The 144,179-nt window shown below is 42.5% G+C and overlaps 1 protein-coding gene and 2 pseudogenes across 1 annotated transcript; all 3 read right to left on the bottom strand.

Moving 5' to 3' along the window:
* Positions 1-62,161: 62,161 nt before the first annotated feature.
* LOC147417878 (uncharacterized) lies at positions 62,162-62,655 on the bottom strand (annotated as a pseudogene).
* A 9,874-nt stretch (positions 62,656-72,529) lies between these two features.
* LOC147417877 (ribose-phosphate pyrophosphokinase 1-like) lies at positions 72,530-124,162 on the bottom strand. Its single transcript, XM_086506708.1, has 8 exons — positions 123,833-124,162; positions 77,686-77,865; positions 76,341-76,589; positions 75,838-75,981; positions 75,593-75,760; positions 74,392-74,461; positions 74,191-74,272; positions 72,530-73,767 (listed from the first exon to the last, which is right to left on the bottom strand). Exons 1-8 carry the CDS (start codon positions 124,043-124,045, stop codon positions 73,587-73,589), a joined length of 1,287 nt encoding a protein of 428 aa, XP_086362834.1. The 5' UTR covers positions 124,046-124,162; the 3' UTR covers positions 72,530-73,586.
* A 2,356-nt stretch (positions 124,163-126,518) lies between these two features.
* LOC147417876 (chlorophyll a-b binding protein type 1 member F3, chloroplastic pseudogene) lies at positions 126,519-127,161 on the bottom strand (annotated as a pseudogene).
* Positions 127,162-144,179: the final 17,018 nt, after the last annotated feature.

The following is a 144,179-nucleotide window of genomic DNA, read 5'->3' as shown; positions in this document are numbered from 1 at the left end:
GGGGCCTTAAGGTTGTAGTGCACGGTAGATCATTCATCAAATGGAAACTCTCGCTGCATATTACCCCCTCACTTTGAGGGCTTGTCTATGAGAGAGGAATGTTGCCCTTCAGCAACACTATTTGATGGTCTCTAGCTACTCCAAGCATGAGCATTTCTCAGCCCAGTGAAGCCATGTTTTGATGTGCTACAAAAGGTGTTAGGGCCTCCAAGCTGTAGTGAGTGACTGACTATGTCAATGCAATATTGACATGCATTTAAGACCTCGTGTTCTTTAGTCCTGTGAGGTTCAGCAAGCTCGACTTCAGGTTTGTTGAAACCTTCCAGGCTTCTAGGGTTCAAGTTGACCATTAGGTTGTTCTCTTTGTTTGCTTTCTCTTCTGCATCACGTACACTGAAACCTACCATCGAGGCAAAATGTAGAACGAGGAGGGAGAAAACGTGGATCTGTATATTCCTAGGAAGTGGTAAATCCTTGCTTCTTTGTTTTCCTCACGATGTTTGAAATGGAATGTATTTGTTTGATGCATGGTCCTCTGTTTAAAGTAAACCATGGATCGTGTGATGTGATAGTTGTCGATTACACCGTGAACGGGCAAAATTAAGCCCATTGAACCCATGTTTTGATGTGCTATGGGGGCCTTAAGGCTGTAGTGCATGGTAGATCATTCATAAGATGGAAACTCTCACTGCATATTATCCCCTCATTTTGAGGGCTTGTTTGCGAGAGAGGAATACTTCCTTCAGCAACACTATTTGATGGTCTCTAGCTACTCCAAGCATGAGCATTGTTTAGTCCATTGAAGCCATGTTTTGATGTGCTACAAAAAGTGTTAGGGCCTCTAGGCTTTTGTGAGTGACTGACTATGTCAATGCAATATTGACATGCATTTAAGACCCCGTGGTATTTAGTCCTCTGTAGTTTTTGGCTATGCAATGATTTTAATGCGACTGCACACTGAGGGCTATGACAAAGTGCTTCTTTACGTTCCTCCTTTCCACCTTAATTTTGCTAAGCTCCTCCTCCTTTTTCTCAACCCCGTAGTCAAGCACCTTGTGACATGGTTACTCCAGAGTCCATCTCTTCAATAGTGATAGCAGGATACGTAAGTCCTAGTCCTGCCTTGTGCCATTATTGTATTAATTCTAGCATTCAAGATAGGTGCTCTATTTCTTTTCAATGCATGGCCATATCTCCAGCAGTTTCCCATTGTTATGCTTTGGACGAGCTGGTCAAGTGATGAAATGGCCATTTCAGCTTCCATTCTCTGTTTGTGACTCTATGCAGTGTGTGTTTCAAGCGGGCAGTTACTATTTGTAGCAGGCCAGCTTATTCAGCTCATGGATACGTTGATAGATATGTCCTATTGTCATCACTAAAGACTGGACATGTAATATATAAATGATGTCGACCTTGGCACGAGGTTTGGACGATTCCACAAGCAGGAGAGAGTTTTGGTGGGCTATCACAAGTTAGAACTGTGTGCCCCTTTACTTATTTAATGCCTTGGCCCAAAGTCAAGGGGCTACTTTCCACCATCATCTTCTTCTATCATCATCTTCATCTTCATCTTATAGAGGAAGGTCTTTACTAAGTAAGGTCTTATAGAGGAAGGTCTTCACTAAGGAGCGTTACATGTTGGAGGACTACAAAGGGGTAGAACTCATTGTTGGGAATATTATTGGTGAGAGCACAGGATGCTAATTGGAGCATCACTGTTGTAGGTTGACGAAACATATAGGGGTGCAATGTCATAGAAACAAAAATGCGTACTTAACACTTGAAAGCTAATTTCACTTTTTCACAAGAGATTCTGCATAGGATTTTTATGAGAAAATGATGTAGAAAAGGACACAACACTAGGGACCAGAAGATGGGCTGTCCCCGAGATTTGTCTTATTATTTTTGAATGGTTACAAGCACATAAATCCGAAACAGCATACACTGATCGTATCCCGGATACTATTTTGATGCATAAAAGTGCATATATTTTGTAAGGTACTCTCACCTCAAGCCTGGAAAGCAGACTGAAATCGGCAAGTCGGCCTCCTCCTCAAGCACATATGTAGTGAGGTCAAAACCATGATGCCATCATCTGAAGTGAGCTCAAGCTGCTCGGATGCCGAGCGGACTCATCGAAAGCACCTTGGCCGTCATCTCTGGAGACTCCAAAATCTATCTGGTAGTACCATCTCCCAGGATCTGGACATCGGTGATCTTGCCCACATTGTTGGGGTATAGGCGCATGTGCCCTGCCCGGCCGCCCAGAGTCTAGGCGCCCACTGACTTGTATACCTTATACATAGCATAAGTGTATAGGGGGCTGCTCACTCTTTTGAGTCTCCCCACCCACATCGTGTGTGTATCTCCTTCTCTCTCTCTCACTCTCCGTCTGTGGTGCTCCCCGATCCCCTTCAATTGGTATCAGAGCTATGGTGATCGCGGAGAGCACGACGGCTTTGAGAGCTTCGAGGCGATAGCTCGCTCGCTCTCGACGGTGGAGTTCGATCGTGGAGTTTCACGGAGAGAGATTTTAGCTTGAGGATCATTTTCTTTGGAGCTTAGGAGCTTGGTGTGGTCAAGCTTGGTCGAGGAGGCGGTTGCGGCTTCCTTGGTGATAGGAGCTTTTGAGCTCAGTGGAGCTCGTTAGAGAAGTGCTCGGCGGAGGAGAGCTTGAAATTCGAGTGCTTGGATGTTGTTGTGGCAGAGCTCTTGCGTTGGAGCTTGCATTGAGAGGACATTGCATCACGCAGAGTGGAGCAGGAGCAGGTTCAAGACTATGTGCAACTCGTTTTTGCCATTTTCGGGCTCTAAAACGCAGTTTTTTGCGTAGCTCCGTCATACAGAGTCAGATCTACATGATACAGGAGTCTAGGTCAGGGTTTTGATACCCTCCAGACGCGATGGTGATGTCTATTTGCTGAAATTATGCTTTGAATTACAGCAGGTACAGCAGCAGGTTTATTTGTACACTTTCGGGTCCCAAAAACACTGTTTTTGGTATATCTCACACACACAGAGTATTTTCTGCAGCAACCAGCAAATTCATAGGTGTACACAGATTTTTGGATATGCATTTGTCCAGAGAGCCACTCATGCGAGAGTGAGCTATGTTGCCATGGTCTTGGCGGTTTATGTATGCCATATATGGATTTGTGTATTTGTTTATGGCTGAGATTATTTGAGTGGTACTCCGGCAAGAGCGGGTATGCTCATATGTATGACTTTGTGAGGTGATTCCGGTCGAGTTTATTCCCGGATTGGCCATTGTGGCATATATTATTGTCTCTTTGAGGTTTACTGTTGAGATTTTGCTCCAGTTACAAAGGAGACTCTGCCAAAATTTTGTCAGATATTTATGCGCGATTGAGCCATATTTGCAGACTTTTGTTGATGCGATTCGAGCCAATTTAGGGCTGACTTGTATTGACATTATGGGAGCTCTATTTTGGAGTGTGTCTCACAGGTTTTACATTGTGTTTCTGGCCATATTGGTAGACAGTTTTCAGGTGTTGTTGGTGAGGTGGTTTTGCTTTCTAGTTTGCTACATTGTGCTCATGGCAGAGACAGGTGATCGATCAGATTGTGACCTCTCACAGATGCGCGTGTTTGATGGGTCAGACTTTGCGGCATGGAGAGATTGTATACTTGATGCACTGACACAGCGAGGGTTGCATCGACCATTGAGTGGTGATGCAAGTAGACCTTCAAACATGTCTGATGATCAGTGGCAAGAGCTAGATGAGATGGCACTATCTACACTCTCTTTGCACCTTGCGGAATCTGTATATGCTCTTGTCATGTATGAGACTACTTCGAGAGCACTTTGGCACAGATTACATGATATGTATGATAGATCTGAGTCATCACGGACTCGTGTGAGACATGTACATTCACGAGCACGCCGACAGGTGACATGTTGGTATTGTGGTCATTCTGGACACGTTAGACGGCGTTGTTTTTGTCGTATGCGACATCGTAGGAGACGTGGCAGTCTCAGAGATGTATGTAGTGATGCCATGGACTCAGTTGCTTTGACAGTTGAGGCACATGTAGTGTCGGAGTATACTAGTGACGGGGATGTCACTTTTACCTCGAGCTATGCACGAGATTCTATACATGTGGATAGTGCACTCCCTTCGCAGTGGTTGCTGGACGCAGATGCTATGTTTCATGTCACGCCGCATCGTGCATGGTTTTGTAGCTATTCTAGCGGGATGCTTGACAGTGTACGTTTGACCGATGGATCGGTGCAAGCAATAGCAGGAGCAGGAGCAGGAGATGTGAGACTGTCATTACCGAGTGGTGCATATTACTTGTTACGACATGTGCGCTATGTACCAGATTTGACAGTGAGTTTGATCTCGATTGGTCAGCTTAGAGATTCTGGATGTCAGATTTCGCTACGAGAGCGAGATTTTGTGATGCATTTGGGTTCACTAGTGATTGCGAGAGGTGCCAGGAGTGGTACAGGTTACCCATTGCATGTGGATCATGGGAGAGACGGTGTTGTCTCTGTGATCACACAGCCAGGTAGAGAGCGAGAGAGCAGGTGAGTCTCTTTTGCTCATGGGTTGCAGGATGCTTTGCATGGAGTGCAGAGTAGTGAGCTCGTTGTGCACACAGTTGGGGCACGACTTGAGCAGTCACACAGAGAGGTGACAAAGTCAGAAATACATGCTTTGCTAGTGACTGAGCAAAGCAGAGAGTCAGTTGTGCGAGATACTTCTATGCAGGATAGACAGGTAGAGAGGTCTTGCTCTAGTGAGTCACGACAGGAGGACGTTGTGCAAGAGTCTATGCATACGGAGTTAGAGCATGAGAGCTCTAGTGAGTCACAGCAGATTGAGTGGTCATGTTTGCAGTGGATGATTGCAGAGGAGACTGAGATGTCAGCGATTATGCAGTCATTCCTTTGTTGGGTTAAAGGCCCGTGTGCCCGGCTGCCCGTTGTTCAGCCGCCCATATACAGCCATTCATTTACTCATTCATAATAACTATACTCATAACTACACATTGTAGTGTGAGTACCGCCCTGCCACACACAGTGTCTATCTCCTTCTTCGTGTTGGCTCTCTGTGTGTGTGCTCTCCGATCCCAACAAGTGGTATCAGAGCTTGGTAGTGAGAGCATTGAGAGCTTCATCATCATTGTTGAGTGTGTTGAAACTTGCTGCTGTTTCATTGCCGTTTTTCGGTTTCGCGCACGCGCGCATTTCCAAAGAGCAGAAGGTTTTTCTGAGCTTGGCATTGGAAGGTTCAGCACTCTGCGAGTATTTTCATCAGGCGTCCTGGCGTTTAACCCCCCTTTCGGAGCCATTCGTGCCATTAGAAATCCCATCCGAGCTACAGACTAGGAGCTACGTTTTTCATCTCTCTTTGGTAGTTTTCTGCTGCCAGAGCTTCCATATCCATTACATGTGCCATTGATGTAGTGTCTTCCACTTACGTGAGCCCACAGCTCATTTGAGAGTGTGTAGCCTCTTCTTGGAGTGGCCTCATACACATAGATAGAGTGGGAGTTTGGCGACATTGTCTTCTTTGACTACAGGTACAGGTACAGGTGCAGGTAAAGGTACAGGTTACAGGTTACAGGGAGCTTTGGATACAGGTTTCTTCTGTGGTTACAAAACATGTATTTTGATTGTGGGACAGCCATGCATATGGTTGTGGTTTGAGTGGGAGCTTCTACTCTTCTGGGCAGGCTGTTTATGCGTGTTCTTGAGCTACAGGTTTACATCATCTATGTATGTTGATGGATGTGGATATGGCAGTTTGACAGACACTCTTTATGCATGATATTGTGGAGATTTGGTTCACTTATACATAGAGCGGGTTTGCTCTTGCTTGCAGTGTTGCGGTTTGAGTACGGACAGGTACTTGGTTGACAATAGAGATTGGACTTCGTTGAGCTTGTGCATTGGTTATATGCTCACTTGGATCCATTTATGCTCACGGATTTGTGTAAGCTTGGTCAGCTTATGTCTCTATTGTGGTTATTCAGACATGGAGTATGTTTATGCCTCTATGACAGCTCATTGTTGATGCATTTTGTGGCACAGTTTGCCTAGGCCGGTTGAGCTACAGGTGTCACGGGTTTATGCATTTGTTTGTGGATTTCTACGTACGTTTTTTGACCATATTATGGGCTGATTTATACTCTATGCGTTTGCTCTTTGATTGAGCAGCAGGTGTTGTCAGATTTGCAACACTACTTTGTTGTGGCAGTTTGTTGGTTGGTTACAGGTTTCTCATTGTTGCATTCTTGTTGTAATGGGCACTAAAGAGGACACAGTTTTCAATATTGAGAAGTTGGATGGTGCTAACTTCTCATATTGGAAAGATCAGATTTGGGATGTCTTGGTGCAGAAGAAACAGATTCGACCTCTAAAGTTGGAGGGAGTTAAGCCAGAGAACATGGAGAGGGATGATTGGGAGGAGTTGGATGAGATGTGCAGGTCTACCATTAGGCTTTCCCTTTCAAAGTCTGTTTATTACAATGTGAAAGATGCACAGGGTGGAGCTTATGAGCTATGGCAGCGGATTTGCGATATGTATGATAAGCATTCGGCTGCTTCTATGGTGTATTGGATTAAAAAGCTTATTGATTTGCGAATGGAGGAAGGTGCTTCCATGAATGCGCATTTGAATGAGTTCAATACAATTTTCAGTCAACTTGCTACGCAGGAAATTACGTTTGAGGAAAATGTAAAAGCTATGTTTTTACTTGTCACGTTGCCTGAGTCATGGGACACATTTAGGACAGCCATAAGTAACTCGGTTCCTGCGAATGAGTTGACAAGTACTAATGTGGAGTCTAGTCTTCTCACGGAAGAGATTAATCGAAAGAATAATGCAGGTAATAAGTCTTCTAGTGCAATGGTTGTCAGAGGCAGGACTATGGACAAGTATAAGTCCAACAGGGGTAAATCTAGAAGCAGGTCCCGTGCAGGCACAAGTAAAAAGGATGTGGAATGTTTTCATTGTGGTAGAAAAGGCCATTTCAAAAAGGATTGCTACAAGTGGAAAAGGGAAAATGGAGATGGTAAGAAGAAAGACCATGATGCTAAGGACAAGCCTAAATCCAATGTCAAAATTGAGGAGTTAAATGCAACACAGGGAGAGTGTAGCTCTCAAGATGACCATGTATGTGCTCCGACTAGTGCTACTAGTGAAGAGCTTGGTGATGTGTTGCTTGCATCCTATTTTGATGACTCTTTTCTTCTCACTCATGAGCGTAGTATGCCTATGGATTGGGTAATTGACAGTGGTGCTTCTTTTCACGTTACGCCTCATAGGTCGTGGTTTCATGACTATGATGCTTCGAGCACAGGTACTGTCAGGATTGCCGATGGGCGTTCTATGCAGATTCATGGCATTGGGGATATTCATTTGGCTATGCCAAACTCTACTACGTTTGTCTTGCAGCGTGTGCGTCATGTGCCGGCTCTTGCAAAAAGCTTGATTAGTGTGGGTCAGTTGGATTCACTTGGTTTCAATGTATCTTTTGGTGATGGAGGTTGGAAGATCACTAAGGGCAGCCTTGTTTTGGTTAAAGGTGCTAAGAGGAATACGTTGTATTCCCTTTGTGTAGCTAGTGTGGCTGATCACATTGTGGGGATCACTGAGCAACCTCCTGCTTCTTTATGGCATCAGCGTTTGGGGCATATGTCACTAAAAGGTATGAAGTTGTTGGCACGTGCGGATTACATTCCCGTTTCAGATTTTGGTGGTTTTGAGTTTTGTGAGCATTGCCTTTATGGTCGACATGCTCGGTCTTCTCATAAGAAAAGTGTTCCACACAGATCTTTGGAAAAGCTAGCTTTGGTGCATAGTGATGTATGTGGGCCGATGCCCAATGCTTCTCTTGGAGGTGCTATGTACTTTGTTACGTTCATTGATGATGCTAGCAGGAAGGTATGGGCATACCCCATTCGTAAGAAGGATATGGTGTTTGATATATTTAAGCAATGGTTGGCTCTTGTTGAGAACCAATCAGGTTGTAAGTTGAAGTGCTTACGTACGGACAATGGGGGTGAATTTATGTCTCATGCTTTCACAACATTATGTGTTGAGAAGGGTATACGGCGCGAGCTTAGTGCTCCCTATACACCTCCTCAAAATGGTGTGGCAGAGCGCATGAACAGGACTATACAGGAAAAAGTCCGTAGTATGCTTTCTATGGCTGGTTTGTCAAATGGATTTTGGGCTGAAGCTGTTGCCACTTCTGTGCATTTGATAAATCGTTCACCTAGTGTTCCTTTGGGCTTCAAAGTGCCTGAAGAGGTATGGACAGGTTTGCCACCTTCGTATGGTCACCTTCGTGTTTTTGGCCGTGAAGCTTATGTACATGTACCTAAGGCAAAACGCAGCAAATTGGATCCAAAGAGCAAGAGATGTATCTTCTTGGGTTATGGTAGCTCTGGTGAGATGGGTTATCGATTGGGGGATCCTATTGACAGGAAGATTGTGCGCAGCCATGATGTTGTTTTTCATGAGGACTCTATGTATAGAGCATCACCGCGAACGGTTGAGGTTCGGCGTGTGATATTTGAGGAGGATGGACATCGGTATGATGGTCCCATGGCTGCTCGTGGGCAGCCCATTGACCCTCAAGTGGGAGATCAGCCCTTGTTGGGAGATCATGTAGATGTGGGACAGCCAGATGCACCTCCTGCACAGTCTTTGAGGCGTTCAGAGCGGCGTGCAAGACAGCCTCAGCGTTTTGTGCCTTCTATGGATTATGTATTGTTGACTGATTGCGGGGAGCCATCATGTTATGATGAGGCCATGTCTAGTGTTGACAAGCTCAAGTGGGAGCAGGCTATGCAGTCAGAGATGGATTCGTTGATCCAAAATGAAACGTGGGAGCTTACTCCTTTGCCAAAGGGTAAGAAGGCACTACCATGCAAGTGGGTTTACAAGATAAAACTGTGTTCAATGGATGCAAAGCCTAGGTACAAAGCAAGGCTTGTGGCTAAAGGATTCAAGCAACAGAAGGGCATTGATTTTGACGAGATCTTCTCCCCAGTGGTGAAGATGTCTACTTTGCGTATGTTGTTTGCTTTGGTAGCTACAGAAGACATGGAATTGAAGCAAATGGATGTAAAGACAGCTTTCTTACATCCGGACTTGCACGAGGATTTGTACATGGAGCAACCAAGTGGGTTTGTTATTCATGGTTCAAAGAAGATGGTATGCCGGCTTCTTAAGACCTTGTATGGGCTGAAGCAATCATCTCGTGAATGGTATCGTAAATTTGATGCATTCATGAGTTCATTGGGCTATGTACGCAGTTATGAGGACCCATGCCTCTATACTCGCAAGGCTGCAGATGGTAGTCTTATTGTTTTGGTTTTGTATGTGGATGACATACTGATCGCAGGGAAGTGTATTTCTGATGTGGATGCCTTGAAACATAGGCTACATGAGACCTTTTCCATGAAGGATCTTGGGGATGCCAGTCATATTTTGGGTATGCGGATCACTCGTGATCGTTCTCGCAAGATGCTCTTTCTTAGTCAGAAAGAGTACATTGACAGGGTGCTTGAGCGTTTTCATATGGAAGGGGGGAAGGCCATTAGTACCCCGTTGCCTCCATATGTAAAACTCAGCCATGATGACTGCCCTCAGACAGATTTGGAGACTACAGAGATGTCTCAGATTCCCTATGCGTCAGCTGTTGGTTCCTTGATGTATGCCATGGTGGCTACGCGTCCAGATCTTCCTCATGCAGTTGGTGTGGTTAGCAGGTACATGTCTAACCCGGGCAAGCGTCATTGGGATGCAGTGAGAGGTATTCTCAGATACTTGAGAGGGACTTCAGAGTTGTCCCTATGTTATGGTGAGAAGGATATGTCTGTTTGCGGATATACAGATTCAGACTATGCAGGGTCAGTGGACTCGAGGAAGTCTACTAGCGGCTATGTGTTCACAGTTGCAGGTGGACCGGTTTCGTGGGCATCACGTTTACAGCCATGCGTTGCTTTGAGCACTACAGAGGCTGAATATATGGCTGCCACTGAGGCTGCCAAGGAGGCCGTATGGCTCTCACGACTAGTGGGAGATCTTGGTATGGCTTGTGATGCTCCGATTCTACATTGTGATAGCCAGAGTGCCATAGCGTTGGCACGGAATCCTGTCTTCCATGCAAAGACAAAGCACATTGAGGTGAGGTATCACTTCATACGAGAGGTGCTAGAGGACAAGCGCATAGAGCTTGTCAAGGTACACACTGACGATAACCCTGCTAATCTACTCACGAAGTCGTTAGCCTCACAGCGGTTTGCACACTGTAGATCGCTGATGGGTATGGCTTGACTTCTTTTGCTGTACTTTGGCCACTTTAAAGGCACACTGCCTTTAAGTGGGAGATTGTTGGGTTAAAGGCCCGTGTGCCCGGCTACCCGTTGTTCAGCCGCCCATGTACAGCCATTCATTTACTCATTCATAATAACTATACTCATAACTACACATTGTAGTGTGAGTACCGCCCCACCACACACAGTGTCTATCTCCTTCTTCGTGTTGGCTCTCTGTGTGTGTGCTCTCCGATCCCAACATCCTTTCTATGCTCGACAGTGAGCATGGGGATATAGTTGTGCAGGATATGTCTTCTAGCAGACACCTAGAGCAGCTGGTTTGCTCTGAGGTTGCACGACAGGTTGATGCGTCTTTTGAGGACAGTCAGGAGATGCATGTGGCTGACACGCCTTGTCAGACAGAGATGCCTATTGCCAGGGATATATATGTTGATGCATGCTCCGTAGAGCTAGCAGGGCCCGCTAGCATTGCATCGGCATTCGGTGGTTTCATGTATGAGATGCTGATCTTGAGACCGGATATCGCAGCTGTAGTGGGAGCATTTGCAGTTGGGGTTGTCAGTCGTCTGTTGACTGATGATGGCATAGTGCACGAGGGAGATATGTAGGTATTGCGTACATACTTGCAGTACGTGTGCGGTACGTCTGGTGGTGTATGGACTTACACGGGAGCAGGACAGCCGGATGCACACGATCACAGCCAGCCAGTGGGCATCGGTTGAGAGCAGTTTTCTCTCACCTTTTGTAGTCTTTAGACTAGGTTCTCTTGCTTAAAGGCACAGTCGCCTTTAAGTGGGAGGTTGTTGGGGTATAGGTGCTTGTGCCTTGCCCGGCCGCCCAGAGTCTGGGCGCCCACTGACTTGTATACCTTATACATAGCATAAGTGTATAGGGGGCTGCTCACTCTTTTGAGTCTCCCCACCCACATCGTGTGTGTATCTCCTTCTCTCTCTCTCACTCTCCGTCTGTGGTGCTCCCCAATCCCCTTCACACATCGAAGAGAAGACGGGCCTAGAGTAGATCTCGAACCTCGCCCCGACTGGGCCGAGTGCCTATGATCTTGCAGATAACCGAAGTGGCTTGCAAGCGTTCCACTTTGGCCATCAAGCTCGCTTGCTCTTCTGGCGAGAGAGCAAGTCGAAGGGTAAGCTCCCCAATGTCGGGCGAGGGGGCTTCTGTGGAGTCCCTCTGAGGTGGAGCCGAAGCCGCCATTCTTTGTCAGCTGCTGATCGAGAAGAGCAATAGTGACGAGGAAGCCATAGTAGGCTAAAAATCGCCAAGCTGCGAGGCGAGAATGTGACGTGAAGGCGGATAAGGTTGGAAACAAAAAAAGAGGGGGGGGGGGGGGGGGGGGGGGGGGGGGATAGAGGAAGCGCGAGGCAGAGGTGGGCGGGCACGAGGCAGGGGTGGGAGGGCGCGGGGCTGAGGCTGGGGGGCGTGGGGCTGAGGCGGACAGGCTACACGTTGGCTATGTGAAGGCCATAAAAAATAGAGCTTCATGTCCTCCGCGGTCGTAGCTCTTAATAACAGTTGATAGAGTTTAACTAAGAATTGAGCTATTGGTTTGTGGAGATATTTTAGCTGGTTTAATTTGTGTGCCTGCCTAATTGCACACAAGAAGATTTAGAAATTTTCTCATGTAGAAAAACGGAGTCTTTCTCAGTATTTTTCATACAACGCATAACATCATGAGCTTTTGCTCGAGAGGCACCGCATACCTAGCTAGGTATGCGGCACCTCCCTCACAAAAGCTCATGATGTTGAGGTAAGTCACAATGTGAGAAATATCGTGAGAATTTGTCCAAAACTTCTTGTGTTGTATGATGAGTATTGTTTATGTGATAGAAAACCCATTAGCTATTGCTTGGTAGCGTTGAGCTGCATCATGGGCGACATGGTGGAAAACAGATGCTCCAGTTGACGCATGGAGGCCTGCTGGGAGAATTTGGGATCCATAAACGCGATCTGGCGGTGCTCCTCAACGGGCTTGGAGGAGCCGTTTGAAGTATCCCACTAACTCACTCAGTCCAGGTACCCAAGTGTATCCGTGGAAGTCGAAGGCTAACCACCAATAACATGTAAGCACCTAGCATTCCAAATCATCCACAAAGGTGACTACAACTACAAAGTGAAAATCAGCTTGCAAGGGTGACACTTAGGCCCCTGTCACACTGGGACAGGCAATTGTTGGCCAATCTGAGGTGGCGCGCAACCATTTGCCTAAGCAAAAGTGAAAGATGGCCAAAAACCTCATGTCAGAGGGGCGGGCAACACCCCCCGGCCAACTTTTTTATATGGGTGTCCATCTGCAAAAAGGCGAGGCGGGAAGCAAGACTACAAGACTCGTGGTTTGGCAGTCAGTGCAGGAAGCGGATCCGTCAACAACAGGAAAATGGGATTGTATAGGAAGGCATGAGATCTCTCTCTCTCTCTCTCTCTCTCTCTCTCTCTCTCTCTCTCTCTCTCTCTCTCTCTCTCTCTCTCTCTCTCTGTGTGTGGACAGACTTATGAATGCTACATGAAAAGTATTTCTTTTGAAAGATCTTGTTACTCAGTGTTCATTTGGAAGTTCTCTAAATGTCTAGAAGAGGCCTTCATCATCTGTTCATCACTCGTGTAGTTTTTTATTTTGTTAGTTTATAATTGCTTGATTCTAGCACCCTATGTGTGGAATAATCTCTAGGGGAAAAAGTCCGTTTTTGACCGGCTTCCAAGTTTGGTTATGAAGGTTTTTCATTATTTGGAAAAAAATCCCTTTGACACCGATTTGAGTGTTATAGTTGAATGATTGGATGCAATTCTAGTAGGAGTGCACACACCAATCCAATAATAACTGAATTCTTGAAAAAACAAAGTTATCCACCAGTCTCTTATCACATCTGCTTGAAGACAACTTGGAATTAATTACAAATGACATTGATATTGATCATATTCAATCTTGAATCTTCTCATTCGGGAAACTTGAATCTTGAATCTTGAATCTTCTCATTTGGAAACTGCTTTTGAGATGTAGGACACTCGTTTTTGTGTAAAAATGTTGTTTCCATTGCATAATGTCATTTGGAACATCCGAGATCATCAAGCAATTGCCCTCCTAGTGTGTTATTTGAATTGACATGTGCAACAAATTGTAGACGTGAATTCTCTTTTATGCAATGTGGCCATTGTGGGGAGGGATTCAACGTAGGGGGGAGGAGAGAGAGTAGTTGTAGAGAATGAGGGTGGTGAAAATATTGGGTGGCAGCCCCCTCGTAAAAGACGTAGGTAGGGTAAAGGGGCCATATTAAGCACCTTTAACATGCCGTCGTGCGGATTCTGTTTGCACTGCTCCATTTTCAACAAGGAGGGGTGCGATCGGCTTGGGCAAGAAGGACCAACCTGCGGCATAAACGTCGACGCAATCGGCACTTCATAGAGGGAGATCTGATGCAATCATTATCGTCACGTGTAAAAAAAAACCAGGGCGAGTTGCGCAACAGTCTACGCCCATTTCTACTACTCTCTGCCAGCGCAAATCGACCACGTATCTGACGGCCTCGACTGATTCCCAGCTGAGCTAACCATCCAGCAGCCCATGTTCACTTGTCCAAGAAGTGGCGCTCACGCATTATCAGATTTGGCGGTAGATGCGTCCATTCATTGGGACCCATCCCATTACTCGCCCGCGTACCCTAGTTGAGTGGGTTTCTACACGATGGACCTAAAACAAGGCCTAAAGATATATAATGGTTAAATCCCACCTGGGTAGTTTGCGTGTGGGGGGGGGGGGGGGGGGGGACCACAAGATAGACACAATCTCGAGATAGAAGGTACCAAGCAAGGTAGCTTGGTTCTCGCCAGAATGGAGGCAAAATGGGAATCTCCCATCATTGTGATAGTTTAATTAAGGGGATAGACCCACATAATCTCGGCATAAACAAGGTAGCCTGATTCTCACCAGAATGGAAGCAAAATGGGAACCTCCCATCATTTTAGTGATAGCTTAATTAAGGGGATAATCCCACAGGACCAGCAACTAAAAACCATTAGCTCCAATAAGTAAAGAATAGGGTAGTAGCAAATGCAAGGCAAACCCCCATAAGGTTATGGTGAATAGTATACCCATAAGCTCCATCATGCATAGTAGAGTCGAATTCTCCTATTGAGGAAATAGGAGGGTAAATACTCTTGGTAATAACCCATAATACAATATAAGCATCAGTTTTATCAAGCATATTAAAAGCCAACTACAATAGTTGTAGGATAGTAGACAAAAGTAGCTAACAAAAAGTGCAATAATGAGCTAAGGAAACTAGCAGATTTTGTAGTTGGATGTATTAATCAAAGCCAAGTAAAGTGACCAAGCGTGTATGTGTGTGTGTGCGCATGCACGCGTGTGTGTGTGTGTGTGTGCGCATGTGTGTGTGTGTGTGTGTGTGTGTGTGTGTGTGTGTGAGAGAGAGAGAGAGAGAGAGAGGAGAAGAAAAGAGTAGAGAAGAGAAAGTTAACAGTAATCTAAAAAAAAATAGCCACTTTTGTGGCTTTAATAGGCTTTTGTAAAAAAATTATGTCTAAACAAAAAACCCTCTCACGGAAATACACCCAACACATAGTATGAGTTGATAAAAAATGTCGAGAAAATAATCAAGGGTTGAAGTTGTCTTTGCATGGCCATCTCTAAGGACTAATTGGTAAAATGCGTATTATTTTACTAAATTGACTCAATGGTAGACCATTTTTTTTTAATAGACTCAAACTTCCCTCAATATGTATGTAATGAGCCAATCACACTTCTATGTTGCTTACATAAAGATTAACAACATTTACTGCTCACCCAAGTCAAGTAGTAAATTATAATTTTACGCAAAAAGGCTCTTTTAAAGGGTGTCATATGCAAGAGTTATTCTTAAAATACTAGAATCTAGGCATGAGCCACTTTAGTGGCCCATTACAATACTAGTGAAGGTGATAGCTAAGTCAAATGTGCACATGAGAATGGCCAACCATGCTAAAGCAAGGTGTCTAGGCATGGCTCAGGACGTGAGAGTGAAGGTCATGGGTATAGAATGCCAGATCGACTTCTTTGTGATGAAAGTAGGCAATAATGCTTTACCTATTATCTTAGGGAGGTCGTGGCTGCTTGCAAAAGGGGTCAAATATGATTGGGAGAGCATGGTGTTTACCTTGCTTGACAAAGATAAAGGTAGATAGATAGTGCTGAATTTAAAGACTAAAGAGAGCAGTTTCCATCCTATGATTGCAAGAGGTGAAGAAGACACTACGACAAGTTATATGTACGAGAGCGAGATGGCCTATGATGAAGGCTACACTGATACAGAGGAAGAGAAAAGCGAGGATGACATGCTCAAGATAGATGTCGATTTGTTTGGTGTTACCATAGAAGATTTCCCTATGCAAGAAGGTATGTAGCCTCAAGTTCATGGTCTAGGTATAGAAGAGGTGGCTAGTATGTTGAGAGGATCTGACCAAGCAAGAGAAGGAGGGCTATGTCCAGCTGTGTGCTTCCTATCCAAATTTGGAGCACAAGATTGTACTCAAGGAGGGGTACAAGCCCAAAGCACAAAACGTGAGAAGACTAGGGGAGATTCAAAAAGAACCCCTTTGGCAAGAGATTAATAAGCTATTGGATGCAAGTATTATATACCATATGAAGGAGTTGGAGTGGGTTTCACCCCGGTAGTCATCACTCTAAACAAGAATGGGAAGTGGAGAGTGTTCATGGACTAAATGCGACTACCGAGCAAAACCACTACCCATTGCCATTTCAAGATGAGATCTTGATCTAGGTGGTGTGCCATGAAAGGTATTCAATCATGGATGGGGTTTTTGGGTACTTCTAAATAGGGATCACATTGGAAGATCTCTTGAAGATGACACTTATCTCTCCATGGGGATGTTTTGCCTATCATAGGATACCATTTGGTTTGGTGAATGCGCACCTTTCAAAATTGGATGAATAGGGTTTTTGGGCCGTACTTGGGTAAACTCATCAGGGTGTTTATGGATGATATAGGTTTCTACAACTCAGGTCGGAGCACCTGTCAAGTTGCAGTTATGTTTTCAAAGGATCAACAAAGAAGTTGGTCAGTTGAACCTCAAGAAGTCCAAGTTAGCACAACCTCAAGCATAGTTTCTAGGTCATGTGGTGGTGCAAAAAGGGATAGAGGTTGATCCAAAAAATGTGAAAGCATTGGTGTTGATGAAGCTGCCATCAAATGCTCAAGGTTTGGCTTCATTTGTGCATAAGTTGAAGTATTTGTCACATTCTTTTGGATGCTCTTGCAAGATGTATATCCTCTTCAAAAGAGGGCCCATCATGTACATGGTTTCCAGTGGGATGAGGAAGCACATGAATCTGTTGACACCATGAAAGAGATTTTGTGTCAATTTCCGAGGGTGTGTCCTCCAAACTAAGAGGATGATTCCTATGTGGCTACGATAGTAGGTATGGTGGCTATTGGAGCGTATGGTCACCATCCAAGAAACACAAGCCCATCAGAACTGGCATTACTTGGGAAGACAGGTGTCAACGACTCCCTCCCCTTGTTATTGGTGTCAAAAATTACAGCAAAAATTAGCAACTTAACATAGATCAAATATTATAGTAAAAAACTAAGCAATTTATTTCGATATTGTTTACATCTTTTAATTCCGAAAAAAGTCGGACAGCGTCTCCTATGTAAATTGGATCAGTTCTCAAAAAGTCCAGTCTAATGCCATCTCCTCTGAGACCCCCACTTGAGGATTAGGCTCTTTTAACAATCATTGGATTAATTTCCAAGCAAATTACAACCCTTTGTTTCAAAAGCTATGCATTTAATCATCAAGAAAGGATAGCATCAAACAACTCTGTGAATTCATTACTATATACTTACCTTTACCAAAAGTGAGCTCCTACACAGAAGTACAATTGAAGAAAATTGGTTAATACTAATATCTACAGTAAGTCATATTGCATCCTTCTTTACCAACGTTTACAGTTATGCATCTGTTCTTACTAGCCTTGAACACAAGATAACTTAGTTCCGAGATAATAAAGTTGGGTAAGTAGCCTTGAAATGATTCCCTGCCTGCAGGTATTAAAGATCTCTAAAAAGAAAAAATTGGGCAGCATCTCCTTCGTAAAACTAACAATATTTCAAGTTTCCAATCAATGCCATCTTTGCTGAGACCCTCACATGAGGTTTAAGGCTCTACTAACCAATACATATGTGTTATTTTCACGTCAAAAAATCATCATGCCACACTTGGTCATGCCAAATTCTGAAGGCCACAAACAATTCTCTTTATGATGCAGTAAACTAGCCATGTATGTTCAATCATGTAGGTAGGTCACAGCATGTATAAAAACCAAGTAGTGACATCCTGTACCATATCTGGTTCAGAGGGGATATAATCAAAATATGCCTGTTATGACTGAATATAGCGCCAAATGAGTAAAAAAACCTTTTCCTTAACTTTCCGCTAAGACTTCTTATATTCTTCTATGACTGAATGAAGATTGAAAGAGTAACTAAAAAACCATTTTCATTAATTTTCAGCTGCGTACGAATCATGCCAGCAATTTGCTTGTGTATTTGACCTTTTTCCAAAAAATAACAGTAGAACATCCTCCAAATGTAATATAGGACCAGAAAATGCAAAAAAAATAATCAAATGTTACATGAATCCACTTCCAAAACCTAAATTTTGGTAGAATCACCACAAGTTCAATACCAGGCATGGAATCTATGCTATGAGTTATGTATAGGCAGGCAACGGTAAATGAAATCATATAACAGTCAGAGTTCCTCAATTGTTTACACCAAATTTTCCAGAATACATACCTGTATGCTTAATAATGCAAATATACCTATTTTTAGAGAATCCAAAAATTTAAATGTACTGAATACCAGAAAAGACCAGTACCAATATCTTATTGAGCCTATCACTATCTATTCAGGTTATACATTATCGAAGCCAAAAACGAGTAAGTAGGTATTAAGGCACACCATGACTTGCACGCATGAGGAAGCCGTAACCATGTAGGTTATTTTCAATGTACAAATCATATAATATAAGCTTCAATACACAATAATAGTTCCACTTTCTGATCGTTAGTTCAAATGTTATACGTATTGAGAAAATGTATTATTTGATGCGTGATTCCTGACACATACTTAACCGTACATGAAAAACAATTATACATGTGTTAGAAAACTAGTACCTCAACCATCATGCAATGCTTAAATACTGAGTAGGTGTAAGAGCACCTACCTGAAGTCCTTGTTGTGAAGTTGTAGATTGAGAAATGCTATCGATCCAGTATGGGAAGTTCACCTCGACAAGCATCAGTAGACAAAACACATGCTTGCACCAGTTTTCATTGCCCGAGTCCTCTTGAGTGTTTACAGCAACAGTTGCCTGCTGATGTGCAGCCTTCGCTGCCATATCCCTCTGAAGTATTGCATGTTACGTGTGTATGTACGTATGTAGATAGGTGTTTGATAGCCGTGTGTGAAGCAGAGCGTGTATACATATTGCTTGCTCTATACCCGCATAGCAGCCACGTGATAGCCACGCAAAAGAAGAGAACTATGGAGCATGAGCATACTTGTATGCAGAGAGCCCCCCAATGAGCAATAACTGTGAGCAAGTCAGATGGAGTTTGGGTCTCTCGCTTCCTTCCCGGCTCAGCTCGTTGGTGGTCCTGGATATGGTGAGCTCTTCCGCTTCAAGAGCCGCAAGCAGCAAAAGCTTCTTTCCCTGTTGGACGCTTGGTTGAGTAAACGCGATGTGTGTGCACGCGTGTATGCACACGTTTGTTCACAGGGTAGAACGGGACCGAGACGGGTGTGAGTATGCAGAGGAAGCCAACGGGTTCATATAAATGAACCTCACTACAAAAAATAGAGGGTCCATTATGAAGCAAAAAAAAGAGGGTCCATTTAAAAGCTCCTACACCACCCACATGAAATTAGGTGTGAAGAGGGCCCCTGAAAATCCATTTAAAGCATGTATGCCAACCATGGCAAGGGGTGAGCAAATCATATATAGCTATTGTTATCCACCCACCAGAAACCTAGGTAGGTGAAGTTAGATTGATGAACCGTACCAAGGTGAGGGAGGTCAACCAAGGATACCTTCATACAAAGATTAACCAGGAATGCCTTCCCGCAGACTTATTGATGAGGAGGATTCAAAACCTTAGCCAAAAAATTAAAAATGTATCAGTGGATATGTAGATGCAATGGTTTCATTATGATCCTAAAACACACACATTATTATTAACTAGGTAGTGACTGGAGCAGGGCCGAAATAGAGAATAGTATCTATATCTAATAAGCAAGGGTGTCTGTGGGTGTGGTAGAGATTTGGTACCATGAACCATTACATGTGGTCTTCTATAGAGACACAGTGAAACTTTTCTAGAGAATAGCAGGTTTAGGTTAGCACCCCAGAAAGGGAAGCTGTCAACCAAGGGTTGGCCAAAAACTTGCCAGCTAGATAAGTGTGTGTGTGTGTGTGTGTGTGTGTGTGTGTGTGTGTGTGTGTGTGTGTGTGTGTGTGTGTGTGTGTGTGTGTGTGTGTGTGTGTGTGTGTGTGTGTGTGTGTGTGTGCCCACCCATTCCCAAGCACCATATTCTATGAGGTAGTAGACCCATAGAATATGGGCCTACTACCTCAAGAAATGTTTTTATTAATTTGAGACATTCAATATTTTAGTTAATCTTATTCTGTTTTAAAGAGACTAATCAAATTCTATACGTCAAACTTAAGGCTGGACCAATTGTGTTTTTTTAAAGAATTGCAGATACAAGCAACAAGCACTTTTTTAGAAAACCCATTATTAATGAACTTGGTAATCAGAGTATTGATTTCTTCATATGCTATAAAATTGTCTGACGAGGCATACATTATAAGAAAAAGAATTCCTAGACAGGTGTGTATATAATTTTTGAAGGGTCTATTGCTTTTCCTTTTTGTAAATTCAGAGGATACAAGTTTGAGATTTTGTCTTTTCCAAAATAAGCGAGTATAAAAACTACCCAAGAATGGGGGAGTCAGACTAATCTCAATATTCAAGAAGTGAGTCCTAGAAATGACCCATTTATCATGCCATAATACTCTATCAAAGAACGTAGGTTCAATATTAAGACAAGGTGGATATATATCTTTAAGTGTAACCTCGAACATGGGATTGTTAAGGCTACACAGGTCATCCATAAACCTAAACAAATGACCAAAGTGTGTGAGTAACAAAGCACTAGCTGGGTTACTTAACATTTTTTAAGAACTATTGGTATTCAAAGTGACAAAGATAGAGATTACACATAATCGGAGAACACGAAAATCCCATTGGGATCCCAAAAATTTGTTTGTAGTAGGTAGCACCTACTTGGATACAACAATTATTAAGGAGTCAAAAGATATATTTATATAAATCATCCTCTTTAAGGATAAAAGGTATAGACTTATTAGACTTTTTTACCCACCCTTTATTCATTTCTGTTGAGATACATGTATACCCTAGTTTCGCTCTGTGAGAAAAGGCTATCTTTATCAGAACAGATAAAGTATCAAAAAGCCCATACGGTCCTTTTAGAGGGATATTCTCATAACATTGTGTTATGTCTGCCGTAAAGATAGAGAAAATGTTTTTTGGAAGGTTAGTAGAAACCTCAACAGCGTTTTTTATGACCCAAAATGGGCAACAATCTATATTTCTAAATCGTTTGAGATCATTATGCTTGATGGTGCAAATTGCTTCAATTTCTAGCAGAATAAAATTTAAGCAGTAGGTGATGTCATTCGTAACACAGGAAAACAGGCTATTTGATGCGTCAGAAATCCATCTAAATTTATGCTTATGATTTTTATAAGTTGGGAAGAGTACAGGAATTTTCAGAGAATTAGGACAATAACCAAGTCCTGATAACTCATTATTTAATCGTGTAGCCGTACTAAGTGGAGAGGTATCTAGTTTAAAAATACCCATATTATTGAGTTTGGAATAAGCACACTCAAATGCTAATCTTTTACATATAAAGGAAGCAGTATTTGAGGCTTTATCCAGGCCAATAATGAACCATTTCTCCTTAACGTCAGAAATGGAAGTCTTAATTTTAGGAGTAAGCCAGGTAGTATCAGTACTTAGCCATACTTGCGGCATAAGACTGATCTTTTTCCAAAAAAATTCTTTGAGTGTTGAGGTAAGTAGAATGTGAACATCCACCTCCAGTTGGAGTTGTAAGACCAAGTCGTCCAGGCATTCAAGTAGAGCCAATAAGGCAAGCTGAGGATTTAGTGGGAAAGGAGGAATATGATTCAAGCCTTTACTCAAGAGGCTCCTTACAGGAGAATCGGATATGATTTCTAAGTTAGAAGTACAAACATGTAATCCAAAGTTAGTGAAAATCTTACAAAACTTTGGAAATAGGTGACAAGAGCAGACAGGAACCTCTTCATTATGGAGGAAATCATTCGAATAAAAAAGATTTTTGATAGGCGACAAGTATTTCCATCCAAACATCACATCATTTAGTAACAAATTTGATCCAAACACATGTCTAAAACATTCTGTAAAAAAAGCTTGGGGAGTAAAGAAATCCAAAATCTTGCTAGTAAACAAGCAATGTGAAAATATTCTATTACAAGCTTTTTCACAATAGAGGGTAGAGAGGTGAAATAAAAATCAAGATCTAAGCTATCTTGTGCATTAATAATGGGTAATTTGGCTAGGAAGGTACTAAATGCCTCCAAAAGTTTATCCTTCTCTTTTCTAAAAAGAATTAGTAAAGAGAGCCAGTCATTGACAGAGGGTGTGTTCAAGACAGATATAGAGTGGGTGATTATAGCTTGTTTCTCAAAATCAAGCAATTTTTTTGTGGAATTCCACACCTTTGAGAACAAGAAATTATACATTGGGTACCTATTGGTGAAATCAAAATATCCTCTTCTATACTATATCCCAAACGGGTGATAGATGGAATCCAAAAAGCTTGAATCAATCACCATATAAATATTACACAAACAATTTGAATTATACTCATACCATTATTAAGTTTACTCATACTAGTATTAAGTTTATTCAGTATATGATGGATACCCGACCAAAGGTATCCTGGGAAATGTTGTGTGTGTTTGAATTTAAAATTCCATCATTCAGAACCATATACTGAGAAACTTAAATACTATTTGCAAAAGCACATTGTGTAAAGAACAAAATATAGAAGAATTTCTTGATATAAAGTACATTACAAGATACTTTGATACATGACAAAGTAGGAGTTAAAGCCGAAATTCCTACCAACTGAGAGCAGGGATCTTTACCTGCCAACCAACCACCAGTACAATTAATTAGAACTAAGTTGTACTAAATGGGTGACAAGTATCAAGCAATCCCCACTTCTTGTTATTGTTGTCGCATCCCAAAACCCAACCATACTCCTAAACATATATTATGTTTTCTTTAGCTTGCCTATGTAAGTATGATCTATTACGCTCTTTGAAAGATTTTATGGGTTTACATGGTTTGGAGATAGAGTCCCTAACTGCTAATGGCTTTTTTCTATTATGTGCAGCCATAAGCTTGTCCCAAATTCGTTGGAGTTTAAGTATGTCCCGAGTGATGCTCATCCTAGCTGTCAGCTTGTATCCCTGTTTATTAACAATAATTAGACACATGTACGTTAGTTACTATCTTTTAGATATTCCTTTGTTTCTCTTATTTTTGGGAGCCTATGCATATATCTTTTAATGATTTCCAAATGTTTTTGCTACTATGGTGCATACTCCTAACACATAAAGTGTTAAATGTTTGTGCAGTTTTGTACTTACATGCAACTTTTTTATTAAAAAAATTGCACCACTTCCTTTTGTACCAGTACTCTTTGTTCAAAAAATTCACCATATGTACCCATTGTTTATCATTTTTCCTCATAGGAGGCCTTAATAACTACAAGCTATTCTTTCCCCAATACTCTTTCTATAAGAGCTGCAAATTGTATACAACTTTATGCACCTACTCAAAAACCAATGTTCTATTATTATGGTGGATTTCCAAATGTTCCATATGTAGAAGATTTTATGTGGATTTCCAATTGTTCTATTACTATGGTACCTATTCCTAAGTATTTATTTTGAAACAAACCAAATAAAGTGTTAAATTCTCATGCAGTTTTTTACTCACATTCGAAATTTGGAAAATTTCGGCAGCAATTCCTTTGTAACAATACTCACTTTTCAAAAAATCACCATATTGTATCATTTTATCCTCGCAGGAGGCTTTCATAACTAAAACACTATATCTTACCTCTGTTAATGTTTATATCACAGATCGTACAGTGTTCTTTCTAACAATGACTACCTGTTTGCTCAGCACTTGTACCGAACTTATGTACATGCAAAAGAACAATATGTATCTTGTTACCTAAGCTGAACTTGGTGTCGTCATATTTGTAAGCTTTAAAAACCACTCCAAGCTTGTTTTTGTACCAAAATTGGTTGTCAATTATAGCCTGCTGATTAGTATTTATGTCTTAATCATTGTTTTGTGTTCCCCACGCATTTGATTTCCATGTATTTGTATACGGTGTTATCTTTGCGGAGATACTCTTCCTCTTCTTGTGTAGTGCAGAGGTGGTGTGTTATGCCCACGTATATATGTGTGTGCGCAAAAAAATGCTTTGATATGGCTTTTTAACAAAAAACTTATGAATATGCATAAGCTTGTGTGCACCCATAACCTTACCTATGTGTTTAGAGAAATATATTGTATATGAGCAGTTTCTTAAGCATTATTACGCTTGTGTAGGGAAAAACACACCTTTTTTTGCTTGGTTACTCTGTTATGAGATATACACCTTGCAAAAAATAATCCCTTACCTTCTATTATGCGCGAAAAATTGCATGCTTCTTTTTGTATGGCAGCATGGGCGTTTGCTTACAACGTTTTTGAATGCGGCTCCGAATTGTGTACCCTCCGTTTGAAGTATACCAAGGGCTTGGCTATTGTATGTGATTAGCAGCCTAATTCCCTGGTGCTACTGAATATAAGTACGTGCATAGGTTGGCTTCTCTCCCCACGGTGTGTGTACTGTGTAGGCGCTACAGAGGGGGATTGGCTTTGTATTTCAAGCTAGAGTGCAAGCTTTATTTATAGTTGTGGTGAGCAAGCAGCATTCAGTTATTGCTCCACGTTGGTTGTAGTTGTTTTATTTTGGCCAATGGTATCACCCACCTAATACTCCTTCTCTGTTGTTGATCAGCTTATCCTCCCAAAAAAAGCCATACTATATTTGCAACCTTGGACCCCTTATTAGGTCTTCAATTTTATGTGTTATATTTATCTAGGGCAAGTTGCATAATTTGATATCTTTGCCCAAGATAGCCTAATGAATATCATTTTTTGTTAAAAAACCGATATACTGTGTATAAGTTAATATTGTACACCTATTTTCCTTGGGCAAGTTTGCTCACGGATCTAGTGGTATAGAATACCATTTAAAAAACTTTTTACCCACAAAAATTGATACTAAGACAGAGGATTTGTTTATTCAAAATGCTTGTACATGTGTTGTTTTGAAACCTAAACAACTGTTTCTTGCTGGATCCATTATACAAAGGATTATTTTGGCTTCTAAAAAGTAAAAATTGTATACTGCTTGGAGCCATACTCTGTCATCATTCTAGTCCATCACTCCTCTGCAAGTGAAGTAGTTGTCTGTGTCATTTTATGGAAAAATAAGCACATGTCATAAATAAGTACATCTCAAGTGTGTGTGTGTGTGTGTGTGTGCGCGTGTGCGTGTGCGTGATATTGTGGGATTATCTAAATGTGGCCCATGTCCAATATATTGTGTGTGTGTGTGTGTGTGTGTGTGTGTGTGTGTGTGTGTGTGTGTGTGTGTGTGTGTGTGTGTGTGTGTGTGTGTGTGAGAGAGAGAGAGAGAGAGAGAGAGAGAGAGCATTGTGGCGGCATCGACAGCATTGGCGGCAGCTCCTTCTTCTTTGCGGCAAAGGATCCTTCACAACGGAATCATTAAGTGGTGAGTGACACACCATTGCCCCTTTGAGCTTGCTAGCAGTGTCTAGTTGTGTGCTTGCAGCCATTCGTGGCTCGCACATGGTGTTTTGGCGGTGCAGGTTTAGCAGGATTTGTTAGAATCTATTAGTGTTGAAATGCACAGGTTTTTGTTAGATCTGCTAAGTTCTATAATGTGCAGGTGTTAGCAGATCTCTCAGGGGGTGCACTATGTAATCATGTTAATGTATAACGTGAGTTCCAAAGGAGGGGTTTTAAAATGCAAAAATTTTAGGCAATTTAACAGAGATACATTGAAATAAGGGGTTTTATATTCAATTTTGAAAAAAAATCCTAAAATAAGGGGTCCTTTTATCCATTCAAACATTTTGAAAGAGGGGCTTTTTTACTACCCTGGGAACGCACGTTATATAGGGAGGTACTGAACGGTGAACCCCCCGAGGCAGATCTATTAGTTAGTGTAGATCTGCAATGTGCAGCAGTAGATAGTGTGAAGGTTGACTGTTCTGTCAATGTGTAGTTTACTGTGTTAGGCAATGTGTGAGTAGAGATAATTAATGTTAAGTAGTTTTGTTAGCTGTAGGCAAGTTAGACAGAGCTGCCAGGGACAGCTCTGTGCGCGCGTGAGCTTGGCGCCCATGTGCAGCATTATCCACACACAAAAATTTGCATAAAGTTTTTTTAAAAATAAAATAATAATAATAAGTAAAAAACACTTTGATACCAAAAAAAAAATCTAAAAATTTTCTATTTTAAAAGGAAGGATCGGGATCGAGATCATTCCACGAGCTCGAGCGCGAGCGCGAGGCCTCACTCCTATGATATAGTATAGACACTACTATATATATAGAGACTAGCACCTCCAGTGAGGGGAGGGAATGTGGGACAAGTTCCTCAAGTCCTCCACCTTTCTCTTCACACTTACCCTTTGGACTTACTAATTTTAGCCTTCTTCTCCACTAGGAAAATACTATTTTTAGGATTTTAAGGGCTTTAAGTAATCGAATCAAGGGCTGTAAAGCATGGCACGTCCCTCTAACCAAGGTGCTCATTTTGAGCTATCACATGCCATATTCCGTGGCTTGTTAGAAAAAAGGACAAAAAGCAACCAAAAAAATTGGGTTGTAAACACCTACAAAACTAGGTGAGCGGCCTTCACGGGCGCTCACCAACGCTTCTAGAGTGTGAGGTGACATGCACCTACGCTCTAGTTCTGTGTTAGAGGACGATCACATAGAGAGTGTCTCTGTTTATGCAGGCACTCATTATTCCTCCACATTAGGCTTTAGGCCGTCAGCGGGAACCCAAGGTAGTACCCACATATTGCATCTAGTGACTCTTCCTTTGACCACAACGTCATGGAAGGTTACACAAAGACTAATCCCAATAGTTCAAGCCAAGACATGCATGCCATGGGCCCACGATCGGGGCCGAGCGTGTTTAGCCGCTTGAAAGAGACTTTGAGTAGAGCCACTCGCTCCGAACATGGAGGTAGCGATGTAAACAAGGGGGGGGGGGGGGGGGGGGGGGGGAGTAAATTCACCCTTCATGACCAACGTAGACCCCATGCTCCTGGAGAGTGTGCCTATGAATACTCCATTCACTGCACCCCCTAAATCTTCAGAGCTATTCTCCTCCGAGGTTATATTACCTGACGGTAGAAGCCTTGTTGAAGTGTAAGAGGTTGAGCGATATACCCTTGCAGTTAGGGAAAAGGAAATCAAGAGCTTACGCAAGGCAGAGCAATGGAGGGAGCTAAAGGCGAAGGCCCCTATGTCAACATCCATGCTAGTCGAGCAATTGAGTGCTCTTGAATTAGCAACCACTAAGGGTCAACCCATAGAGAGCCACATTGCATCTAGTTCAAAGGACACCCCTAGCACCTCAATCCTAGATGGAGTGTTTCTAAATGATAATTGGGAGTATGAACTATAAACAGAGACTTTAACCGACTTATACACATGTCACACCTATCATATGGGTTGGTTAGATGTCCTACAATCCACAACGGTGCTACTAGCGTAGAGGATCAACAACAAAGAGTTTGTGATGTCATCCATAGGGTTATTGAGCTGAAGCCTGAAGAGGTGGAACAAAGGGATCCACATGCCTTCAACAGGTCTCATGAGATTCCTGGATACAGGGAAGTCTAAGCAACCAGCTTTATCACAAATGGAGACTTCCTCGGTAAGCCTGATGGATCCTCCATATGTTGTTTTGCCAGGGGTCTCAGTACAATCTGAGCCCACAAGTGATGGGCATGACAAAAAACACGCCATTGACCTCATTTATTAGTAAAGCACCACTACATGGTATCTCAATGCCTGCAACAGTACCTACAAGTGTGTATCAAACATATGCACCTATGGGTCCCCGTGCTCATGTAGCTCCTACCCCTCCCATTGTTTTCACAATTTATGCTCCACAACCACAACATCCAAGCTCTTATTTCAATGGGACCATACCAGCTAGCATTAGCATGTCTCATCCCACGCTTGTTATGCCTACGGCCACACATATGAACTTTGGGCCACCACATGGCACAACACCGTACCAAACTTGGAACCCAAGGGCTGCCTATATGCCAATCCCAAGGCCAATACCTACTCCACATGTAGGACCGAGAGCGCATGTTCCCACTATACCTGCTCACTTGTGTGACTTGGCAACATTTTCTCAAGGTATTGGTCGATCCAATGTTGAAAATATGTGTAACACGCCTGATAGAGAGCCTAGAAGTAAGGTAGTACAAATAGCCAAGCTCACACAACAATTTAGTGGAGACAGGGATGTGAGAAAGCATATCAAAGTATTTGAACAAATATGCGATTCCCTAGAAGAACACAATGACTTGCATAAGAGTGATGGTTTAAGCCTGACCTTGAGTGGGAAGGTTGGGGATTGGTATAGAATCCTAAGGGTGGAAGAAAAAATGATTTACCCTACTCTTAGGAGACTGTCCTTGAAAGAGTATATACGAGAGGGAGTACTTTGGGTGTAGCATCTTAGCTCCAACAAGCCCAACGAGAGGAAAGAGAGTCCATGAGAGACTTTATTTGTCACTTCTCGTTGTAATCCCAATGAGCGCTTCAATAATAACCAATTGCTTGATAGATTCATTAGGGGACTACAACATGAGGAAATCCACAATGGCCTAGTCATTAAGGTATCACCACTTGGGAAGCAGTCACCACCAATGCGATCCAATTGGAGGACAACTTAATGATTCAAGGAGAAAAAGTGTCTATTGAGCCTAAATCTACTAGCTCGCAAGCATCGGGACATGAGACAATGACCATAAAGCCTATTGCTAAAGAGCCAAAGATATATGAGATGACTTTAGCAGATCTCATCAAGGACATTCTAGAAAGTCTTAGAGACAATCGTGCTCCACAAAACAATCATATGTAACCAAGAAGGGAGCAACAATGGTGCTCAGTTTGCTATGGCCCACCTAGTACCAGTGAATGCCCTACGTTTAGAGTAAAATACAATGGGAATTGCAATGCATGCGGGAGGTATGGTCATCAAGCCAAGGATTGCATAGTATTTAAACGTGCGATGGCCAATAGACCAACCTTAGCATGGACGGACACACCTCGAGTGCCTGCATTGATGTCGGTCCCACCTCTTGAACAAACATCACAACACATGGTCCCTAGGGCCCAAAATGTTGTTCAAACAACACCATTACCACCTTCAGTGCTAGGACCACAACCCCCACATCCGAGAATCACTTCTATGAATCAATTGGGTTGTGAGTCATCTCTTGCTTGTTTGGAAGGCTATGATGAAGACATAGCCCCTAATGTTGCCTATGGGATTGATGCACTCGAAGAAAGTCCTCAATACTACATGGACGACTATTGGAGACAAGTCAAACCTATCTATCAAGTAGATGCTCTTGCGGCAAGAGGCCAAAATATCAATTTCAATGCCAATAGACCACCTCTGCAATGCTACAAGTGTGACGGTCCACATTGTGTAGCCGAGTGTCCTATTAGAATACAACAAAATGCCACACTAATGCAAACAAATCAAGTGAGCACATCTACAATGCCGATACTCATGTGTAATCGATGTGGCAGAGATCATTTGATTGCCCAATGTCCTAATAATCCAAATGCACCAAAGATCACGCCATTAAACTTAATTGAGGTTATCGAGGAGCCATCTCAAGGTACACATGTGGTATCAGTGAATGTACTCACACGATCAATGCTCCAAAACCAAAATTATATTCTTGAAGATAAAGACACAACATCAATTTTCCAATCTCAAAAGAAGAAAAAAACATGAAGGAAGAGATCGCAAAAAGCAGCGACGTCAGACCCCAGTTCAAAGACCAACATAGGGACTGGTGACAACCCCGTATATATGAACGACATTGAAGAGGATTTTGATTCAGGTGAGACCATGGAGACTACAATGACCACTAGGAAAGAAACAAACAAGAAAGATCATCGTGAGCCACAATGGCCAGGACCGAAGGAACCCAAGAAGAAGATAGGTACTTACCCAAACCCTACAAAGGAGATCAACCGAGTCAAACAATTAATATCTAGAGCCAACACCTAGGCAGATCTAGATCACAGATACAGTGTTCCCTATGCAAAATCAACCTCACAAAGTCCATAGACCACTATCCATACCTAGTGTCATCCAAGAAGAAAGTGACTTTAAGTCATGGGAAAGTGGATGTACTCCCTTCTTGTTGGAGAGAATGTTTACAGAGGGATTACTTGATCCTTTCAAAGAAATGGAGATCCCATCTTCCCCATGTCAAGGGACTGAAGCCCAAAAAGTGTTGTCAAATATTGCAAAATTGATGGATTTCATGGCTTCATAAGTCAAAACCACCTTCATGTCTAAACTATATGGAGACCCCGAGCTATTCTTAGCTCTTTGAGCTTTTCTCGATGGAGAACTGAAAGTCGGGCCAACTGGACAGACATCCCACTTACTACTAACCCATCTACTAACTTAACCCATGTATACACTTATTCTTTAATACAACAGAATAAGGAGCTGCAAAAGGAAAGCGTTGTTGTGAGCTCCACCCAAAGCAGGTCTCTCTCTCTCTGCTCTCACACTTGCACTCGCACACGCTTCTCGCGGCACCTTCAACAAGTATGAAAGCAAGGTTTGTGCTTGCTGTTTTTGCGTCCGCACGCGTGCGCACTTTCAAAATTGCAAATAGGTTTTCGTTTTTGGCATCGGCAAATTCAGCGTTCCAAGAGCGTTTGCAGTGGATATCCTGAGGTTTTACCCCCCTTTCGAAGATGTTCATGCAGTCAAAAGCTTCATCCGAGCTACGCTTCAGGAGTTGTATTTTTCAACTCCACTTCTGCTACAGGTACAGGTACAGGTACAAGACACAGGTGCAGGTTGTTCAGAGACTATTTTGGGATGGTATATAGCCGTTTTATGGCTATTATGTGTTATTGAGACGCTGTTTATGGACTGATTAGGAGCACTTTTCGGCATCGACATTGTCTTGGGTTTTTCAGGCATCCATCTCCTCACAGGTTCTTGCATACATACAGGACATCCAGGTTTCTTACAGGTTGCAGTGTTTTGCATCAGCACAGATTTCAGTGGGAGTAGTTGATGTGCATATGCATTGTTTTGTCACTTTTGATAGTGCTTGAGCTCTTTTGAGAGCGGTTTTACCCCCCGCAGGGATTTGTTTACTGCTTGAACATTTCGTTTGGTGCCTGTTTGAGCGCATATACTGCACCTTGCAGTATTGTTGACAGTGGATGTATATTGAGTTGCGGAAACTGCCATATGTACCTTTTGTGGAGTCGATTTCGCTTGTTTTTGGCAGTCCTAACCGTTTCTGAGACTCGATTCGGAGGCCCTTTCTGAGACTAGGCTGGTTTCTTGTCTGCATAATCTTTTGTGAGGGTCAATAGCGTGAGGTTTTCTTGAGCTGGGGAATTCTCAAATGTTGAGATCCTTTCGGTGATACAGGTTGCTGGAGTACCCCTTTTTCCTGGCCTCACCATTGGACATGTATAGAGAGGGCTAGGCGCATTTGATGCCGTGTTGGTAGTCTTGGGTGAGCTTTTGAATTTTTATGCACAGTTAGTGGTTGATGCGCCTGTCTTATGCTTTGAGAGCATTACTTTTGATGCGTTACTGATCTCTTGTGACAATTTTGGATTGAGGTTTTGTCAATTTTTCTGGGGAAACTCTGTCGAATTTTTCCCAGAATTACCAGTGTTATTGCCATATTATGTTTAGCTTGCAGCCATGTCATCTAGTGGTGAAAAGGATATTTACAATATCCGAAATTTACTGGGTATCTGAAAAGAGTAGATTCAAGATGTTCTTATACAAAAAGGCCGGTCAGATCCTATCATGGAGCACCCAGAGGGAGAGTATACAGATGTTGAGTGGGAGAAACTTGATGCTAAGGCCAAATCTACCCTCCATTTGCAATTGGCCGAATCTGTGTACTTTACTATAGTTGGAGAAAGGACTGCTAGAGATGTATGGGATAATTTGTGTTCCGGTTATGAGAACAAAAGTGCCACTAATAAGGTTTTCTTGATGAAGAAGCTGTTTGACCTTCATATGAAGGAAGAGGGCACTATTTCTACTCACATTAATGAGTTCAATATCATTTTCACTCAGTTGACCACTCAAGGTTTGGTCTTCGATGAGGAAATCAAATGTATCTTCTTTCTATGCAGTTTACCCTCGTCTTGGGATACGTTCTATACTACGATTAGCACCTTAGCACCTGGTAACGGTCTAGTGTACAATGACGGCCTTGGGAGTCTCTTTACCATGGAGATTCGCAGGAAATCTCTCGAAGGCAAGAAGGATGGTGATGTGTATGTTGCTAGTGATAGATTGAGGGGTCACACTCAAAGTCGTGCCAAAAGCAAGGAACCTGGGGACTCACACAGGAAGACTCGGGGTTCTATGCGTAATGTTGAGTTCTATCACTGCCATAAAAAAGGTCATGTAAAGAAGGATTGTAGGAAATGGCAGCAAAGCAAGAGGGATAAACAATCCGGTGACACTTCTAGTCTGATGATTCAAACAAGGGCAAAGCAAAGTTAGAGGAGATCAATGTGCTAGAGTCTTCAAATACTCCTATTGTAGAGACTCTTCTAGCGGTTGTTATACCACTTACCTCTAATGTATTGGTCTTCACAACAAATCTACCTGTCGAGGCTCTTGTTACAAAAGATGCGCAGTATGCACAGAATTGGATAGTAGATTTTGGTGCGAGTTTCCATGTGACAACACATAGAGAGTGGATCTCTACTTATTCTCACGCTTGTGGCAAAGTGAGACTTGGTGATGCTTATGAACTAGACATGCATTGTATCTATGGCAAACAGACTAGGTCCGTGCACTTACCATTGGGTCAAAAGCAAGCTGAACCTCTAGATTTAGTACATAGTGATGTCTGTGGTCCTATGTCAACCAAATCTCTAGGGGGGGCAGCTATTTTGTGACATTCATAGATGACTCTACTCAAAAGGTTTAGGCATATTCTTTGAAACATAAGGATCAAGTTCTTCCTGTGTCCCAAAAATTTTTGGCACTTGTTGAGAATCAGTCTGGCAAGAAACTCAAGAGGTTGCGGATTGACAACGGTGGAGAGTATGTCTCCAAGGAGTTTGACAATTTCTGTGCTAAAAGGGGGATTAAAAGGCAGTTTACTCCACCACACACCAGCTCAAATTGGAGTTGCTGAGCGCATGAATGGTACGATTCAGGAAAGAGTCATGGGAGAGTCACAACCATAGGGCAAATCTCACACAAGGCTTTTGGGCAGAAGCCGTCTTGACTACAGTGCACATTATAAATCATTCACCTAGTACGCCATTGAATTATGAGATTCCAAAAGAGTTATGGTCTAAACATAAGCCCCACTATGACCATCTACGTGTTTTTGGTTGTGAAGCTTATGCTCACATGCCTAAACAACTTCAACAGAAGTTAGAGCCAAAGTCACACAAGTGTATTTTCTTTGGATATGATGCAGATGGAGGGATGGGATATCATCTCTGGCACCCGAAATCTCATCAAGTCATCCGTAGTTTAGATGTGATCTTCAATGAGTTGAAGATGCATAAACAACCTATCAAGGAAATAGAGATTTGGAGAGTCACTTTTGAGGATGTTGCCTCAGAGACAGTGAAATAAACTCAGCGGGCTAGTAATGTACCTTCCACTAGCGATGCTCCAGAGGGAGCGGATAGCAATGGTCAAGGAGTGAGACGGTCTACTAGAGTCTCTCGTCCACCTGCGCGTTTTGAGCCAAGTCTTGATTACATCATGTTGACCGATTGCGGTGAGCGAAGCTACTACCAAGAAGCCATGATGACGGATGATGTGGTGAAGTGGGAGTAGGCTATGGAGTCTGAGTATAACTTGATTCTGGCTAATGACACTTGGGACTTGGTAGAACTGCCAAATGATGCGAAAGCTTTACTTTGCAAATGGGTTTACAAGAAGAAATTTACCTCAAGTGATCCAAATCCAAAGTACAAGGCTAGACTTGTAGCCAAAGGGTTCAAATAGCAAAAGGGAGTGGATTTTGATGAAATCTTCTCGCCTGTGGTCAAGATGACAACACTTAGAACCATACTTGGTCTTGTAGCAATTGAGGACATGGAACTTGTCCAAATGGATGTGAAGACAACATTTCTTCACGGGGATCTCGATGAGGATGTTTACATGCAGCAGCCTGAAGGGTTTGTTCAGGAGAGCGCATCTCGTGAGGAGCTAGTATGTAAGCTCAAAAAGGCACTTTATGGCTTAAAGCAGGGTTCAAGGAACTGGCATCACAAATTTGATGCATGTATGAGGTCTCAAGGAGATAAAAACGAGCGAAGAGGATCACTGCTTGTACACAAGAAAGCTAGATGATGGCTCGATGATCATTCTAGTTTTGTATGTTGATGACATGCTTATAGCTGGGAAATCCATTGCGAAAATTGCCAATTTGAAGAAAACACTTAGCAATAATTTTGCAATGAAAGATTTGGGGGATGCTACACACTTTCTTGGCATGCGAATCAAAAGAGAATTCAAACGTCGTATTCTTGAGTTATCTGAGGAAACATACATTGAGAAAGTTTTGCAGCGTTTCAATATGCAAGGGGGGGAAGCATTGAGTACCCCAATGCAGGCATTCTTGAAACTCAGCAAGGAAGATGCACCCAAATCTGATGTTGAGCGAGTTGAAATGGCTAAGGTACCATATTCTTTGGCAGTGGGCAGTTTCATGTATGCTATGGTGGCCACAAGACTAGACATTGCTTTTGCAGTGGGAGTGGTGAGCTGATATATGGTAAATCCTGGCAGCAAGCATTGGGAAGCAGTGAAGCACATTCTTAGGTACCTCAAAGGTTCGGTCGGCAGGTGTTTATGCTTCGCGAATAGTGATGCATCCATCATGGGTTATGCGGATGCAGAATATGCGAGTTGTGTTGACAATAGGAGATCAACATCTGCTGGCTATGTTCTCATATTTGTTGGAGCAACAGTATCTTGAAAGTCATGTCTTCAAGATTGTACGTCATCTTCCACTATGGAAGCAAAGTACGTTTCATTGTCGGATGCAAGTAAAGAGACTATATGGTTATCTCGCTTGGTCAAAAATCTTGGCATTGATGAGACTCCATTGATATATTGTGATAGTCAGAGTGCTATTGCATTGGCAAGGAATCTTGTGTTTCACTCCAAATTGAAACACATTGAAGTCAGGTATAATACAATCGAATAAGGAGATGCAATAGGAAAACGTTGTTGTGAACTCCACCCAAAGCAGCTCTCTCTCTCTCTCTCTCTCTCTCTCTCTCTCTCTCTCTCTCTCTCTCTCTCTGTGTGTGTGTGTGTGTGTGTGTTCTTGCACTTGCACTCGCACACGCTTCTCGCCGCACCTTCAGCTACCACAATTTGCACATATGGATGGAGCTAGGGAGGTGCCAATAGAGGAGGAACGCTTAGATCCACAACCCAACCTAGATGAGAACTCTATTGTTGAAATACCTATTAACAAGTTGGGGCAATACGTTGAAGGTGATGATTCTAATGGGACCATACCAATCAATACCAAGGGATTAACTATGAAGGGAATTGTTTGGAGGTGATAACAACATACAAGTGTCCACCTAGCCAAGGCACCCGTTGGGTCAGCCGGCCAAAGTTTTGATGTGATCACATTATCTTCCGATGTTTAATACATCAAACCCTGTAAAAGCCTAATGTCAATCGTCTATGTCAAGTCTAAGTCAAAGATTAATTTTTCCAATGCTGCATGTAAAGGTCCATGAGAAGTTGGCCACCGGCCACTTTAGAAAGCCCTAGGTATATAATACACTAAGGTTAGTGGGAAAGGGACATTATTTTTTGAAGATAAGTGACTATTGCGTTATGCATAGAGAGCTGCCTCTTTGCTCAAACTTGTAATCATCGCTTCTGTGGCTACGGTAATCCAAATTCAGTTTTGTTTCTTGCATTGTGTTCCTCTTACTCTGCTCTTTCATTCAAGTGTAAGCATTCAAGATTCGGTGAAGGTTTCAAACACATCCGTTTAGGCCTTAAATCGTTGTTTTGAGTGTTTATATGCGTATTTTATGTTGTTTTGACCCTAGGAGAGGCTTTAGGGACCCAAAAACGACCCTTTAGGATCATCTGTTTACTGTTTTTGCATACTGTGGGACGAATGATCGCGATCTTTGTACCTCTCCAGAATTTTGTGACAGTGATAGGATATGTTCCTGATAGTCCCCTGTAGCTTTCCTTCAAGTTTCATACGATTCCGATATGATTTGCATGGTGAACGGGCGTGATGACTGTAGAGCTATGTAGAAGGACATATGCAGATTACTTGGCTTTAGTGCGTTTGATTTGCTTGTAGAGTTAGTAGTTACATCTCTTCGAGTTCACTTCATTAGGATTGACACCCTAGTGAGTTTCCATGCCTCATCCGAGTCGCTTCCCCTGTATCGATAATTTTATGTTGATGCTTGAGAGCTATGCTATGGACGTCCCTCGCGGTGACCCGCAAACATTGGCGCCATTGCTGGGGAATGAATCTTAGGTGATGAGTGACCGAGTGCGTATTCAGAGTTTTCTTATTGTTCCAAAAGATAATTTCCATTCCATTTACATTTCAGTGAAGCATCTAGACAGGGGTTTAGTGCTTAGTGGAGTCTAGGGTCGGGGGACTGGCTAGATCTACTCTTGAGAGATATAGGGAGTTGTGAGTGAGGTTGCTTTAAGCATGTTTGCTCTTCAAATTTCTTTGTATTGATTGAGTACTGATCCATCATCCGTTTTTTATCCTGTTTGTTTTGTTTGATTCATTTTCTTATGTTCTTTCATTTCTATACTTAGGAGTAGGATAAGTAAATCACATTCTAGTCAGATTTGGGGCAAAAGATAGAGTCAAAAACACCAGAAAACCATAACTTTGGCAAAAGGGCCATAAGACTCTGAAATTAGAAAATCTGACCAAACATAGCTGAAATTGATTCAAATCACAAAGTGATAGCACCAAACACTGGGAAATACTTATCAGAGAGAGCCTGTAAACTTTCATCAGATTTGGCCTCTGTACTACGATCGCGATCGGTGTACCTCAGTGCCAGAATTGTACAAGATTTGACATGTGCCTTCCTGATAAGATTCTGAACAAGTTTGTCTAAAACAACCACACCCAAAAACATCAAAAATCAAGGAAATCAGGCCACTTGGGTAAAACTAGCCTGACAGACCCAGAAACTGTAAAATCTTGACTTTTGGTGATCCAAATGCAAAGTGACTTGGGAAATAGCCTTAAAACATCAGTCTACAAGCATGCCAAATTTGGTCTAATTTGGGCTCAAAACTACGATCGCGATCGGTGTACCTAAGTGCCAGATTTTGACCAGATTTCATCTGTGGGATCCTCAGGTGTATACAAACATAAAAGTATAAAGGACCTAGGGTCAAAAACCACAAAAAACAGGTCGAAACCACTGAATACAGATCCAAGTCAAAAACTGCTAAACTGGCATAGAAATTGACTTTCAGTAGACCAAAACACATCAAAATTGGGAAGAAACCATACAGAGGGATAGCCTGTACACAGGACAACCCTAGATAGCTTTCAAATCCCAAAACAAACACCAAAATCAAGTCAAATTGACAGATTGAGGAAATCAAGCACTTCAGACCAAGAAACTGTAAATTCTTGACTTTTTTGAGTCCAAATTCAAAAAGATTTGGCAGGTAGTCTTAAAATAGCCTAGTGAACAAGCTGGTGAAGTTTCATCCAATTTGGGCCCCAAACTACGATCGCGATCGGTGTACCTCAGTGCAAGATTTTGACCAGACTTTACCCACACATACACCTAGGTTATGTAAGATACCAGGAGTTTTCAAAATTCAAAAAAAAATCACCAAAATAGCCAAAAACAACAGACAGTCAGGAAACCACTGCAGCAGACCAAGATCTGGTAAAACTGACTTTTTCTTGTCCAAATTCAAAAAGATTTGGGGAATAGACTATACACATCATTGTCTACCATATCCACAAGTTTCATCCAATTTGGGCTCCAAAGTACAATCGCGATCGGTGTACCATACTGACATTTTGAGTTGAGACTTGGTGAGTAGGTAGCTGATAACTAGACAAACAACTTTCTCAAAAGAACCAGGGTCAAAAAACCAAAAGACAGTTGTCAAATAGGGAAAACATTGATCACTGATCCTTCATACCAAAATTTTGAGAAAATTCAAGTTTTTGTGATCCAAATGCAAAGTGGGTTTGGGAATAGACTAATCATACCCATGTCTATCAACTCCTAAAATTTCATGCAAAAAGGAGCTGGAACTACGATCGCGATCGGTGTACCCCAGTGACATTTTGGATTGAAAATTTTGGAGTAGGTAGCTGACATCTAGTGCAACATATTTTCCAAAAGGAGCAAGGTCAAAAAAGCAAAAGAAAGTGGTCAAAAGTCCGAGTTACACAATCAGGCCAATAACCGCAAAAGCACCTGGGATTTGGGTTTTCATTGGTCAAAACATCTCCAAATTCAAGTTGGACAAAAATGCCTTCTCAAACATTGAACAACTTTTGCAAGAATTTGTTGTGGAGTTCTCTAAAAGGGGAATCAAGCATAACACAGTGTCCCAAATCTATGCATTCAAGCAAAAAGAAGATGAGAGAGTGAAGGAAGCATCACTACGCTTCAAACAATATTTAGAGAGATGTCTGGAACGCGAGTTACCACAGGATGAAAGATTATCAATTCTCTTCATAGAGGGTTTGAAATATGAAAATCTCAAGAAATATTTGCACTTAAAAGGATGTACTTCCTTTGAACAAGTCACGAGAGAAGCGTTATACCTACTTGACAATTGTAAAGCCTATGGCGAGGAAATTGGTGATACAAAGATCACTATGGATAATGCTCCTTTAGCATCTAGTGAAACCAACACAAGGCAAGTGGTTATGTCTCAATTAATAACCAACCTAGATGAGCTAGCAGTGCACGTAGCACAACGAATAAAATGGTGTGCCATTGAGCAAAAATGGACCAATCATGAGATGAGCGAGTGCTACTATAATCGAACCTACACGAGGGGGATACTATTTGGACATCAAATAGAAAAACAAACGCCATTACCAAGTCATCCATTATTTCAAAATAGGGTTGTATCAAGGGCTTCACAAAGATCTGAGGTATCAGAACCTAGGCTAGGGCAAGAACCTATGAGAAAACTCTGTTCGTTGAATGAGGACACTCTGGTGTTCATAGCCAATCAAGAGCGTAGACCAGAGACCATTCTGGCTAAGCAAGAACAACCATCAATTGTGCCACCAATGACTCAACAAGATGGACCATGCTACAAGTGTGGAGGTAATCATTGGGCCAAGAATTGTTCTCGTGTAGAGATAATTGGATATTGTTTGGAGTGTGCCATTACACATGTTGTTCCAAATTTTCCAAAACACCCAAACAAACAGGGGAAAACAACAATGAATGTTTTGGGAGTGTTACCTTCTCCAAGTGGATCAGAGGCAGAACCCAAAATTCCTGTGAAGGTAGTGACTAGAGCACAAGCAAAAAAAAATGCTGAGGACCAAGCTAATGAGAAGAAAGATCAACAACCCAAACAAGGGGAAACAACTAGTGTTTCAGTGAGGACTGGGAGAAAATCCTGGAAAGCCAAAAGAGACAGAATTAAAGAAAAAACAATTACAAATCAAACTGCACTACAAACAGAATTACAAGAGACAAAGGAGCAGTTAAAACAAGAACGAGAAAACAAAAACGGTGGTGAGCGATAAGAAACCAAGGAAGGCGTCTTCCGGAGGATCTGTGCTGGTAGACAAAGTCCTAGAGCCATTAGATGCTGCACTGGAAGCATATGAGGCTAGATTGAAACCCAACCAAACCCTAGAGCAACGAGGGATAAAATATCCTCATGCTGAGGTAGAGACTGAGAGGTTGAAAATGTGTAAGGAATTGGTAAAAACTACACAGGCAATGATGGAGCCTGAAGCACCAATTCCACCTCCAGAAACAAAACCAAAAAGTGTTGGATTTGAAATGCCTAAGGCAAAGGTTGTTGAAACATTAACTCAAAGAAACATTGAGCTAGAATCACAAAAGGATGTGCAAGCAAAGACTGCAACACAAGAAACCAACAACCTAGAAATTCAACTAGATGATCAAGTAGTGGCCAACACCACTAATGATGCAAGGTCAAGATCACAATTTATGGCGCCTATCCCAGAGATAGATGAGCCATGGCCAAATGAATTGTGGGAAGCAATTAGAAGTGCAAAAGATGGAAGTGCGACTTTTCAATCTGCACCCATAACTGAGGTCAATACAGGGCATGAAGTCTATTAGGGAGACATTCAATCTCCAAATGGAGATGCACGGATGGAAGTTTCAATTGAAACCAAACCAAAGTCCTTGAAGACCTTACCCTCATACATAGGAGAACATGAGGCAGACTCGGAGACTAGAGTGGTGCCATCTCAGAGGAAATCCATATCCAAGATGATGGATACAAAGAGTATGCAAGAGTTGATGTCAGCTCCAATACAGTGCACCATTACTCTATCTGAACTGCTTAAGATTAGACCACATGTATGGGATGAAGTAGGCAAAAATTTGGGGAAGATGAGATTAAAGATACCTCTTCAAGATCTACCCTCAAATGAACAATCAAACAAAACTCAACAAGAAAGTGCAAACGCTAAACCTGTGCCAATAAACAAGGTGGGGGGATATTGCGAAGGAGAAGAAGGAAACACCACCTTACCTGTGGAATACAAAGGAGTTAAAACATTGGCTATACTTGATAGTGGGGCTGGAGTAGCCATAGTCACAAAAGACATTTGGGAGAAATGGGGTAGACCAGCGCTTAGGAAAACTAGAATGAAGCTGCAACTTGCAGATGGATACACGAAAAAAACTCTGGGTGTCCTAGAGCAAATTATTGTGAATTCTTGTGGAATTGAATATGAACATACATTTGCAATAGTAGATTTTGGAAAAAGGAACAATTTTGATATCATTTTAGGAAGACCTTTCATGCGTCAACTTAAGATGGTTCAAGATTGGGGCTATGACTATATCTACTTGAGATATAAAAAGATCACCACAAAAATAAGCATAAAAGACCATAGCTATAGAGATGTGAATACAACTCCTTTAGAAGAAATTGACTCTACTATAGTCAATGGGAAAGAGATACCTGCGTGGCTACAAACCAAACAAGAACTTTGGATGTGTGGTGCTTCGAAGTGTGGAAGCTCAGTGAAATAGGATTGCATCCTAAAAAGATCAATGGACGATGAAGCTTACATACCGGAACCCTTTCCAGAGCAATTATTTGAACCCTTTGGATGGGATCAAATACTAGCGACTCTTGATGTGTGTGTGAATGAGGCGACCCCGACTAAATTTTGTGATGAGGAAGGGTATGATATAACTCCCGTATTTACGATAAAGGTGTTGAAGGAAGTATGATGACGAAGATTTACATGATTACACGGATGGCATCCATGGTCTCACAAATAATGACTTTGTTTTTCTCGACGATGACAAGGATAGGGGTTTAGACTTAGGGCTACCCGCCCATCTCTACAATATCTTATTCCCTTGACCCTCTAGGGGGGTGCAAATAATTAGGTTAGGGTTCTTTATGTTGTTTTGATTGTGTTCAATGAAGGCTGGTGCCTCTTCCCATTGATGTGGCTCCAAGAGGCATTCCTTGTGTTTTCTAGTGTGTACAGGAACGCATTGCAGTTATTGTGATTTTGAACTTAATGGAATCTTTGTCTCATTCACTCTTCGAATCGAGCACGATCATCAACACGAACATGTGTTTCTTGTCCATTATCATTGCCTTTTGCTTTTTAGCATCCATGTTTTTCTGCCTTAAGAGTGATTGGTAGCATAACATTCATCACATTTGCTTAGTATTAAACATTAGATTCAATATAATTTCATGTCATAGTCCCTTGTCTAGGTTTATGAATCAAGCAGTCTGACTAAGCTAGTTTGACCAAGTTAGGTGTTAGAGATCTTCTCTTAAGACCATGGGAAATGCCTTCATAATTGTCAAGGGTTACTTCAGGTTCTTAGTTTAATTTAGGCAGCATTGTGTGCAATGTACTAGTGCTTTCTAGTGGGCTTAACCCCTCTTTACCTTTAGCAATGAAAAACAAACAGCAAAAATGTAAACTCTTAAGCTGGAAGAGAAATCCCAGCTTGATTTGGTACTTCACTCACATGTATTGCCTATGGTACTAGAGCCCTAGAGATTCCCAGTGTGGGATGCTTTTCCTTGGAAAGTAAAACTCCCAAGGCATACAAAATAAGTACACACATCAAAATTGAATCAATGTGAAAAAACTTTGGGGGTTAAACAAAGAGAACAGTTCAAGCGCTCATTTCATAAGCAATTCTTTTTATCATAGCTTAATTAGAAGGTCTTCTAGGTATAGCCTCTAGTCAATCCTCGAACATGAAATACTTTGCTCTCGCGATTAAACAGCTTAATTGACCAGAGAGAATTGAGAAGCTTGCGCATGGTATTATTAGTTGACCTCTAGTGCCTCTTGACCGTTAAATTAGCGACCCCAGAATTGTTTATTGTTTTATCCTTACAACTGCTTATGTGTTCGATTATATTACAGTTTAATGTTTACTACTGACAAATTGTTTAATATTCTGTTACCAATCAATATGTGTGCCTATTCACTACATATGCTTTTTAATGGTATATGAGAATGCAATTATTGTGCCATTTTTGGTTAATTTTGTAGTGTTTGGAGAAGCAAAAGACATTCGATCTCAGATGCTCTTCCACCTCGATGAACGGTCTTCATCTCAATAGCTTCTGAGGACGGAATTTACATCAGGAGGGGGGGCATGTTAAACCTCACCCTATCACCTTCAACGGATACTTTATTATTTATTTGATTGAGTCATGGACCGGGCTTGTCGGTCCAATAGGTGTGTAGGTGATCCTTGATGAGAGGCACACCACTTATTCCATCTTTACATGATTTTTACTATGACCGACCACTGTGGGTGCCCATGTATGAATGGGGCAGACTCTTATAAAAGGTCCATTTGACCTAAAATCCTCATTCTTTGAGGTGCATGCTAAGAAGTGCTCTTGCTCTACATCTATCTTCTTCTCCTTCGTGTACTCACGGTGTCGGGGGACTTGTATTCAAAAGGTGAGCCGGGAAGGCACCGGGCCCTTGGCTGTGAGAGGTGCGAGGAAAAGAGTTACAGCAGACACAATGAATGGGAACAGAGCTTAAAACAGACAGTTTACCTTAAACCAAATACTCATCAGTATCCTTGCTTAATCAAATGTTAGTGGAAGCGTTTATGCTCCTTACAAAGTTTAACCTATCTTAATCCAGGTGCTAATCAAGAAAATCAATAATGACCTGCCTTGTATTGCCTTCTGCTTCTTCCCGCTATGGCATAGGTACTTCGACTTCCAATGGCCATCTGATTTGGCTTAAGGTTTATGGCTTAAATCCCGGATTTGAATGGGTTTAGGCGGCTTAGATAGCTTAGGCTTCAGATTAGAGAGCTCATGATAACAATGGCTAATGAAATTTGATTTGGTTTAGAGCTTAGGTTGACTGCTAATAAGTTTGAGAAGCTTGGCTTAAAGCTCGTGATGATCAAGGCTTAGGCTTGGCTTAATGAGATTGGAGATTATGGTCATCAAGGCTAAAGATGGCTAAGTGAAATTGAGAGCTTTGGATTGGCTTAAGGAGATTAAATTAGGCTCGACTAATGAATTTGAGATTAGGCTTTGTTTGAGAGCTTAAGAAAGCTTAGGAAATCTTGGCTTATAGAGCGATATGCTTTGTTTTGAGCTTGCTATTCTCCTTTGGAGAGAAGAGAATGAATCCTCAAAGAAGAGAGCTCTCTCAAAAGAGAGTCGTCCCCTCTTTATATAGGTTGTTGCATGGAAAATAATCCTATTTCAACCATCCCATTAGCGATATCGCTAATGGGAATGCCTCCCTGATGACATGGCAGGCGATTTTTTGAACCGACACAAAATCCTCCGCGAATGGCACCGCAAGGGAGCGCTTTGCCCTGCTGGGCATTTTTCGCTTCTTAGTCGGCATCATCGGAGGTCTCCACTACGTGTGCTAAGCATATTTCTCTCCCCTCCTGCGCTCTCTTCGCTGCTTGTCGCCATATCCACGTTTCTTTCCCCCTTTTCATACACACTAAAGCCTTTTTCTTTATTAATTGGGTGGCCATGCTTTGGGTTCTTGGGCAGGCGGCCATTATATGAGCCTTTGGGTGGCCTTTGGGTTGGCTTGGGCGGGCAGCCATGCCCTCGGCCTTTGTAAGGGCATCACCTTTGGCATGCATTATTGGGCAAGGCATTGCTTCACAGTAGAATATCAAAAACAAACTTGCCAAGCACCACATCTTCCTCCAGTAGCCATGGACTGACTTTCACATCGTGAGTTTTGTTGCCCGTTTCAGTGTTGCAGACATTGCCACAGCCGTTCAGATGCAAGTATAAGTGATTGCTTTTGCATCTGCTCAAAATAGCCAATTTCTTGGCCCTGCCTTTGTTGGGTTTATCTCGCAATCATTGTATTCCAAGAGATGACATTCCAAACACAATGCTCCTCGAGCACTTATTGATCTTTTAATTGCATTGTATTCTAGAGCAGCCTGGTTGAACCCCAAAAACTCTCATATGGCACTCCGATCGAGCGGACCAGACTGGTACGAAACCGGCCCCTGGTAAATCTTTAACGACCAATAACTTGGCAATCGTAAATCCGATCACCGATCTGAAAAGACCAACACGCTCCACAAAGAGAGCACTTCAGGTCCGTGCATTCTTCATTTTTATCCCCTCAGTTGCAGTTGCCCAATCCGATACAGATCTGCAATTGATTCAAACTTTAAGCTACCATAACTTCTTATCTGTAGCTCCGATTGATGAGCCGTAAAGACAGGCATGTAGAGCACTTTGAGTACTTCAACCTTAATCAATAAAATTATTGCTATGATCACTTCAAGCATACTCACTATTTAGCATTACCAAGACATCTTTTGGCCCTTAGAGCCCCATCTGGCACACTTTTAGCTTAAAAATTGTCTTGTTAGCAAGCCCTTATAAATGCTGAATAATCATGTAGGATTCAAATACACCTGATTGGCATTCCTTTGCTCATTTTCTTGTCATGGAAGCGGAGCGGCATGACATCCACCCCCTCTGAACCTGCACAGACTCTGGTCTGTGCCAACCGGTCTTCAAGCTGCATCTGCTATAAATACCTTAAGTTACTTGTCATCAAGCTCATGTAGTTGGTAAAGACATGTAAACAAAAGAAGGTGTAAATCATAGCATCAATAGTCTGGTAGCTGTCCCATCACAAATCTTTGAATCGTAGTGGTCGTATCTCCAAAGCATTCAATTGAAAAATTTGGTTTAGTGAACCCCGCCACTCAAGTGCTCCAGTTACTTATGCACACGACTTGACCATTAGACTCGCTTTAGGGAACCCTGTCAAGCTCAAGTATGCCTTACTCTGTCTGCACAAGGAATGGTTGTCAAGTCCTTTACTTCAAGTTCTCGTAGCAGAACCATCTTAGAAGATGTGAAGATACTATAACAATTGTCCAAAGATGTCAACTGAAAGCTAGTCATGTAAGCTTATTGATCATATAACCAAAAACACTTTTGTCTTAGCATACATCCAAAAACAAATCTACTGCCAAGTAACCTGTTACTACAGGAGAATAAATGATATCTTTGAATCTGCAAGTTGCTCTTCAATAGCTCCCAGGATCAAATGGGATAATAAGAAATTGCCCCAATAGTGGCGCAGCATAATATCCACATGAGCATACATATCATGTATCGATCAACTTCAAGCATTTCTGGTCCAAATATGCTATTCCAGGATCTAGGAGAAAGAAACCACAATATATACCTAAAAATACCCATCCATAGTGAACCTGCTTTTGAAGATCCATCAAATCACCTGGATCAAATACCATTAAGATCACATAGCATTGATGGCCTCCGCAATATACTAGAGCTTCACCTGAAGCACAGTGCATCAACCACATCTCATAAACTTTTGGTAACTTAAGGTCATTACCAGCAAGCATTAAGTAATTCTGACTCCCTCTTACTGGTAGCCAGGACACTGAATTTTTGTCCTTGGTTTTAGAGTCAATGTAGGACTCAAATACACCTGATTGGCATTCTTTTGCTCATTTTCTTGTCATGGAAGCGAAGCGGCATGACAACAGGGGGGGGGGGGGGGGGGGGGGGGGGGGGGGGCACGCATGTGCGAGAGAGAGAGAGAGAGAGAGAGAGAGAGAGAGAGAGAGAGAGAGAGAGAGAGAGAGAGAGAGAGAGAGAGAGAGAGAGAGAGAGAGAGAGAGAGAGAGAGAGAGAGAGCATTGCGGCGGCATTGGCGGCGATGAGGCGGTTGAGCGTAGCGAGGCAGTGGCGGCTCCTTCTTCTTCGCAACACAGGATCCTTCATGATGGAATCATTAAGCGATGAATCACACACCATTGCCCCTTTGAGCATGTAAAGACTGTCTAGTTGTGTGCTTACAGCCATTCGTGGCTAGCACACGGTGTTTTGGCAAGTTCCCAACCTCCAACACGTGCGGCAAAGCGCAAAAAGATTCTACTAGGTTTCAAAGAAGTGGACATAGAATTATGGAGGATTGAGTTACGATAAACAAAAGAGGGTGAAATTCCTTAATTTAGAAAATGAAAGAAAAACTAAAAATCTTGAATTAGTTTATTTTGATGTTTGGGGTTCTACAAGTACTCCATCCCTTGGTGGCTCATTATACTATGTAAGATTCATAGACGGTGCAACTACAAAAACATGGGTTTATGCAATAATAAAAAAATCCGACGTGTTTTTCATATTTCAAAGGCAAAAAGCCTTTGCCATGATTCCTAAAGTAGGGGGTTTTCTCATGAGTGTGAGGTGCTACAATTCCTTCACCCCAACATATGTCTCAGGTAGATATATTCATAACCCTAGTCCTGGACCATTTTCAATTGTCGCATGAATGGTCTTCCTAGAATGATGTCATAGTTTCTCTTCTTACAAAAGTCAACAATAGCAAAGGTTTGCTCATATTCAATTCCACAAGAAGTAACAACTACTTTTTCTAGCAGTCCTATGGGCCTTTCCATGTGTTCGTTTGCAAGATGCAGTTTCATCCTAGTAGCCCTCATTGCTGGTTTTTTCCATTTTCTCCAGATCTCTTTCGTTGTGATGGCAACACCAGCTCCACTGTCAATGATTGCCATGGTTTTTACACCTTGGAATTCCATAGGAAGAGTGGTGTTCCCATCTTCTCCCTCATAGTACTCATCGACCTTGTTTAGTACACTAGCCTAGTGTGTAGCTGAGGCATTTTCAGCTCTTTGATCAATTCCTCGATTTGAGTGATTGGTTTTTTAACACCAAATTTCTCTAGGCATTTTTCCACATCAGCCCACATGTTTGTTCGTATTCTGGGCAACTCGGCTAACGTTATTGTACATGTGAATGGTGTCGACAGAATGTCTATCAGCCCTTTTGAATCAATGACCTTGTTGGGAGACAGTCTCTGTGTTGGGATTGCAATAATATCTGACTTGGCCTCGTACTCTCTCGTATAGGACGGTAATGTTCTTAGTGAATGGAGTTGATCGTCCATAGATTGTACATATCCTTTGTCTCCCCAATACAATTCCACTTCTAGATTCATTTGAGATCCCGCCTCAAATTCCTCTATTGGTGGAAGAGACACTCCTCTTCCATCACCCGTTTGGTTTACTCATTTGCTTATCTCACTTGCTTCATTGATCTCTCTGGCTTGTTTTCACAATTCGTCAAGACCATCTATTTCTTTACAGTTGTCAGGTATAGCTATGTGAAATCCCTTGGAAGAGTTATTCATGGTATTCAACACTATCCTTGGCTCTAATGCAGGGTCCTTGAGCTTTTGTCCATGCTCGTGACTGGAATCTAGCTCCTTTTGTTCAAGGTTTGGTGGAATTACTGGTGTAGGTGGGACAAGGATCACACCCTCATGTTTTCCAACTGGTGGTTCTACTAAAGCTTGGGCTGTTTGAATCATTTTCTAGAACATTTCAAACCTGTCCTTTTCTAGTTTTGCATATGGATCTGTCATCCATCTATATTATTGGGTTTGGTTGTTTTTGAGCCGTGTTTCATAGGCTTTTAGGAGGGCATCTAATGGCTCATTAACCTTTTCAACCAATATTGATCCTCTTGAGCTAGCACTTTTTAGTTTCTCCTCTGTGGATGGTTCTTCTGGAGGTTGAGACGTCTGCATAAGAGAAGGCAACCCTTTCCTCATGTTGTCTTATCTTCTCTTCAGCTTGGGTAAGCTTTTCAGCTAGGGATTTCTACTCTCGTTCCCTACATGCTTTCATCCTAGACTTTCTAGCTTTCTAACTATTCTGTTTGCTCTTGGTTTTTTTGACTAGGTGCATCGGTCTTTGGTTCACCCGTCTCTAGACTCACCTCAATTTTTGTTTTCTTTATCTCTGGGTTCTTATCTACTTCCTTTTGAGCTTGTGCTCTCGTAACTACTTGAACTGGTACGATGTTTTTATTTTTTGAGCTACTAGGTAGCTGAACAGTTCTTGAGACATTTGTCGTGATCTTTCTGACTTGGTTTGGATTTTTTGGACAGTCGAGGATCAAGTGAATGACACTACAGTCAAGACAATAGGCATTTACTTGTGTGATCTCCATCTATGGACATTGTTTGACCAAGTTGTTGCCACGGATTTTGTGACACTCTAGGAGCTTCTTCTTGCAATTCCTCTAGGCTATAAGTAGGCTCTGACCTAGCTAAGCCTCTATTCACAAAATGAGCCGCAATGTCCTTTAGTCCATCTCATACCTTCTTTCTTCGGGTCAAAACGTACGAGATAGAGGTTGTACTGGCCTCACCACTCCATTTGTTTCTCTCATCTTTTGTCGCTTCAAAGGGCAGTACCCACTTTCGTTGTAATAATACATTGTAGCTGGTACTAGTGCTTGTTTGTTAGATGCTTCCATCATCGGTATGTATCTCATGTCGTTGTTGTCCGAAGATAAGCTGTGTCCATGAAAATCCTACTGGTCCTGGTGCATTCCCCATAGCGTTTCTAGGTGGAGCAGGTGATACTGGAACAGATTGTACATACCTTTCCCTAGCATATTACATGCCATAGTAACACTCTTCTCTCGTATGGTTTGTCCATTTTCTCTCAATTTTGCACCATTTAACCTCCCTCGGATCAGAATTTACAAGAGGATCTAACCTCTTGACCATTTCGTTGATAAATTTTTCCTGATCGATAGGTGCCACTAGTTTTGCAATGGACTCACTCATTTGTGAAACATTGTGCTAAGTGGATGTGTCATCCTCTTGACTCTTACAATCGTTTTCTTTATATTTCTCACAGTTATCCACCAAATAAAGAGCTTCTTTAATCAATTTGTTTAGCATCAGGCTCTTTATCATATCCAAATCCTTTTGAAGACCCGCATGCCCCATTCCTTGGATAAAGATCAGCATCAACTGTACTTGCGTAGGTAGTTCAACTCTTGGATAGAACTTGATGTATCTCTTGAGCCGTAATGCCACTTTGCATGCTGATTCACTCTCTTTTTTTTTTTGAATCTGCGGATTTGCAAGACCGTATTGTGAGCTATGCCTTTCTGCAAGAATTCTTCAATGAATTCCTCAAACAGCTCGTCTAGAGTCGCAAAATCACATTTTTCCACTGAGTTGAACCATATAGCCGCGTGATCTTCAAGAGTCAATCCAAATCCCGCAAATTATGTTGCAAAATCCAATTGTTACCATATACATGTGGTAGTGATGTGTGTGAACACACTAGGACCGCCGGGGCATTTTTTCCCTCTTTAGGAGGTTTTTTCCCCCGTGCATTGTATATACGCCCATCACTCTAGGGCTATCTATCTTTCCATTACACACTAAGTAACACACTCTCTATTGTGTGCCTTGAGCTTCCTTCGTCTTCTCCAAGCTGTGTGCGTTTCTCTGCAACCCTAATTCCAACAATTGGTATCAGAGCAGGTTGCATCCTCCCGGGTTTAGTCGCCAGCTGCTCCAGTACACGCCTGCTCACTTTCTCCGAATTCAGTGAGCTTTGGCAAGCGTTCGCAGGTCGACTACAGGCAGTACTGCACAGGCTATTTCGTCATTCTGTGCAAAATTTTTGTCAGTGCCGTTTTCTGCATAACAGGTGCCCTATAGTCTTCTACGATTTGTGTTATATAGCACGTGTTGTTCCCGCTCCGTTTCTCCTATTTTCGGGCAGTTTTCACATCAGGTGCATCATTTACCATGGCTGACAACAACAACACAGATGTGTTCAAGATGTTTGCTGTTGAGGACAGGTTGGATGGGGACAACTACCCTATGTGGGCTTATATGATGCAACATGTTCTTGTGTCAAAGGGCGTCTGGAACATTGTGCAGTGCATTGATGTACGTCCTGGTTCTGAGGATGTAGGCAATGTTGAGGATGTTGCAGGTCTTGCTGCAAGGATTGCTGCTGTTAGAGTTGTTTTGCCTATGGCAGAACAAGATCGTTGGGATGTAAAGGATGCGCAGGCTCATGCATTGATTGTGTTGTCCATGAAGCGCACCATTGTTCCTCACATCTGTTCAGCAAAATCTGCAAAACAGACTTGGGATATTCTAGCAGGTCTTTATGCAAGCCGCAATGAGGCTAAAATTGCTTTGCTGCGTAAAGAGCTGGAGTCGAAGATTATGCATGAGGAAGATGATATGGACACTTTCCTTGCTAGTGTCAGGGATATCAATGAGCAACTTATTTCTGCAAGTGAAGTCATTTCAGACAGTTCCCTTGTGCAGACTATTCTTGATGCCTTACCAGATTCCTACCAAACTTTTGCTAGTACTTGGAGACTGATGACCCAAGGAAATCTTGAAGTCGTCAAGTTTGATGCATTATGCACATTGCTGTTGCAACAGTCACTTTCCAGAAAAAACAGGACTAGGCAGCGTGCGGTTGAACAGGCTTTTATTGCTTCTCAAAGAAAGGGTGGTAACAGCAATGCAGCCACTTCTTATGGTTCTGCTGCGAGTGAAAAAAATTATGTTCCTAATGCTTCTGCTAGCAGCAATTCGTCTGGAAATTCTCGTGATAAGGGCACAAAGAAGATGTGTTTCCATTATTGTAAAGCTAATGATCACTTGATCAAGTCGTGTCCTAAGTTGAAGGCCAAAGACGCTAAGAAGAAAGAGGGTGGTTCACTGCAAATGCTGGTTCCACTACAAATGCAGCCATTGTTGAGTCTTCTGTGAAAGAAGACTGTGATGTTGATGTTTATGCAGAATGGGCTTTTAGCGCAGAGTGCACTTACAATCCTGCTGTCCATGATGCATGCTTGTCAGTTGCTGCAGATTCACATGTGTGGTATTTTGACAGTGGTGCTACAAAGCACATTACCTTACATCGTGAATTGTTTACCTCTCTCGAGTCTGTCCCTCATGGGAATTCAGTCACTTGTGCCAACAATGCCTCTTATCCGGTTCAGGGAGTTGGAAATATTGTACTTACTGCTGCAAATGGTAGTTCCTTCACACTTGTTGATGCACTTTATGTACCTGGGATCAAGAAGAATCTCTTGTCTGCATCCGCACTTGCTAGACTTGGACTTGTAGTCAAATTGTGGATGATAGATGTACAGTTCATGATCTCAGTTTTGGTGATGAAATTGTTGCATCTGGCCTTTTGTGCCGTGGGCTGTATAAGCTCACTTTGTATGACAAGTGTGGAAAAAAATTTGCAAATGCTGTTGCAGATTCAAGGGCTATTTCACATGCAAAACTTTGGCATGCAGGTTTTGGTCATCTGAATTTTGCCAGTTTGCTACGTTTGCAAAAATCTGATATGGTTGCTTCTTTGCCGCCTCTTGAAGCACCTGTCAAACATGTTTGTGAAGGTTGTATTTTGGGTAAGATACAGCATTCTAAATTTCCAAAGGATGGTTTAGTTCGGGCCACATGCAAGTTGTAGCTTGTGCATAGTGATGTTTATGGGCCCATGCAAACTCCGTCCTTGGGCAATTACCTGTACTTCGTGACTTTCATTGATGATTACTCCGGGCATGCATGGGTATTTTCGCTTAAAGCGAAGTCCGAAGTTTTTATGTGCTTCAAACAATTTCTGGCTATGGCTGAAAATGTCTCCAAATGTACTATGGGCACCCTCCGTTCCGATCGAGGGGGGGAGTATACGTCTCATAAATTCAATGCATTTCTGGCTATTCGTGGGATAAAACACCAATATACAGTGCCTTATACACCTCAGCAAAATGGTGTTGCTGAGAGGAAAAACAGGTCACTTACGGAAATGGCACGATGTATGGTCAAAAGTCAAGCTTTGCCGCATTCTTTTTGGCTTCAGGCCATCATGTGTGCCACTTATGTACTTAACAAGTGTCCTACAAAAGCTTTGCAGTCTATTACTCCATATGAAGCATGGCATGATAGAAAGCCTTCTATTCACCACATGCGTGTTTTTGGCTGTTTGGCATATGCTTTGGTGCCACAAGTGCAGCGCAGAAAATTGGATGATAAGCCTGTCAAATGTATTTTTGTTGGTTATAGTACTGAAAGCAAAGGTTACAGGTTGTATCATCCGCAAACAAAACGTATTCTGGTTTCACGGGATGTAGTGTTTGTGGAAGATTCTGTTCAGCCCTTGTTGTCATGTACTAGAGATAGTAATGTAAGCTCACAGGACATTTATGACACTTTGTTGCCTCTTTTCAGTGGTGGAAATACGAATGTAAGTTCCAATGAGGCAAATGTACAGCCTATGGGGGTTTCTGAAAATGTTTTAGATCAGCCTATTACTGATGCAGATGTACATGATGTACTTGATGAGGAAAGGGCTGAAAATGAGCAGGCTAGAGGTATGCCAAAATGGATGGTGCACACTTTGCGTGACAGTAAATTGGATGCACCTTTGTCTACTCGTACTTGTTCAGGCTCTCGCCATGCATCTTATGCATCAGATTGTTATGCTTTGGCTGTGTCTAGTTTACATGATATTGAGGAGCCTCTGTCTTTTGATGAAGCATAGAATTCAAAAAATTGGATGGCTGCCATGCAATCAGAATATGATGCACTTATAGAAAATGACACATGGACTTTATGTGATTTGCCTCTTGGCAAAAGGCCATTGGTACGAAGTGGGTTTACAAGTTGAAACGTGAGCCTGATGGTGAGATCAATCGCCATAAGGCTCGACTTGTTGCAAAGGGTTATGCACAGCAAAAAGGCATTGATTATGAAGAGACTTTTGCTCCCACTTGTCATATGAATACTGTGTGTTTTCTATGTGCATTGGCAGCTCATTTTGGTTGGGATGTACATCAATCAGACATTGTTACTGCTTTCTTGAATGGTGACATATTTGAGGAAGTTTATGTAACGCAGCCTCGCGGTTTTGTCGTAAAAGGACAAGACGACAAAGTGTGCAAATGTAAGAAGGTTTTGTATGGGTTGAAGCAATCTCCTCGTTCTTTGTATGAGAAAGCTGACACTCATTTGGTTGAACGAGGCTTTCGTAACAGTCCAACAGAAAGCACATTGTATGTAAAGCGTGAGGGTGATGTACTTCTCATTGTGCTTCTTTATGTTGATGATTTGCTGATCACTGGACCAAATGAGAGACATATTGCTGAATTTAAGGTTGATTTGAATGCTACTTTCAAGATGAAAGATTTGGGGTTGTTGCATCATTACTTGGGTATACAGTTTAAGCAGTGTGATGGTGGTATTGCCTTGTGTCAAAAAAGTTACATTTAGACATTGCTATGTAAGTTTGGACTTGAGGATTGCAAACCTATTGCCACTCCCATGGAAACAGGTTTGAAGTTGATTCTACATGATGCTGGAGATCCTGCTGATGTCACCCTTTATCAAACTATTGTTGGCTGCCTCATTTATGTATGCAACACGAGGCCGGATATTAAGTTTGCAGTCTCACAAGTCAGAAGATTTATGCATAGCCTAGGGTCTAAGCATTGGCAGGCTGTTAAGAGGATTTTCGGCTACCTTGGTGGCACTTTACATCTTGGCTTGTTTTATCCCAAGGAGGGATCATTGCCGCCTGACTTACATGCTTTTTCGGACTCAGATTGGGCTGGTTGTTTTGACACACGAGTGTCCACAAGTGGTTTTTGTTTCATGCTTGGCAGTTCATGTATATCATGTTTGAGCAAGAAGCAACCTACTGTGGCCACTTCGAGTTGTGAGGCTAAGTACAGGGAAGTCTTCGCAACTACGGTTGAGTGTGTATAGCTCAGACGCCTTATGGCTGATTTGGGTGTTGGACAGGACACTGCCAACACTATTTACACTGACAGTCAGAGCGCATTGGCCGTTGCAAGAAACCCAGTTTTTCATGCTCGCACAAAGCACATTGAGGTGCATTACCACCATGTCAAGGAGAGGCTCTCAGCAAGAGAGATCAGCTTGGCTTATGTGCCAACACAGGACAACCTTGCAGATCTTTTCACAAAGGCATTGTCTCGTGAGAAGCTTGAAGCTTTCCACAAAGCTTTGGGCTTACTCCCCTTTGTGGACTGATCATGTCCTCAGGGCATGGCACTTCCCTTTACACAGGTGCCAGCTCTCGTTCACCGCATCACTCCAGTGGGGATTTGTTACCATATACATGTGGTAGTGATGTGTGTGAACACACTAGGACCGTCGGGGCATTTTTTCCCTCTTTAGGAGGTTTTTTCCCCCGTGCATTGTATATATGCCCATCACTCTAGGGCTATCTTTCTTTCCATTACACACTAAGTAACACACTCTCTATTGTGTGCCTTGAGCTTCCTTCGTCTTCTCCAAGCTGTGTGCGTTTCTCTGCAACCCTAATTCCAACAAAAAATTTCTCTTCTCTGATTACTCTTCTAAAAGTCGCTATGTGATCTCTTGGATCTTTATCTTCGGAGTATTTCCTATTTACCCTTTTTTGGACTTGGGATGGTCTAACTCGTCGATAGTCTACAAGTCCATAGACTCTCCCAATCCTTCTGTTGCTTCAGGCCTTATAATATAGCTAGGTTCTTCTTCGAAGGATTAGTCGTTCTATTGGAAATTGGTCCTTGAGAAGGCATGTCTACCATCTCTGTGATCACTTCATCTCTCGTTATCGTTCTTGAAGGGAATCCAAGTGGGTCCCTCTTTGGAATTCTTGTAAGAATTCTCATGTTTGGTGGAGGTATTTGTGGTCCTTCATTGACCAAATATCCACCTATTTCTAATGTAGTGTGTGTGTTTGTGCTTTGTATAGCTCTGTATTGTCGTCCATACTTGTCAACAACTATAGATCTCCATTGATAGTCGACTCCGTATGTATAGGTATATAAGAGCTTGTAATCTTTCCCTAGCCAACGCTTTTTTCCTCTTCCAAGCGAAGAAGTTTCTAGACGTTTTTAGTGCGCGGGAATGGATACTTACCTGACTAATCAGGTCCACCCGTCCATGATTGACAACCTTAGTCAATCCCCACTTACCACCCCGCACTCACACATGATTCTTTGTTGTTTAATTACTACCACATTCTTGTCACAATTAAAACAATGATTTCTTTTAACTTTCATAACTGAAGTCATTAAGACAACTCTTGAAAAAACAGTATTGAAAACATTCTTTTAGCAAACACACATCTTTAGAATTAAGACAAGTTACTGTCATTCTGAAGTATCTCTGACCAGTACTGGCTTGTCTCAAGACCACCTATACAAGGGTGAAAAAAACGGCACCCATTTCTTATTTATAAAAACCGGGGTGGAAAAAGCCATCATCCATAGTCGGGGCGCCCATACGCCAAGCGGTTGCCCATACAATCGAGCGGTTCCTCTAGGATAAACTTGATATCCTAAGTAATATCCACAAGCACAAACAAGCACGGGGTAAAGACTCCACGCGCACTGAGGAAACCGACTCATCCATGGCGGAATCGTCATCATACTCATTACATGGAGTAAAATATTCCAAGGAATCAGAGGTGTCTTGAGAAAAGTTGTCTTAAGGATGGTCAAACATTTCTTTCATAGGTCAATCAGTCATAATTTCTCTCCTATTTACAATCATTGCTCGTTGGTTTCTTGGAAGTTACCTTCCATTTACAGCAAGTTTATCCTTCCTAACCCTTACGTATGCAATGTTAACTTAGAAATGAACTTTAATATAATTAAAGACTTAAGTGAACAAAATAGAAATCCACCTGGGATTGGTCGTCCATGTGCTGTTGCATTGGTGCCTGCAGACTTTCCTCCGTAGGCCTATGACTAGTCCCAGCCTCATGGTCATGAGGGGCTCTATTTCTTTTGTTGCTAATATCCTCTTCCTCGGTAAGAGGATTTCCTCTGGTTCTCTTTGGAGCCATAATGGCAGCCTTTATAAAAGGACTTGATCGATTAGAGGATTGATTGAATAATCTCTTTTCTTCCTTTTTACCCAAAAATAAGGATTTTTGGAATAAATAGGTATCCTTGTTAGTTTATTGGATGAGATATTTCTCCTGTAACTTCCTTGTACTATTAGTATTTCTCCATAATTATCATATAATTAGAGAAGCTATTTTACTTGGTTTCTCCTTAGTCTATATTCCAAGAATATCCTATATTTGGCCTTAGTAAATTATAATTCCTATCTGCTAGTGGATTAATCACCCTAGATGTAATTTGGTATGTTCTATCTTTAAGAATTTTCTGGTTAACTCATAAAATTAATTTATAACTTTTCCCTTCTATACATATGGTCTAATTTAGTCAAAATTTATCGACAGTAATTTGTTATACCAATTCTTTAGGCTAAGGTAATTTTACCAACCTTCAATAGTGCTTTATGACCTCTGGTAATTATTGGGTAATTATATAAATTCATTTTCTAATTTCCTTTCTCTAGTTTATACACAAGTCGGTTACTTTTAATGAGGATAAGTATCTAAACTAATTATCTGAGGTTAAGATATTTATCACAAGTTTTTCAAGATTTATCTTACCTCTGATAATTATCTCAAAGGTTTTTGGATTAATTTGCTATTTTCTCCCTTTTATTTTTTCCTAAAAATAGTGTAATTCTATTGAGATAACTAGTTAAACTAACTATTTGAGAGTAAGATAATTATCACAGGTTCCATAAGATGTGATTTATCTTTGATAATTATCTCAAAGCATTTTGAATTAGTTTACTATTTTTCCCTTTGTATTTTCCCCTAAAAACAGTGTAATTCTGTTAAGATAACTAGTTAAACTATATATTTGAGATTAAGATAATTATCACAAGCTTCAAAATATATTTTTTTTCTCTGATAATTATCTCAAAGCTTTTTGAATTAGTTTACTATTTTCCCCCTTTTATTTTCTCCTAAAAATAGTATAATTTTGTCGGGATATTTAGTTAAATTGATTATCTGAGGTTAACACAATTATCACAGGTTTCATAACATGTGATTTACCTTTAATAATTATATCAAAGTATTTTGGATTAGTTTGCTATTTTTCTCTAAAAACAGTGTAATTCTGCTAAGATAATTAGTTAAATTAATTACCTGAGATTTAGATAATTATCATGGGTTCCATAACATGTGATTTACCTTTGATAATTGTCTCAAAGAATTTTGGATTAGTTTTCTATTTTCCCCCTTGTATTTTTCCCTAAAAACAATGTAATTCTGTTGAGATAATAAGTTAGACTAATTATCTGAAGTTAAGATAATTATCATAGGTTTTAAAAGACTTATTTTTGCTTTGATAATTATCTTTAGTTTACTATTTTCTCCCTTGTATTTTCCCCTAAAAATAGTGTAATTCTACTGAGATAATTAGTTAAACTAATTATCTGAGGTTAAGATAATTATCACAGGTTCCATAAGATGTGATTTACCTCTGATAATTATCTCAAAGTATTTTGCATTAATTTGATTATTTCTCCCTTTACTTTTCTCTTAAAAACAGTGTAATTCTTCTTAAATAATTATAAAAATTACAAGATAATTTTTTTAGCATAATCATAGTCTAACACAGCTCTGATAATTATCTCATATTAATCTAAACTTAATTAGTATAATTATCATTAATTTATGGTTAAAATGAGTAATTTCAGCCCTAATATGATATAATAATTAATTAGCTTAGTATCCGTAAGCTTAATCACAAAAATCAGCAGAGTATTTTTTAATTCGAAGAGAATTTTAGAATATACATAGGTTTAATCTTCAATTAATTAAGAAAATTGTAAATAGGTTAACTTAGTTTTACTAATTAAAAAGGTTAGTGCTAATTATCGTTGATTAACCAACTAGAGCTTTTCTCTCTAGTGATTTCTGCATAGAGGTCTCTCTAGATGAGAGAGAATGTACCAAGGCTCAGAGTCTAATTTTTTGTGAAGAAAAGGGATCTTTTTATAGTTTTTCTGGGCCCCTGGGCTGTTTCTGGCAGGTTCTGGCGCCTCAAGCAAAGCCCCAGCTTCCAACTAGTGCCACCTGCTACTAAATCTGTCTTGAGCAGGTTCCTCACAGCTCCACACAGCCCCCCCAGCTTCCAGAATCGATTTTTACTAATTTCACTGATTTTTAATAACAAAAATTAGAAATATCATTAATTTCTAGAACCTTAGGATAAGAAAGTATTTATTAATAATAATTACTGAAACCACCCAATTTTACTTAACTACTGAAATTCCTGGTGTAATCTTTCAGAGCCCGTAACTTTTCCACATTTTATCGGAATCTGATTCTGAAAAATACTAACCATAGTAAAGCTCTGGATATGATTCCAAAAATACCAATATCAACCATAGTTGGATCATTCTACAGTGTTTTCAAGTTAAATTTAACAGGCTTTGTACAATTTCTAAGATTTCAAAAACTGGAAACTTTACAATCACATCAAATTTTGGATGTCAAATTTGCAAAAAATCATCACTTTTAATACGAAAATCCCCTAAAAGAGTAAAATCTTCCCAATTTTCAATCTATAAGCCCGAAACTTGGTCTATGTGCTCAACAGAATATGCATATAATGTCAAAAGTTCAAATTTGCTGCCAGAATCACCCTTCAGACATCATACGTGTATGATGTCTGTTGTTGAATTTTTGGACAAAATTCATTTGCAGGCATCCCCAAGTATCAAGCACTGGTTTTCAAGCATTTCTACCAATTTTCATGCAAAAATGTGCTCAGAATCACAAGTTTCTCTTTTTTTTGTTTGCCACACTTTGTCTTTTGTCTTTTGGGTGTCAAGAGTTGGTCAAAACTCTAGTCTCAATGTGTACTTAGGGCAAAACCCCCCTTTTGAAAACTCTAGTACAGTCAGATTTTTCAAATTTGATCTCCAAATGCTCCTTGAGACATCATATGCGTATGATGTCCAAGTTTACAAAACTTCAGTTTTTTCTTCACAAAACCCTTGCACATGCCCTCTTATATGCTCAGCATCAATCAATCATGCAAAAAAGTCAATAGAAAGCTGTTTATTGCAATTTTTTCCTCAAAAGCAGACTTTTCAGATATTATAAATGCAAATAAGCACTTCAGCAATTAATCCAGTGATGAATAGCTCTAGATCAAAATCAAATCACTTACCTAAAGCTACTCCTACACATCATATAGGATTTTGCATCTATGAGTAGAAAAACGCTTCAATGCCACACACAAACTAGCAAACACTTTTATCACCTCACAAATCACTTGACCACCAACAACTACTCCAATCTACAACTAATACTACCTAGTCACAGACCCTCGGCAAGACACATGCTTCTTGGCTATCCACTTGATCTCGGAATAACCTCTTTCAGATCCACTTAAGAAAAATGCTTTCTTTAGCCGAAATTAAAGCAAGCAACCATCACATGAGTGTTAGTAGGAATACCTACCTAAGTCCTTATATCCTCGGCAACCGCGCCAATGTTGCGGGAGCGAATCACACCACCCATAAAGTGCATGGAACACAACCTAGATCAACATAATGTCAATCGAGGACACAGATGACACGATAGGCACACAGAGGAAATCTCTTTAGCTTGTCAAGCTGAGACCATCCTACACATACAACACTCTGGAAGGCCAACTAAACCACAATCTAGAATCTCACTGCTCTCAACTACACCACCTACCCACATACACACAACGGAAGGAAATCCATCAAATCATGCCAAAATCGTACGAAACTTAAGGAACACCATCCCCTCACTAGGATACACTTGTCCCAAAGCTCTACACTCAAACCCCTCGCTCTAAACCCATCTGCAAAAAACACGTATAAAAGACACAACAGGATTTTGAAATGTCCAAAACAAAAATCTATGAGTATATATGTGTAGCTTATGTCGCCATGATTCTAATGACAACTTGTATGCAAAAAACATACATCGTTTGATACACTTACGACCACAAGCTCATAGGTGCGTCAGCACGTGTGCTTCGTCTTGTGTGGAATGCTTGGCGTTGTAACTTATCGCATAGCTCTCCTCAAGCCTACAACAATGGTGCAGTCGGATCTCCAATGCGATGAGCGAGCCGGACGTAGTGTGAGGATGAAGCTCACACTTACTCTCTTTCTGTCTCACACACAGTAGACAGCATCGCTAAACTTCAATTATGATTAAGTGTTCTCTTTACAAAATGACCTATGCACCTTATATACTAAGGCTACCATATGTTAAACCTAAAATAGAGTTCAAGGGGTCAAATGGCTTTGTATTTACAATCTGGAAGTGCCATTGTACCCCGGCTTCTGCAACTAGACTACTTACTTATCACAATTGATGTTTATAACCATAATCCTCAGCATTCCATAACTCTCAAATAATAAGGCTTTGTTGAGTTATGTCGTGTTGTTGACTGTAAGGTCTCTAACCCCGACCAAAAAAGAGCGCCATTGTACCTTGAAATAGTAGCTGCTCTCTAAATCTCCATAGCTATACTCCATTGCATAATCATCATTCAATTAGCTAAATTATGTATCCATTCTTCATCCTTAACCAAGGATTAATGCATGATTAGGAAAGATTCTCTCTCTAGGCAGCATAGTTAATAAATTGTCAGTCAGTAATAGTGTAGATTTGATGAAATTCATTCTTTTACCACTCAATAGTGTTGTAATTGAATTAAACTCAATCTTCTCCCACATTAAAATGTGATTAAGCTGAAAATTAATCCGTCATTAGGCCATTAAGAAGAGAATTTTATGTCACACATGCCTGCGGCAATTCTTCATCTTCATATTGCTCTAGGAAAATTAATGAGCCTGCTTACTTCATCTCTTCGTGAATCAATTAGTAAAATTCTGAATTTCTTAATTATCTAAGCCAAGTAATTAACCTTAGAGCCATTTCCCATAGGGTAAGTAAGGAATTACCCATAAAATTTCTAGGTCTCGAAGGAAAAATCTAATCTCTTGCCTAAGGAGGATTCTTTAATAATTCTAATCTGCCATTTGGTTGTTATGATGCTCTCGGACTTTAGCTCTTTTCTTCAAGTTTATCATTTAAATTAGTGAGTAAAATGGCCCCGATTCAGAGAACTCGCTTCAGTGGTGCCCACGACCACGAGGCGGGAACGAGCAATACAAATGGAAAAGGAAAAGCTCCCATGGTCGAACAAGCACCGGCCATCTCACGAGCCAATGACGAAGAAATGGAAGAGGTAGATCACAGTTTTATTCAAGTTGTTTAATTTAACATTGCATACGTTTAGCTAGGAATGAACATATCCCCAAACATGTTGGAGAAATCCGACAGAAACCTCGGCAATTGAATTCATTTGTATATTAAAGTCTAAAGTAGGAAAGAAATGATTGACGGATATATTGTTTGCATTAGGAAATAATGTCTGCTAGGGAAAATTTAGCTCGGCATGTTCATTCTATTTCCAATGTTGAATTAGTCATGAACCCCCTCCTGATCACAGGGAGAAGAGTTCCTGGTTAAGGGCTCTTGAATCCACGACTGCTGGTTAAGCGGTGGATACCCACGACTGCTGGTTAAGTGGTGGGAATCCATGTCTGCTGGTTAAGCGGTGGGAATGTCCATGTCGTGCTTTCTATGCGGTGGACATACCGATGTAATTAGTAAGGCTTGTTTATGTTGCCAATTGTCTATGTAGTAATGGAGGGGTCCACAATTGGTATCGGGGAAGTCTCTTCATCCCCCAAAGCATGTTTCCTGTAGTGACTTCATCCAGATGTTTGTTGTTCACATTGGCCCGTGCTTACATGTTGCGACCTTACAAGCAAGGAAACAGGTTTCTTCTCTAGATTTTCCCTCACTCTTTGTGCACTTAGGTAATAACTACCTTCAAGCCAGTCAGGATACCCGCTCAGGGTCTCCTTGTCAGCATCCAAAGTATTTACACATGCGGTGGAAGTAAAACCTTTCCTTCTAGACACAACCTTTCCCTCCACAATATTTTCAATGAAGTACTTTTTGAAAATGATGTCGTAGAGGATGAAGGGCTCGACGGGATCCTAAGAGGAGTTTCCAAACCAGTCAAAAGCAATGGCCAAATCATCAGAATAGTCAAGCCCCAGATGAGAAGCACATCAAACCCCCAACACCAAAGCAAAAGGCCATTTAGCTTTCATAGCAGGCCCTTGTCTGGAGCGCACAAGAATGCGGGTTTTATCTGGGTGTAAGCAGCATGTTGAACATGCTAAAGGAGACACATGCAAGCTTGACGCCACCACTTCTCTCTCTCTCTCTCTCTCTCTCCTCTCTCTCTCTCTCTCTCTCTCTCTCTCTCTCCTCCTTCTCTCTCTCTCTCTCTCTCTCTCTCTCTCTTTGTGCTTACAATCGATCTCTTCTTGGTAGCCTGCACGCGTATTAACCGTCCATCAAGATTGTGATACACCATTCAAAGGCTCCATGGAATGCACCTGCACCTGCAAACAAAACGATAGAAGAGCAAGAAGGTTGCCTGAGCAGCTGTGAGCAGGAAGAACAATAGAGGAGCAGAGCCATGAGCATGAAATATGGGATTAGAGTGATCGGAGGAGGAGAGAGAAGCAAGCAGAAGAGGAGAGAGAAACTTATAACTAAGGGAGGTTAAGCTGCAGGGAATTAACGGAGGAAGATTGAGGGCACATCAGACATGGTGGGAGCCCTCGCAATTCAGTGGGTGTGCTTACGGTCCACACCCCATAGCCTGTACGCCAAATGGAGCCCACAACTCATAGCAAGGAGGGCATAATTGGAGCTCGCAGGACGTGAAGGTAAGGATGGAGATCAGATCCACCCGCAGTTCAAGGCAGGCCGTCGTTGGCATCCCATATTGGTAAATCAGCAAGCACTGACAATAGGGGAAGGCCAAACGAAGCGCCGCTGCTGGCAGATCACGTGGATCATTCACAGAGGAAAAGAAAAGAAGGGGCATGTCTGCTTGCAACCACATGGTCGACCACCCTTGTCTTTTTAATATAATATATAAAATATAGATGCTTTCAAAGACGGTCCAAAATCCTTTTCTTTATAAATGAGCATGAGCATTCGCTTTATATTTCTAAACTCAAGACACGTCCATTATTAGATTTACACACTTTTTATTTAAATGAGTGTCCACTATCTTGTTTCAACCAATCAATCAACATTTTTGGCTTATCAAACAAATGTTTAAAAATACAACTCAAATCTTTTTTTAACTTTAGTTAGTAAAAAAAAAATCATCTCTACAGCCTTTGCCGTTTAGCCATGCCAAAAAGGGAAGGCATCACTAAGTAGGCAAAAAAAAATGAGTCAAACATTCATCTTGTTTGTGTGTTAAGCACAATGGAAACAAATTGAAGTTGATAATATTAGAATAAGAACAAAACTTTACATGAGTGCATCTATACTAATAGATAATGGGGGGAGGGAATTCCGGCTCCCCCTTTGCCACGCGTCAGAAGGTCAATCATCCAGCGTGTGTCGCCTGCAACATCTGGGAACACAGTGACTGAGTGATGCACACACACACACACACAGAGAGAGAGAGAGAGAGAGAGAGAGAGAGAGAGGCAGAGAGAGGCGACGAAGCCGCCGGCTATACTCGTTAAAATAAAAGGTTTTTGACTCACAACTTTGTCAGACATAAGAGGAATACCATTTTCATGATCTAGCTGAGTATGAATAGTTAATTTTGACTCTTGAGGAATACCATTTTCAGGATCTGACTGCGTATGAGTAGTTAATTTTCACTCTTTTCAAGTTTCAAAATCACAATGCTTGTTTCAACCGTAGGTGCATGGCAAGAGATGCCTTAAGAGAAGTACCAAAAGCATAGTATACGATCTTTACTCTCAAGTTAATTCCATAAAATTTATGGAGTATCTAAAGTTAATCCAGCCATCTCTCCACATCCACTATATTCTTCAAAGCCCGATCTTGTATTGTTGAGTATGAGAAATTTATGCTAGTAGTGGGGAAAGTTGGGGCGAAGGAGAGAAAAGAAATAACAAAGGACAGAGGGGATATTGCATGTTAAGGAGATGTTGGGCATGGGGTGGGGAGTATCAAAAATTTAGATAGAGCATACAAAGTGATTTCTATCAGCTTGCATGAATTGCTGCTTTCATTTTTACCTTGACTTACAAATGTGTTAAAGATGGTGGCATGGGTTTGGTGTGCTAGGTCACCCACAACACTCAAGGGATAGAAGGCTATGGAGCAACATGTTTGCACGATCAACCAGTAGGGTACTTATGAGGGAGCCAATTGTCGAAGTTGGACAGAGACATAGGAGAAGCTTGTGCATGGGTTGTATGGGGGCAATTGTGAGAGGCTTCATAAGATCTGACCAAAGAGTATGTTGCTGGTATGGGTGCTCACAACCAATCCATTCAAGAGATCAGCAACATATCGCTTTGTCTTCACCAACCAAGTGCTTTGATTGTCATCATTTCCCGAGAGAGAGAGAGAGAGAGAGAGAGAGAGAGACTATCGGCTTAGACCTAGCTTGAAGAAACTGTTGAGAGAAGGAGAGGGCATCCATGTGACACTCTCTCCTTGGTTTCAAGAACTTAAGAAACATTTGGTTTGAAATGTAAAAATGAAGGGTAAGTGAGAAGTCCTTTGGTTTGAAATGTAAAAGTGAAGGGCAAGTAGCAAGTAGCAAGTAGAGTGACGGTAGAAAATGAAAAGACTTAGTTTTGACTTCTCAGATCTGTCAAAAAAAGTCACAATATTTAGTATTATATATTATTTAAACTCTTTAGCAAGGCCATGAAGTTTCACTCCAACCTTCAATTTTGAAGGGTGATTACTTTTGTTTTTGTAAAGGATGGTTCTACTTCAGACCTTGGGAAAATAACGAGCAGCAAGCTGTGCCACACGTCGATAAGTTGGTCTGTCTTGAATGTGCGTGTGTGTGTGTGTGTGTGTGTGTGAGAGAGAGAGAGAGAGAGAGAGAGGGCATCGCAAGTCTAAGAGAGAGTGATCAGGTTTCATTTTCTACAACACTATCATGTGTGTCGTAGGTCTTAGAGAGAGAGAGAGAGAGAGAGAGAGAGCCAATCCCATTTAGTCTTGATGAGGAGTGTGCATGTCTATTTATGAGAGAGAGAGAGAGAGAGAGAGAGAGAGAGAGAGAGAGAAAGAGCCATTGATTGGCCTTGGCGCTTGACAGAGAATGCTCCGTTCCCCTTTCCCCTCCCCTCCCCTCCCCAAACTCGATCATGAACACAACCTTCATGTACAACTTCTCAACATTGCCGCAACCAAAACAGGCCCCATGTAGTCTCCTCTATCAACACCCTTAGCTACCAACATATGATCCACCACGAGCCCCACACTTTCATACAACCTCAATCCTCTGTTGGCCAGGACGTCAAGACTCTAGATCCAATACATATCCCACTCGCCACAAGCACTTGCTGAGCCACCTACTCCTCTACCGCTGCCAATCCGCCACCCTTGATCCCTTCGAGCTCCATTTTTGCCTAGTTGCAGCCCTCACACCATTATTGACAATTCAATTGTACTGATATTGCATGGCGGGCCTGCTCCAACTTGACCTTGTCATCCATTTTCATGTCTTCTTTGTAACAAGATGCCTCATCGTAGTCAATCAGCATGACATAGTTCAATCCTGCCTGAAACCACTCAGGTGGATGTGAGGATCTAGTAGATTGTTCAAAGCCTTAACACTACTCTCTACCCCGTCAAGCAGAGTGCTGCTAGTTGAAGGTACATCACTAGTCTTTTGAGTTTTAATAGATTCTAAGGAAATATCCTCAAATGTGATTTATCTATCACTCAACCTCTTTGATAGGTTTTTTGTGCATCTTTGATTTATTGAAGATAACATGTGAACTATGAATTATTTTGCAAGATTTTGGGTGCCAGAGATAATATCACATCTCTCCATTTGCACATAACCAAGGAAAATGTATTTGTGTGACTTTGGGTCTAGTTTTTTTCAAAGCTCTTTGGGCACATGTGTATATGCCTCGCATCCAAAAGACACACAAATGATCATAATGTGGTTTCTTTGTGGACCACAGTTCTTCTGGAATCTAATAATTCAATGGCATACTAGGGGACCAATTGATGATATGTACAATACTGCCTCTATCCAAAAACCTTGAGTCAGATTTTCCATCGAAAGCCTAATGTATGATTCATCCTTTTTGTAACTCCATTTTGATTAGGTGTGTAAGGTACAATAAGCTATCTCTTAATACCTTTCTTGCTACAAAAATTCTCAAACCCCTTGGAGATGTATTCTCCACCATTATCAATCCTCAAGCTTTCGATATTCTTGCCAGATTGATTTTCTACCAATGCTAAGAATTTCTAGGATAGACACACACCTTCCTAGTGGAATCATCTATGAAAGTCACAAAATAGCTAACTCTTTTAAAGACTTGATTGACGTAGGACCACAAACGTCACCATGGATAAGTTTTAGTGGCTGCAAACGCTTCCTATTCAATGGGGATGAGGTGGTCCTAGTTTTTTTTACCATAGATGCAATGCGCACATAAAAAAATAATGAAAATAAGTTAACATAGGCAAGTAACCAAAACAAACTAGTGTTTTCATTCCTTATTGGCTCATATGGCGGCTATGCCACAACTCAATAGACGGTAGCTTTGCTATGGATATACAATCCTCTTTTACAAAAAAACAAACATATAGTAGAACATTTCATGTTTTTTTGACCCCTGAGAATAACAAGATTTCTCTTCCTCATTGATTATGAACCATTCCCAAAGGTTGCCGTGCAACCCAAGTCGTCAAGTTAATGAGCAGATATCAAACTCAAACTCTTCACTAACTTGGTAACGTGTCTGACATTCTTAACTATGAACTCCGTGCCATTATGCATGACTAGCTTGATATCTCCAACACTATGTATCTCAAACTCATAGGCATCGCCAAGCTTTACTTTGCCACATGCATGTGCATATGTAGAGAACCATTCTCTATGAGGTGTCACATGGAAACTCGCTCCAAAATTCATGACTCGATTCTGATTAAAAAAATAGCAATTTGTGCAATAAGAGCATCTGAACTAAGATCTGCCATAAAGACCAGAACATCTGAGGAACTATGGACCTCGAGCACATTTGCAATCTTAGGAGACATTGAGCTCCTCAATCTTAGCTTTGCCCTTGCAGTCATTGCTACACTTTTTGTTATCGAGATTTTTCTTCTCTCTCTACCATGTACAACAATATTTCTTTGAGTTTTTTCTTATGGCAATGGTAGCACTCGCCCTCGGACGCAAAGTCACTAATGGTTGTGCAAAATATGTCCCATGAAAGGGTAAAGAGCACAATAAGAAGAGCACCGCACTTCGTCATCAAATTTCAGTCTCAGTGACATCAATTCACTAAAAAGTACATTGAAAGCATTCAAGTGCTCAAAAACCGTGTTACCTTCTTTCATGTGAAGCTCAAAAAGATTCTTCATCAAGTACATTTTCTTACATGTGCTTTTGCTCTCATATGGATTGCATAGCTTGTCCCACAAGGATTTAGCAGTAGCTTCATCCACTATGGTGAAATATACATACTCAGCTAGGTGTAAGTGAATAATAGGCATGGCTTTTGTATCTAGCATCTTCTATTGTGCTTCTGTATAGTCATCTCCCTCCGCATGCTCAAAGATCGACTCTAATTGACCTTTTTGGATCAACACATTATGGATTTGGTGTTTCCACATCGAGGACTTGTGCCATCAAAATTTCTAATATCGTAAATGTCTTTCTCAACAAAACATGGCATTTTTGCAAGGCTTGAGTACTATGACAAGAATGCAAAAAGTTATGGCAAGAAAACTTAGCGATATTTTGATAGAACCTTCTTTGTAATGGGGGAAAAATATCAAGCCAAAAGAGTGGTGAAAGCCTCATAAAACAGTGCTCAAAGCCTCAAAAACACATAGATAGACTTGTGAAAAACATTCGACAGAATCTTCGTTGTATGGGAAGCGAAAACTCGACCCAAGTGACACATAAAACGCATAAAATCAACGTAGAGGATTGAATCTGGGTATAAATTATCAATTGTCAGTGTGACAAACAAATCTCATATGGCGCGTCAAGCAATATCCTATTAATTATATAGCCTATGGCGAAGGTACTATAATGGGGAACTCCATCAACCTATATCACCAAAAATATCTCAACATTCAAGAATACCTCAGCTTAATAAAACCTCACAAAGGACCCTCCAAAAGGCTAAGCAAACAGAAAAAGACTAACCAATTTCTCAAAATTGGCTCTTCCGGTTTGAGTATCAGAAACGGTTGCGGGACTACCAAAAACGCCAAAAATGGATAAACACGGTGTATAGTGGGCAATATCTGCAACTCAACGTACATAAGTAAGAAATTGTGCACGAACAAGCGTCAAAAATTGATGCAAACATTAGACAAAATCCTTATGGGGATACCTACTATCAAAAGAACTCAATAGCATATTGAGTGCGCTCAAAAATTATATGTATCTATCAATGCATAACAATCCGCAGAGAAAATGTTGCCAAAACCACTGCCAAAATGCCTATGAAGGCGCTATACGTATGTGTGTCTGAAGCCTAGAGATGGTGCATGCGCACTAAAGCCTCTTAATGTGTGACATGCCACAAGGGGAATAGGCGTATACAGGCTCAAAAGCCCCCATGTAAACTTACTATGAAAAAACTTGTATTTTGGTGTCGATTGAAATCCGATGTGACGGGCCACAAGGAGAATAGGCGTATACAGGCTCAAAAGTCCCCATGTAAACGTATTGTGAGAAAACTATATTTCGGTCTTGATTGAAATTCGATGCTGACTTCTGCGCCGAGAGAAAGTGTCAAAAACACCAACGCTCGAAGCTGAAAACTAAGCCAAAAAGTACTATCCGATGTCAAAAATCCACCACCAAATGCGTGGGATGTCAAAAATTGCTTATATGTGTCGTCCAGTGAGCTATGTGCGGCTAGAAGGCTATTCTCCATCTCTATGTGTGCCAAAAAATTGGCCATCGTGGGTAATAGCTGATGCCGAGGTAGCGGGGATGTCAAAATCTAAGGTGAGTCGTGGACGATGGTAAACCAAAGAGAAAATCTCTCTCTCTCTCTCTCTCTCTCTCTCTCTCTCTCTCTCTCTCTCTCTCTCTCTCTCTCTCAAGCCATGTCAATGCTCGTCTCTCTCTCGTGTGTGTGTGTGTGTGTGTGTGTGTGTGTGTGTGTGTGTGTGTGTGTGTGTTTGTTTGTTTTACGAACAATATGCGCTCACCTTGTCACACTCCCTTGTTGATGCAAGACCCATACACACAAGAAATTGTGTGTGTGTGCCCTACACACACTATGCGCTCATTTTGCTGCATTCCTTTGTCGATGTGAAGCCCATACACACAAGAAATTGTGTGTGTGTGTGTGTGTGTGTGTGTGTGTGTGTGTGTGTGTGTGTGTGTACACGCATGCACGTGCGCGCACACACACACACACAACTTTCACACTTGCAAGAAAAATGTGCCCTGCAATTTTTAGCTCTCCAACCTTTAGAATTTCAATCTTCAATTTCCTAAGCTTGAAGTCAAACAATGCTTAATTTTCAAGTCTTAGCATTCCAAAGGTCCAAAAATTCCCCCATTTCTTTCAAGCTTTATCTTTCAATTTCTTACACAAAAACCTCAAGTTAGTAACGTTGAAGTATATTGCAACCTTTGCAAGCTCAAAAGTCTCCAAGACTTTGCTAAAATTGATCTCCCCATTGAAGATGTGAGAAAAACAAAAAAATCTCCTTTGCTTACTTCTCCAAACCTTTACGTTGTTGGGAAACTTTCATGCATACCAAGTCCGTCGCAAGGATCGTTAAATCCACTCTGATACCAATTGTGTGGAAGGCGGTGTACCTGCGTGCGTGCAAGCAGGAAGGGAAAGAAGAAGGGAAGAGCAATTGGGAAAAACAAACACTAGAAAGTGAGAGTGTCTTATATTTATTGTATATATGAGAAAGGTAAAATAGTGTGAGTTAGTAGGTGGAGAGTGTTAGTCATGGGCAGGTGACATGCCTTTACGCCAACATTGAACGCCCAAGCCCTAGTAATCAGATTTTTTAGCAAATAAGAAGAGGACACATGAGCGAGATTCCAATCACATTCCATAATTTTGTTTCTAAATCAGATGCATATCTATTTCCCTATTAGGGCTTCTCTACCCTAGTTAAGGGAGTAAAGAGAAAGGTGTAAGTAAGTAGACCAGTTGTCTTATCTTCATCTTTGTTGAATTTGAGCATTGCAATCTCATCTTAAAGTTAACCAAGTCAACATTGACCATAAAAATCAAATTCAAAAGACGTTGATGATAACATCCAAAGAGCTTCAGTGACCATATGAGTTGATTATTATTTTATTATAATTAAACTAGAAGGGAAATTTTGGAGCATTTGAAGTGTTTTAATTACTAACATAATTTTCTTTCATGCTTAAAAAAAATTAATTTGAAATTCTTTCCAAAGTGAGGTCAATACGTCTACCATCATCCTGAAACCAAAGATGATAGAGATTCCTTGGTGATCTCGAGACAAGTCTTACAAAAATCAATGGTTACACCACCCCTCAGAGGAAAAGAAACAACATTTGGCTAGGAAAAGAGTAAAAGTGAAGCAACAAAACATAGGTAACTCTACACTACCTATTTTACATGATCTGAATCATAGTAAGCCCTTTGCTATGTTACCTATTAACTTTGCTATAGGCTCAATCTCATGAGGAAAATGGCCCACCATTGGAATTTGGAAGAGTAAACGATTATATTATATACTCTGTGAGGATGCAATGAGGGAAATTTTTGTATATTGTCAAGGTTTTAGTCATGTTCTATCAACTAAATTTAGCACGGAGAGTTTCACCAAAATTTTCAACTTCACAAGAGCGAAGTCTTGTAAAGAACAAAAAAAATGAGGCTCTACTCTTTTCCTGATAATACCATGGCATGTATCATGATACAAGAGAATTGTGACAAGATTTAGGTCTTACAAAATACAAAACTTAAGGATGCAAACACTGAAGCTAAATTGGGTGAGGGGAGAGATGTTCTCTTTAGGGAACATGCCAAAATATCTAAGAGATTATTAGAAACCAATCTAACAAAAAACATAACTTGTGGGGAGGTTGACAAAATCGCTCGTGCTAATTGTGACTTCTTAAACTCGGTCGATAACTTTGTATAAGTCCTCTACGGATTTGTAGTGTACCAACAATGTAAAGCGAGCTGAAGTTTTGATGCAGTGTCCCAATTAAATTAAACCCAACTGTTGAGCATGAAAACCTATGGCAATTGCTAGCCTTGTTTTTTGTGTGTTTGCTACCACAATATTTAACAAGACCCATGCAATGAACTGAAAAGAAGATAATGTGCCCGGACTTATTGCACATCCGATAACATTCAATCAACTCATATACATGCATCCAAGCTTAAATTCACCTAGGAATGGCGGTCACATACCACTTGCATGTGCATATTGAATCACACGGTCCGGCTGTTGAAACATTTGAAACTCGTGAAACATTTCAAGTGATGTTGAAACATCCCAAATGAGACCTTGGCTGAAACCCCCTTCATTTTTTACTACCAATCATAAAGTTTAGCCATTCTCTGAGAAGGAATTTCTCCTGACTTCTATATGTTCAAGTTTTGGCCTGATCTTTTATCTTTTCTTTCCTATGGGGTAAAATGTTTAGTACCCAAACTCATAAAATGTTTTGGGTCTGAAACACTTAATAATGACACTAAAATCCTTGAACCGTATCCCCTATTTGAAATACACATCTACATATAGTCACACTTCACAAAATTCCCTCCGCTCAATGGGGAAACACTAGAGAGTTTTCACTAAATTTATTCTAGAGTGAAGCAACAAGAGCTTGAAATAAAGTAGACACCTTCTGTTTTGGGAAAAAAGAAAGAATCAAACCTTCACATTATCTCATTCAAATAAATTCAAGCAAAGCTTCTGTATGACCAAAACAATGCATTGTTTATTTAGGGTCCCTGATTAAGCAAACTTCAAAAGCAAGGCGTCTGGAGTCGGATGCTAGCACTACTTTGAGAGAGAGAGAGAGAGAGAGAGAGAGAGAGAGACTATAGATTAAAGAGGACGAAAAATAAAAACTTCTTTCGAAGGTACCCGTACCCCGTTGTACATGGGCCGAAACTCCCTCGGCATACACCCTTCCTTTCCACCAAAAGGGAGTGCCAACAAAGAGGCTAAAGGGTGTATACAAAGAGCCAATACCAACCGAAATAAATGGGTTTCATGAAAATGTGGGCTAGACCCTGTTTACAAAAAAAATGCAATCCCAAGTCCACAGATGATACATGTCATCTCCACAGTTTGCTGACCACCACCCAGAGCAGATAATCTTATGACCAAGTATGAACTTGTCCTCCTTTATAAAAACAAGGTGAAGACTCACCTTGGCATTTTAGAACAAAAAGCTTCAAAGAAATTCGTAGCGCTAAATGAAAGCACCATTTACAAACTAAGATAAGTCTTTTCAACACAAAAAGTTGAAACAGAAGTCAAGAGGCTCTTTGATGAAGGGACCCATTTACCAACTATGAAATTGGATTTGCAAATTTGTAAGCCTTTCTCCTTTGTTCTCTAAGGCATGTTTTAACATGCCAAAAATGCAACCTGGGATCTTATATCGTCATCACCAACGTATCCAATAGTATGTGTAATCATGTGATCAATTGCATTCACTCCAAAGCTTATGTCAGCCCATGTCTGGTCACAAGGATCCAATAAGAACATGACAGCACCACCGTCGGTTGTCACTTGCTGCTCCACAAAATCGATCCCGAGCCAAGTGTGAAAACTACTCCTGTGGTACAGCGCCGACAGTTTGGGCTACAAGCCCAATCTGAGTCACACCAACCTCGCAATGTGCAACCTCTGCCACGACCACAGAAGATGTCATACTCTGAGGTGCCAGAGATGTACGGTAAAGTACGCAAAGCACACTATCAATGTCTCTACCGTAACGTGACAAATTCCGTGATAGGATAGCTCTTATTGTTAGACAAGAGGGCATTGCATATATCCAGTCCCTAAAAACTGGATACAAGCCACTACAATGTCAAAAAAATTACAAGCTACAAAATTTGTCTGCATTGCTGCGGACCATCAAGCTCTCGAGAGATTTGTGCTATTGGAATATGCTGCTCACGGAGCTATCATCATATATGCGCCAGATTGTCTCGCCCAGAAGGTTTGCTACTGATAATACTGTCAGCTGTGGAAAGTAGTTCTCCTCTTTCAGTGGTATTGTATTTGTGATAATGACTTCTTGGAATAAACCTCCGGAAAGTCGCTCAATGGCCGGTGGACTGCTCAAACAGAGAGACAGAATAAGCAAAAAAAACACATTTATGTACCTAGATGAATACAGGACAAGCCCAAATTCAACTTTAAAGAAAATTGCTAGGTGCACCCTAAACATCCTAAATGAATACAAGATAAGCCCAAATTCAACTTTAAAGGAGATTGCCAGGTATACCCTAAACCCTGACACCTAAACCCTAAACTCATAGTAGTCATCCACAAGACAATATAACCATCAGCTCTAACATGCAGAGTCTTGACATCCCCACTAACGTTGTCGATGCCATAGAGTGGGTTTAGAACTAGGTACCCATATAGCTCCCACACACCACACACACACACATACACACACGAGCATTCATCAATACAAAGATTTGCATGCTGGGTTTAATGAACACATGGCTAGCAAAGACTGCAGCAAGACAGACCTCAAGACTGCATGTGTGCTACAGGCATAAACTTCCCGGGCACCTTCTTGGTGTAAAAGGGCAGCTCCATTAGTGATGGTTCCTGCAAGTTAATCATTGGCAAAGTGGTTTGAATGGTGGGAATAACCCAACCCCAAGCTACCTTCATAACATGCGATACCAAGTCCAGAAAAAGCTGAAAGACACAACAGGTGCTCTTACCAGCAGTATCTATCATGTCATCTACCATCACAGCCACTTTTCCCTTCACATCTCCAATGAGATTCATGACCTGAAAGGATTAAAAAAGCAGGTTCACAACAATCCTTGCCCCTTGCCACTAGATTTCTTTTTCCATTTAACAAGGTGAAGGCTTGTTGGCATTCTAAAAACAATAAAGGGAAAATTACCAAAATGCCCCTCTAATTTGTGGAAATTCATTAAACACCCCTCAAATTTTAAAAATTCCCAAAATACCCCCGATATTTTGTCAGAAATTCCCAAAATGCCCATCAAATTTTCCAAAATTCCCAAAATACCCCTGGTTGTGAGAGTAAATTTCTCCAAAAATAATTTTTTTTGTAGATCTTCACAAAAAGAGTGATTGTCTATCGTACAAGATGCTGAAACTACAATTTGAGCTGGTTATGTAGGCTTTGAAAATGAATTGCTTGATTATTTTTAGACATAATTACCTTTTTTCCAATGGTAACTGGTGACAAATTACATGCGGAGCACTCAAAAACGGATCTCAATTGTCAAAAACAAATGAAGATTAGAAAATCTTGAACAATCCAACCAAAATAGATACAAGAGTATTTTGGGAATTTTTGAAATTAAAGGGGTATTTTGGTAATTTTCCCAACAATAAATAAAAAAGAAAGTCATATAACGATCTAAAATGAAAGAACCCACTTGTAAACTAAAAAACCAAAAAAGACTCGAATGCTTCACATTCTAAAGTTAATTGTATGTATATCTCCCTTTTTCACTAAGGTTTATTTTAGAAAGCCAAAAATGAAAATGACCCATATGGGGTTCTTAGATGAAGGACCCAGTAACAAATTCAACAAGGTGAAGTCTTCTGGCATTCTGAGACTAAAACTGAAAAGAGAAGCCCCTTAATGAGAGGACACCTTTACACACTAAAAAATAGACATAAAAAAATTGTACGCCTTTCTCTCTTCTCCTCAAAGGCACGTTTTAACATGACAAAAGGGCACTTAGATAGTTTTGAGCTTCTTCAGTTTGGTGGCACTCCAAGAGAATTCTCCCTTCTCTGATTTTTCCTTGTCCAACTTACATGTGCAATTCGATTAAATATAGCTCGTTGTGCTAGACTTGCCCCTTAAGACACTAATGACCGGCTTTAAAAGGCAAGTTGAAGCAAGCGAAAAACACACAAGTAGTACAATCAGATTACCTCCGCAACATTGTGCCCTTGTCGCCTCTTATCTACGATAGCAAGGGGTGCATCTGATAGCTTCTTTGCGAAGGCTCGAGCTCGTGCAACACCACCAACGTCAGGAGAGACGACTACAAGATCTTGAGACGAGATCATTTTGCTGGCCAGGTAGTCCAAGATAACAGGCTGCTCCCAGAAAAATTTGATGCATTAAACGCATGCTCTCAATCAAATTCCTCAACAGAACTCAAGAAGTCACTAACCTGGCCATATACATGGTCAACAGGGATGTCAAAATATCCCATAGATTGGCCTGAGTGCAAGTCACACGCAAGCACTCGATGTGCACCAGCTTCTGTAATCAAGTTCGCAACAAGCTTTGCGGCAATGGACTCACGGCCATGTGTCTATTGTCAACAAATAACCAGAGTTATACCTTAAAACCACATTTACAAACGTATGACAAATATGCATCAGGAGTAAGGAGTAGACACCCTTGTCTGACAGATTAAAGTGACTGAAGCAATTGTGCATTGAAAAGCTTATGGAAAATTGACAAACAAAGCAGTTACAGATAACAAATAAATTAAGATGTCAATGCATGTACATGGTAGGACAAAGTATGACGAGATGGATGCACTTTCCAGAATCAAATTGAAATCTTAAAAATGCTCAATATACACATCAACAATGACACTCTGCATGCAAGATCTTAAAAGAAATTTCTACTCGTTGAGATCTTAAAAGAAATTACTCGTTGAATTACCTTCCTATCTGCCCTTGCATAGCCAAAATATGGAATAACAGCTGTGATAGTCTTTGCTGAAGCCCTTCGGCATGCATCAATCATGATAAGTAACTCCATTAGATTCTCATTAGCAGGTGGGCAAGTCGGCTGCACTAAGAAAACATCACATCCTCTCACGCTCTCTTGTAACTGAACATAGATTTCACCATCTGCAAATCGCTTGATATTTATCTTTCCTAGCTCGACACCCATATAGCAGGCTATCTCCTGCCCAGAAAAACAGCTATTAATGTTCAGGCCTTGAATGCCGCAGCAACAAGAGATAAAGGGAAAGCAGACAGTAGGTATGAGCATTAAATACTCCAGTAGTTATGACCATTAGATACTCAAGTACTTTTCATGTTGATGCCCATTGGGGTTGAACTTTTGCCAGTAAATCACTCCTAAGCAGGAGATTCAATGATCACAATTATAGCAAGCATCCAGCTCTACCTCAACATTGAAACTGAACGAAATGAAATGAAAGCCCTGCTGAAAGGTTCTTGATGGTCTTGTTGAAAACATCAAAGAGTGTTTGATTATTGATGAGTTTTACTGTCAGATTTCAATCGTTTTTGAAAAAATTCTTGTGTGTTGGCTCTCATTTACCTACTTCGAAAATTCTTTAACCATAAATTAGAAGTTGGGATAAATATGAGAATATATTATAGTTTTTGTTGCTTCTCTAGACTTAATTAGTTCCAATCCAACATAAAATTTTCCAGCACAAGAACATCTACCCCGCCACCCACAAGGCATGCCTGGAGCTCCCCTCTGGCGTAGTATCTCCATCAACTGCTTCATTATAGTTTCCTTGCAACCAATCACTGACCACTAGAAATATCCCCGGCATGGATGGAGGGATACATGGTGAGACTCTTCCAAGAGAGAAGCTCACAGGGCTCACAATTCACACAATGGCAGTGGGAACAGCCCAACAGTGGACCTGTAATGCCAGGAAAACGAGCTAATCTCATGAGAAAAAAGGCTCAGTCTGATTAATTAAAACATTTGAAAATTGATGCAGCCAGATGATCTACCAAATGTTGGAAACCTATCCATTAAGCACCTGTTCCAAGAGGAAATAGCAACTTGTGTTGAGATTGGTGTGAAGGAAAAACAGTTGGCCAGAAAACAAGTTCATGACATGGGAAAAATTGTGGACAATTTGCAAGAATAAATCTACAAAGGTACACAAAATATGCTTAACGCCTAGTCGTTAGTAGACTGTAAGGCCATCTGCGATAACAAGTTAATAACATGCAATCTTTACATCCAGAAAAAACAGCAAACAAGTATAGCAAAGAATGGCACCGACACACACCTGAGCTAATAGTAAGTTGGCTGTCCCAGAGAAGATACGAAGACGTGTTGTGTCATGACCATCCTCCACTCCCATAAGATCTCGAGGGAAAGGAAACCCCATGTTCTGTGCATGTTGAGGCTGTATCAATGATGATGGCAATCTTCCATTCCACAGCTTTGAATCGGCAATTGCACAGGTCTGCAGGAATTGATATTTATGAACGAGTACACTAAAAAGAGTAAACAAAACCAGTTTATACTGTTAAAATCAGCCATTTGAACGGAAAGATGCGAAAAAAGGCAAAACAGCAGTTTGGTTGCTGATAACTTCTCCTGTTTGCAAAATGATTGTGCCGATGTCGTTATTGCAAGAACGTAGCGCAACCAACTGCTAACAAAAGCAAGCCAAATAGGCTTTCCCAATATTCTGGACAACCACAGCAGATGAGCGGTCCTCTGGTGTGAGCGCAACCCAATAGCCTGAATAACAGTCAAGAAGAATGGGAAAATTCTCTCAACGAGGTCACAGGCAGGAAAAGGTCCTTGGAGCATTGAGAGCATTCATTTATCCGCATGTATGCTTAGTATCATACTCTTGCCAAGATCATGACTGTTTTGGTAGAAGCATCTTCTTTAATAGAAAGGACGAGGCCAGCATGGTCATGTTATATATAGACCCTCATAAGGTTAGAAAAGCATGAGCAAAATCTCATGATAAATTTCTAATTGGGACTTATGCTAACAAGTTTCCAGGTGTAAGGTATGGGCTTTGTCCTAGAGTCACTAGAGTGTGAGTGAATGAAAGAAGAGGTGGAATTATCCCACATGTAATGGTGCAAGGCTGTAGAGCTACTTAAAGCTCCTTTCATGAATAAACAAATTCATTCCAAGTTTGCATTACATGTCTCTTGTTTATGATGAGCTTGTGATGGGTTAGCAAACTACTCAAGATCATGTTTATGAGTCCAAGTTAATCTATCTTGGAACCTAATTCGCTTGAGTAACAATCTAGCCTAAGCACACTCACTTGTGTGCATAATGTTTGTCTATCACCCACCTTAGCTAGCACGATCCCATTCCCATCAAGTGGTATCAGAGCCATGGTGTGCTAGCTAGGATTGTTGTATGCATTTGTGTGTTAGTGATTAGCATCTCCATTAGAGTGATTAGTATTTTTTAATCACTGTTACGGTCCATTAGCATTTTCCATAACTAGTTGCATCTCTCACTACCCTAATCTAGGCTATGTGTGGGCATGTCCTTGGCACACCCAAGAGGCCACTGCCCTCCATGGGTAGGTAGGCTTGATTAGGAAGAGGATTAGTATCCATTTTTGTGTTTGCATTTAGAATACATTTTGTGTCGATTTTCTAGTAGTTTGCATCTTCCATTAGTCTTCTCGACTTCATGTTCGCCAAGCATTATTCATATCCTCTCGAAGTGCTCCTCACAAGCTCTCCATAGAGCCTTCAAGCACTCCATTCCGACACCCGTAGCTCATCCAATGTAATTTGCCATATTTAGGTGTGTGTGAGTTTGTGTGTGTGTGTGTGTGTGTGTGCATCCTCTGCTAGACACATGATATAATCTAAATCCAAGGAAGCTTTGGCAGGGAAGCCTATTCTTGCCCCTACGAGGTCGTGGGGTCAATATCCCAATTTTGGCAACAAGGCGGACGTCAAAATTTCAATGCTTTCGACTTGAGGGCTCTGAGAGGGTCCGCAAAAGTATTTCCTGCTCAAAACCTTTTTGCCTACGGCCAGACGCGACGCCGCCTCAGTAGGGCACATTGGATCCTGCCCTTCACACCCAAGATCTCCCCGTCCTGAAGGGCTGTTTCCCACGGTTTTGCAGAGCTCCCGTCAAAAGAAAAGGGCTTATTATCCTTGGCGGTCTGTCACACCTACAGAGGCATTCAAGTCTCGAGTCCTATGCAAGGGCAAGTTTCTCGCGGCAAACAGTAGCAGCAGTGAGCCATCAAAGTAAAATCTCAAAGAGCATCAAAAGCTTATATACGAACATCAAAGCAAGAGGCTTCTCAAGGCAAACTTCAAAGGCAACTTCGAACTTCAAAGGCTTCCTCCAGCAATCAAGAAGACAATTTTTTTGTGAAGGGTGACTTCACTTACGTGAAGAGGTACTTCACAAAATTAAAGGAAAATATCTCTCCCCCTCTCTCTCTCTCTCTCTCTCTCTCTCTCTCTCTCTCTCTCTCGCATTAACTCTAAAATTTTTGCAACCAAGCACCATTTGCAATGTATGTCATGATCTACATTTATGGGGATGATTTTCTAGTTGTGCTCATGTATGGAGTTTCAGACACTAGCCTTAGAGAATCTCCAAGTGCAAAGACACTCCAAGGCACCATGGGGAAATTCAAAAACTCACTTCGAGGGGAGGGAAAATCAGCAATAGCATCATTACCAGCCGCATCAGTAGTTCTTTTACATCATTATTTTTTGCATTGCACTTGTTTTTCAATAAAGCTCAAGACAAACTCCCAACGTACAATTAGCCACATCAACAAATCCAATACGCTGTGCCATGTCATCAGCCTGTCCGTACAATCCCGCCTTTTGCACAATAATCACCCCATGATTTTTGGGTACCTCACGTCGGTCAAGGTCTAGTTCAATCAATTACGCCACGCCATCAATTTGTGACACCATGATGTTTACTAGAAGGACCCTGCTTCGATTTGCAGAGGGCAACGAAGCAGCTGGTCTCAGATACCACTGTAACCACTAACAGCGAGTGGTCGGACAGAAGAGAGTAAACTACCACAATCTACAAGGCTTAATACACTTGAACTCTTTAAAACAACTAAATAACTCAACAAAACGAGAAGTAAAAGGGGATGGAGAAGATGGTGGAGCAAGACGCATCTAAAGCAAATACAACATCAGTAATGGTGGGGGGCCCTTGCACTCTTTATAACAACTAAAGAACTCAACAAAACAAGTAAAAGAGGATAGAGAAGATGGTGGAGCAAGCTGCACCTAAAGCAAATACCACATCAGTAATGGTGTGGGGGGCCCTTAAGGGGTTGGTTGGACGCCATCAGTGCGTCTTCTCCCCACTATCTCTCTTACCATGCCAGCACTTGCATAACTCAAGTCTTCTGCTGCCGATGGGTTGCCACATCACCACTTGTGACATTTGATCTCAGAGGGAGTTTGCTTGAGTAGCTAGGTTGCGGGGACCACGACGACAACATGATCCTTAGGTAATGACCCTTGTGGTCTTCTAAATAGCTCGAATTTACCGATGGTGTAATCCTCTATGGGTCAGGTTTATGAGACTCGGGTTATGCTACTCATTCACACAGGAAGCAGTCTTACTCCAGGTGGTCTCAGATTTTTCTCTGGTGGTACTTATTCTCTTTTCCCAAGATTGAGTGGGACGAGGGCTTCCTATCTTTGGAGGGGGGCTCCCAGCTCTTGCTCTAGAGATTCCAATGAGAGTGGTTATTCTATTTGGACATGGGGCTGAGGTAAATTGAGCCACTTCGGTGGTTGCTTGGTCTTTTGAATTTGTGGTATGACAGTTGCTCTTACTAGTGCATCCGAGCAGCAATTCCTATGTTTTGTCTTCCAGATTGATCTCTAGAGGCTATTTTCTTCAAGACACACCCAACTCTTGCATCCATAGACTGGCATAGAGTTTTTTCAGGTGAATAGAGGTCCTTCTTGGACTAGGAGCCCGTTGCAGTTTGTCCAAACATTTTCATCGCAGTGGGGAGACTTTTTTTTCGATTCTCTCAAATTTCGGTTCTAGGTATAGTTTATCGGAGTCACCTATTTTGGGTGCTGGAGAATTGTGGCAATTATCCATGGTCCGGACTTTAGAGGAGGTGTGGAGCCAGCTTGGGAGTTGGTTTCCACAGATGGCTTCCTTTCAAATCTTGTGGTTGTCAAAGGCGCAGTGGAAGATGCAATAAAGACAAGAACTGGCTCGTGATCTGGTGGGCACCTCGACTCCGATCTAGAACACCTGCAATGCCAAACACATGAACAAGGCACACTTGTGGAGAAGAGAGATCAGTGAGGTAGAGAGAGACCGGACATCTGAGAGAGAGAGAGAGAGAGAGAGATGGGAGAGGCTCTCCATGCTGATAACAAGCTGCTCATAAAATTGACCAAGGGTGGTCCGGCATAGAACTGACATGCCAACTGGATAGCCCCGAGGTGCACACAACTACGACTGCTACTGACATTGCCAGCTGCTCCTGCACACGAGACCACTGACTCGACCATCACAATGGCTAGCACCCCAAGAAGCTCTGCAAACAAAGCCATCTGCGACTCCTCCTTGCTGGAAGGCAAATCTGAATGGAGGGAGAGAGACGGGTCTCAAGGCAACAATAAGGATGGGGCTTCCCTCTGGAGGATCTGGGATCTCTCCACTCCATGCCCTCCATTGCTATGCCTCGAGGAAAGCGCTGGGAATGAGACCTCCTACCGTCCATCCCAAGATGCGAGAAGACCTGACAGAGATGTGCAACACCCCCAAGGATGCCCAAAAACGCTAGAGGAGCTGTTACAGGCTTAAATACTCCAAGCCAGTAACAGGACACTCCAAGCGAGAAATCAATAGCAACACACGAACAGAAACTTCAAAATCATTGGACTTTAATAGAGAGAGAGAGAGAGAGAGAGAGAGAGAGAGAGAGAGAGAGAGAGAGAGAGAGAGAGAGAGAGAGAGAGTCGACACGGCACGGGGGAGTTCCGCACCCAGAAGCACTGGCCCCAAAGACTGGCACCCCTTTCGGTATTTCTTTATTATTGATCAGAACCAGATACAACTCCTGAGGGTCCTCTGTTCTCAGACTCTGCATCCAGATGCTCTGCAAAGTCAGGCCCCAAGGGCTCTTAGAAACAGTACAAGGGATGCCCAAAAGCAAAGCCCCAAAATCATCAGGTTCAAAAGCATCTTGGCCCAAAATCATAGCGCTAGGGGCTGCTAGCGTAAAACACACCGCAAATCACAGAGATCCATACGTGCCATGTCAGCAGGTTTCTGCAAATTCCGAGGATCCGTACAACGCTACCATGTTAGCAGGTCCACGCATTTTTAATTTTCTAGTGTCCTCCTGGGCCCCATCGGACGGGACCCTATAAGTTGGAACAACTGACCGCCCATTGTATGTACATACACATTCCTTATTCTTCATATACACAAAGAATAAGGAGCTTCTCACCACATTCTTGGAGGTTGCTCCACCCACACAGTGTGTCTTCTACTCTTTTTCTCCCTCGTACTCCGCACGCACCACGCATCGCTTCCACACCTAGCGCTCTCACAATGCGGACACCAGTGTTTCTTGAGAAGACATGATGGGTATGTTGCTACAAAGCACAAGGATTTGCACGCAGTTGCTATTGACTTGTACTATGAGCTTCTTTCAGCCGAGCCACAGTCAGAGCGTCAAGATGCATGCAGAGAGCACGTGTGGGCACAGATGCCTTCTTTAGTCACTGAGGAGATGCGCCAGAGGCTTGAGAGCCCTCTCCAGCCAGAGGAGCTTCAAGAGGCCTTGAGGGCACTTCCACGGGGTAGCTACCTGGGGGAGGATGGCTTAACTCCAAGGTTCTTCCTGGAGCACTGGGGGTTGCTTGGTCGAGACCTTTGTAGAGCTTACCAGCACATTCTACACACTCGAGAGATGCAAGACAGCATGAGTGAGGGTACAATCTAACGTATCCCCAAGGAGGGAGGCTCCTTGGATGAGATTCGATAGTGGCGTCCCATCACCATTCTCAACTCAGCCTACAAAATTTTAGCAAAGGCTCTTAGTTTGAGAATTCAGCCGCTTCTTGAGCACATTATACATGAGACACAAACCGGTTTTGTCGAGGAACGCAGCATCCTTGACAACATTTTCACCCTTTGGGAGGCGGCTTCCCTCGCACGTCTCCAAGGAGAGGATCTTGTGGTATGCCATCTCGATTATAGGAACTACAAGGGCTTTCTTCCGATCTTTCACTCCTAAAAACGTGAAATTTTATTGTCATGCCGCCATCCATTATATGCTTTGGTTGGTTAGGTGCAAACCCCGGATGTGGATGATAGGGATATCCATACGGGCTCCGACCATTGTACCCAGGTGGCGATGGTGGTGGCAGAGGTAGTTGCACTTGATCAAGGTCAGACAGTTGTACCATGTTCCTACATACTCCCCCCAATGGAACAGAAGGGTGAGTAGGTTGCCGATTGGAAGCTCTTATACTTTCTAGTGTCGGAGGAGGAGGTATTACCTCGGGCATCAGAGGGGGTAACATGTAGTTCAGGAACTATTGAAAACTTTGCAACATCCAGAGATTCTGTTGAGGATGCCGCAAAAATATGTCGCAGAGCTCGTCGAAAAGAAATTGCGAATACGTTGTAGAATTCAGAAACGCATTGATCCTCTTGTCTACTCTTGGTAGGACCGGTATGCTTTCAAAAAAGCACACGATTGGAGCTCTAATACCACCAAAACAGGAGGGGCACCACGTGCCAACGGAAAAGAACAGACTAAGCAAACTTTAAGTACTTCAAAACAACTAAATTGAACTGAGAAACACGACACAGAGCGGCGGAGTTCCACCCCAAGAGAGCAATGGCCCCAAACCCTGCATCTGATCTCCCACAAGCTAGCGCCCTTAGGGGCTGTCCATACAATAGTGCCACGTCAGTAGTCCATAAAATGCGGAGAATCCGTACTACAAGCACGCCAACAGTCCCGTAAAATGCGAGCATCCGTACAGTGCCACCTAGCATGTCAGCACGAATTGCGGAGGGTCCATACAGCCTGCCATGCCATCAGTTGGCTACGCAATACTTATTTTGTGGGTGTGTGTTCTTCTGCTACTTCCAGGGTTCAGGCCCCTTGGTCAAGATCTGCAAGTTGGCTAGGTTTAGGCGAGCCCTACCCGTTAGGTCTTCAGTGGCAGTGGGTTCCCTTGCAGTGTGTGCATCTGTCAGATTTGAGATCCATTGGCTACCCGGTCCCGAGAGGAGGTTTGCTTGCAGTTGCAGACGAGACCACCACCCGATTCACCCCTTTTCCAGTGCACCTTTGACAAATGCTATCCAGTGTTTGGAGTTCTATAGCTACCAAGCCGCACGCTCCAAGGACTTGGCAAGCTATCAAGAATAATTCATCCGGAGCCACATGACATCCCAATTTGACGTACAACTTCTGACGGACTCGGGTAACCTAAAAATGTTTGCCATTGAGACCATGGAAGTGTAACAGACTTGACACTTCAAGTCAAGATTCTACCGTGACACGGCAGGAATTCATTTCAAAACAATTCACAGTTCACAAATGATTCGACACTGCTCGGCAGAGTTCCGTACCTAGAGAGATTGGCCCCAGAGACTGGCGCCCCTTTCGGTATTTCTTTTTGTATTAATCTGCAACTCGAAGTACACGGGAGTGGGAGGGTCTCTCTCAGACTCTATGTCCAGATGCTCTGAGAACTGGGAGCCCTGCCCACACTTATAAAGGTAGGGATGCCAAAAGCAGAGCCCCAAAAGCTGTAAATCAAAAGCCTTGCAATAAATAAAGCAAAAGCTCTCTCTCTCTCTCTCTCTCTCTCTCTCTCTCTCTCTCTCTCTCTCTCTCTCTCTCTCTCTCTCTCTCTCTCTCTCTCTCTCTCTCTCTCTCTCTCTCTCTCAAAAAGAGGAAAATGGTATAGCCTTTCTATCACCCAAGTGTGGTAGATTGGTTATGCCATTTCCCTCTTGAATAACAGGTCTTGAGTTCAACTCCTCGTCGGCTAGATCTTTAAGGTCTCTTGGGATAGTTTCCTACGACGTTAAAACTCTCTTCTTCTCGCATGTGTGTGTGGGTGTGGGTGTGTGTGCTAATAAAAAGAGGAAAATGGTATAACCTTTCTATCACCCAAGTGTGGTAGATTGGTTATGTCATTTCCCACTTGAATAACAGGTCCTGAGTTCAACTCCTCGTCGGCTAGATCTTTAAGGTCTCTTGGGATAGTTTCCTACGACGTTAAAACTCTCTTCTTCTCGGGTGTGTGTGTGGGTGTGGGTGTGTGTGCTAATAAAAAGAGGAAAATGGTATAACCTTTCTATCACCCAAGTGTGGTAGATTGGTTACGCCATTTCCCTCTTGAATAATAGGTCTTGAGTTCAACTCCTCATCGGCTAGATCTTTAAGGTCTCTTGGGATAGTTTCCTACGACGTTAAATCTCTCTTCCTCTTCTTCTTCTTCTTCTCTTGCATAGAGCGTAGCTCAAAAGCTGCCACTGCTTTTTCCGTACGCAATCTGCCACGTAAGCATGTCCTGCTTTTTGCGCCGTGAATTGCGGAGATCCGTATGGCAGTGCCACGTCAGCATTCATCGGATTTTCTGGGCCACGTCACTGCCATGTCAACATTTCACGGGGTGTGTGTGGATGTGTATCAGTTGCACGTCACTGGTTTGTGACATACCCCCCCTCTTGAAAGCATTGTAATTGCCCTCAATTACACCTGCAAAACAGACAGAGGCCATAAACTGTCTTAGCAGACGCTTACTGTTACTATCGACGCACTAGGAACACACATCTAGCACATGTACCAATCGACAGTCACATCACATGACATCACAGGACATCACTAGACATCACATGACAGATCACATTCAAAATTCATTTGGATCTCAGACCATGATTTATCGGTAACGTATTTAGCAATCGCATCTAGATCCACTAGGAACCTCACATGTGCTCGATTGACTAATCCCGATTGCAACCATGTCTATCGAGATCTTTCAGACCAAAATGCTGCAGTTATTTCGTCTATCGGTTCCTGCACTTAAACAAGTCAAGAACAAATCGGTATCATATTATCGGAAATTCCAATTCGTAAAGTCATACAGCAGAATACTGTCAGCCCACAGTATCCCTAAAACTCAAAGAGACATCAGTGACTTTAATATCAAAAATCGAGGCAATCTGATGACGAAGGAGCGGAGCAACTCCCCTGTTGTGCATACCCGCCGCACCAGATTCCGCCCAAGCTGAGTTCGAGGTTCCATTTAGAATAGACTATGCTAATCCAAATGCTTCAAGGTAAAGATTCACAATCTGAGGAGTATCTGCTAGGTCCTCCTCCTCCATTCACTTCGCATCCAATGCAGGATAATTCTTGAATTTAACCAGAACCGCCTTATCGCTTTACCCTTAATCTTTCTGTCCTTATGTGCCAATATCTGTTCTGGAACAAGGATCTCCTCGTTTTCTTCCACTTCGGGTTGCTCATCAGGCTCCTTATCTTCGGGCACATCGCCTTTAAAAGGCTTCAAGAGACTCACATGAAAAGCATTGTGAATTCTCCAAGAGTCGGGCAGCTTCAATCTAAAGGAGACATCATTTATCTTTTCGGAAGTCTGGAAAGGTCCATAGTATCGCATACTAAACTTTGGAAAAAGCCTCTCCTTTCCTTTTTTCTTTCTCAAGCGTGCCTTCTCAAAACGTAAGAGCACCCAATCGTTCTCCTTCAATTTCAAATCGCGACGATGGCGATCTGCTGCCTTTTTCTGTCTTTCTTGAGATTTCTGCAAAGCCTCGCGAACCTTGGCAAAAGCCATGTCCAAGTCACGGGCGTATACTCGTCGGCTTCAAAAATCCTTATCTTTCGTGCTTAGGAAGGGTGGAACCTTCGTAGCACCTTCAATAATCTCAAATAGCGCCTTCCCTGTCGAAGAGTGTACCGTGTTATTGTAGGCAAATTTGACCAAAGGTAAATACTTTTCCCATTGAGTCTTCTGATCTGAGATGTAAGAATTCAATAAATATAGTACCACTGAATTGAATTGGCAATATCTGATTGCCCATCAGTCTGCAGGAGGAACGATGATAAGAACTGCAACCGCGTGCGAATGTTCTCCCAAATAGCCTTCCAAAACAAACTCGTGAATCTGGAGTCTCTGTCGGAGACAATCGTCTCAAGCATGCCATGTAATCTGAAGATCTGGGCCACAAACAGTCTCGCTAAATGATCCGGCTTGACTGTTTTTTTTTACTGGAATGAAATGAGCTTGCTTGCTAAATCTGTCAATAACAGTCCAGATACCATCGTGACCACTCTGTGTTCTCGGGAGATCAAAAATGAAATCCATTGCAATACCTTCCCAGGGGCAAGTGGGTATGGGTAAAGGCTGTAACAATCCTTGGGCTTTATGCCTATCAAACTTGACCTTCTGGCATACCAAGCAACTGCGTACAAAATCGTCCACGTCCTTTTTGAGTCTCGGCCAAAAGAAGTATCTCTCCACACCTTTCAAGGTGGTAGCAATGCCGCAGTGACTCGTAAAAGGTGGACACTGGCATTCGGTCATAACCTTTTCCCTCAACGGCTGTGTAATGCACAACATTGTTTTCCTCATCAAGTAGCCATCGCGAATGGAATATCCCGCTACTATCTTACCATTCCATATCCGAGTGAAAATATCTGCAAAATCTGTATCTGTGGCATACTGATCGACCGTATCCTCAAAGCTCCTATGATGTATCGCGGAAATAGCCAGAACCAACAGCTTCCGAGACAAAGCATCTGCCACCGAGTTCTTTTGTCCCTGCACATGGACAATCTGGAAGTGAAATTGTGACAAGATGTTCGCCCACCGCATCTGCTTTTCTGATAGCTGCTTCTGTGACAAGAAGTAGCGTAAACTCTGATGATCTGTAAAGACAGTAAAATCTGCTCCGAGTAGGTAATGTCGCCACTGAGTAAGAGCATGGATAACCACCAAAAGCTCTTTCTCATAAATCTGTGCTGTCAATTCCGACCTTGAGAACAATCGGCTCTCGTAGGCAATGACATGGCCTTCTTGCATTAGACCGCACCCAGACTACAACCACAAGCATCACAATATACTTCGAATGACTTCTACAATCCGGCAAAGTCAAAACTGATCCTGTAGTCAATTTCTCTTTCAATGTCTGAAAGGCAGTCACCTCTGTGGGTCCCCACGAGAAAGGGACTCCTTTCTGTGTCAAGATATGCAAAGGGGAAGCAACCTCTGCAAACTTTCTAATGAACCGCTTGTAGTACGAACACAAACACAAGAAGCTTCTAACTTCATGGACATTCTTCAAATCGAGTCAATCACGGATAGTCTCTATCTTGGCCGGGTCCATCTGCACTCCTGCTCTGCCGAGACAATGTGTCCCAAAACGTGTATCTCGAGCAGGAAAAATTCACTTTTCTTCGCATTAATCACCAACTTGTGATCTCGTAATGCCTGAAAGACCTATAGCAGATGTTCTTTATGTTCTGCCTCATCCTTGGAGAAAACAATGATGTCGTCAAAGAAAGTGCCAACAAATAGTCTATACTCTCAAAAAATCATGTCCATCATCCGGTTAAATGTCGCAGGAGCATTGGTTAGACCAAAAGGCATCACCAAAAACTCAAATAACCCAAAAGTCACCAAGAAAGCTGTATTGTAGACACCACCCGGCGCAATTCGGAGATGATGATATCCACTCTTCAAATCGATCCTACTAAAACACGAGGATCCCTGTAGTCGCTCAAGAATATCTTCGATCCTAAGAATCGGAAATCTGTTCTTGATGGTGATTTTGTTGAGAGCTCTATAATCGATGCACATTCTCCAAGATCCGTCTTTCTTCAAAACCAACAACACTAGAGAGCAGTACGATGAAGTACTAGGTTGGACAAGACCCTTTTCCAAGAGGTCTTTCACTTGGTTAATAATTTCTTCATTTTGGGCTCGGCTCACACGGTAAGGTGGCCGGTTCGGTGGTGTGCTTCCAGGTATCGGATCAATGGTATGATCCTCATGACGAGCGGGTGGTAACTCACCTGGCACGCCCTCTGAAAAGCAATCGGCATGAGTGTGGGAGAAAATCTTGGCATTCTTTATCAAGTTCAGACATATTTGTCCTATTCTCATCATTCAACTCTTTCAAAAAGATCGAGTAAACAAACTGACTGGATTTATTAATTTTGAAACGGCCGAAGCCGATACAATAGGGACAAACTCGCCCTTAAGTTTCACATCAAGTACAATAGTTCGACCTTTTTCTGTAGTCAAAGTCGCTTTTCTCGCCCGACAGTCGACCACGGCGTTGTTCTTGTGGTACCAGGGAATTCCTAGGAGGACACCACAACCTTCCAAGGGCATTATGTAGAAGTCCTCGTGCCCCAAATACCCTTGACAATGCAACCGAAGTTTGCCAATAACAAGTATAATGGCTACGTCCCTGTCGGGTGCCACTAGAACTGCCTCTGCTAGAGGTCTCATCCAATCGGGAGTGATCTTGAGCCGTGCCGCCAATTCATGTGAAATGAAGTAGGCCTTGGCTCCTCCATCAAAGGAAATCGGGGCTTCTTGGTCTTTCACTTTGCCCCAAGCTCGGCAAAGTTCTGTACTCTCGTCAATCGTGCTTGGGTCAGTACCCATGCAATCTGGAACCAGTCCTGCTTTCATCTTGTCTTTTCGTCCACGTTCCTCAGCTACTTTCGTACCCTCAGGCTTGTCTTCATCTTTGTTGTTCTGTTCTTTCAGTGCCTTTTTAGGGCACTTCGCGGAGATATGCCCAATTTCCTCGCATCCAAAGCACTTCCCCTCTTTGATGTAGAGAGCTCTCTCTTGAAGAGTGAGCTTGGGTCGTGCATCCTTTTCTTTCTTTTCTGGGTTGCTCTTCTTCTTTCTACTTTCATTGTTCGAAGTCCGTTCGGTCCTTTGCGTCATGATTTCATTTGTAGGGTAGGTCAAACTACCAGAACGAATGGCAAAACCCCGTTTCGCATGAGTCATCAGTTCCTGAATGGAATCTGATTTTTGCTCTAAGCAGTGATCTCGGATCTCTGTAGGAAGTCCCAAGGTAAACCGCTCAATCTGTTCTTTGAACGAGATCTTCTTAAATGAAGAGACTGATAGAAAAGAGCTCCAGAATCTCTCACAATATGCGTCCAACGAATCTTTCTTGGTCATCCGAAGATGGTTCCAAGCACTTCGTATGTCACGTTCGTACTCCCGAGTCAACCACGAAGAAATAAAAAGCCTTTTAAATTTCAGCCATTTAATTGGCGCTTTCTTGATCAATAGAAGCGTGGACCACCAAGTTCGAGCATTTCCCTTGAAGTACGAGGTAGCCCTCCAAATCTTGGAATGCTCTGAGTAACGCCCTCCCGAGAAAGCTATGTCAAACAGTTGTATGAAGGCCAAAGCCTTCGAAGCATCTCGAAATCCAGAAAACGTGTCAAATTTAATTGACTGTCCACCTTCTTTAAACTCTCTGACTTTCTTGCTTTTATCTTCCAAAAAGTCATATTGGTTGGCTTTATAAAAATTCTTCTTCCTTGCATAAAATCTGTTGTCATCGGAGTCCGAACTATCCGAAGACGAGTCCTCTATAGAACTGTCCGAAACTGGGCGAGATTTAGACTTAATTGCCTTTTTCTTGCCCTTTCCGAAGCTTTGCTTTTTGCTTCGCCTTTTCCCTTTTCTGTCTTCTTCGCTCGAGTCAGAAGAGCTAAAAGAACTGTCAAAAGAAGAAGACGAAGAACTGGATACTCCTTCAAATCTGACATGCTTTTTCTGCTTTCTTGCCAAGTCAAAAGCAGATTGACGATCCAAATAACCCGAGGTCAGTTCCTTTCTTCTGCTTTTTGTCATGCGTTTCAACTTTATTCTGCGCATCAAAAAGCTGAGAAATCCGTGTATCAACTACCTCTTCTAATTTTTGCTCTGTAAACATCCTTGGAGTAGGAGGTTTCTTGAGTGCCGGCTTGAGGGGTGGTTCTGTGGTTTGCCGCCACTGTTCGTGCACCTCGTCGAAGGAGGTCTGGATCATAAATTTTGCAAATTTCGGGTCCTTCGCAAAATTTAACATCATCTTTGCTGCATCGTCAATCAATCGTTACGCTCCATCTCTTCAATCTCCGCCTGAGTAGGCTGAGGCGGGCCATACTCCTCGTGAGAATCTCCATATGCAGAGGAAGTCGACTGATCTCTGTCTGAATCCATAAGTGTCGTTAGAAAAAGGATCGGATTTCGCGGTAGAAGAGAAATCGGCCGCGCTCGGATACCACTGTAACAGACTTGGACACTCAAAGTCAAGATTCTACCGCAACACGATAGGAATTCACTTCAAAACAGTTCACAGTTTATAATTGATTTGACACGGCCCAGCAGAGTTCCGTGCCTAGAGAGATTGGCGCCCTTTCGGTATTTCTTTTTGTATTAATCTACAACTCGAAGTACACAGGAGTGGGAGGGTCTCACTCTCAGACTCTGCGTCCAGATGCTCTGAGAAGTGGAGCCCTACCCACACTTAAAGGTTTTACAAGGGATGCCTAAAGCAGAGCCCCAAAAGCTATAAATCAAAAGCCTTGCAATAAATAAAGCAAAAGCTCTCTCTCTCTCTCTCTCTCTCTCTCTCTCTCTCTCTCTCTCTCTCTCTCTCTCTCTCTCTCTCTCTCTCTCTCTCGCGTAGAGCGTAGCCCAAAAGTTGCCACTGCTTTTTCCGTACGCGATCTGCCACGTCAGCATGTCCCGCTTTTTGCGTCGTGAATCGTGGAGATCCGTACGGCAGTGCCACGTCAGCATTCAGCGGATTTTCCGGGCCACATCACTGCCATGTCAGCATTTCACGGGATGTGTGTGCACTGTGGATGTGTACCGGCTGCCACGTCATTGGTTTGTGACAGAAAGACCACAACGAAAGGTTCCTTGATATGTACCTGTCGGTGTCTTCCTTCAAGATGATAACCTTGGAGGACGAATGCGAACGCTATATTTACACGGTTAGACACTTCAAGCAAGAAATCAATAGCAACACATGATTCATTCTCTTCACTTGAAGACTCTTGCCCTCGTGAGGTGGATACTATCCTGTCCATAGAATAAGTCAATGAGCCGGAATGCATTCCAAATCTTTGCTTAGCATGTCCCATAAGTCTCTGAATAGAGTCAGACTTCTGTTCTAGACAATACTCTTGAATCTCTTTTGGCAAACCACAACAAAACCGCTCAATCTGGTCCCTCAAAGTAATCTTCTAAAACGAAGACACTGGCAATTAAGTATCCCAACACCTCTGGCAATAGTCATCCAATGTATCTTTCTTAGTCATTCTCAAATGATGCCAAGCCGTGATGACATCTCTTTCATATTCGTCTGATATTCAAGCTGACGTGAAAATTTTCTTGAATTTTACACACATGGCAGGTGCTTTTCTACGTAACAACAGAGAGACCACCATGTCTATGCAGTTCAGATGTTGCCCTTTGCACCTTGGAGTGTTCCGTGAACCAACCCTCCAGAGAAGGTGATATCAAACTATTGTACAAACTCAAGGGGTTGATGGGTGTCCTAGTACCCTAGAAACGTCTCAAACCTAACGGCTTGATCCCCTTCCTTGAACTCCTTGGTCTTCTTGCTCATCTGTTCACTGTCAAAAGAGGATGAGTTCTCCTCCTCTAAACTGCTAGAGGGCCTCCGATGCCTCCTAGACTTTTTCACGAGCCTACTTTTTCTTGCTTTTTCTGTAAGGTGCAGCAGAATGAATGTTTGAACTTTGCTCAAGATGAGTGCTCCATAATGTGCTCAAGGTTCCTTTTTGTTCTTATAGAAGGGAGAGCCTTCCGTCTTTAATGAGAGAGTGCAATGATCACACCAAAGTGAAAGGCATATGCACTGTAAAAATGCTACTCATGGGATCTAACTGGAATCTGATGGTCATGCTGTGTGCAACCAGAGGATATGCATCTAATCTAAGTGTCTGGACATGCACGGTCTGCGAACACTCACAAAAGTGCTAGATCACTTCCTATTCTAAACTGACTTGACTGAACTGAACCCTGGTCATGCTGTAGCTTATCCACGGACACATAGGGTTGGATGTGTCACGTGACATCCCCTCCTTTTCAAAGTGAGGTACTGGTACCGAACTGTATGGCGTTGAGGGAGATCGCGAATAACATCTGGAATCCTGGGAGAGACTCTTCGCCGGCCCACTCTGATGTGTGGGTCGTGCGGTACTTGAACTTCATAAAAGTCTGCAACGATTGCTTCTTTGGGCCGCGCCGAAAGCGACACAAAGTCTCCTGTGGCTCCTTCGATGCTTCAACTTCGTCTAGAGTCCTGCTTCTTCCTTCTTCAAGAATCTCCACGGCTGAAAATTCATAAAACCACCTCCAACACAAAAACATGAACATACCTATTCCATGTAAAGTGAGTGGAAAAAATCTTGTCTTCCTCAAAGACTGTGCATGCAATGTAAATGAACAAAGAGACGGAGTGCAAACCGTTCACCACACACACGCAAACAATGAGATGGAATCTTTCTCTTATGATCTACAGCAATCAACTGTGGCAATTCACAAAGGAAATGCCCATGCTTGGTGCTCATACTTTCATGTGCTCTTTCTACAACTGTGTCGTGCCAAGGAAGAGACATGGAACATGACTTCCTTGAATGCATACTTCTCAGCTTTCATGAACAATCCGCATACATCCATGCTCATTCAAGAGTGAAACTTGTTCAACGTACAATATGTCATGCCTAGGAAAAGGAATCACATAAGGACGCCGACTAAAATACAAGAAACGATCACGAATAAAACACTAGTACAATGCGTGCGTACTAATCATGCGAACACATAATACTTCGTGTGAGGTTTCTTTGGACCTAGGCTCGAGAGCCAAGATCGGTACTTCGGAATCTATCAAATCTTCCTGTGGGGGTTCTGTGGACATCGACTCGAAAGTCAAGATCCATTCTTTGTGATTGATCGAATCTACAATGAGGTTAGCTTCGCTAGAAAAAGTATCCACTAACTCATCCTTCTTGTAAACGATCACATCTTCTTCATGCAACTCGTCATGCTTGTGAGAAATCACATATGGATCATGCAAATCATCATGCTTGTGAGAAATCACATCTGGATCATGCAAATCATCATGCTCATCATTATCATTCATGCAAATCATGTGTGTCTTGCTTTGGAGAAGTAGAGACTAAGAGAGTCTTCCTTTCCTAATTATGTGCAAAGTGCGCCTGCACTTGAGAAAAGAGTCGCAACAACTCTTGCATGTGTCGCGCTTGCTCATGCTCACGCTCTATGGTCCTTTCTTTCTGCTTCTCTCTCTGCGTGTCTGCGTTCCATTTCTGCATTTCTTGCTTCACGTTCTAACTTCCTTTCCATAAACATCTGCTCCAACTCCTCCATAGGAGTGAGTGCAATCCTTGACATAGATGGGGAAAAGGGAGGGTCGGAAAAACCTCCTAGTGGGGAAAATTCTTCTACGTCTCTCTCATGCTCATCACCTCCAAGCGAAGCATCCATTCCGCTTTGAGTGATGACTATTCTGAAGTTGTGGGATCTTGTGGGTTCTTGTGGTCTTGGGTTCTTAAGTTCGCGAGGAACTTGGGTCCTTGGGGGTCTTGGTTCTTGGGGTTCTTGCGGTTCTTGAGGGTCTTCTTTTGCTTGCAATCTGTGTTAGAGAAGGATCTTCTCTTCACCCGAGTTCTGCTCTTTTCCGCGGGCGCACCCCTTGGCGGCCTTGCGCTCACACCAAGGTTGCTTTTTCCCACCTCACATCGATTGGCCGACCGCGAAGTGCACGGTCCGCTCTCAATGAGTGAAAAGAGGCGCAAGGGAAGGCTGGACAAGCCCTTCTTTCTTGGGATTCCTGTCACTCTTCAAAAACACGATTAGGAATCGACACGCCCAAGCGAACTTGGGTTCGTGCGACCTCAACAAGCAAAAAAACAATCTTGTGATTCTTGTGGTTCTTTCCTTGAGTGATACAGAACACTGCAAAAGCTCTGATACCAATGTAAGGTGCAGCGGAATGAATGTATGAACTTTGCTCAAGATGAGTGCTCCATAATGTGCTCAAGGTTCCTTTTTGTTCTTATGGAAGAGAGAGCCTTCCATCTTAAATCAGAGAGTGCAATGATCACAACAAAGTGAATGGACACAGTGAATGAAGGTACTGAGGCGGTCCGGGGAGGGCAACAATAAGAGCAACCTCTAGACACCCTTCAAGGCTCCCGTGCTGCTCAATGGGGCTGGGACACAACACAACACAAACCAAAACAACAAAACCCCAGCCAAATCCCAACTACACAAGGGGCACCACCTAGTTTAAGAGCGAACTAGGACGCAAAAGAGGAGAATTGTTAGAGCAACCCACAAACAAGCAAGGAATTTACACTAACCCTAAACCAATGGAACACTCTCACACACTAAAACACGAGAGAAAGAGAGAGAGAGAGAGAGAGAGAGAGAGAGATGGTGCTCGGGCTGCTTTGAAACGTATCGGCAATGATCAAGCAAACACAACTATATATTTAAGAAAGAGAGAGAAAGGGAGAGGGGGTGCTTGTTGCATTAATACCTTCTTACAAATCTGTCATGACAAATCAAAGTGAGATTAGTATTTGTTCAACATAGCTTGCGTAAATTTCACCACAACGCATCACAAGAAAGAACCACCCCAATCACTGTCTTAAGGCCAGGGGAGTCCTCTCCACCCTGTCGCCCTCTTACAGTATGTGGGATTTATGGCTAGATTGATGACAACACCAGAGACAAGCTATCAAGAACTTAACAAAAAACACCAAGACACTTACGCATCATTGTTGTCCATTACTTCACGTTGGAAGGGAGACAAAGTATCCAAGCTTAGTCCAAATCCACCCTCCTTGATTCAGCAAATGTTGGGCTTACACTAGTAGGAGAAATGATAGATTTCCTACTCTCAATTGAATGAACACTCTCTCTCTTACAAATGGCATAGAGTTCCCTTGCTAATCCCCTATTACAACACATGCACATGCATAAGACAATGAGCTTCCACTCAAGAGCTCCTTCTAGAGAGGTTGAGCTTGGCTTCTCAAGCTATAGCATAGTGCTCTTGCTTATGGCTCCCCCCTTTTGTGCTAGCTACACCCTCCTTTTATAGCAATTTTGAAGGCTAGGGTTACTCCTCTAACCATGGTTGGATTAGATTTTCAGCAATTTATCTAATTTCTTTTGCTTGGAATTATCAAGAAGTTGGTGGGGAAAGAGAGAGGAGAGAAATAGAGGTGATAGGACTTTTCATAGTGGGTTAGTGTTAGTAGAGTTAGTATTAATTTACAAATGGAATTGGATATTTACAATGGGAGTATCCATGTAGGATACAAATAAGGAAGAAAAACTCTTAAGAGGTAAGAAAAGGTGGATTTCTTACAAGGTTGATGCTCCAAGTGTCTTGAGTAGGGCCAATTTTTACGCTTGTTGACGGTCCACTAGCTTTGACGGTACATTTTTTCTCCACTCTTGACCTTCCTTGAGAGACAAGGTAATTGAAGCTGGGTAATCAACCACCATGATGCTGTCTTTTAAGAGAAGAGGCTGAATTTTGTGGTTTTTTTAATAGATATGGGTAATTTGGAGGAGGAAAAATGAGACTAGGTGGTCAATTTTGGAATGGAATTGTGTGTGGGAGGTATGAGTTCACCATGGTTTCTCTTATTCTTCAAGGTTGAGGAGAAGGTGAGTAGGGTGCAGAGAGGAGTGGTGAGAGAGATGGGGATGATGAGTGGAGAAGTGTGTGTGAAAAAAGAAAATGATAAAGTGGAAGAGAGAGTGTAGCTGCATAGCATGGGAAAACTGGGGTCCACTAATAAAATCATAGCTCACAACTCGTAGCTCAAAAAAATATGAAAATTTGAGGCAAAAGTTCAGCCCACGAGCTACAACTTTTGTTTGTATCACCTTTTCAAATTCGGAGAGCAAGTGAACTTTAAAAATTCAGCAAAACCGACCGTTTTTTTCCACTGCACAAGGTCCTTGTGGGGTCCTTCTTTGGATGATTCTTTTGAATACCTCCAAGAGTGAGCACTCCATAGTGCATGTATGCATGCCACCTACCCTTGACCTTCTTTGGTAGGTCTATAATTGAAGATATTGTTGAGATCATGATATAAGTGAATAGTACAACTAAGAAAATCAAATATTGAGGGGTCTAAAAAATATGTACATGTCAAATATAAATAATATAAGTGGAAAAAATATAAAGGGGTCAAAAGAAATCTCTCTCATTATGAGGCTACCATAAAAAGATAAATATTTTTGGTGTTCTAATTTTTTAGAAAAAAAACAAAATAGATGTAGGAAGGAAAAAATCACAATAGTGAAAAAATATACACATAAATAAAACTAGTTTTTTTGGATTTTTGTTGGGGTGGAGTTACACCAAATATAAGAGAAGCTTATATGAAAATATTTCTATATGGAATAAAGAGTATGAAAAATGGTAAGAAAAATTGTGGTAATGGTGAGGCAATGTACAGAGCATAAATAACACACACTTAGGTAAAAATATTTAAATAAATACCAAAATAATTATGAAAAAATCTTTTATTTAGGCCCTATATACAAAGAAATATTCACATACGCGTGGGCTATAATATACTTATATTTTTAATTTTTTTGGCTCAACTAGCCCAATGCCTAGCTAATTGAGGGTTTTTTAAGAAGATATGGGAAAAGTCCCGTGACTCACGCACGCCTATGTACAGTGAAATGGTAGGGATAGCCACAGTGTTTGAGTGATTTTGGTAGGGTGAGGTAACTCACTGTGGCAATTACAAAGAGCCGAAAAACGGCTATCATTAGCCCTCCCCCTAGATGATGGTATATTCATGTACCATCATAGAGCATCTTTTTCAAAGAGAGTGCTTCAGAGTCCTTGACGAGATCTTTATTGTTTGGCCTCTCACAATTTTGGCTAGAGTTACACTCATGCTTCATGTAACAATACTTACATGAGACAGTGGCCTTTTGACAGATCTTTGGTAGATTCTTTGGTAGAAGGCGACTCAAATAGGGCTTCAAGCGATACCCGTTTACTTTCCTGGAGTGCTTTTTACCATTCAAATCCATAAGCTGATAGTAACTTGAATTGAAAGCCTTCTTGACTATATATGGCCCTTGCCATCTTGTTTCAAATTTAGCATCAAAACGATTATCGAGTCGATTGTCATACCTTAGCACAAGATCTCCTTCATTGATGCCTTTGTCCTTCAGTTTCTTGTCAAGCTTCTCCTTTGTCTGTGTGGCTTTCCTCTTATAGCACTCGTATGCTGCTTCTCTTTTCCACTCAAGCTCAGCTAAGGTAAGAAGTCGATCCATCCATGCTTCTTGATCATCTTATGCTGATTTGCCATGAAGTCCCATTGTTGGAATGTTTAGCTCAATTGGCTGTAAAGCCTCTTGACCATAGACCAAGTGAAATGGTGTGAACTCCGTGGCTTCCCTATATGTGGTTCGATACGCCCACAAGGCACCATCCAAGAAGTCATCCCACAACTTTGTCTTGTTTTTCACCATCTTTCTAATGATGCCTGCAATGACACCATTAGCTTTTTCTACCAAACCATTTGATTGGGGATAGTAGGGTGTACTGTGACGATGTAGAATGTGAAGTTCTTAACAGACTTCTGTGAGCAATCCCTTTCTAAACCCTGGACCATTATCAGAAACAATCTCCAAAGGTGTACCAAATCTACAACAAATGTGAGTGTAGACGAATTTGCTCACTGTCCTCTCATTTACCTTTGCCACACTTTGTGCTTCCACCCACCTAGTCATATAGTCTACAGCCACTAGAATGTAGAGTTTACCATTTTTTGTCCTACGCAGAGGACCCATAGCATCAATGCCCCACTTTTCAAAGGGTCCATTTGCAAGCACGATTTGCCTTGGACCATAAACCAATCTTCTATTCCCATTTACCTGACAATTGTGACAACTTTTACACCAATGTTGGACATCCACATGCAGACTTGGCCAAACATACCCCGCAAGCAAAATCTTCTTCACAGTTAATTCTTGGGCAAAATGACCACCACATGCTTCTTCATGCAAACCTTTTAGAATGGCTGGAATTTCCTCAATAGTTGGTACTCTTCTGCATACTTGATCCCTCCCTCTTTGATAGAGGGAGCCTTCTAGGAAGAGATATGCGCTTGCCTTCTTCATGAGTCTCCTCTTCTGAGCCTTTGTGAAGTCTTGTGGAAACTCGCCCTCCAAAATGTAGCTAATAATGGGAGTCAATGACTCCAATCCCTGGTATCTCGGTTGCTTGACAGTTGCTGCCACCATGATGACCTGCACTTCTTTCTCAACACATGTAACCACTTGCTGTGCAAGTAAATCGGCATCTTCATTCTGTTTCCTAGGAATATGATATAGTTGCACTTCTTCAAACTGATTAAACATCTTACGAATGGCATGAACTTTTGTCCTTAAGCTTTTATTCTTGCATGCCCAAATGCCTAAAATCTGTTTAACAATGAGAAGTGCATCTCCCTTTACCATGAGACGTTTTATCCCTTGGTCAATGCACATCTTCAAACCATGAAGTAGTGTGTCGTATTCTGCTTCATTGTTGCTAGTTGAACATGGTAGATTGAACTTCTCTTTCATGACCACCTCTCCACTTGGGTTGAGCAACACTAGCCCTCCCCCTGCTTTTCCTGTGGCTCGACGAAAAGCTCCATCAAAGAACAAGGTAAAAGCATTAGGAATACTTTTTGGTGGTGGTAATGGTAGGGTCTTTAATTCAGGCACCTTAATCTCCTTTTCATGCACCCTATAAGTGAGAATCCCTGCCAATTGTGCACGCACACTATCTTCTACCTTGAAAGAGTATTGAAACTCTTGCAACTCCATAATCCACTTTGAGATCCTAGTACTAAGATTCATTTGAGATGACACCCAAGGGAACAAATTCTCTGCAGTGAGAATTACAAAAGGTTTTGGTAGCAAGTAGGATCTAAACTTTCTCACCGCAAACATGAGAGAAAGCATCATGAGTTCTGCTTCTGTGTAGTCTCTCTCCAAAGCATTCATGACCCTACTAGCAAAGTAGATGGGTCGCATCCTTGTACTGTGGGGATCTTGTTGTAGCAACACAGCACCAATTGTTTCCCTTCCAACACTAGAGCTAACAAAGAATGTGTACTCCCAACAAGGAGGCATGAGTGTTGGTAGCTCTGACAAAATGACTTTAATGTTACAAAAATACTCTTCAAGCTCATCAGACCATGCAAATTCTACTTGTTGTGTCAACTTTTGCAAAGGATGAAGCAACTCCGAAGCTAAGTGAATAAAGCGTGACATATACTTTACTTTTTGAATGAATGATATGACCTCTTTGAGATTCTTGGGTGAGGGGAGCTCAATAAGAGCCTTTGCCTTTGAAGGATCCACCTCAATGCCTTTATAGGAAACCTTGTGACCAAGCAAGATCACTTCATCCTCAGCTATGTGACACTTGTCAAGGTTGAGTTGACCTCCCATGTCATAGGGCTTCTTTAAACCTTCTTCTACCCTTTGTAGATGCAATGATTTTGAGCTATAAATGCAAAAATCATCAATAAAAACCCTAATGGACTTTCCAAAGAATGCTTGAAACACCATGTTCATGAAGCGTTGGAAAGTTGCAGGAGCATTTGTCAGGCCAAATGGCATGACTCTAAAAGCATAACAACCCCAAGGAGTGATAAAGGTTGTTTTCAATTGATCCTCCAATGCGATACCTATTTGAAAGTAACCCGAGTAGCCATCACACACAGTGTACTTCTCATGACCAGCTACTTCATTTAGTATCTCATCCTGAAATGGGAGGCGAAAGTGATCTCTTTTTGTTGCCTCATTAAGTGGACGATAATCCACACACACCCTCCACTTGCCGTTTTTCTTAGGAGTGACAACAACGGGAGAGACCCACTCTGAATTCTCCACTGGATAAATGAAACCTGCTGCTAGAAGCTTTCTTACCTCCTTGAGTAGAGCCTGCTCCTTAGCGACTCCTAGCCTTCGTAGCTTTTGAGCCTTAGGTGTGGCCTCTGGCTTCAACTCAATCTTGTGTTGAACAACATCTACTCCACGCACATCGGTGTAGTCTTTAGCAAAAAGCCTCGGAAATTTCCTTAGCACACATTTGAACTCCTCTCTTTCATCCTTTGTAAGTGTTGTAGACAACATACCTTTTATCATTCCTTCATCTTCCACCTCTTGGTTCTCTTGGGAACCTACCTCTTCCAAACCTCGAGAAGAGGTCTCCTGGTTGTTTGGCTTAAACCTTACCCCCATGACTTCAATGGAGGACTCCTCTTCATAGTTACCGGGGAACGCCCCCTAGCCCCCGTTCCGGCGTTCCGGGGGGGCAGTTCCCTTCCCGAACGTTCCGAAACGTCCCGAAACGTTTGACGTTCCGGGTGGCCAGTGCAAACCGGAACGGCCGTTCCGGAACGTTCCGAACGCCCCCAAAACGTTCCGGAATGCCCCTGGAACGGCCAACGGCTACAAACAAATTTGGCAAAAATTGAAAAAATTGAAGTAAATGTTTGGGCTTCTTTTTGAAGTGTGCAAGGCCTCAAGGACTCATAAAATGCACCCCCCTCCCCCTTTCTCTCCACAAGCTAATCCTCAAGGCTCAAGCTCTCTCCCTCTCACACTCTCAAGATCTCTCCCTCTCAAGACTCACTCTCTCAAGGCTCAAGGCTTTAAGCCTTCAAGCTCTCTTCCTCTCCCTCCCACTCTCTCAAATCTCTCCCTCTCCCTCTCACTCTCTCGAGTCTCTCCCTCTCTCTCTCTCTCTCTCTCTCTCTCTCTCTCTCTCTCTCACATCATCTAGTCATAGCAAGATTGAATGGTCTTCAAAACGAGTTTTTTGTGAGTATTAGAGTCAAAGCACTCTAATACTCCTTGTATTTAAACACAAGAAGCTAAAAAATGCACTATTTGGGTGTTTTTTATACCTCCCGTTCCGCGCCGTTCCCGTTCCGAACCCCTGGCCGTTCCCCCGTTCCGCGGGGATCCCGTCGCCGTTCCCGTTCCGCGTTCCGGGTAACTATGCTCCTCTTCAATAATGTTGCCGCTACTTTCTTCTTCTGAAGTGTTTTCAGTCCAATCTTCTTCCGTCTCACTTCGAGATGATTCTTCATGGAGCTCCTCTTGGCGTTGCTCCTTCATGTCAAAGACAACCTTCTTGTGATTGTCATTCCTGCAAATTAGCTTTCCACTCTCCCAATCCTGCAAAGCTCGCATTTTCATTAGCCATGGTCTTCCTAGGATAAATGGGTAACCATTTCCCTAGGTAGACATGACATAGAAATCCACTGCCTTCTTAATGCCAAAGGCCTCCACAAAAACATTTTTACAAATGCCTACGCACCTAGCCTTGCTATTGTTTGCCATTTTCACTTTGATTTCAGGTGTCTCATGGATGTGCATGTCTAGTCTTTGCATGAGCCCTTCTGTCATGATGCAAATTTGTGCACCCCCATCCACTAGACCTTTCCTAACCAATCTTCCTTTTATGTAACAATCTAGCACAGGTGTAATATCCTCGTTCATTTCAGCATGTGCAATTTTTACAACAGGAAAACTCTCTTTTACCTTTCTCCTAGTGCTAACTGCCTTTGTTAAATCCCTCCTAACTTGTGGGCATAATGCAAGAAACTGAGGCCATGAGATATCAGGACCCTTACCTCGCATGTCTTCCAACAGGTTGTATGGAGCCATACCATGTCCAAGAGGGAAGTCTTGGAGATTGATACGACGTTGAGTCCTCTTAGCTTCCTTGGTCTCCTTTGCCTTCTTGCCTTGTCCATGGTCACTCTGTGATGGGACACCCTCTTTCTCTTTACCTTTTCCTCGGCCACGCTTAATGCCATTTGCTTCCATGTCAACCTCATTTGAGTTTGTCACCTCTACCACATGCACATTTGGATCTGGCAAAGGTGGAACTCCTTCTACCCCTTGTGGAGGTGGTCTTGGTCCATTTGGTCTTTGTAGAAGCCTTGGTTGTTGACCAGTTCCTTCACCTGCATTCATCACTGGGTAATTCAAGTTAGGTCTCCCTGGCTCCCCACGGGGCCAAGGACAATTATACATCCCATGTCCAGACTCTCCGCAATTCCAACATTGCAAGACTCTCCTAGGTCGTGGATCTCGCTCTTCAGACTTCTTTGCTTGTCCCTTTGGACCTACAGCTTGTGCAAGGTGAATTGACAGGCTGCTTAAAGATTCGTTTAATTTCTCAATTACTTCCGCCGTTACCTCAGGAAGCTCCCTCGATGTTGATGCTTGTGACTTACCTTTGGGTCTAAGACCTTCTATTGGAACCTCTCCCCTTAAGCACTTGAGTTTCCTATATTTCTCAGCAGCCCTAGTTTCAGCTGCATCAAAGGTAGCAGGTGCACCCGCCTCAACTTTTACCTTAAGGTCAGGAAAGAGTCCGGCTATGAACCTCTCCTTCTTTAGAAATTCTGCACCATCACCAGGGTTAGCAACATTTCGTATCCATAGAGCTCAAAGACGTAGAAACTCTTGCTTGTACAAGTAGTAGTCATCTAAGTCTTTTTGCTTATGAGAAACAATGTCTTGCCATAATTTTTGAGTGTTTTAGGGATCAAAGAAGTATTTCTTGAAACGATTCAAAACTTCTGTGTAATTCCCCTTAACTTCCTCAGGCAAAGAGTCAAACCAAGTGCTAGCATCTTTTTTAAGGACCACCTCAAACATTTCTACACGTTCTTGATCAGTTATTACCCTCTTGATACGGCAAGACATCTTGAAATTCGCTAAAAATAATTCTGCATTCTCTCCAGGCTCTCCAAAGAAAAGAGGATACCCAAACATTTGGCGTTGGCTTTCCATTGAATTGATTTCAAAGTGACACCCGTTTTTGTTTTTCTTTCTTAAAAAGATTTACACAATAATGTTTTCTAGCTTGCAATCTATTCTACAACAAAATGAAGATATTCACATCAAACGACCTATGATAATCAATAAGAGGTAGGATGACAGGGTTTGGTGATGCGAGAATTTCTCCTACTCTTTGGGCGCCAAACATGAACACCATACGTTGTTGAAAATGGATTTTCCTACTAATTGCAATGTTTATTCTAATGTGTGGAGTGAAATGGAAGGGGAAAACCTCTATTCCTGGGTCATTATCCATGGTCTATGCATGACCTAATTCTTAAAACAAAACAAAAATATAGACGTCCAAACTAAGGTCGTACCTAATGAGAGACAAAATAAAAGGATTTACTGATGCGTTTATCTCTACCAACCTAAGAGGACCTAAAATTCTACGAATTACTCGCTGAAATTGCAACTTAGTACTAACAATTATGTGTACCTTTTGCCTTGCAATGAGAATGAAGGGATCATACAAATTCTCGTGATTCATGCAAGCTACTTAATTATGCTAAAGGTTGAGACTTCACAAAACATACACAAGCCGTTCCTCCGTGGGGGCACCAAATTGAGGCGGTCCGGGGCGGGCAACAAGAAGAGCAACCTCTAGACACCCTTCAAGGCTCCCGTGCTGCTCAATGGGGCTGGGACACAACACAACACAAACCAAAACAACAAACCCCCAGCCAAATCCCAACTACACAAGGGGCACCACCTAGTTTAAGAGCGAACTAGGACGCAAAAGAGGAGAATTGTTAGAGCAACCCACAAACAAGCAAGGAATTTACACTAACCCTAAACCAATGGAACACTCTCACACACTAAAACACGAGAGAGAGAGAGAGAGAGAGAGAGATGGTGCTCGGGCTGCTTTGAAACGTATCGGCAATGATCAAGCAAACACAACTATATATTTAAGAAAGAGAGAGAAAGGGAGAGGGGGTGCTTGTTGCATTAATACCTTCTTACAAATCTGTCATGACAAATCAAAGTGAGATTAGTATTTGTTCAACATAGCTTGCGTAAATTTCACCACAACGCATCACAAGAAAGAACCACCCCAATCACTGTCTTAAGGCCAGGGGAGTCCTCTCCACCCTGTCGCCCTCTTTCAGTATGTGGGATTTATGGCTAGATTGATGACAACACCAGAGACAAGCTATCAAGAACTTAACAAAAAACACCAAAACACTTACGCATCATTGTTGTCCATTACTTCACGTTGGAAGGGAGACAAAGTATCCAAGCTTAGTCCAAATCCACCCTCCTTGATTCAGCAAATGTTGGGCTTACACTAGTAGGAGAAATGATAGATTTCCTACTCTCAATTGAATGAACACTCTCTCTTACAAATGGCATAGAGTTCCCTTGCTAATCCCCTATTACAACACATGCACATGCATAAGACAATGAGCTTCCACTCAAGAGCTCCTTCTAGAGAGGTTGAGCTTGGCTTCTCAAGCTATAGCATAGTGCTCTTGCTTATGGCTCCCCCCTTTTGTGCTAGCTACACCCTCCTTTTATAGCAATTTTGAAGGCTAGGGTTACTCCTCTAACCATGGTTGGGTTAGATTTTCAGCAATTTATCTAATTTCTTTTGCTTGGAATTATCAAGAAGTTGGTGGGGAAAGAGAGAGGAGAGAAATAGAGGTGATAGGACTTTTCATAGTGGGTTAGTGTTAGTAGAGTTAGTATTAATTTACAAATGGAATTGGATATTTACAATGGGAGTATCCATGTAGGATACAAATAAGGAAGAAAAACTCTTAAGAGGTAAGAAAAGGTGGATTTCTTACAAGGTTGATGCTCCAAGTGTTTTGAGTAGGGCCAATTTTGACGCTTGTTGACGGTCCACTAGCTTTGACGGTACATTTTTTCTCCACTCTTGACCTTCCTTGAGAGATCCTTGAGAGACAAGGTAATTGAAGCTGAGTAATCAACCACCATGATGCTGTCTTTTAAGAGAAGAGGCTGAATTTTGTGGTTTTTTTAATAGATATGGGTAATTTGGAGGAGGAAAAATGAGACTAGGTGGTCAATTTTGGAATGGAATTGTGTGTGGGAGGTATGAGTTCACCATGGTTTCTCTTATTCTTCAAGGTTGAGGAGAAGGTGAGTAGGGTGCAGAGAGGAGTGGTGAGAGAGATGGGGATGATGAGTGGAGAAGTGCGTGTGAAAAAAGAAAATGATAAAGTGGAAGAGAGAGTGTAGCTGCATAGCATGGGAAAACTGGGATCCACTAATAAAATCATAGCTCACAACTCGTAGCTCAAAAAAATATGAAAAAATTTGAGGCAAAAGTTCAGCCCACGAGCTACAACTTTTGTTTGTATCACCTTTTCAAATTCGGAGAGCAAGAGAACTTTAAAAATTCAGCAAAACCGACCGTTTTTTTCCACTGCACAAGGTCCTTGTGGGGTCCTTCTTTGGATGATTCTTTTGAATACCTCCAAGAGTGAGCCCTCCATAGTGCATGTATGCATGCCACCTACCCTTGACCTTCTTTGGTAGGTCTATAATTGAAGATATTGTTGAGATCATGATATAAGTGAATAGTACAACTAAGAAAATCAAATATTGAGGGGTCTAAAAAATATGTACATGTCAAATATAAATAATATAAGTGGAAAAAATATAAAGGGATCAAAAGAAATCTCTCTCATTATGAGGCTACCATAAAAAGATAAATATTTTTGGTGTTCTAATTTTTTAGAAAAAAAACAAAATAGATGTAGGAAGAAAAAAATCACAATAGTGAAAAAATATACACATCAATAAAACTAGTTTTTTTGGATTTTTGTTGGGGTGGAGTTACACCAAATATAAGAGAAGCTTACATGAAAATATTTCTATATGGAATAAAGAGTATGAAAAATGGTAAGAAAAATTGTGATAATGGTGAGGCAATGTACAGAGCATAAATAACACACACTTAGGTAGAAATATTTAAATAAATACCAAAATAATTATGAAAAAATCTTTTATTTAGGCCCTATATACAAAGAAATATTTACATACGCATGGGTCATAATATACTTATATTTTTTATTTTTTTGGCTCAACTAGCCCAATGCCTAGCTAATTGAGGGTTTTTTAAGAAGATATGGGAAAAGTCCCGTGACTCACGCACGCCTATGTACAGTGAAATGGTAGGGATAGCCACAGTGTTTGGGTGATTTTGGTAGGGTGAGGTAACTCACTGTGGCAATTACAAAGAGCCGAAAAACGGCTATCAGTACATGAGACTAAGAGATAGAGAAGAGAAATACGACACCAGAGACGTTGTAAAGCACTCCTCCGAAGGCCCGACTCTCTATGGCGAGAGCGGCCTACTTATGATTGCACAAATCTCTACAATGCTTGGACTTGCCAACGATGTCGACGAACGATGAGGACGACGACGAGACGGGCTGAAATCTGAGAACGCTAAGGGCTGAAATCTGCAAATCTTGTATCTGCTGAATTTTAATTCTGACTCTATGTCAATGACGATGTCGATGACGACGATGCGACGACAACGCGCTGAAAACGCAGATGCTGAAATCTGCGTTTTCCGGGCTGAAACTGTAAACCTTGCGGAAACTGACCGTGCAGCGAGGATCTGCTGCGGGAAGGTGAGATCTACTGTCACGTGACACATCCCAACCCTATGTGTCCGTGCACAAGCTACACCACAGCAGGGTTCAGTCAGTCCAGTTAGTTTAGATTAGCAGTGATCTGGCACTTTTGTGAGTCTATTCGTAGACCGTTCATGCCCAGTCACTTGGCATAGATGCATATCCTCCGATTGCACACAGCATGATCATCGGAATTCCCATCAGAATCCATTAGCATCAGTTAGTAGAATTTTCAAGTGCATTTAGCTTATTTTCCTATTTATTGGGATTTTCACTTATTATTTTTTAATGACTTTCCAACAAAAGTAGGTAGGGCAATTTTGCTAAGTTAATATATAAGCAAACCCAAGTTAGCTCTTTCTGGCAGAAGAGGCAGCAGGAGCACCTTGCTCAACAGGTAACTTCTCAGCAAGACCAACCCCCGCGACTACTCTGGCATTTTCTCCACAGAAGACCTAGCATTTTTGCATCAGATCAGCCTTGGCGATTTGTGCACAGCAGATCAGCCCCGGCGTCATCACGACACAGCAGATCAGCCTAGCGTTTTTGCATTTGCAGAACCCCGACGACAGAAGGACCAATTTCAGCCCTTGGCATTTTTGGATTTCAGCAGCAGATTAAGACCGGCATCATTCACCTAAAGTGTAGCAGATTCAGCCCGTAAAGACCATCAGTTTTCAGCCCTAAGAAACCTCATTTTTCAGCCATAAAAACGCAGCCAAAACAGTCATTTTCAGCCACCGAAACAGTCCCGAAATTCAGCGATTAGAAGATCTCAGATTTCAGCCATCGTCGTCGTCGTCGTCATCGTCATCGTCGTCACCGTCACCGTCACCGTCATCGTCATCGTCATCGTCATCGTCATCGTCATCGTCATCGTCATCGTCATCAACATAGACCAAGTTGCATAGTCCATTGCATACGCATTGTACACCTTTGTGCAATCAAAGAATAGACCACTCTCGCCGACGAGAGTGGGGCCTTCGGAGGAGGGTTTTACAAACTCTCGGGTGTCGTATCTCTTCTCTCTCCTTCTCTCAGTCTCATTCACTTGCACGCAATATCCACCCACTTTGTTCGTGATCAGAGCACTCTCCATAAGACGGAAAGCTCTCTCTTTCCCTAAGAACTAAAAGGAACCTTGAGCAATAAAGATCATTAATCTTGAGAAAAATACAACATTCATTCCGCTGCACCTAACATTGGTATCAGAGCTTTGGAAGTGTTCTTCATTACTCAAGGAAAGAACCACAAGAAATTTTCTTTTGCTTGTTGCGATCGCACGAACCCAAGTTTACTTGGGCGTGGCAATTCCTAATCGTGTTTTGTTGAAGAGTGACAGGAATCCCAAGAAAGAAGGGCTTGTCCAGCCTCCCCTTGTGTCTCTTTTCACTCATTGAGAGCGGACCGTGCACTTAGCGGCCGGCCAATCGACGTGAGGTGGGAAAAAGCAACCTTGGTGTGAGCGCAAGGCCGCCAAGGGGTGCGCCCGCAGAAAAGGGTAGAACTCGGGTGAAGAGAAGATCCTTCTCCAACGCGATTTGCAAGCGAAAGAAAACCTCAAGACCCGCAGGGACTCAAGTTCCTCGTGAACTTAAGAACCCAAGACTCCCAATAACCCAATTTCCTCGTGAACTTAAGAACCCAAGACCCCCAAGAACCCAAGTTCCTTGTGGACTTAAGAACCCAAGAACCCAAGAACCCACAAGAACCAACCATTGCAGAATGATCATCACTCGAAGCGGATTGGATACTTCGCTTGGAAGTGATGAGCATGAGAGAGGCGAAGAAGAATTTTCCCCACCAGGAGGTTTTTCCGACCCTTCCCCATCTACGACAAAGATTGCAGTAACTCCTATGGAGGAGTTGGACCAAGAAAGAGAAGCAGAAAGAAAAGCCTACGAAGAAGATATGGCAATCATCGAGCGTAAGTACCAAGAAAGAAGGGCAGCCATAGAAGCAGAATTTTATCGCGAGAACAAAGCACAAATGCAAGAGTTATTGCGACTCTTTTCTCAAGCTCAGGCACAGATGCACCAGAATCGGGAAAAGGAGACTCTCTCAATCTCTTCTTCTCCAAAGCATGATACACACGAATTGCATGATGAGAAGCATGATGAATTGAATGATAATGATTTGCATGATGATTTGAAGCACCATGATAAGCATGATGATTTGGATGCCAATGATTTGCATAATGATTTGGATGACAATGACAAGCATGATGATTTGCATGATCAAGATGTGATTTCTCACAAGCATGATGATTTGCATGATCAAGATGTGATTTCTCACAAGCATGATGAGTTGCATGAAGAAGATGTGATTGTTCACACAAGGATGATGTGTTAGTGGATGCTTTTTCTGGCGAAGCTAACCTCGTTGTAGATTCGATCAATCACGAAGAACCGATCTTGGCTTTCGAGTCGAGGTCCGAAGAACCTCCATAGGACGATTCGATCATTCAGGAAGAACCGATTTGGGCTCTCAAGCCTAGGTCCAAAGAACCCTCACAGGAAGTATTATGTGTTCGCATGATTGATACGCACGCATTGTTCGAGTGTTTCATTCGTGAAGGTTTCTTGTATTTTAGTCAACATCGTTATGTGATCCCTTTTCCTAGGCATGACATATTGTATGTTGAGCACGTTTCTCTCATGGATGAGCACGAATGTATGCGGATTTTTCGTGAAAAGTTGAAAAGTTTGTATGTAAGGAAGTCGCATTCCATGTCTCTTCCTTAGCATGACACAGTTTCCAAAAGAGCACATGATAGTATGAGCACCAAGCATGGGCATTTCCATTGTGATTTGCCACAATTGATTGATTTCGATCACACAGACAAGATTCGACCTCATTGTTTGCATGTGTTTGGTGAACGGGTTGTCACTCCGTCTCTATGTTCATCTACATTGCATACACAGTCTTTAGAGAAGACAAGATTTTTTTCCTTCACTTTACATGGAATGGGTATGTTCATGGTTTTGTGTTGGACATGGTTTCAAGAATTTTCAACCATGGAGATTCTTGAAGATGGAAGAAGCACGACTCTAGACGAAGTTGACACAAGAAAGGAGATTCAGAAGACTTTGTGTCGCTTTCGACGCGGCCCGAAGAAGCAAGCGTTGCAGACCTTTAGGAAGTTCAAGTACCGCACGACCCACACATCAAAGCGGGCCGGCGAAGAGTCCCTTCCAGGATTCTGGATGTTGTTGGCAATCTCCCTGGACGCCATACAGTTCGGTACCAGTACCTCACTTTGAAAAGGAGGGGATGTCACGTGACACATCCCAACCCTATGTGTCCGTGGACAAGCTACACCACAATAGGGTTCAGTCAATCCAGTTAGTTTAGATTAGCAGTGATCTGGCACTTTTGTGAGTCTATTCGTAGACCGTGCATGCCCAGTCACTTGGCATAGATGCATATCCTCCAATTGCACACAGCATGATCATCGGAATTCCTATCAGAATCCATTAGCATCAGTTAGGAGAATTTTCCAGTGCACTTAGCCTATTTTCCTATTTATTGGGATTTTCACTTTTTTTTTTTTTCCGAGAAAAAGATCCTTCTATTAGTTAATGAAAGCTGCCCATAGGGCTACATCCACCTATGCAGGAGAGGGCTACAACAAACATGATGGGGAGACTCTCCCAATGAAAAAACAGCATATATACAATAGGGCTAAATCAAGAGATGGGAGGAGGGAAAAGCCACACAGGTGGACAGTAGTGCCATCTGAGCATCCCCTGGACCATGGAGTAAAACGGCCCAGGGCGCCAGAGACGAAGGAAAGCCTCGCGACGCTCCCGCATGCGGTCGGAGCAGCCCTGTAGTCCCTCAAGCTGTCCTCTGAGAGTATGGATCAGCTCTAGCCAAAAGTCACGAACAGTCTCTGCTGGTGGTACAAGGCGAGCCTCAAAGATGCGGAAACAACGGGCCCGCCAGATGAACCGGAGAGCTAGGCCGCTGATGAGCTCCCAACACTCCGCTCTCTCACTGCTCCACTCCTGTGGAGTAAGGTCTGTAGCAAGCAGGAGTGCAGGTCGACCCCCCTGTATCACTATCATCCTGCTGGTGGAAGATAGCTCAAACTGAAGTGCCGGGCCCGTGAGGGTGGACCAAGCCGCCGCCCCCCAAGTGAACTGTCGAGCCGTGGAGAGGGCAGGCATCAGCCGAAGAACTCGTAGCCACACCTGCTAGGCCGAGGGACAGTCCCAAAGACAGTGTCGCTGACTCTCCACCAACTGGTCACAGGCTGTACATGCGGCCGAGAGACCACAATGTACAAGCCAGCTCCCTACTGCTGTGGCTCTGTGTGCAACCAACCACTGGAACAAGGTGACGCGCCTCGGCTGTCTGGAGTCCCACAGCCTCTGCCAAAAAGCTGCCAAGAACTCAACTGTGAGACCCTCCTCCTGCCAATGACGTGCTGCAGCGGGGCGGGCCTCTCTGTGTGCTGCAAGTATATAACGTCCAAGCCGAACAGTGTACTGAAAGAAAGGGACTCCTGGGCGGTCTGCAGAAGAGAATGGGTCCCTCCATAGCCACTCACCAGGATCCCACTGTACTCGTGCCAGTGGACAGCACTCCCAAGCCCATAGCCTCCAGTGTCCTGTCTCAAGAGCTGCTGGGTCAGGGTCTATGACGCAAGTCCTCCCACAGATGCCCACAACTCGGATCCTCTGGAAACAACACTCTGCTACCTACGGGGCCTCTACTGCAACTCTCTGTAATCGTCCCCCACCCTGAAGCTCGAAGAACAGGGCTGGGACAATCTCTGAGCAAGCCCTGACTGAAATGAGAACCTCCAGTCGTGTGAAGGCTCCCATCCACCGGGGTGCTACTGGCTCGAGAGGCGTGAGCCAATCAGCTGGAACTGACTCTGAGATGTCCTGACACATGCTCTGAACCCCTCTCATGCCCTGTAGTTGGACAACCTGCACCTCCTCTGACAGACCTGTGAACTCTAGCCAGTCACCTAGAAAGCGCGCTGGACCTGCTGCCATGGGACCCCAAGAAACATGAGGCCTACTCCCAACCAAGTGTCCTCTCTGAGTGCTAACCATGGGGTTCCAGACGAGGGGCTGCCGTAGGCGCTCCTCCGTGCACGTCGGCTGTCGCTGCTCCAGGCCACGCCACAATAGCTCCCAAGACCGAAGCAAACTCACAGCGAATCGGTCCTCCAGTCTCCGGCTCAAACCAACTCGGCGCAACTCTGTAAAGATCCATCTGGTCGAAGGTTGCCAAGGGCCTCCTGCCTGAGGCACCCTGGCACGAAGCCTCTGCAACAAGAACTCCTTCCAGGGCTCCTCGCCTGGAAGAAGTCCTCTGACGACGAACTTCCCAAGAAGGGCTCTGCTCTGTTGTGCTGGATCAATGATCCCAAGCCCTCCCTGAGAACAAGGAAGTGTGATGACCGACCAAGCCACCTTGGCTCGGGCAATCTGAGTGTCGCGACCAGACCAAAGGAAGTTCCTGATCAGCCTCTCTACCTGGCTGATACAAGAACTCGAGAAGATCCAGCAAGAAGTGATGTACCACATAGTCGCCAACAACACCTGGTTGGCAACTACTACTCTACCAGCCAGCGAAAGTCGTGCTGAGCTCCAATGTAACAGCTTTCTCCTGATGGACAGGAGAAGAGGAGCAATCTGCTGCTCGGGGGACAAGTCCAAACCAACCTGACAACCCAGGTACCGAACTGCAGTCCCTGGAGGAATCCACCTGAAACCCTCTCCTGGCATCCAATCTGGCACAGGAGCACTACCAACTGAGAAAGCCACTGTCTTTCTCCAGTTGATCAGTGCGCCCGATGCACAGCAGAAGGTCTCCAAAGCCTGCCCACATCTGTGTAAATTGGCCTCCTGGCCCTCTAAGTACAAGGCTGAGTCGTCGGCAAACTCAGCGTCCAGAAGCTCATCTCCCCGTATAGGGAGTGCTAAGCCCCTCAAACCAACCTGCTGTGACACCAAAAATCTGCTCATCGCCTCCGCATAGAACAGAAAGAGAAAGGGGGCAAGAGGACAACCCTGTCTGACCGATCGTGTGAGCATGAAGCGCTCACCTCTACCTCTTGCCAAAAGCACCTGACTGTGGTCCTGTCTATACAAAGCTGACACCCCTCTGATCCAAGCCTCTGAGAAGCCCATCCTACGTAGCGTGCCCTCTAGAAAGTCCCAGTCAACTCTGTCGTATGCCTTCTCAAAATCGAGAAGAAGAATCACAAGGTCCTCCCCACGGAGCCGTGCAAGGGCAGAAGCCTCCCAAAAAGTGAAGATGTTGTCAAGGATACTGCGTTCCTTGACAAAACCTGTCTGAGTCCCATGTATAAGGCTCTCCAAAAGTGGCTGAATCCTCAAACTCAGAGCCTTGGCAAGAATTTTGTAGGCTGAGTTGAGAATGGTGATGGGACGCCACTGTCGAATCTCATCCAAGGAGCCACCCTCCTTAGGAATGAGGTAAATCAGGCCCTCACTCATGCTATCCGGCACCACTCCTGTGTGCAGAATGTACTGAAAGGCACTACAAAGATCTGGGCCAAGCAGGTCCCAGTACTCCAAGAAGAAGCTGGGAGTCAGCCCATCCTCACCTGGACAGCTACCACGAGGGAGGGCCCTAAGAGCCGTGTGCAGCTCCTCAAGCTGAAGAGGTAACTCAAGCCTCTGCCGCATCTCCTCAGTCACAAGACAAGGCATCTGTGCCCAAACCTGCTCCCTGCATGCATCCTACCTCTCTGACTCTGGCTCAGCCGACAGAAGCTCACGGTAAAAGTCAGTAGCCACTGCACGCATATCCTCTGGCTCGCAAACAACTGACCCATCGGGTCTCCTCAACTGATTGACCTTGGCATGCGAGTGCCGAGGTCCCACTGTCTCAAAAAAAACACATGTCACTCTGTCACCCACCTGAGTCCACTGAGATGCATGCCGGTGGAAGGCAAACTCATGGCGCCTCTCCTCTGTGCAAGCAAGCTCCTGTCGAGCCTGCTGAAGCTGCTCCTCCAACCATGGACTGTCTGGATGCTGCTCCTGCATCCTCTGTAGTGAAGCAATGCCTCGTCTGAGACGCTGCTCCTCCTCTCTCGCTGCAGCCCGTCGAGCCAGAGACTCCTGGAGAAAGAAGTGGCTGAGCTGAGCTAGGCCTGAGGCCACTCTGTCTGCAGGTGGAGCCTGGCTGTCCATGCCCTCTGTCCATAGAGCCTCGACCCTCTCTCTGAGTGCTGAGTCCAACAAGACCCGCTCTGGGATGCGAAGCATCGTGCTCCAACTCCTCTGCCTGTCTGCCACTGTGAGGATCACTGGTGCATGGTCCGAGAAGGATGTCCTTGCCAGGATGCCCACTGATCCCCCCAAGTCACTGAAGTGGTCACTAGTGTAGAAGCGATCTATGCGCGATAGATTCACTCCTCCCACTCGGCGGTCCGATCTAGAGAAGGCAAGACTCTCTGGAGGCCTCACAAAGCCAGAATGCTGCCATGTATCCGAGACCCTCAACGTCATACAAAACCTCTCCCAAGTTGCTAACTCGACTCCATGCACAGTAGCATGGCTGCCTCCGATTCTGTCAGAAGGGTCCTCCAACATGTTGAAGTCCCCTCCTACACACCACTGGTCAACCTGTGGCAAAGACTCAACCAACTGTGACCAAAACTCTGCACGAGCACTCGCCACATTGGGCGCATAGATGTTCAGGAAACCCACAAGGCTACCCTGAACCTGCATAGTAATCCACTGAGCCCTGCCTGGTACAATAATCCCTCTGCCCACAATGGCCTGCTGTAATGAGTCCGCAATAGTCATACATACCCCACCCTGGATGCCTCCAGGTCCAAAAGCAGCTGACCAAAAGGTATCATAGCGTCCACGCAAAATCTGACCACATCGCCGAATGCGGCTCTCAGACAAATGGTGCTCCTGAAGCATAAGGAGATCAATCTCTCCTCCCACAAGGCATCGCTGAAGCTCCTGACGCAATCGGCCCCGCTGTCGCTGAAACTGGGGCCCACCGAGTCCCTGCACGTTCCACGAGACGATCCTCATGGGGAGCGAGAGAGAACAGATGCTGCCGCAGCAGCAAGACGAGCTATCTTCGAAGCAGGCTTGGATGGGGAGTAATCCGCATCCGAGCGTCCTCTAGATAGGCGAGACTGCAGTGAGTGCCTGGTCCAAGCCCAAGTAGAGCGAGCCGTGCGTAAAGCAACCTCCTCTGTCCAGGAGTCCTCATGGATGAATACATAGCAAGGCAAACACTGCGTATCAGCAAAAAAGTACACCACAATGTGTCTACATCCTGCTGAATCTGGGGGTGTCACCGCAAACTTGGCCAGTGGCCACAAAGTCTGCAGCAGATCTGTAACGCCAAGTTCTCCCATGTGGTGAGAGAACTCGAGAACCTGTGTATGCAACCATCCCACCACTGAGTCGAGGGACCACTTTGTCTCAGTCCTGCCACAGAGGGGGAAGGAGAAACCAACTGCTGAGTCCAAGGCCTCTGTCCCCCTAGCGGCGAGGAACAAAGCGTGGACTCTGAAGCAGGCTGCCTCGTGGTCTGCTGCGGAATCGCCAAGAAAACGAGTAAACCCGTAATCGAAGAAATCCCAGCGGCGTCGGAGGTCAAAGCTCGTCAAACCACGAGGGATAGCTGCAAGAGGAGATGTCTGAATCTGCAGTGGGGGCCGCAAGAAGGGCTGACCCTCTCTCGCTAGGCGACTCGTGGCGAAGGCGCTGCCAAGAGATCTCCTGGCCGCCGGCAAGGGTCCAGTCTCCAGAGCCGACTGTGGTACTGAAGCAGGAGGAGGGGGAGAAGGGGCTGGGGGGGGCGGGGGAGAGGAGAAGCGGGGTGGGGCGGCAGAGACATGGGGGGGGGCGAGGTGGGGAGAGAGCGGTAGCAGAGGGCGGGGGAGGGCATGAGGGGGAGGAGGGGAGATCGGAAGGCGGAGCGGCTAGCGAGGGTGAGGCGGAGGTGGAGGCTGGCGTAGGGGCCTCCTCCTGCTGAAGAGGACCAAAGCGGTTCCCCGTGGGAACCCACTGCTGCTGAGTAGGCACCTGGGGGCCACTCTGAGTGCCAAGCTGTCGCTGTGGCCCCTGGCGTCGACGGCCACGGGCCTGCTGCCACCCCTCCTCCGCTGGAGCCCCAGGCTCGGAGGGTGGCGCTGGATCTGTGCTCTACGTCGCTGGCTGTGGCTGCGGCCCAGCTTTGGCAGGCTGGGACTGAGGCTGCGGTGCGGGTCGTGGTCTCCTCCGTGGACAGGCCTTCGCTAGGTGGCCCATCTGTCTGCAAATGAAACACTGGTTCGGGAGACCCGAGTACTCCACACTCTGTCTAAACCAACCCCCACTCACCCGAGGCAGAAGGATGACCTTCGGGAGCGTGTGGGTATCTCTAACCAAAACTCGAACTGAAGGGATGCCAGCCGCCTTGGCAGCTACTGATGCTGCCGTACGAGGTGTCTCCAGGACAGTTCCGATGGCGGAGCCAATCCTGGAGAGAAGTGGAAGGTACTCCCTCCGTAAACCCGGAAAGCAGACTGATATGGGGATGTCCGCCTCCTCTACTAGCACATCCGAAGACGGGTCAAAACCATGTCGCCACTGTCGAAAGTGGGCGCGTGCTGCTCGGATGGCCAATGGACTCATAGCTATGACCTTGGAGGCCATCTCGGAACTCTCGAACTCAATCTGGTAGTACCCCCGTCCGAGAATCTGGATATCCAAGATCTTGCCCACCTCTGCGAGGAGGCGGGCCTGGAGAAGATCTCGCAGCTCTCCTCTGCTGGGACGAGTGCCGAGAACCTTGCAGATGACAGAAGTCGCCTGCAAGCGTTCTACCTCTGTGGCAAGGCTCGCTTGCTCTGCCGGCGTAAGAGCAAGTCGAATGGTGGGCTCAGCGGGGTCGGGCGAGGGGGCTTCAGGCGAGTCCCTCTGAGGTGGAGCTGGAGCCTCCATCTGTGTCTACTGCTGAGTCGAAGAAGCGGGTGATGAAAATCTGCCAACGAGTACGCCAAGCACTTGTCCGAAGAGGAAGCGTTGCCGAGCCAGGTGCAGAAGACCTTCGGGAGCAAAGAGGACGGGGGGGGTGGGGTGGGGATGGCAACGCGAGAGGAGGGCAGCGGGCAGCCTGTGGGGCAGCGCGAAAACAGGGGGGGGCAGCGGGCGAGCAACAGCGCGCGGGGGCAGCGGGTGGGGGGGGGGGGGAGAGGGCAGCGATGGCGCAGCAAGGGGGGGGCGAGCAGCAGTAGCGAGCTTTTCTGATCAGTCGTTTGGGATCTTCGGAAACTTGGAAATCGGGATTTTCACTTATTATTTTTAAGTGACTTTCCAACAAAAGTAGGTAGGGAAATTTTGCTAAGTTAATATATAAGCAAACCCAAGTTAGCACTTTCTGGCAGAAGAGGCAACAGGAGCACCTTGCTCAATAGGCAACTTCTCAACAAGACCAACCCCCGCGACTACTCTGGCATTTTCTCCACAAAAGACCTAGCGTTTTTTATCAGATCAGCCTTTGCGATTTGTGCACAGCAGATCAGCCTAGCGTTTTTGCATTTGCAGAACCCCGGCGACAGAAGGACCAATTTCAGCCCCTGGCGTTTTTGGATTTCAGCAGCAAATTAAGACCGGCATCATTCACCTAAAGTGTAGCAGATTCAGCCCGTAAAGACCATCAGTTTTCAGCCCTAAGAAACCTCATTTTTCAGCCATAAAAACGCAGCCAAAACAGTCATTTTCAGCCACCGAAACAGTCCCGAAATTCAGCGATTAGAAGATCTCAGATTTCAGCCATCGTCGTCGTCGTCGTCGTCATCGTCATCGTCATCGGCATAGACCAAGTTGCATAGTCCATTGCATACGCATTGTACACCTTTGTGCAATCAAAGAATAGACCACTCTCGCCGACGAGAGTGGGGCCTTCGGAGGAGGGTTTTACAAACTCTCGGGTGTCGTATCTCTTCTCTCTCCTTCTCTCAGTCTCATTCACTTGCACGCAATATCCACCCACTTTGTTCGTGATCAGAGCACTCTCCATAAGACGGAAAGCTCTCTCTTTCCCTAAGAACTAAAAGGAACCTTGAGCAATAAAGATCACTAATCTTGAGAAAAATACAACATTCATTCCGCTGCACCTAACATCTGCGAGGTTTGGGACTTGATCTGCGATGTCTAAGGGCTGAAAACTGAAAACGCTAATGCTTCTTGGTGTTCCGTCACAGTAAATCTGCAAAACGCTGGGGCTGATCTGCAAATCAAAAACACTAGGGCTGAAAATGGTTCTGCTGTCGCCGAATGTCATGCAAATGCAAAACGCTAGGCTTCTTGTTGAGTCTTCTGTCGCCAGGGATCTGCAAGAGCAAAAACACTAGCTGATCTGGTCCAAAAACGCTAGGTGGTTACTGTGGAGCAAAAACGCTAGGGCTTGGGGTTCTGCTGAGAAGTTGCCAGTTGAGCGAGTGCTCCAGCTGCCTCTTCTGCTAATTAGTGCTAGTCTAGGTTTGCTTAAATAATAAGTGAAAAATATCAAAAATAGGGAAAATAGGCCTATGCACTGTAAAAATGCTACTAATGGGATCTGACTGGAATCTGATGGTCATGTTGTGTGCAACCAGAGGATATGCATCTAATCTAAGTGTCTGGACATGCACGGTCTGCGAACAGACTCACAAAAGTGCCAGATCACTTCCTATTCTAGACTGACTTGACTAAACTGAACCCCGGTCATGCTGTAGCTTGTCCACGGACACATAGGGTTGGATGTGTCACGTGACATTTTCTCCGCTTCTTCCACCTTTTCTTATTCTCTCTGAAACTAGAGGATGACGAACTGTCGCAACTCTCTGAAGACAAAGAAAAATCTGAGTCATCCTCGAAACAAACATGCTATTTGGATCTGCTTGCCACCTCGAAAGTCGACTTCCGACCCAAATAACTGGGAAAATCGACTGATTTCCTCTTCTTCCGAGAGTGCTTCAAGCCTTTCATTATCATGTTCATCTTCTTTTCAAGAGCTCTGTCCAGCTCTTTCCGCAAGTACAATTTTCACTTTTCTGCACTCGTCTGTCCTTCCAGCTTTCTCCCCGACCTGCAGAATCCATTAGAATCAGTTAGGGGAATTTTCCAGTGCATTTAGCCTATTTTCCCCATTTTTGGTATTTTCACTTATTATTTTTAAGTGACTTTTCAACAAAAGTAAGTAGGGCAATTTTGCTAAGTTAATATATAAGCAAACCCAAGTTGGCACTTCCTGGCAGAAGAGGCAGCAGGAGCTCCCCGCTCAACAGGCAACTTCTCAGCAGAACCCGCAAAACCCCCCCAACCTTGGCGTTTCCTCTCCCAGCAGGTAGCGTTTTTGGTATCCAGCAGAACCTCTCATTCCATGGCGTTTTTCCACAGCATTGCATTGCCACAGATACCCAGCTTGCTAGCGTTTTCACTAACACTACCATCAGCCCCAAGATTTGCAGATTCCCCATCAACCCTAGCATTTTTGCTAGCGACAGAGCAACACCAGCATTTTTGGTTTTCAGCCCAATTTGCAGCAGATGTGCAGCGTTTTCAGCAGGCCTTAGAAGCAGACAATTCAACCCTGGTTGGATGCAGAAGATCCCCCATTTTCAGCCATAAAAATGCAGCCAAAACAGTCATTTTTAGCCACCCAAAACAGCCCAAAGATTAGCAGATTTTCAGCACATAGAAGACCACAGATTTCAGCCCTAAGGTCGTCGTCGTCGTCACCGCCGTCGTCATCGGCATAGCCCAGATTGCATCAATGACTCAGTCCATTGCATCGTCATTGTACCTCTTTGTGCAATCAATAAGTAGACCACTCTCGCCGACGAGAGTGGGGCCTTCGGAGGAGGGTTTTACGTCTCTGGTGTCGTATCTCTCTTCTCTCTCTATCTCTCAGTCTCATTCACTTACACGCACAGTGTCCATTCACTTTGTTGTGATCATAGCATTCTCTCATTAAGAACGGAAGGCTCTCCCTTCCATAAGAACAAAAGGAACCTTGAGCACAGTTCGGAGCACTCATCTTGAGCAAAGCGCAAACATTCATTCCGCTGCACCTAACAGCGTGAATCTCATCCATCGAGTGAGTCTTCAGATACTTCACATATTCTAAGTTTTGGGAGTACTTCATTAATCTTTTCACACACGTGTCAACCTGTAGTTGACGTTTATACTCCGCTCGAGCAAACTTCCCCGTCAAAAATTTGCCCAATTCTTCATTCTTTTCTTCACTTCTCACACGGGATTTCAACTTTTCTTCACCTTCCCGCTGAGAGGTGTTAATCTCTATCAAATTCTCCACGAGAACCCATATGTGCTCTTGGGTTCTTTATGGCTTATGCCCATTAAGACAGAGCGATGGAGACGGGAGCGCGCCCAATACGCGATGGACTAAGGGTGGGAGTGGCTAATACGTCTAGGGTCGAGACACGAAGATTCTTTCATAAACAAAATCTTGTTTGCTTTGTCAAATTCTCCTCAAGAACCTGCGTGTGCCCCAGAAGGGATCGGATCTAGAAGAAGAATCTTTGTGAGCTCCGATACCACTCTTACAGGCTTGGACACTCCAAGCGAGAAATCAATAGCAATATACACAAATAGAAACTTCAAAATCATTGAACTTGAGAGAGAGAGAGAGAGAGTCGACACGGCACGGTAAAATTCCGTGCCTAGAAGCACTAACCCCAATGACTGGCACCTCTTTCGATATTTCTTCATTATTGCTCACAGCAAAGTGCAACGCCCGAGGGTCCTCTGCTCTCAAACTCTGCGTCCAGATGCTCTGCAGAGGCCCAAGGGCTCTTTTATTCTTACAAGGGATCCCCAAAAGCATCAGATCAAAAGCACTGCAAACCCAAAAGCATCTGCACCCAAAAGCTCCTCAAGTAAAACTGCCAAAATCAGTAAGTGCAATTCAAAAATCCGTACAACCTACCACGTCATCACAACATCGCAAAATATGGGCGTCCGTACAGTCTGCCACGTCAGCATGTCAGTGCGTTTTACAAAAAAAAGTCCCAAGGGTCAAGCTCTAATTATTTTTGGGTTAGTTATTTTTGGGTTAGGCCACTCGGCAAGTGCTCCATGAGTACTTTTAAGTCCTTAGGGATAGGATTTTTAATCGTAGCCCCTTTCTCGGCCTTTGGCCATTCTTCTTCAGTTCTGTAAGTTTCTTTTGTCCACTCGGCCATTTCTTTTCCAATTGGGCATGCCACATCATCACTTTGTGAAAGCTATACCATTGGACTGCATCACCTTTACAAGAATATTGTTTGTCTAAACAAGTTGCTACTATGCAAGAGCTTATGGACCATGTTGCAATCGGTTACAAGCTTATGAAAGGAAGATTGGAATTTGAAAATCAACCGATGAATACTCCGAATCTTTGACCACAACGCAAGCTCGCTCAACCAGCAAGACCTTGTTTAACACCTCGGCAACGAGAAAATCTCCTACAAGAAGGCGGATGCTTTGAATGTTTCCAGACGGGACACAACTCATATGCATGTCAAAGGGGACAAGCCTCCAGAGCAACCTCCTACTAAGAAAGCTAAAATTGGAATGGGACTTGTTCCCGACATTTGTGGCGTTGCTCTTTAAGGTTCCAACGAATTGTGCGAAGCTTATGGGAAGATTAATGGCTTCAAGGCACTTATCTTCTTCGACCCAGGAGCCACCAACAATTTTATCCATCCAGAATTTCTGAAACATATCGACTTTGAGTATGACCAATTTGTTGGAGAACTTGACACCGAGCTAGCCACAAAGCAAGCTCAAAAAGTTGTACCACCCATTGGTGCTCTTTCGATCGCCATCCAAGAGTGAGACAAGCAAAGGTGCTCTGATACCACTATAATCGCTTCCTTCCCATCACTGACTGAAAGTGATTACAGTGATGAGTTGCATGTCTAGTCTTAGACGAAAGAACCTTAACCCTAAAACCGGTCACAAATTCTAGTGGACAATTTAAAATCACATGCTCAAGAGGTCCTATTCAAGTGAGAACTAGGTTACCACCCTTTGGTAGTCTTGTAGGCTAGTTTTAGGCTGGTATAAGGTGCCCGACAATTGGCATCTACCACTTTTGATTGGTCAAAAGTGACCACTTCCATAGCTACGCACACCCCCTAAAGTTTGCAATGTTCTCGCTGATATTGAGTGACGGCCAGCCCACAAGCACAAAAGGGTCTCATCACTAACAAGCAAAGCCTAATAAATCAGCAATGCAAGCTTCACAGCATCTAGCATCTCTTCTCAATTGAGTAACTTAGCCTATCTTTTGGCTTTTTTGGTTTTTGGAATCTCTACCTGACAGCCTAATTCTCAACTTCCAAGCTCTTGCCGCTTGCTATTACCCCTACCTTCAACCTTGCCTCCTCTATATGCATGTGGGCCCAACACGTTGGTGGGTGGAAATGACACCTAATGCCAACTCATGCCAGTTTTGGTCATGCCAACTGTCACTTATTTCATTTCACATATGTAAATACTTGCAACCTTCCCATGCTTTCATCCAAACATGTAAGTAAGATCATATTATATTATCGATGTGATTACACACACCAACATGTACAAACAGGTACATATTTGTGTGGTCAAGCAAACGACGAGAGGACCTCTCCATGTGTATACATGCATGTGTCAGCAGAGGAGGTTTGTTTAAATATGTGCGCAAACAGCATGCATATTTTGAGCATCTTGCACAAGGTTACTCAAAAGACTAAGGTCGCACAAAAATCAAACCTGGCAAGCTCTCTCTCTCTCTCTCTCTCTCTCTCTCTCTCTCTCAAGCAGACAAGAGGAAATGGTACCGTCTTTTGGTAGAGGCGATTTCTGCAAGCGGAAGTCAAATTCAGGGCACATTTGTTGGAGGAAGTGGGAAATGCAATGGAGGGCAGAGCTGCCTGGTTGGAAACCATGTCTCGCAATAACGTTGTTAAAACTTGAAGGAGCAGACGGCAAATCGCCCAACACGCTGTCTCCTCCTGAAAGGAACTGGGACTGGAGGACGGACGCTCGCTCATTCATCACAAACGCTCCTTTTTAACAGACTCATTTGCGCCAACTTCGCCTTCATGATTGTGGGGTTACGTCTGTGTGTAAGAGATTCTAGATAGAGAGGAGAGCGCGTAAAAAGAAGGCGTCTCGAGACATTTGAGAAGAGAGAGAGAGAGAGAGAGAGAGAGAGAGAGAGAGAAAACAAGTGATAAAATCACAAGGCCTGCCAAAAACAAGACATAATTAAGAACAACACTAATTTAGGAATAAAAGAACACCTTGATTATGTTGTGTGTAAAGAGACTTAACTTAGATATTGCCTTGGGTAATATTTAGCATCTTGACTTCATCCTCTACAATCAAAATCATTAGTTTCCTCACTAAGTTGGAAGCCACAAGAGACTACGAGACGAGTTTAGATCAAATGCCAACTCCCCATGAGACTAAACAATTGATAGATGGTTAGAGAGGAGGTTCCATGTAAGAACCAAAAATGGATGTGCTAGAAGATCCCCAATTGCCCACAGGGTATCATGGACTAAAAACGCTTTTGGGAGAATTCAATCTTATAGAAAAGAAGCTTCATAGTGCAAGCATGAGCTTCAATTACTATCAAAGCTCCACAACGAGAAAATAGATATGCTCCATTTTTGGCTCTCAAGGTTTTTCCTAATGAGAATTTGCACTTAAACATTGAGTTATTAGATGGATTGTAAAACACATGAATCACGTAGACTATTTGCAATGAGTTGAGCACCATGACAAAAAAAGAGCATTGTAGCAACATCGTTGTTGTTTAGTGTTGGGTCTCTATTATTGTTACTGGAGTTTGATTGGTTAAACTGTAGGCCGGGATAATTGTTATTGAAGAGTTATTAGTGTTTGAAACCTCAGTTGCTGTTACTGTTACTTGAGATTGATTTGTTAAAGTTATTAAAGAGTTATTGGTGTTTGAAACCTCAGTTACTAAAGATAGCATTGTAGAGTCTATATCCCGTATCTCCGAAATACCCAATAGATCACGACGTCCCTGTATCTCTTCAATTGAATCCTCGCTTAATTTCATTATAGAGTGTAATTCCTTTGGAAGAATAGAATCTACCAAAAATGCAATAAGTATTCATAATCAATTAGCTTCAAATATAGCTTAAAAATCTCTACATGCATTCAATATAACCAAACGGAGGAAGCTAGGCAGAGGAGATGATCTCCCTCTTCCTCTACCAGCCAGCCATGCAATTTGCAAGAGCTAATCATCCCTAAGTCCAATGCATTAAGCTTGTTCTTCTGCAAGACGACAACCAATAACACCCACAACTCTCCACCAAATTGGGCTTGCTCAAGAAGAAACACCTTGGATCTTGCTCGGCCACCACCCCTACAGAAGTCACATGCTATAAAAGTTGTACTTGATGCAATAGAACGATCCATTGGCATGTGTGGGTTCTCTTGATTATCAATTGCATGAGAGATGGTGTAAGGGTGTTGTCATGCATCACTGCTACATGCAAGAATCTAGACTTCAATAGCCATCACCAATAGAACCATCACCAATAGAATGGAATACCGGCAGACACACACACAACCAAGCAGATGTCAATACCTTCATAGTTTTTCTACTTTTGTCATTAAGTTGGCCTCAATTTGCAAACTGCATGAGAGTAAAAGACAATTGAGAGAGGGAGGTGAGCCATTTGTATTAGGGTTGGAGTTATTTGGCAATTTGGTTTCGAGATCTTTATTCCCGGACCACCAAAAAACCCCAAGGTGTTATTACCATCAAATGTCGCAAGGCGCGTGATGAGAGAGAGAGAGAGAGAGAGAGAGATGAGTCGGCAATACCAGTGCGTCCCCCGCCTTCTGCATCAGTCTCCCAGTCCACCAAAAAACCCCAAGGTGTTATTACCATCAAATGTCGCAAGGTGCGCGATGAGAGAGAGAGAGAGAGAGAGAGCTGAGTCGGCAATACCAATGCGTCCCACGCCTTCTGCATCAGTCTCCCAGTCCACCCTATCCTTCATCAAGAGCGTCTGCATCACTTCGCTCGTCTGCCCGATATTCTCTCGGACAGCATCATCCATCGCAAGTTTAAAGCAGGGAAAACACTCTCGGCTTGCGGGCTCGGTAACCACAGGTGGCACGCACAATACGGGCGAGAGGCATGAGAGACGCGATGAGAGAGAGAGAGAGCATCCTCTCACATACACATAGAAAGAGAGAGAGCAGTCTCAGACTCCCACTCTCTGTTGCCTGTTATGGCCCCCACCATGCGCATATAGACCCTGCCATGCCCCCACATTATCACAGAGAGAGAGAGAGAGAGAGAGAGAGAGAGAGAGAGAGAGAGAGAGAGATTTCGCAACAATTGAACAGACATAGAGAGAGAGAGAGAGAGAAGTCAGGCTTAAGTGTGAAATGAAGAGAGAGAGAGAGGGTACTATCGAGCAGACATCAACACGGAGAACATGGCCAGTCTGTCGTTCTTCAACTCCTTCACCTTCAACTCGACGAAAGCCTCTGGGTTGTCAGCCAGGCCGAGGGGGTTGAAGGAGCCACCGGGGTATATAGGGTCCTCAACCTCACCAAGGGGTCCACCTGCGACACGGTACCCCTCAACGCCCAGGATGACCTGACAGGCCCAGATGGCCAAAATGCTTTGCGCGCGGACAAGGCTTGGGTTGCCAAGATAGTCAAGGCTGCCATCTGCGAAGATCTGAGAGCCAACCTTGAACCACACAGCCTCGCCAAACTTGACACCGTTCTTTGCCAACAACTCGGGCATCACACAGCCCAAGGCTCCCAACATTGCCCATCTGGAGTGGATCACCTCCAGCTCCCTGTTCTCGGCGAAGGTCTCAGGGTCTGCGGACAGACCAGCTATGTCCCACCCATAGTCACCAGGGAACTCACCAGTGAGGTAGGATGGGGGAGAACCAGAGAATGGGCCCAGGTAGAGAAGGCGGTCGGCATCATACCGGATATTGCCAGATGAGGACTTCTTGGGGGCCATCATCTGAACACGGGCCTCACTTGTTCCCACCTTGCGAGAGAGCTCATTGACAGGCTTCAATTGCTGCCCGCTGAAGACAGAGGAGGAGAGGAAGGCAACAACAGAGGAGAGGAAGGTAGTTGTTGCTGCCATGACTACGGCTTCCTTCCTTCTACCCTTTTTTCTTGAATGCGCACTACCTCTACAAGCCATCATTAAAATTTTCATTTTTAAAATTCAACCAACACCTCTACAAGCCATCATTAATATTTTCAATTTTAAAATTCAACCAACGCCAACCAGACGACACTCATTTCAAAGATTGACACTAAAAACTAAACCACGTTCCAACTCTTTTTCATTAGCAATAAAAATCAAGACATGTATATCATTAGTTTTAGACACTCTTAGTTTAAATGAGTGCCCACTATCTTGCTTCAACCAATCAATATTTTATGTCTATCAAAAAATGCTTGAAAATAAACAAAATAAATTAAAAATATTTTAGTCAACAAAAAGACAATGCATCGCTATAGCCTTTGCCCTTTGGGTAGGTCAAAAAAAATTGTTAACGTCGTCGGAAGTCATAGATGTCTCTAACTAGGTTTGAACTCAAGACGCGGTCTAGAGAGAGAGAGAGAGAGAGAGAGAGAGGAGGGGGGGGAGAGGCAAAGAATTGTAGAGAGTTAGAGTGGCAAGAAGAGTTAGAGAGAAAGAGAGCAAACAAGTATAAATGAAAGTCCCGAAAAGAGCATGGACACTCTCTCTCTCTCTCTCTCTCTCTCTCTCTCACACACACACACACACACACAAAGGCTCTCTTCTTTTCGATAAAAAGTTCTTGTTTCTGTTTCATAATATCATCTAGTTCATTAGCACAATCGGCAAACTTCTTGGAAAACTTCAATGTCACTTTGAAACGAGCTAGCATATGTGGTCTCGTATGAGGCATGGAGATTTATTGGAAAAGGCTCTCTTACAAAAAAACAACACAAAAAGGTCAACATAGGTGGAGAAAGTTTTCTTCTACTTGACACCTAAGAAAGTGCTATTGGGCATTTTCATAGATTACCCAACAATCTATAAGTGCCATTGGGAAGATTACCCAACAATCTATAAGTAGGGTCCATTACATGGATGTGGACGCAAAAACCACACACTTTATGAAAGAGCTTTACACATAGGACAACCCAAAAAAAGTAAGCAACACCAACCTTGCCTTTTCTAGAGTTATTATTGTTTCCCTTTTGTCATAGATGAGAATGTAACAGTGGATGACAAAGACACTAAGGACCACTTTAAAGACTATTGTTGCATCATTGGTTTGAAGGTGGCCTTATTCTTGGAAGAAAGATGTGATTTTGTTATGGAATAACGATTTGGAGGGCATTCACTAGTTTATTTCTTGTGCGTCCCTATTCACATGGTGGCAATCTTTTTCTTGTGTACATATTGACACAAAAAACTTGAGAAATAATGAGAGGTCATTCCCTCTTCTTTTTCTCGTGTACGCCTATTCACATACTGGCAAAAAACTTAAGTAGAGATTGAGAGGTCATTCCAATGCAACTTTATTCACATAGAGTATATCTTTTACTTTGAAAGACAAAGAAAAGTTCTAACAACTTTGCAAGATATATACAATTATCCATTCAACTTCTTCGTTAAAACATGGAAGCATATCACGTTTTCTTTAAGAAAAAGAATTAATGTGAAGAAATATGATAAAGAGGACCAGGTTGACTAGGAATAGCAAAGAGCATGTAATAATTGTCATGTTCTTCAAGCCGATATGCACCATCACTCTTCACTCATCCCAAGGTAAACTTTTTGAAGGCAAAACTACAGGTTGGAAGGATTGTGAAATAGCTCTTCCAATTCATGACTGCCACTTAAATTGCCTCCCTCTCTCTCTCTCTCTCTCTCTCTCTCTCTCTCCCTCCTTCCCTCCTTTTTATTTGTGTGTTTATGTGTGTGTGTGTGTGTGTGTGTGTGTGTGGTTCTATTTTAGGTATAATACTTATCCACAAAAGAATATCATGTTCAAAAGACAACCAGATTTAGACAACACGAAGGTATTTGCACCACATAAACTTTTCTTCATTCAAATAATTTATGTACAATATGGTCAAAATGAAGCATCATTCTAGTTATCCTACAAATGAAGGCAAACAATGAAACTATAGATGAAATCGGTCTTCATCTTAAGGTGTAAGCCTAATCCTTTAAAAGCAAAGATAGAATTCTCACCTGCATCCATATAAACAAAACAATAGATTCGTTAGCTTTGGATATGTTTTACAAGTATTAAAGAGCTTATTAGTTGTGATCCATGTTGTACTTAAAAAATATTAGAATAACTACTTTCTAAGAGTTTTAAAGTAAAAGAAGTTTTTTCCTCAAAAAGAGTTTTGAAAATTGAATTAAAAAGTTTGAGTGTTATGGAATTCCAGTGCAAGGCCATCACCCCTAGAAATGATTGAAAGCTCTAACTAAATAAATATATGTTTTTTCAAAGTTTTCATTGTTTCAAAATGTTCCAAACACATGCAAACCCATCACGAGGGTAATCTTTGTATCATAGTCATTATAGAAAATTTAAATAAGTCCTAAGTGATTCCTTTTCAACAAACCAACAGTTAAATTTCTAGGCCATTGCTGCACTCTCAAAATAGTATCCAAGTGATCATGAGAAACCTCAAAGTAGCCTTTTGCTTTTTCAAAGATTTCAAATTTGTCTAGCCAATCTACAAGCCATCCAACATTCATTTGTAAAGTTCCTTATTGACTTGAGCAAGCATGTCAGCTCGGAACAAAATCCCTTAGTGTAAGAATCTTGCAGAGTTATAGAAAGATCTATACTATTTTTGAGTATGCCATCCGAGACTTCCAACAAGAATTGACCATGGTAAGTATAGCAACAGTTTCAACACAAAATGTTAGTAGTAAATTTGATGCTAGGAGTCGTCAAAACCAAAATAGAAGCAGTAAATGAAATAGAGGTACAGTCTTGCCAAAATGAAAAAGATAACTAATATATGCATGTTAATCCAAGAGGTAAAGTTCCTAAGTCACAAACCTTCTATTTAAGCAAACTTCCCACGCAAAGGTGATAAGTTAAGTAAATCCAAATGTATAGACAATGAACTCTCCCCAACCACAAAAGGTCTCAACAAGATGGAATTGCAACAAAAATTATTCAAGCCCTATTCAAATAACAGGTAGTCATTGTGGGCTTGCCTAATCAAGAAGAGGGAGCTCAGAGCTAGTCAACTGGTGAGAAGTCCATACCAATTCTAGACAAACATTATCCAATTGAGGTCAAAGTGTTAGTTTAGGAAATAAGTGTAGCTTTGAATTAAAATGCACATGTACATAGCTATAAAAAAAAGGAGGGAATCCAAGAAGCTGCTACAAACCAAAGTATTATCCCCATATTAGAGAAAGAGTTATCCATGTAGTCCACGAACTATGGTGTATCAATATCTCAAGGTCCAAAAAATAGTGATGGGTCTTAAGGAACAAGATCCCATGCTTGGAAACTAGGTACACTAGTAAACATTCATCAAAAATTATGGATTATAGCCAAGTAGCATCTAGACAAGAGAGGTTTGAAAAACAACTAGAATATAGCTAGTAGTAAGAGCATATCAAGATCAAAAGATCAAAGCTCAATAGATGAGTAAACAAAAAGAAATGTAAATCATGCCATCTTGAAGTCTCAAAGTAGGTTCTTGACTTCACACATGCAACACCAATACTAGGTTGAATTTTCAAGAAATTGGAAGGTAGATTCAAGTTGAAGCATCCTAGGGTAAGCTTTAAGGTAGATAAGGCCAATTACTTTATCCAGATAAATGCAATCAGGTTAAATAGTAAAGACAAAAGATATCTTGTGTCAAGAGCGACAAAGGGTCATGGCATCTTTAAAATATCTTAAAGCCAAGTATCCTCTTGTGGTCAAAGATCCTTCTAGCATGGCCAAAGAGCCCATAATAGGCTATGTTAAAAAGCATTACCAATATCCATCTGTCAAAATTTAGATACAATGGCAAGACTAGACAAGTCTAACAGAACATAATTCACCAAGTAAAGCATTGCCAATGTAAGAAACAAATTTCAGCGTGTAGACCAGTACCCTACTAGTCAGCCAAAAAAGGTCAAAAAACCTTAGCCTAGTTGTGGTGTTCTAGGCTGTGAACTAATACTTAAAATAATCCAAGTACTACATATTTTTAGAGAGTACTAGTATCAGCAACAAATCAAGTACTACAAATGGTGAGACAAAACCAATGTCAAGAATAAATCCAAGTATAAATAATCAAGCGAGCCATCTACTAGTGATAACCATAGCTACCAAATTAAGGTCAAGCCGACGAGTCCAATAAAGCCATGCTACAATATCTTTTCTCAAGGAGCCATCAATTTCATGAGGTGCTTTCTCAAATAACAAAGTAATTTAACTAGTAAATTAGTGATCAAAATTAGTGGACTCGAAATGCCATTGTTAAAAAAGCATTGTAGCTATATAATGAGAATTGGCTAGATCAGTTCCAATCTAGTACAAGCAAAGTAAATATGAAGGGGTCTTTTATCTTCAGTGCGCTGAAGATACTAGGTCAAGATTTTGGCTTGTATTTTCACTCTGGAGCCCACCCATGTGTTCACTTACTTGGGATGAGCCAAGTTTGGTGTGATTTGGAAGCCCGGTGTGGCCAGTGCACATATTGTTTCTCTCGAAAACTCCCAGATTGCTTTGTGTTGCCATGCCCCCTACGACCTTGTTGGTGGACAAAATGGTAATCAAAATGCTTCTTGATACAATTAGAACTTACTCCTCATGGTTGGAGTGAGTAAGAGTCGACAAATCGTACATAGATGCTCGCAAAAGTGCGCCAAAAACCACTAGCTAGAGCTTTCTCACAAAGCACTAGAATGCAAATGAGGGTAGAAATGGTCTAATGACTGTACATACCTGGACTTTTCAGACACCCCCCCTCTACCTAAACATTGAGTTAGGTAGCCCTCACAATCTATCCTCGGACTGAAAATTTCTTAAAACTGACACCTAGAGACCTTACTGTCAAAAGTTGTCTAGAGTGGTTAGTGCGTTGAGGTGGCCACCAAGCAATTTAATCGCTCCAGAATTTTTTGGATGTTCCATTAAACTTCAAAATTTGGCATTTCAAGTCGGATTCCAATTTTGGCATTCTTGCTTATTTATTTATTTATTTATTTATTTTGGACTTTTATTAACAAAATTGAATGAAAGTATCCAAAATTATGTTTAAAAAATCCATTTTGAACCCAAAAATACAAAAACACGCCTAGTTTTAGTGCTTGGCCATATTTTTTGTGGATTTCTCCATTTTGAATACTTTCTAGGCCAAAAACATACAAAAAGAGCAAAAATTACAATATTTTGGCCTTTTTGGTGATATTTACACTATTTACACACACACCTAGGGATTGTCATAGAACATGTTCCCCATTACGCTTATTTATAAGGGCATTTTAATCTTAAGTTGCAAAAATAGACACGTTAACATTCAAGCATTTCAAAACATTGCCCTTTTTCTAACAACTTGTTGTCGATATCTGAGTCCACATTAAGGATGTCTCCCCCCTGCTTGCATGAGTCCTCCAGGTAGCAGAGTGTAGCCTGGTTTGTGCAATGCATGGGCGACAAAGTTGTATCTATGCATAATTGCGGTTGGCTCTACCATGCTATTGAATTCCATGAAGAAATTATCGACATCATCAAGAGAAAGAAGCACTTGGAGAGCCTATTTTCCCACAAGCTGAAGGCGGTACTGTGAAGACACAAGGAGTACAAGTGCATGCTAAAGAAGGTGATGGAGCTATGGTGGGATGCTACTAGTCTTCTTAGAATGTAAGGCAAGTGAAATTTGCTGATGATGGGGAAGAATCTCAAAGTATTCCTAGGAGTCAATATTCTAGAAGCCATTGGGTATGGGCTACTACAAAGACATTGATCAAGGTAGGGGATCTTGAAGAACCATTCGTTGCCTTAATTGGCCATGGTTCTGAAATAAATATAATTTAAAAAAGTCTTTACAACAATTATAATGGCCAATGGACACGGAACATGGTTGGATGATCAAAGTGGCAAACAATTCATCAGGTGAATTGTATGCAGCATGTCCAAGTGTAAATGTGACAATAGATGATGTAAAGGTTGAACAAAACTTCTTCATACAGGACACATCTTCATATCATCTTATCCTTGGAAAACTCTACATTGTGGGAGTTCAAATGAAAACAAAGGTAATGGACGATGGTTCAGCTTATGCTAGGATATGAAGCAAAGATGGTAAGCGTGATGTTCAATTTCTCACAGTTTGTGTAAACCATGAAAGAAATCGTGACAACCTCAGAGATCATCCTCTACCAAAGGTGAGCAAAGAGGTTCATGACAAATGATGGGTTTTGGCCAAGTACCTTTATGTTTCATCCAAGATATGCAACCAGTGAACAAGGTGACATTTAGAAATGTAGGTATGGGTCCAATTGTGGATGAGTTTGAAGGTGTTTGCAGGGAGGGCAATTCTACTCAATCGGGGATCTCTACTCAGGGTATGATCAATTTCAGCTTGCAATAGAAAGCATAGACTTGACAACCATGAGGACATCTTTAGGTTTGGTAAGAATGTGTACCTTGCCATAGGGAGCAGCCAACTCGGTTGCACATATGATGAAAGAGATGAATAAGGTCTTACGTGACTTTAGTCCTCAAATCACAATGCCTTTCATTGATGATTTACATATCAAAGGATGTGAAGAAAGTGAGAAATATGAGGCTTTGGATCTCAAGGCATGTCGCAGGTTTGTGGTAAATCCACATAAATGATTGTGATAAAATTTTGTCTAGGTTGGAAGAAGTGAATCTTACTTTGTCAGGGAAAAAGTCTATGTTTGGTATCAATGAAGTGCTCATTGTGGGGAACATGTGCGGGCCAAATGGTAGGAAACCTTGTCCAACAAAGGTAGATGCCATCCAAAGAATGAAAGAAACATGCACTAGCATCACTGAGGTTAGAAGGTTTCTAAGAGCATGTGTCTTTTATGTTATTTGGATTCCACATTATGCACATGTAGCTGGTCCTCTTTATCAATTTCTTAGAAAGAATCAAAAGTTTAAATGGATAGAATCACATGTAGAATCCATGAAAAAGGTAAAGGAGTTGCTCCAATCAGCATTAACTTTGACAAAGGTAGACTATGAGTGTAAAAGGCCAGTAATTGTGTCAGTAGACATCAGTCCTACAAGAATTGGATGGGCAATAGGGCTAGATGATGAAGAAGGACACAGGTATGTGGTGAGATTTGGAGCAAAGGTACTGAGTGCTCGCCAAAGAAACTATCCACATATAAAAAGAGAGTTATGGGGTATTTTTACAGTCTTAAAATGGGAAAGAGTACCTCATTGGTACATATGTGGTTGTCGAAATAGATTGTCTACCGCTTCTTAGGATGATTACAAGCTGCTCAACGCTAGACATTGCTATGTTGCAGTGGATTGCCTACATTAAGTCCTTAAATCCCAAGTTTAAACACATTGCAGGTAAAGACAATACAGTGGTATATATGTTATCAAGAGCAAGGTATGAAGATGAGTCACATATGATTGAGGAGGGAGATGATGTGGGCACAAAGTTCTATTCTATCTCTCATGTCAAAGGCAACAATGTCTGCATGACTAATCCACTTGAATTGTTCTTGATCTTTATGAAGGTGATTGGCTTCTTATTAGAAGCTACTTGAGTACTTTACCAAAAAAGGATGATTGGTCTAAACAAGAATTCAAGAGGATACACATAAAAGCATATGTGTACTTTTTGAGGGATGGTTACTTGTGGAAGCATCCTAAACAAAAGGGTGTTACACCACAAAGGGTTATATGTAAAAAAAGAGACTGGAGTATAGCTCATGCAAGAGTTTCATGAGAGTCTATGGACTGGACACAGGAGTGTGTGGGTAACCTTCTCCAAGTTGAAAGAAAAATACTAGTGGAAGGGTATGTATAAAAATGTATCTCAATTTGTAGAGTCATGTGTAACTTGTCAAATGTATTCAAACGTCCGACACCGTGATGGATTGCACCCTACATATCCACTAGCCATGCCCTATAAATAGGTTGTGGATCTAGTCATAATGCTTTTAAAACTCTGACAGATGAGATACTTAGTTCTTGCACAAGAGGACCTAACTAACCAGGTTGAAGGGCGAACATTAAGAGAAAAAACCATAGAAGTTGTATGCAAATTTCTTCTTGATGAGGGGATTTGTCGTTATGGTTGTGTGGGAAAAATCACTGCAACTAGAGGTGAACTGGATGTCGAGAAAGCAAGGGAGTTCTTTTCCAAATCAAGAATCAAAATTTCTCTTACTACAGCTTACAACCCTGAAGGCAATGGAAGAGTGAAAGAGGGCATCCTGCTATCATCAAAGATTTGGCCAAGGCTTGCGAAGGAAGAGTTGGTGAGTGGCCAAAATTTTGGCCATATGCTTTGTGGGCTGATCGTACAACACATAGCTCAGTAATTGGCTACATGCTTGTGGAGTTGATGTATGGTTAAAAGCCAGTAATGCCATTTGAAGATACAATTCCCACATGGAATGTACTACCTTGGCAAGAGGGGCTTAGCAGGGAAGAGCTCCTTGCATTGCCTATAAGGCAGCTAGAGAGAAGGCCTAGAGACATTAAGGCTGCAAAAAAGCAACTAAAAAATGCCAGGTTGAAGAACAAAGATAAAGTTACTTTGACAAGCGACATCGTCTCAGGAGCAAAGAAATTGACAAAGGTGACTGGGTTTTAGTGTATGATAGTAGCCTTGATAACTAGCACACAGTCATGCGTAAGTCCTCAAAAAGATGGTTTTGATCGTATATTGTAAAGCACGTGCATGAAAATGCTACAGCTTGTCTGAACTAGGTGGTACGAGTAACATATTCTTACTTTACCGTTACAAAGCGTCAATAGCTGCACCTCTTTAACTTGAGGAAAAAAGCATTGGTTCTTTTTTTCTACTATCCCATTATCACTCCACACTCTAGCTAGATCTTATAACTAGTATGATTCTCAATAATATATTTTTTAGATATTGAATATATTTTTCTTATATTTATTTTTAATAGCTGATAAGAAGAAATTAAATCCTAGTGGGACACTAGCTTCCATGATTTTCAAAGATGCACTCATTTTAATGCATTATTAAAAGGATGCTTACAAACCTTTGTCAAGGAGCAATGTCATGCTTTCATATTGCATGAGGTGTCCATTGGAATCAAGTCGAAGTCTAAACTAAGGGGACCACAAGAAGACTTTTGCTGCCAGAAAGATACCCTGTTTTGGTGAATTTTTTACACAAGGTTCCAATCAGAATTGGAAAAAGTATATAAAATGGGAGTCGTAGCTCATGAGCTCTGCCACTATTTTTACTTTTTTACTTGGAGCCACGGTTGAGGATATATGATCAAAATGGTGGACCCCAATCTGCCCACATCATGCAGGGACATCCCATTTCAAACTTTGCCAGTTCATGTTCACACTAGCTCTTCACTTTCTTGTGTAACCCTTGTTCACCTATAAAAGGGCACATCTTATTCCTTGAAGACCATTCATGAGGGAGTGAGAGGATTGATGCCTAATTGTACTTAGCCATAAACATAAGTCTAAGCTTACACTTGCTCCTAGTGGAAGACTAGCCAATCTTGTAAGCTATCCTTGGAAGATCAACTCTAATCAAAGAAGGACTTGAACTTGGTGCATCAATCAAGGCTTGAAGTCTTTCCTCTTCTTCTCTCTCCATCAAAATGGTGAATAACTCTCGAAGACTTTGTTAAGTAAGATGTGTTTTTTCTTTGATATTTTATTGGTTTCTTGATTGTTTTCTTTTTCATCTCTAATTTTATCTCCCTCTCTAACCAAATCTATCTCTCTCATTCTTGGAAAGTAATTCTCTCTACAAATTCTAGGTGCTACAGGTACATCTCTCATCGAAGTATCCTTATTTATTGCCTACGGGCAAGAATAGGGCTTGGGAAGTAAAATTCTATTTTCTTCACTTCTCTCACATCTACATTTTGCACGTACGAGAAATATCCTAGATGAATAATCCACACGATGTGAATTTCTATCATTTCCACTCTGTGCAATCTATTACAATTAACGTATGAACTAGCAAAAAAAAACACTTTCAACAACGTATAGTATTTCTCTTTGGCCCAGAAAGGCTCAATGAAATACTTCTTTCACCAGATCCCATCATACTACCCCTTATAGACAATAACTTTTCTTTTGACATAAGTGTAATTATCTTGCTATAAACCAAGAGGATTTGTACACACAATTAATCTCAATCACTGGACAAAACATATATATTATAAAAAACACAAAATTACAATTCCAAAGAACAATTCGTAGCTTAGTTGGTCGGCAAAAATTAAATGCCATTAACTCATCTATTAACCTTTTCATATTACTCATGATATAATATGACCATAGCCTTGATGTTTTTATCTTTGTGTTGTTTTGATATGCTTTTTTGTGTTCTTTCTTTGTGTGTGTGAGTGCAAGAGAGAAAGAGTGGGGCTTTTTTGATTGCACTTCCTTCCAAACCCTAGACTTCATGGAATCTATGGTATAACTCCTTCATTTAGTTTTTGGAGTTCTCTCATAAACTCTCACAAACAAAATCCCTGTGCTTTCCTGGCAAGACCTCAAACTTCTTGACCACGCGTATTTGTCAAGTGGGGTATAGACTTTGTCGATCCAATACAACCACCATCACATAAGACTCAGGTGAAATATATTATTATGGCCACCGATCACTTGACCAAACGTGCCAAGGCAAGAGCCACCAGGATGAACACTGCTCGAACCACTGCAACATTCCTCTATGAGTGTATATTCACGCGGTACAAACTTTCTACTGAACTTGTAATTGATAGAGGAACCCATTTCCTCAGCGAGGTGATAGAACACTTATTGAATGAGTTTATGGTGATCCATAACAAATCTGCACCCTATCATCCTCAAGCGAATGGTCAAGTCGAACATACAAACAAGATCTTGAGCTCAATGATCACCAAGATTGTTAGCACGGGAAGGACTGATTGGGAAATTCATCTTCATTCAGACTTGTGGGCTTACAGAGTGTCATTCAAAACAAATTTTAGTGCAAATCCCTTTAAATTAGTCTATGGACTAGATGCAATATTGCCCATGGAATTATTGCTACCCACTCTTAGAGTTGTGCACGAATTGGAATGGAAGGGCCACAAGTTGTCAGAACAACTAGATGACTTAGAGCGGTTAGATGAACCAAAGCTAGCAGCCATAGCCCATATATATGTACAAAAAAGAAACCAAAAACAATGCTTTGACTCACATTTGTTAACAGAGGTCTTCAAACAAGGGGACCTGGTACTAGTTTACTCCCTGAAACAACACTTCCCTAAGATTCAAAAAGAAGGGACATGGTCCTTTTGTCATTGAGAATGTTTCGCCATGCGGGGCTGTAAAACTAGCTACCTTAGATGGAGAGGCTATGGAAAATTAGATTAGTGGTTGTCATCTTTAAAAATACCATCTACCATTCTCTAACGACCTCTTGCAAAGAATCCATGCAACAAAACAACGCAAGCTCAAACGACAACAGGTGATTGAAGAAGTGCAAGAAGAGGCACGCATTCAGATTCTAAAGTGAAAGGTGGCAATGCAACCAATCCTTGAAGTGTTGTCGCTCAGGTTCACCATCTCTACTTTACTCAATACTTAGTTGGATTCATAGTCAAAGCACTAGTCAACACGAGTGCACGACTCAACATTGTCAACTATTCAACATACAAAAGGGCGACCACCCAACCGCTAGAATATTGCAAAGCTAAAGTAAAGGGCTGTCAAAGGAATTTACACCAGCATTGGGGTGTATTACTCGAGTAGGATGATAAATCATCTTACTATTGTTCTTGTATTGCATGACTTGTTCACTAGATAGAGTAAGGTTTGATGGTCCACGAAAAAGACAAACTTGTTAGCTAACAAGTAGTGTCAAAATTTCTTAACTACATACACCATTTCAAGGCCCTCCCTTTTAGCGGTGGTGTAGTTCTTTTCTGCTAAGTTTAGCTTTCTACTAGTATAGGAGATAGAAAAATTCATTGTCCCCTCACCAAGCTAAGCTAATATGCATCCAATAGCAAAATTTGAAGCGTCAACATGCACATGAAAAACTTTGTTTCAATCTGGAGGCTTCAATATTGGTGTTGATGCCAAGGCTTGTTTAAGCTTCTGGAGCGACTCCTCACATTCATCCGTCCATTCAATATGAGTGATAAGGCCATAAATGGGTTTTGCAATGACTACTATATGTAGATGAATCTACGATAATAACCACAATGTTCCATAAATGTCTAAACTTCCTTGGCATTGGTGGGTGTAGACATCTCTGCAATTACTGCTACTTTTTCATATCTATGGAACTATCATTTTTTGATACAATATGCCCAAGAATTTTCCCCTGCCTAACCATAAATATGCATTTTTTGGATTTAAATAAATCCTATATAGACGGCATTTCTCAAAGACACACCGTAAGTGCTCAAAATGAATCTCTCTTTTGTAGAATACATGTCATAATAATCAATATCTAATTATCCTAAATGATTTTCTCATGTTAAATTGATCATTTAATATGGGGAAGTGCCAAGGGAGAAAAAGCTAGAATATTGGTTAAGCTAGCAGACCGGCCACAATAGGGATCCAAAGGAGGGAAAATAGGGATCCAAAGGGGGGGCCATCTGCAAAAGAGCCATGTGCAACAATGGGCTAAAAAGACCCTAAGGTTCAGCCCATTAAGACTTCCAAAATGCTAAGGTTCCAAAATTCAAAGGTTGTATCCAAAGGTCAACCATAGGGGAATCGGATGCTTTGTGTGTGTCCAAAAAAGTCTTTGCACATCCCTACATAGGAGGGGGCGAGCCTAGCACGTAGGGATGAGAGAGAAAGCCACACACACACACACACACACACACACACACACACACACACACACACACACAAGCTCCCTTTACACAAAGGGAATGAGGGACACATGTCAGCTCCCTAGGCCAGATGCCCACAAGGTGTACCCAATTCCTATTGGATGGCCTTGGAGGTGGACCAATGAGAATTAGGCTAGAGTAAATCTAGTTTAATTAATTTAAAAACACTTAATAAAAGAACCAATGAGAATTAAGTCCTCTAGAAGACTATTGGACAGTCTCCCAAGGGGTCCAATGAGCATTCAGCAGCCCAATGGCTTGCCTGATTCCTATTGGCCAGGAGGCAAAGGGGTCCAATGAGAGTTTAGTTGAATTATTAAATTACCTAAAGCTCTCACAAAAGGGAAAAGGGGGACACATGTCAGAAGGCTATCACTTATGCTGCTTAATAGTCATTGGCTAGCATTGGGGAGGTCCAATGGGAGGATAGCAAGAGCAATTAGCAAGAGGGCTCACCCAAGAGAGAGAGGGGGCTGATTTTTGCAAGGCATTATCACACACACTCTCTCACACAGTCTATGTGAGAAGCAAGACAAAGACTATCTCTTCCCAAGCTTTAATGGAGAGCTCATCACCTACTCCAAGCTTGTGAGATAGAAGCCTACATCGACACACTCTTGGCATGTGGATGCAAATCCAAACAAGAGCCAAGCTTCAATGCATGCTCATCTCCTCTACCATGCTAATTACTAAGCTAAGCTATGCTAATATGAGTGATTATGTGAGGAGATGTACATCTTTCTCGTAAGATACTCCTTCTTCCTCTCAATCTACTCTCATACCCTGCTAGCTCTCACCATCTTCGAAGGTGTGTGAGGTCTTGGGTCTGAGACCGGGGATAATTGATGTTGTGTTTGCTGAGTGTTTTACTTAGTGCATGAAGCTTTCATCTTCATTGCACTAGCTAGTCTTGAAGGAACACAAAGAATTGTATTGTACAATGTCTCTCTTGATGGGAGAAACCATAATACAAAGCCTTTTGGAGGGGGGACCGGCTCCATGCAAATCCGGTCCTCAACTATTGTCAATAGCTTAATTTCTCTCTCTTTTGAAAGTATTATTCATGCTATCTAACTAGGTGTTATGCTTTTTGTTGCTCTCTCCACCCAAGCACTCTTGTAATTCTCATTAGGAATCTATTCTAATGAAATGCCCACTATGTTCATGCTAATTTCCGCTACACACAAGTTTTTAGGCCATTAAATGCTATATTGGTATCAGAGCACAAGGTTTCTCTTTTCTTGCTCAAGAAGGGAGGTCCTCAAGCTAGCTATAAATGGTTGGTATTATTAATTGCCTGTGAGTAAGTAGAATAGGGATTTTTCAGCCTTGCAGTGCGCCTGCCTTCGTGCAGTTAACGGGGCATCACCGTCGAGAGCTATGGTCTTAATAGTGGAGTCCTACGGGGCTTGCCTATGGCTTAACCACTATTGAGCTATTAGAAGCTTGACAGGAGCCGATGCTGTTTTGGTGTTGAAAGACCCTCTCTTCTATTCCTTGCAATTAATGGTATTCGAGCCACGGGTACAATAGCTTGAGTGCTTTTTCTAAAGGGGTAAAGAGGAGTAGCAACTAGGGCTTGAAGTGCCAAAGTACACCTAAAAAGTTTACGCCTAAAAGTTGTTAGAATGGCTGACAATAGTAAAGAGAGTGAAATTAATGTTGATAACTTTGATTTTGATAATGAGCAAGCTACTAATGATGCTCCGATGCTTGTTAACTATCTTGTTTCTAGGCTTCAACAAGCCATGCGCAATCCATCTCTCCAAAGTGAAGTGCAACGGCAGCTCCGTGCTCACGGGATTCTCCAAGCTCATCACCATGACGAGAGAACACCTAGGAAGCCTCCTTGTGAGACTCCCAAAAGAGATCTCTCTCCGATTCGGGAAGAAGAAGAGAATCCATACGAAGGGCTCAAGAATTTACTTCTTGATGATGCATCTCCTTCCCAAAGGAGAACTCAAGAGCCTCCATCGAAGGAACGAGAAAGAAGTGAGTCTCCCGCCACCTCGGCGGAGATGGCTCCACGAAGACGGCGGGCTAAACGCTCTCCATCACCACCAAAGCGGAGAAGACCATCACGCTCTTCTCCTCACCATAATTCAAAGAGGGATGATAAAAAGCAAGAGAAGAAAAAGGCGAGAAAGAGGATACCCTGTTCTCCATCTTCTTCATCCTCTTCCTCTTATGAAAGTGATGGTGAAGACAACGAAGATCAAGACAAGAAAAAGGCGAGAAAGAGGTCACCCTCTTCTCCACCTTCTTCAAATTCTTCACCTTTTGAAGAAAGTGATGGTGCAACCTTTGAACCATAAAAAAGAAAAGGCCATAGGAAATCCTATGCCGCATGGAAGAGGTCATCCAAGCTGAAGAATTTCAAAGAGGGAGGGAAGAGCATCTCTTTCCTTACCTATGATGGCACCTTTGGTGCTACGGAAAAAGTCTTGGCCTTTATCCAACAGTTTGATGCGGCGTTTGGAGATGAGGGCTTCACGGAGTCCTCTAAGCTACGTCATGTAGCTATGCACTTTCAAAAGTCCGCCAGGCAATGGTGGTCTAGCCTAAGAGCCAACGGTGAAGCTCCACGAACATGGAAAGCTTTAAGAGCTTCCATTATGAAGCAGTTTTTGGCCACCGATGCCAAAGACAAAGTACTCACCGAATGGCGAAGCTTAAAGCTCTCTCCCTATGAATCCATCCACAAATATGTAGACAAGCTTTGGGACCTACAACTCAAAGCCACTGTCTTCAAAAAGTTGGATTTTGGAGAGCAAAAGCAACAATTTTGTGCGGGCTTAACCGAAGAAATGGCGGAGTATATCAACTCCCAAAGGCCACGTACCATATCGGCGGTAATACACCATACTATGGTGGCCTCTCGAATCAATTTCCAAATGGGGGCTAAAAGAAATAATAAGCCCATGGAAAACAAGGGTTCCAACGAGCCTAAGGGGAAGGACAATGTCCAAAAGTCTCATAAGGGCAACTCCAACAAAGCTAAAGAGAAGGGGGTTTACAAAGGTAAAAACAAACTCTCTCCTGAAGAGCTTGAGTGTTATCGCAAGGATAACCGGTGTTTCAAGTGCGGCGAACAAGAGCATCCGTACCGCGCTTGTCCCCAAAAGAACAACCGCCAAGATCCTCCTAGAGCTTCCTTGGTTGAAATCCAAGAGGAGGAGACTCACCAAACTCATCACAAAGGATCTCCTCTATGCCATGCTTGGGGAAAGGTAAGAGAACATGATGATTTTATTCTCTTTGACCCTGGTTCTACTCACAATTTTATATCTATAGAGTTGGCCACCAAGCTAGGCATACAAGCCTACGAGATGGGAGATGTCCTACCCGCAGATAGTGCTTTCAAGGGGCAAGAAGCTTCAGTCACTCCCTTAATCGGGAAATTGAGGCTTCATGTCCAAAGCTATGTGGACAAAGAGGACTTCTTTATCTCTCCTCTCAAGCATGAGGATGTAATCCTAGGGGCACCATGGTTTGACCGCCTGGCTACCAATGTTAAATTCCCTGAAAGGAGAATCTCCTTTAAGTTTAGGAAAAAAGACATGTATATAGATGCTAAGGAAATGGGTAACACTATCCCCATTGTACATACACCAGCTTTCAACAAGTCAATAAAGAGCTCTATTTCCGTGTACATGATTTTTGTTAAAGATTCTCAAAATGAACCTAATGCTTTAGCAAAAGAAAATAAAAGCAACCAAAAGGAATTAGAGTTATCCAATTTTCTCAAGGGGTTTCAAGATGTTTTTATTGACGACATCCCTTGTGAGCTACCTCCTAAACGAGGTAATATGACCATGCAATTGAACTTCTTCCAGGAAGTTCACCGCCTAACAAACCTCCTTATAGAGTTTCTCAAGCTCAACAAGAGGAGATTATGCGGCAAGTGCATGAGTTAGTTGAGAAGGGTATGGTTAGGCCTAGCTCATCTCCATTTTGCTCACCTGTGCTATTAGTGCAAAAGAAATACGGCACATATCGTATGTGTGTCGACTATAGAGCACTAAATAGGATCACTATCAAGAATAGGTTTCCCGTTCCACGGATAGAAGACCTATTTGATAAGCTACAGGGATCGACCTACT

The sequence above is a fragment of the Adiantum capillus-veneris genome, chromosome 30 (genome assembly GCF_014529385.1).
Source record: "Adiantum capillus-veneris isolate H3 chromosome 30, ASM1452938v2, whole genome shotgun sequence".
Classification (NCBI taxonomy): Eukaryota; Viridiplantae; Streptophyta; class Polypodiopsida; order Polypodiales; family Pteridaceae; genus Adiantum; species Adiantum capillus-veneris.
The sequence above is the reverse complement of the archived record's forward strand: the minus strand, read 5'-3'. Positions and strand labels throughout refer to the sequence as shown.

Bases quoted from the DNA above. Each gene is read 5' to 3' on its own strand.
- LOC147417877 (XM_086506708.1), bottom strand. From the start codon at position 124,045: ATGAGCGAGCGTCCGTCCTCCAGTCCCAGTTCCTTTCAGGAGGAGACA. The intron at 77,866-123,832 runs GTACCATTTCCT...CAATTCCTGCAG, and splicing joins ATCGCCTCTACCAAAAGACG to ACCTGTGCAATTGCCGATTC. The intron at 73,768-74,190 runs GTCTGTCTTGCT...CTGTTTGAGCAG, and splicing joins AGCACACATGCAGTCTTGAG to TCCACCGGCCATTGAGCGAC.